This window comes from Eupeodes corollae, chromosome 2 (assembly GCF_945859685.1).
Source record: "Eupeodes corollae chromosome 2, idEupCoro1.1, whole genome shotgun sequence".
NCBI classification, from domain to species: Eukaryota; Metazoa; Arthropoda; class Insecta; order Diptera; family Syrphidae; genus Eupeodes; species Eupeodes corollae.
In genome coordinates this window covers 966326-1110504 of record NC_079148.1, presented here as the reverse complement: position 1 = coordinate 1110504, position 144179 = coordinate 966326, and the positions used below count along the sequence as shown (strand labels likewise).

The window sequence follows — 144179 nt, the reverse complement described above, 5'->3', positions numbered from 1 at the left end:
TCACGATATGCAATTCATTAATTTGTTTTACCAACTTTATTCCAATCAATGACACTTTCCGTCAAATAGAATCAGTTGTTTTCTGTCACCTTGATTTATTAGCCTGGTTATTCTCTACAGATAGGTATCAACATCAACGTTTTTATTTTTTTCCTAGATACATAGATTATATATTGAAATGATTGGTTTAAGCAAGAATAAAATACGGCAGTATTCGGAGGAATACTTAAAATTTGGTTTCAAACTGTTCAGGATGAACGTTTACCTTTTTGTCTTTTATGCCAACAGTGGTTGACCAACGAATCAATGAAACCAAGTCGTCTTGAGGCACATTTCAAGGCGAAACATAAAACCCATACAAATTCAAATTTTAATTACTTTTAAACAATAAAGACAAATTTAAAAAAAAGAAGAACAGTCAATTGCCTATTTACTACTCAACATGGAAATACCAATTATATTCTTGAGTCAAGTTACTAAATTTCTTTACTCACCGTTAAATCTGGTAAAAGTCATACCATACGAAAGAATTTAATCAAACCATCAAAATCAACATTTCTTAAGACAGTTCTGGAAAAAGATGACAAAGACGTTCAAAAAATGTCACTAAGAATAATACTGTTTGCAGAAGAATAGACGAAATAAGTGGGGATATTGAAATGCAACTCGTTTAAAAACTAAAAACAAGAAATTCCTCGTTGCAAATGGATGAATCCACTTTAAGACAGAGTGAGGCCGTACTTTTAACTTATATATTGACAAATGTGATTTTCATGAAGAAATGCTACTCTGCAAATCTTTAGAAAGCACCACTACTGCCAAATACATATTTAGTAGGCTTTAAAATTACTTACAATTCAATAATATACCCCTGAGAAATATATCACCTTGAGCTGTAGATGCTCCTAATATTATAATGGCGAAGAAAAATGGATGCTTATAATTTATGAAATATGAGGACCTAAAAACGCTTCTTGTCAATTGTGTTATTCACAGAGAAAACTTGGTAGCCAAAAACATTTCAGCTGTTCTGAATGAAGATGTCTGTTTTAAAGTGTATCAATTTAATTAAAGCTAGTGCCAAATGTGAACGTTATTTTAAGCTTTTTTTGAAGAACAAAATGAGGATTATGTAAGACTTATACTTCACACTGAAGTAAGATGGTTCTCGAAAAGGAACTGCTTAAAAAGATTTATGGAACTTTTTGATACTCTTAAGTGATTTTTAAAAGGAATAACCAGTAATGAAAAGTCTGATGACGATTGGTGGTGAAGCATTTGTAAGTTATTTAGCTGATATTTTCGAAAAACTAAATATATTAAATAAGCAACTTCAAGGAACTATTATTACATTTTCCATCTTCTTATTTAAAGGAATGAGGATATACATGACTTGCTGAATTTTACTGTGTTTCCTTATTTTCCATAGACCGCTGTTATAGGCAAGATCTAGGCGACCAAGCGGCTAGATCATTTCTCGAGATAACACGTTCTCCAAAACTGATTTCCAATAAATTGATATTCACATTCGCTGTGTGGCTTGTGTTGGAACCACATGTTCTCCAGGTCCATATCATCCAATTGAGACCAACAATATTAGATTATGATTGAACGCTAGCGATCCCAATTGCCAGTAACGTGCAAGTTTTGATTATCACTGAAGAAGTACGGCCCAATGACGGTGCCAGCCTATAAACCACACCACGTGTCAGAGACACATTTGGACTTTCTGCAAGTGAAGCCTCAGCGGTAGCAATATTCTCGACATTACGGGCAACTCATTGGCACGGGAACACTATGTATTGTACCTGTGGATTAAAATTGTTCATCTGCTAGGACGATTATAGATGCAAGTTTAAGACAGATTTTCGCTATATTTTGCTTTGGTAAGTGAAGAGTGCTGCTAACGTTAAAATTAAGTTGAAATTTAAATTAGGTTATAATTTCTATTTTTTTAACTGTCTCGTCAAACAATTACAATATACAATTTCAGAACACGGCTTGCTAAGTTCATATTTCTGAACACGCTTAGTTCCAAAAGTCACACTGACATTTTAAGTAGCATGGTTCTGTTCCGTCAAAAAATGCATCCGCAACAGCTTTCATGAAAGTCATGTTAGAAATTCTAAAACCATCATTAAATTAAGTAGATATTCAGAAAATTAAATACTGTCATATTTTATGCACCATTATTGGAAGAATTATTTGTGTAAGCTTTTTAATTAACCCTGCAATTTCAGCGGTCCTAAAATAGAATAACATTTTTTTTAGGTCTAGTAACGAATCACAAGCCTTTTGTTTTGCAAGCGATTATCACCAGTTCTTTTATCATTCACTGATTTCTAAGTCAAAAGTTCAAAAACGGGTCATTTGCCTATAAGAACCAAGCACACAACAAATTAGCATTAACAATAAAATATTTAATAACTATAATACTTGAGTGTCTTTGGACGTCGTCATCTTCTTGGTAGTCGTCTCAATGGTAATTTATGCAAAAAGTTATCAAAATCACAATCATAAAATTGTGGCAAAATGTTAATTCAACTGAGGCGTTTCCCCGTCAAAGTTATCAAAGTGATCTTGTCTTGTATATAAAAGCCTCACGTCAACTTTTGGTTATCAGAGTTCTTCAGCTATTGATCTAATCATATCTTACGGTTCAGTAGAAGAAACAAAAATGCAGGTCCTAAAGATTTGTACCACCGCAGTGTTGCTTTTAGCAGCAGCAATTATTATCGAAGCTGCGCGTAAGTGTATTAAATTAATTCTTTCTAAGAATCAAATTTTAAACATTTATCACATTTTATTTATTTCAGAAATTAGAGAAAATGCAAAATATAAGCTTTTCAGGAAGAATCCTTTGGTATCAGAAAAATACGAAAATGTTCCGGAATCTGGAAGAATGGCAGATGAAATAATGGGCAAAATGTGGTCTATGTTTGGTAAGAAGTCTAAACCAATGATGATGGTTATGATGCCATCGACTGTGCAGCCCAACCTTCCCCCAATAGACCCTGACACTGATCTAACTGACACTGTAAACGATCTTACCGATGAGGCAGCTAATGCAGTTACTGATACTGCTGATACTGCTACTGATACCGCCGATACCGCTACTGATGCCGCCAGAGAAGTGTTTCGTCTTAATAATTTAATCGCCGCTCTAGAAAATTTGGATAGTGACGACTTGGATGACGATGATCAGATTATTTTTGAAATAGATGATGGAAACTTCCGTGATGATGATGATGATGATGAAGATTCCTTAAATGACGATGATGATGAAAAGGAAACTGACGATGATTCGGTTGATTATGAAGCCAATAATGATGATGACAGCTCTGAGGTTGAACTAAATCAATCAAACAAAGAATCACCTGTAGCCATCTCAGAGTCACATGTTTCTAAGAGTAAAGATTGTGGCCAATCTGACGATTCCGCTTCTGCCATTGGACGTGCCTCAAGACGTCAAGATGAGATCAAGCGTAAAAAGGAACTTAAACGACAAAAGTTGATTAAGAAATTGAAACGTCAACTTAAGCTTAAACGTAAGCAAGAATTGCTAGAAATCGCACGTGATCGTGAAATTAAACGCCGGAATGAAATTAAAAAGAGCAACAGGGCTAAGCAGCAGAAACTTAAGCGTATCCAAAAGCTAAAAAGGAAAATTAACAGGCGTAGGCGTTTGGAAAGACGTCGCCAAATACAACAACAACAAATGCAACAATCTAATAATAGAGTCTTAATGTACAACCTTGCCTAAGTCTTAATGTACAACCTTGCCTAATTGATATTTGAAGAAATAAAATGCCCTGATTCTGTTTAAACTGATAATTTTTTTGTTTTCCTTTTTATTTCAAGTAAATACTTATTGTTTTTAATAAGTTGTGTTTCAGAAAAATTCTTTTTCCATAAGCCCGACTCCGTGGAAAACAAATCAACGTGGACCGTAGTGTCCAGCTAAATTCTTAGGCACTGTTGCTTTCTTTTAGGCAAAAAGTCAGATTATTTTTGAACCCCTGCACTTTAACTTCACAACCAATTACTGCCTAAATTAGGGCGTGGTATTCACCCACTTCACTTTTAGTTCACTTTAAATACTTTAATCTTTGCTTATGGGACGTAGTTCAGTGTTCCATAAAAACTGCAAAACCATCCATGCCACCTCAGTCATTCACCTCAATCAATCTTGTTCTTGAGAGAATGGTGTAAATCTCTCAAGCCAACACATTGACATTGATATCAGGGACATTAATACCGAGTGCTTTCAAATAAAATTGGCCAATTCGTGCTTTCGTGACATAAAATAATGCGGTTTCCAAACGTTTAAATCAACAAATCAATTGCAGCAAGAAAAAGTCAGAAATCAGAGTTCTATGCAGTCACCAATGACTGTAAAGTTGTGGCCAGCATCATTTTCAAAAAAGTACGGACCTCCCGAACAGTCAGTTCTCGTGGATATCACGATATCTGAATATTAACTCGAGAATTATCAACTTAGCAGCTTTGTTTATTCACGTATCAATCAACCAATAGTTGCTTATGAAATTTGGGATCAACAGTAATCTTGTTTTGGGCCCATTAAATGAATAAACACCCAGTTAAATGATCCACACAAATGATGACACACTTCCAGACGATAGAAGTTTTCTCGCTGTTTTCGTGAGAATTCGACGATGATAGAACACGAACGATACGACGTGAAATTGGTTAACAAAGTAAGTGTATAAATGTAAAGATGGCTAACGCACGCGGACCGAACGAACATCAAAGTTCCATACCTTAAGGTATTAAAAACTAAATTGAACAAGAAACAAAAGCAGACCTTGTTTCCAGTAGCGTGACCAAATTGCGCCAGATGTAGGCAAAATGGGTATCAAAAACTGGAGGTAGCAATCTACAAATCCAGAAAGCTAGCGAAATCTATTACTTGAGGCCCAATTGCAGTCAAATGTTCTTTTTGAACACTTTCTTTCTTTATTTATTTGTGACTGTGTATCATGTGAATAGAACCATTTAGCAGCCTTGTGAAAGAATGCAATCTTTTGGGAATGCAATCATTATAAATCATTTGTAGAATTCAATTTAAAGATTGCACTCATTGAATTCTCCTTAAAATATTGTAATCACCAATCATTTGACCTTAAAAAGACTGCCATCATTTTAATCAATTAACTGCAAGCATTTGAGACTTCAAACATTCCCTGCATTCACTTGAAATTTTTATTCTTTAAATCATTTTGAAGTCTCTGCATTTTTAAATGAAGTACTTGTAGAAAAAAATGATTGCAATCTTCTCATGAATTGAAAATTTAAAGTCCCAATCTGCAGATGAATGCAGTCTTTACATTGAAGTCATGAAAGTGTGCATTCCCAAAAGATTGCATTCTCTAAAAAGCCTGCTAAATGGTTCTATTCACAAGCTACACAGTTACAAATAGATAAATATTCAAAAGACACTTCTGCCATTTCTCAATTACCACCAGCAAAAAGCCATAAGTACAAAAAGAAAATCAACCTCAGAAATAACAAGATTTCTTACAGCCCATTCACCATTATACGACTCTGTCTTCATCTCCCTCGCAACTATCATCGCACTTGTATAGTCAATTTGGCATCACAATTGACCCATATCGTCTTCATCGTGTGATACAAGTTCTCCCCCCCGGGCGATATAGGACTAAGTCAATTTTACCAATCATCCAAATCGACAATTTACGCACATAGCTTTATACTACTTATCGTACATACGACCACGACGACGACTTCGACGAGATGTAAGAAGAATAATTCTCAATCGTAATCTCATTAGAAGAAGCGTAAGCTATTCAACCATCTTCATCTGATATTTATGCCCCGCAGCTAGGACACTTTTTTTGAGTTGTTTTTGGTCATCGAAATTTTCGTTTATTTTAGAGGAGGCACGAATTTACCAAAGTTTTGGGGCTAAAGAGCAAATAAGTTACGGTAATTGACTTTTGGTTCTTGTGGTTTCAAACACTCATGCTCATATTAGAAGATGAGGCTTTAGAATTCCGTATAAAAAGGGGTTTGTCGACTCGTATCGATGCATTACACTCTAATTGCTTAAAGAACATTACCATCCAGCAACAATATGAAGTCCCACATTGTTTTGGCTTTGACTTTGATGGCTTTAGGGTCCTTGGCTGAGAAATCAAAAGGTAAATCATAAAATACTCCCATGATAACTAATTTCTAATTCAAACTAATGTTTTATTTTACAGGACGAAAATCCTTCCTAATACCCTCGAATTCGAAGCTCAGGCAAATAGATATCGAACATTTGCTGCAAAACCAGAATGGCTACGACCAATATGACGACTTTGAAGATTCATTTGGTGGAAATATTGAATCGGAACCCATGGCTGCAGCACCACTAGCTAAAGGCCTTAAACCTGATTCATCCAGTGGTAGATTGTTCTTCAAGAAATTCTTCCTCATGGGAAAGCAAAATCCAACACCACAATTCATAATCATCACCCAGAACCCTGGACTTCCAACGACTCCGCCTTTGACTGATACTGATCCAACTTCGGTTTCTTTGAATTTCACCGGTACCGGTACAGTTATAACAGAACCCGTCGACGAAAGAGATTTCTCGGACGATTATAGTAATGGTGAGGATGATTTCTACGAGGATGACATCGAAGATGAAAATACCAGCGCTATAAAGAAGCAATACACCAATTACAAGCTGGTCAAGGGCAAGGCCGCTAATAACAACAACAACAACCAAAACCATCAGCAAGGCCTTCGAATTGTGGTTCCATCAAAATATTTGCGCAATTTCCAAAACAAACGGAACTCGATTGCCATGAATCCTTCCACCACATACAATGGCGGCAGCGGCGGTGGGGCTAAAGTCAAAAAGTATCTTTTGAGCAACAATGGCAATGGAAATGTCAAGAGGAAACGAACCAACAGGAAACCAGTGCGTCGATTTATTGTTAAACAAAATTAAGTCTTTTGGATTGTATCGATAAAAGCAATTAAGGGGACAGTATGTAGTTGAAGGACTTCATAGTTTGTTCCTTTATGGGAGATAAATACAAAAAGAAATGTTTACGAATTAATTTGTTGTTTGTTTGTTTAGCTTTGCTAGGATGTTGATTATATTGGTTCTCGAAGTTCTAAAGTTTAAATGGTTCACTCGACTTCCTTGATCTATTTTATTTTGTCAGATTTTTTTAGTTAAACGCCAACGGCTGCTGCCACAAAGTTTCGATACAAATTTTAGTTTTTATCATTGAAAATTATGTTTCGAGATTTAAATGCTGACCAACTCGCCCACAACCAAGAAATTTTGTTTTTATGATAGCTATAACCGGCGAGCTAAAAAGTTTTCAATGATTGGTTTCAATGATAGCTATAAGGACCTTATATAATTATACTTCTGCAAATGTATAGTTGTCACCAAATTAATTCTGCAATAATTTGATGGTTAAACGCTTTGTGTGACTAGTTCCGCCGATTGTTTGAAACAAAAAATATCATGGATACGTAACTGATACATTTTTGGAAACCAAATTTAGCACATTTAGATTTTTGTAGCATTGAAAAATAAGCTTCCAAAATTTGAAACCGCTGTTCTGGCGTTAAGAGATTCATGATAAATAATTGACCAACCATAATGACTACAAGCAACACAGTTTGACATTCTGAGGCCACATTTCTTTGAGGAATCGACGTCTAAAACGTTTTCATTAAAATGTTTATTTAAGTTATAAGACGGATATTCTGATTTGCAGTTTCGGTACAATTATTTAAAAGTTTTTGGCAAGATGTTCAATTAAAAATCTGGAAGCTTACAAGTTCTGAGAAAAGCTAGATAATTGAACTATTGGAAGGTACGGTGAAATCCACATTTTCGGCAGTCACCTTCTTCCTTTTGACCAGAATTTCGATTCCGATCTTCTCACGAGCAGAATTCTTATCCTAATGCAGGCTTAAATTTTTGCTTAAGTTTTTTAATTCCATCTTATTTTAATAACAAAATATGTTTTTTTAAATTTAGATTTTTATTTATTTTTACTCATCATAATCACTATAGTAATCATCAATACCAACTTTTCTTAAAAATATTAAATTCTTACACCGATTTATTATAATATCTCTTGAGAGAAAATAATCTGGCTTATCATTTAAAAATTCAATATCTAAATTTTCTAAACTTGGCGAAGATGTTCTCCTAATAGCACGAGTACCATCGTTATCAGCTGACCGCAGTTTTACAACTTTATTAAAACTCCTTACAATCTGTTTCAAATAACGTTGGGGTACTTTGAGTTGACGATTAACGTATCGCCGAAGTTTCTTCCATTCACGATTACTCAAGACTTTCGGGTCGTTTTCTGCACTTTCATGATCCCCAGAACCTTTACCATAGCCAACTTCTGAATCGATAATGGGCTCATCATCAACCAATAATATGTGGTAACTCTGCAAATCTACTGAAGGTATGCCAGATGGAGTAATACTGGGCGCCAAATCTTCATCAATAACTCCAAGTCTTACAACTCCAGCTGTGTCCAAAAATGCATGTGGTTAAAAAATAAACTTGCAAACAGAATTAAAATACAAACCTTTCACAAATGATGCAAGAGCCAGAACCCGTATAAGAAATTCAACAGCTAAAAACATACTGTAACTCAACTTGAGTACTATAAGCACAATGAACCCTATCCAGAGTAAACGGTTAATTGAAAATCTAAGCCTTGAAGCAGTTCTTCTTATACGAGAACGAGTGGATATGAACCACATCAATAGCCCTCCGGGCCAATAATATTCGCACCGCATTCAACCCATCATCTGATGGTTGTCATGTTCTGTAACGAGAATCACCCGTCCCGTATGTACACTTCTCTCAACACCTTCTCGTTGGTGTTGGAGTTGGCGTTGTTGGTTCTATGCCTGTGACTGTGCCTGTGCCTGTGCATTGTGTTTGTCCCAATCCAAAACGTCAGAAAATGGGCACAACGCTCTTTGAAGAGTGCTAGCAAAATGAGTGCCTCTGGCTATAAACTCAGAACACTTATGGCCATCGGGAGGGAGGCCTTTGTATCTTCTTTATTGTAAAAGTAATGGAAGCGTGCGTCTTCATGTGCCTGATGGTGTTTGGAGCTTGGTTTGGTCTTTGGTGGCATGAGTCTCAAAAGGAAATAATATAGGCTACAGTAAGGCCGCATCTTTCTGGTTTGGTTTGGAAAGTCTTTTAAAAGTCAGCAGCAGCACTCGTATTTGGGACACATGATGATGTGATGGTTCCATATATCCAATTGCTTCCATATCTCCACCCTAAGCAAGGAGCTACAAAAGTAAGTTCAAGATACCAGAGTATTATGAGGACGAGTACAAGTATACATGACATTCATTTGTTAGTCCGGGTTGTTCCTTATTCCGCCTTAATTGACAGATTTACGTGTCCCTTAGAGGAGTTAAGCATTCTCTTTTCTACAATCCTGTGCACTGGATTTTTGTTTCCAAGAACATAATAATAATCATAATCATAATCATTATGAGTTCCGGAGTCATCTTGTGCCCTGCGCTCCCATCTCTAAACGACGACGACGACGTCTCAAGAAGGATATAACTTTATTCCACCGTTTTCGAAGAAAAATGATGCAAGGATCGAGGGTGTATAGAAAATCATTTCACCCTCCTTAGAACGCTCTGACTGTGTCGTGTAGTTGGTGGTTGGTTGGATTATTATTATTATCATATTTTTTCCAATTCTAGTTCAGTTTTGTTGCTGAATTCCAGAAGTTTTCAGGATATCATTTTGTTTGCAGAGATTCTTACAAGGACGATGACTATGACTATGATGACGACGACGTCACGACGAGTGTGACTGTCAATCCAATTATATTGAATAATTGAAACGTTGCAACTACTGTGCCGTGCCTGTGCGAAATACCTTGCGATGAAACGTGCAATTTGCACCGAATTCAAAATAAAGGAAACAGGAAGGTATTCTGTATAATACCTGCCTACCTCCGTTGTTGCAAGGATGCACAACTTACAGATACAGTGTTATTCATGAACACCGGTATCATCGTTGGGAGTTTTATTTTATTTTGATGTTCTTTTTTATTGCGGTATAAAATATAATATAGAGTCGAGTGATTTCCGTTTTCGTTATTTTTATTTTTATATTTTTTAAAAACTTTTATCGATTTTTAGTGAGTAAAAAATGATGTATGGTACATGTACTTGAAATGCGTAGGGAAAGATGAATCCCAGATTGGTGGAATAAGTTATGACGTTTTATGACAATCACAATTTATTTTAAATATACATATATAAGTTCATGTGTTACATAATGCATTTGTACTGATGGACAAAATGTCAGTCATGTGGTCTTGAATTGAATACTGATGCCAATACAAAGGAAATTTGGGAGTTTTTCTAACATTAAAAAAAACTTATCATTTTACTCATGATTGATTTCAGAATAGAACAATTGGGAAGTTCCCTTTCAAACATCTTTATTATTTTTGAAAAAAAAAACTAAAAAATTAATATTAAATGAAATACACGACGAATTATGATTTGAAATATGTTTTTAGAATAAAACTGAAAACATTTTAATCAAGAAATATAATTTTACAAAGTTAAATCGAAAACTGTTTTTGGAAGATTGAACTAAAATACGTTCTCGAGTTAACGCAAAAGGTGTTTGTCACTCGGTTTTTTTTTATTGTAGAGAGTTTCTTGAAAGCCTGCTCACAATCTAAAATTAAAACCTTGGATCTCTTCGAAGGATCTAAGATTTATTGAACTAAAAAACAAACTGAGTACTAATTCGCGTTACCTTCGAGAATTTCAAGTCCAGTGAAGTTCCAAAAAAAAGTCAAATTGTAATGATTTTTAAAAATGTGTTTCCCGGAGTCCCGTCGTTCAAAACCATCACAGGGTGGGAACTTTCAAAAACAATAAACAGCTTAGCTTTAGAATTTCTAGTTTGAGTATTTATGATGAAATTTCAAACCTAATCTTGAAAGAAAACCGCTTTAAATCATGTTAAGTCATCACATTTTGATTTATATTTTTATATATTGACTGTTTTCGAAGGAATTTTCAAAGACAAACACAAATGTGCCTACGTCTTACATCTTTTTAAAAATGGAAATGAAAAAGATGGAATAAATAAAAGGCCTATTTCTTTGCTATATTTCTAAATATGTTATAATTCTGAACCATCTCAAATATATTAATTTTTACAACGATTCTCTATTTGTTTTTTTTACGACGTTTCTACTATTGAAGATGCTGTTTTAGACTTCAGTTCTAGTATTTACAAAGGCTAAGGTGACAAAAAATTCTGTTCTGGAATCTTTTTCAATAATTCTAAGACCTTTGATAGTGTAGATCACAATATGCTCATAGATAAATTATATCTTGCTGATTAAAGTTGCTTTATGTTGTGTTGACTTTCTTCTTACCTCAAGGATAGGTTTCAGAGAGTTAAAATTAATGGTCATTCAAGTAATTTTTTGGCTATAAATAAGGAAGTTCTCAAGGTTCAGTCATTGGACCTTTGCATTTTTGTATTCATCAAATAATTATTCTCTCAAATTTTCAAAGAGCACCTAACAGCTTTAACGGATGATCTAGGGATCTATTCTTCGAGTGTTCGAATGTTTGACTTCCCATTGTTATAGTCATGTTTAGTCAAAATATATTTTTCGAAATATTCTAGGAATGCAATACCTACTTGCCATTCTTTGAAGAGTAAAAATTGTTAAAGCAATATTATAACAAATGATAAGTAGTTACTATTTTACCAATTGGATAATTTTTTTAATATTTAGAAAAACTTTTTCAAAATCTCTATCAATAACTATTGAAAAACTAAAGCTTTTTTCAGAAACAGTACAAATAGTACGACTGAAAATTGATGGTTTGTAAACAATATGTAAAGGGTGCTTTTTTTGAGGTTAGGATTTTCATGCATTAGTATTTGACAGATCACGCGGGATTTCAGACATGGTGTCAAAGAGAAAGATGCTCAGTATGCTTTGACATTTCATCATGAATAGACTTACTAACGAGCAACGCTTGCAAATCATTGAATTTTATTACCAAAATCAGTGTTCGGTTCGAAATGTGTTTCGCGCTTTACGTCCGATTTATGGTCTACATAATCGACCAAGTGAGCAAACAATTAATGCGATTGTGACCAAGTTTCGCACTCAGTTTACTTTATTGGACATTAAACCAACCATAAGAATGCGTACAGTGCGTACAGAAGAGAATATTGCGTCTGCTTCTGAGAGTGTTGCTGAAGACCGTGAAATGTCGATTCGTCGCCGTTCGCAGCAATTGGGTTTGTGTTATTCAACCACATGGAAGATTTTACGCAAAGATCTTGGTGTAAAACCGTATAAAATACAGCTCGTGCAAGAACTGAAGCCGAACGATCTGCCACAACGTCGAATTTTCAGTGAATGGCCCCTAGAAAAGTTGTTGTGGTTTCAACAAGATGGCGCTACATGCCACACAGCTCGCGATTCTATGGCCATTTTGAGGGAAAACTTCGGAGAACAATTCATCTCAAGGAATGGACCGGTAAGTTGGCCACCAAGATCATGCGATTTGACGCCTTTAGACTATTTTTTGTGGGGCTACGTCAAGTTTAAAGTCTACACAAATAAGCCAGCAACTATTCCAGCTTTGGAAGACAACATTTCCGAAGAAATTCGGGCTATTCCGGCCGAAATGCTCGAAAAAGTTACCCAAAATTGGACTTTCCGAATGGACCACCTAAGACGCAGCCGCGGTCAACATTTAAATGAAATTATCTTCAAAAAGTAAATGTCATGGACCAATCTAACGTTTCAAATAAAGAATCGATGAGATTTTGCAAATTGTATGCGTTTTTTTTTTTTTAAAGTTCTCAAGCTCTTAAAAAATCACCATTTATATGTAACGAACCAACCAAATATTTCAATTGGAATAATAAGTTTAAAATGTTAGATATTTAGAAGCTAAATGACTTTAGGAAATTACTGATAATTAAAGTAGCTATATATTGTAATTTTATTTAAGTACAATTTGAAGAAATAGGTTTATGCAAAAATCGTTCCAAATCAGAAAATCATCTTTTATAGTTAAATAACTTACTAATAAAGTTTTAATATTTTACAAAATCGCTGAAAATTTTGCTTGTAAATTGTAAATTGTATGACTCTCAATCCAGTTAGACAAACAAATACAAATCTGTACTTAAATTCTATAAAAAAACGAAATGAAAGCGAACAATTATTTTTTAAACAAGTGAGTAATTTTGCAATAGCGAAATTGTGAGATTTTGAAACGCGCGCGATGAAGTTTATTCCTTTTTTTTTATAATAAGCAAACACTAGAGGGGATATTACTACCCTCATTATGCAGAGGCACAGTGTGAGCACTAGGAAGAGGAGAGAGGGTTTAAAAGGAGATGTCGGTGCACATTGGTTTTGAATTCCTGAATATTGCAATGGCTGGGAAAGACAAAGTGTGGCAAGGCTTTCCACATTCGCGTAGTACGGCTAAAGAATGAATCTCTGTATTTGACAGTACGGCCAAATTTGGGCTCGAGGGTATACTGATGAGCATTCCTAGAAGCGCGAGTATTTCGGTTAAACTGTTTAATGGGGGAAATGCAGCTGGCTATTTCACTAGACATAAACCGTTAAAATATCGGTAAAATAGGGTGCGACAAGAAACCTTACGACAAAGTAAATGAACTTATGATGATATTATCACCTATCAATTTAAATGCTCTACGTTCAATACTTTCCAAGAGGCTTAAGTAAGTTGCACAAGAGGTGGGTTGTGATACAAATACCGAGAATATCGAGATGTTCAGTCTCCTCGATGCAAGTGCCATCCATGGATAATGTCAAGAGGTGTATATGTCGCTTTAACGATACAAGGCAGCATTAGGTTTTCGAAGCATTAAATACCACGTGGTTGTATAATCCCCATTGTACAAAGCTGTTTAAGTCGGAATTTAATGAGCTTATCATATTTTGTCGTTGCAGTTCCACATCCGAAGACGAGGGATGTGAGTCTGAAAACGAATATGAAAACCTAAGAGTATTATCGTCAGCGAAAAAATGTATTGGATTAGGTGTTGCAGACAGGAGATCATTAATAAAAATGAGAAAAAGTGTTGACGATAGAACAAAGCTTCAGACTTGAATCCATCCAATATTACTTGTATTGATCGATCCGAAAGGTAATTACTAATCCGATGAAGCAGGGATTTATGAAAATCTATAGCACGCATTTTCGATAAGAGAGCCTGATGCCAAACCCTATCAAATGCTTTTGAAATATCTATTGCAATAATCTTACTTTCTCCAAAGCGATGTATGGATTTACTCCACTGTTCGGTGAGATGAACCATGGGATCACCAGTGGACCTATTACTTCGAAAGCCGTACTGACGGTCATTAAGAAGCTTTCGATCTTCAAGATATTTCTTGGAAAGAAGTGACGTAAGTGCAATCAGTCGATAATTAAAGGGTGAGGAAGATTCAGATTGCAGGCTTCCATCCTCTCGGAACGAGACCTGAGGAGTAGGACAGATGAAAAAGCTTACGCATTGGTTTTGCCAGCGTTGAAGAGCACCTCTTCAGAACAATAGCGGGGATACCATCCAAGCCAGAGGATTTATGTGTGTTCAGATCTCTAAGGACTCATGTCACAGTACGAGTGCAAAAAAAGATTGGTGCCATAAAATCACTTAATCGCTCAAGTACAGGCGGAGTCATAACACTCACTGGCTGCGTAGAATTGGCGGCGAACTGCCTAACAAAGAGATTAGCTTTCTCTAAGGAGCTAACAAAAGGAGTGTCATTGACAACGAGCGTAGGAACCGATGAAGAGAAAGAATTCCTCGTGTTTTTTACAAATGAGCAACAATTTTGACTGCCTTTGGGACATTGCAGTATTTTTTGCTGCACTTTTTGGTCATGTAAAAATTTGGTTCGTCAAATATCGTTGCAGGCCTTTTTGACTTGTTTGAACTTTTTCCAGCTTTCCTCAGTGCGGTTGGCTTTATAGCAAAGGAAATTTACTTCTTTGGCCCTAATAACCGCTTTACAGCTCGCATCAAACCATGCGTTTTCCTTCGGTCTGATGCTTTTAACCCTGCTCGGGATAAAAGTTCTCATTCCCAGGAGAATTTAACAGTGGTGGTACCAACGTCACTATCGAAGAAGTGACCAGTTAAAGATCCTGAAGTAATTATTGAGACCGTCCCAGTTGGCTTTCTCGTATTGCCAAACGGTTCTCTTAGGAGCTCTTTCTTTAACTGAACAGTTTTGACACGAGGTAACCTACCTTTGACACGAGAAATTTGATGATACAACACAATGGTCAGATGTGCCAATAGGAGATAGAACAGTGTAACAGTGTACTTATCAGGCTCGACCTTCAACTTCCGATATTCGGGTGGGCTCGTTGACTAGCTGAGTTAGGTGGTTCAACTCAGTGAAGATCTCAGCACACACTCCTTCTAATGTTGTCGGCTCCGAATGTTGAAACCATGAAGAATTGTCTACATTGAAATCGCCCGTAACAACGATTTCAGTGCGAGGATAGGACGAAACAATTCTTTGGATGGAATCAGACAAAGCATAAATTTCACGAGAAGTTGATACTCTGTCTAAATTAGGGCTTCGATAAAGGAAGCAATAGTGAATGATTTGCTTATTAACGGAGAATTGAAACCACATATATTTTAAAAAAAGGAATTGGTGCAAATACCATATTGTGGTAAGAGCTGTTAAGTAACATCATTCCTAATGTATATGGTGAGGCCATGATGGGAAAAGAATAAAGGCACCAAGCTATACCCATGAATAAACCTTAAGTTTTTTTAAGAGTTTAATGTAGATGACAATCCAATCAAAAGAGTGCTAAGGTAATACAAAATTTGTCGACATGTATACAAAATTTCTGCAAAAACGAAAATACTTAAAACCCCTTTATTGATCAACTCTAATCTCAAACCCTTCACTCAAATCAGAAAATTTGTGTACAATAACTGAAATTTTATAGTGAAAGTTATAACCAACCTATCATAAAAATTCCACTGAAAGAAAATTTCAATGAGGAAAACCAATGATAGGTAACTGACCCTTTAATTCGGAATGAAATTATTTAACTGAAGGTATTCCATTTTCTTTCTTAACCCACCCATCTAGAATATGTAACACTTTTAAGAATTTTGTATGATTTTCTCTGAAAATTCTTGGAAGTGTTACATACAAACCACTGTCATTTCAAAAATACTCTCTTTATTGAGATGGTTTAGACGGTTTTGAGTTCTAATTTATGTCACCTAAGTGTTTCTTACAACCATTTTTAATTTAAAGAATGATTTCAGAAAAATCCCATGTAAAAGTATTTTTAACATTTTTTGATTTGCACATTTTCAGAAGTTGTGGAGCTACAACTGGAACTTGAATCATCATCGATAAGATTCAATAGGGATAAAATTGAATTGTTTGATTCTTCGCTTTCATCACTTTCAAATAAAAACTGCAAATTATAAAAGTTTTTAAAAGAGAAAAGAAATAAAAACTAAAATGAATATTTCGATCAACCACAGCAGCTTCCATTTTGGGTATTTGTTTATATTTTTTTTGCTTCGAAATGTCACTTTTGAAAGAACGAATTTGACACTGCTACCAAACTTTAAATAATAAAAAATATGATGATCCAATGCTGTTTTATTATCATGATCTGATCCGTATCAGATCACGGTGATAATAAAACGCGGCTATTGACAACGAGCGTAGGAACCGATGAAGAGGAAGAATTCCTCGTGTTTTTTACAAATGAGCAACAATTTTGAATGCCTTTGGGACATTGCAGTATTTTTTGCTGTACTTTTTGGTCATGTAAAAATTTGGTTCGTCAAATATGGGCGTTGCAGGCTTTTTGACTTGTTTGAACTTTTTCCAGCTTTCCTCAGTGCAGTTGGCTTTATAGCAACGGAAATTTACTTCTTTGGCCCTAATAACCGCTTTACAGCTCGCATCAAACCATGCGTTTTCCTTAGGTGTGATGCTTTTAACCCTGCTCGGTATAAAAGTTCTCATTCCCAGGAGAATTTAACAGTCGTGGCACCAACGTCACTATCGAAGAAGTGACCAGTCAAAGATCCTGAAGTAATTATTGAGACCGTCCCAGTTGGCTTTCTCGTATTGCCAAACGGTTCTCTTAGGAGCTCTTTCTTTAACTGAACAGTTTTGACACGAGGTAACCTACCTTTGACACGAGAAATTTGATGATATAACACAATGGTCAGATGTGCCTAAAGGAGAAAGAACACTAACAGTGTACTTATCAGGCTCGACCTTCAACTTCCGATATTCGGGTGGGCTCGTTGACTAGCTGAGTTAGGTGGTTCAACTCAGTGAAGATCTCAGCACACACTCCTTCTAATGTTGTCGGCTCCGAATGTTGAAACCATGTCTACATTGAAATCGCCCGTAACAACGATTTCAGTGCGAGGATAGGACGAAACAATTCTTTGGATGGAATCAGACAAAGCATAAATTTCACGAGAAGTTGATACTCTGTCTAAATTAGGGCTTCGCTATAGGAAGCAATAGTGAATGATTTGCTTATTTACGGAGAATTTAAACCACATATAATTAAAAAAAGGAATTGGTGCAAAAACCATATTAAAGTAAGAGCTGATAATGTCTAACGTATATGGCGAGGCCATGATGGGAAAAGAATAAAGGCACCAAGCTATACCTATGAATAAAAAATTCAGCAGGATAAGAATCCTCAACTATGTACTTGGGTTTCACTTAGTGCCAAAACAGCTGGCTTGTATGAAAAATTCGTTCGTTTTTTCCTTTAAGAATATTACCCCTATTGAAGATTTCTTTATCAAAAAGAATTTTGGCACAAAGGTTTTTCACAAATAAAAATTAAGCACAATCGTATCTATTTCCAGAAGCCTATCTCAAAATATTATAAAAAAACAACAAATTTTAAAATATTTACACTTGTTTCAAAAACTCTAACACATACATACGTTTTATTCAGCTCATTGAAAATAAAATTAGCTGCAAAGCTATTTTTAAAGGGTTTTCAGCCTTAAGTTTTTTCAAGAGTTTAATTTAGATGACAATCCATTCAAAATAGTGTCAAGGTAGTAACATTTTTTTGTACATGAATACAACATTTCTGCAAAAAAGGAAAAGCCCTTTATAGATCAACTCTAATCTACAATGCTTGACTCCGATCAGAAAATTTGTGAACAATGACAGAAATTTTGGAATGAAAGCTATAACCAACTTGTCATAAAAATTCTACTGACCGAAAATTTCATTGAGAAAAACCAATGATAGCTAACTGACCCTTTAATTCGGAATGAAATTATTTAACTGAAGGTATTCCATTTTCTTTGTTAACACATCTGCAATATTAAATTTCTATCAAGGACACTGAATTCAATGATAGACATTTTCAATGATAGCTATTCAACTAAAATTTCAGTAGCTGTACTAAATGAAGTTTATCATTTCGTATTAGTTGAATTGTTCTCTAAAGTAAGAGAACGTTTTAAAACCTTAGAACCCGTGGCGTGTGGATAGTAGGATGGACTCTCATGGCAGAGGTCTTGGATTCCACCCCTCTCCTATCCTCTATGAAGCTATTGTCACGAAATGTGCTTTCTGAAATAAGCCGTTCGTACTTGGCTTAAAACTTTGTGTCCCTCCATCCCTGACAACATTACTCGAACATAGAAATGATTGAGAGTTGTGAGTCACTAAGCCCTAGTTCTCATAGGAATTATATTTTTATTCAAAGCCTTCATTTTGAAAAATATTTTAAAGTTCCTAAGCTTATACTACAAATAAACATACCCTTTTATCAAAAAAGTGAGTAACATACCTTAGAGCGCAGAGTAATAATATTTTCATGTCGTACTGTACAAGTGTACTGGAACTGATCAGTTGGCATACAAGAGCACGAACGATCTCAATTAAATTAATTGAAATGGAAAGTGCATAAATAAATATGTGTGTGTTTATGTTTATCAGCTTATATTATTTTTCTTCGTTTAATTTCTCTTCTTTCTCTCCTTCAACGCATGCGTCGTCGTTTGATCAGTTGATTTTTAATCGACTGGAATAATATTTTTAAATCTGTGTGTCATCGAAACGCGCATTAATTGGGCAAAGTTCCAATTCATTAAAAACACAAAACAAAAATTAGACCAAGGTCATAATGGTTTTTTTAACTCTTGGTTCATAATATGAAATTTAAAATGACAAAAACGCCCGTAATTGAACTTTGTATCATCTGGTTCAATGGTTTGGTTTGATTAAGGGGCAGAGAGGGCTATACTGAGCTTGGAAGCACTTGAAAACCATCTTCTAGACCATTTATACATATTGGGTACTTGCAGAAGAAAGCAGAGAGAGCTTTGCTACATTCAACTTAATTTATTTCTTGCCGTTTGGAGAGTTGGAGAGGCATTTTTGGCCAAATGCACCTCACACCTCACTGCTCGCTTCGGTTGTCATCTCTAGGGTGGTGGCTGCCGGTAGTCAAAGTCAATGTGCTAGGATCAGTTCGTCAACATATTTCCCCGGAGGTTGTAGTGTCGAGCTCGAAATTCAAGAATTATAATATACGAAATAAAGTCGACAAAAGTGAAACAAATATAAAAATAAAGCAATTTGCATTTTTATCTGTTTTAAAATATTGAAATAAGTCCATTAGCCTTTAAAGCAATTAAATAAATACAAAATGCCGGGACCACTTTTTGGAAAACTTGCTATTGTGACAGGTATGTACAAATATTTACCTTTCTGCAAGTGCTAATAAGAAAACAAAACAAATATCTACCGACGATGACGATACTTCTTCTCTGCGATTGATGGATTTCAACACTCTTTTTTATTCTACCTGCTGATTATACACTCAATTAATATTGCAGGTGCTGGATCTGGAATTGGAAGAGCTGTTTGCAAGGTATTAGCTCGTGATGGCGCACGTATTATAGCTGCCGACAAAAACATACAAACTGCCATGGAAACCATCTCGAATTTCGGTGCAGGTAAATTTTTCGATTGTTTATGCGTTGTACAATATTTATGTGCACATATATGTTACTTTTTTATTATTTTCTTTTTGGAGTTTCGAAAGCAAAATAACATCAACCTGTCAGATAAGAAACTTCAAAAGTGTTTGAATTATTTTTTAATTTCCTGAAAGTATGCTTTATTACATGAGTTGACCAGGGATGGCTTCCGTTGAATTGATGTTCAAGAAAAATTAATGACAATATACGTTTTGACTCAAAAAAAGTGACAGAAATATTAAAGGGTCCAGTTGTGACTATTACATATTTTTCAGTATTGAAACCAATCGTTGGATTTTTTTGACAGGTAGTTTATGACAGTTTATATTGTTTGAGACAATGTTCCTAATTGAAAAAAAGCAATTTAAGTAAGAGTTAATCATTGACAGGAAAACTGACAGATGAATACAAAATGAAACTTGTCTGTCAATTCAATTTTGTGTTAGATGGTCTATCCCGGATGGGTGCATTCAAATAAGTTATTGAAAAAAAAACTACTTTCGATTTTTTTTAATAATTCACTGCATTTTCAACAAAAAAAATAATTTTTGAAACTAATTTTCAGATTCGTTCAAATTCAACCATACCTTAAATTTTGAATTATTTTGGAATAGATCAGTTCTTTTGGAACACCAACAAAAAGTCATTCTGCATAGAACCTTATTTAACGAAACCATTTTGCTCTACTCTAATTATTATTACTCTAATTCGATTTTGATCACTAGAAGAAGTAATATTCTTACTGATTTTGAGAGGATTATCACATGATTTAAGAAACTTTAGGCATATTAAGAGGGGTGTTTAATTCAGTTTATTCAAATTTCACTAAAATGACAGCTTCTTTCGTACGCAAAAAAGTTCCTGAGTTCCAGAAAATAAATTAGTCAAGAAATCTATTTATTTAACACAATTAAATCTGTAGTTGTGTTTGGGAAACATATTTCCTATTGAAAAACTAAATTTTAGAAATATATTCAACCAGAGAAAAAAAACATCGAGAAACAAATGTTGTTGTTTCCATTTTGTTTAATAACTGCCGGGAATTTTTTTTAACAAAATTATTTACTAACAACTTTTAAACAGTACAATTCTCTAAAAAAATTACATAAATGATATAACAGATCGCTCTAAGAAATTACAAAAGAAGACCAACGCACGAAATTTCTTTTTGAAGAAGTTACGTCCGAAATTTATGTGCTGGAAAATTAAAAAAAAATATGACTTTTCCTTATGGAAAATAAGCCTGAACTGTTGGAAAATGTGCCCGTCATTACAAATTTAAAAAAGAAAGCCAAAAAGTATAGTTTTTTGCTTAAAACTTTTAACGTAAAATGTTAAATAAAAAGTCTCTTTCACAATATTCTTTATATTTATTCCTGTTGTAGGATATTTTGTTTAAAAACGAAATAACTTCAAGGGGAGGATTATTTCCCTTTTTTTAAACAAATTTTTGGCGTAATTTCTCCTGGCTCAATTTAGGGGAATAAAGCATACTCGTATGTCTCATCTGCACGTTATTTAGTTCTTAAGTGATTACAAAGTTAAATTTTTTATAAAAGTAGGATTAGAAAAAATTTGGACTTTTCATTTTAGGAGCTCTTTGACCTTTATTATCTTTTTTCGTGACCTTTTTACTTTCTACATATAGGAACCAAGCAAGCATTGCATTCGTAAAAAATGTATAGCTCGAAATTCTAATCAAACATATCTCTCTGTTTGTCCACTTCGCTATAACCCAAACTATTGAGTTCAAATTTGATAAATAAGGTTTCAAACCAATTAGAGTAAGTGTTTTTGTAGTCCCTAAAAAAAATTGATGGTCAAAAATCGAAAACTCGAATTTTCTCAAAAATTAACCGATAGATTTTTACTAAATTTCCTCTAAATTTTGTTTTCTTAACTTGGTTTCTTTCAATAAAAGAACATATATTTTTTTTAATTGCTTCAGAAGGGGTACCCCCCATAGAACCGTTATTTTGTTTTCAAGTTTTCTCAAGAATTAATGAATCGATTTCAATACTTTTTTCCTGCTAGGTATTACAAAAATAGTGATCAAAAATATCAAATTTTTCCTTTTTGGATTAAAACAAAATATTAGTTTCATTTTCGAAATTCTATATTTCAAAAACAGGTCAATATTGTTAAAAATTAAGCTTCCGAAGGCAAGGAATTTTTACCTGCTGTTATTCATCGTCCCATCACCTTTTATAAAAAAAACAGTAACAGTGAGGTTTAATAAAAAGTAGTGGGGTGATGGGTAACCCCACTTAGCATCGGAAGGTTAAATGTTAACGTTTATAAACAAGTATTTTTAAACTGAAATTTAACAAAATTTGTATACAAGAAAACTGTTCTAACGATTTTTACGAGTAGAAACAAAAATTTGATGAATTATTTTATTGTTTAATATTTAAGAATAAGTTCTGTTCTTAAACAGCGGTTTTGGATACAGGAGCGATTTCCTTCAATCCAATGATGCACTTTATTTTGTAGTAGTCTCAACAACCTTTTTCAATTAGTACTATGTTATAAACACCGGAGGAAATAATTATAACGGTATTAAAGTCTTGATATAAATTTAATTACTATAAGATAAATATATTTTTAAAAAAATGTATTTAAAGAGTATTAAAAAGAGTTTATTATTATTTTTTCATGATCATAAAACTCAAGAAAATACTATTTTTTTAGAGCTTGTACTTCAGTGAATCAAATCCTTACACAAATATCACGAAAAATCTTCTTTTAGCTAATTAAAACATATTTAATTTTGTTTGCGATAATAAAAAAAAATTCATCAAACAACTAAACTTTGGTTTTATTAACAAAATAACATTAATGTAATTTTTAATAGTTTCCGATATTCTTCTAAGAAATACAAATTCTTCCATCAATAAAAACAAAATTAATCAAACTGACTTTTTTTTAGCTTTTCGTTGGCCCAATATGAAATTTTGAATAGATTGATTTGCGTTTAACGAATTATTTTTCATATACTAGTATTATGGAATTTGTTTGTGTTAAGATTGTGGAAATTTTTAATAAAGTGATGAATTTCTTAAAACAAATTCTTGATCAAATCCTTTAAGGACAAAATTTGTATAAAGGGTTTTCGTAGAGGTATTATATAAAAGATTCAAATATTTTTGCAGTGATGTATAAGCTCAAAAACAATTATTTTTTATATCTCCATGAGGTGCCTTTCTACAGAAATGCCACCAAACAAAAATCGAAACCGAAAAGAAAACGTTTATGTTGCTAACTATATTAAAGACTACAAGTTTAAAACATTCAACAACCCTACACAACGACTTAAAAATAAAGTCTTTGATGACAGGGATTGTTAGATAAAAGCTCGCCACAATGTGCAATTAAATGTCAAATTTATACTTAAGTACTACAAGGACATCGCATCAATTAATTAATTTATAAACTTTTTCTGCGTCATTTAACTTAACTTAAAGTTAAGAAGAAAGTAACAAGCTTACAAATTTAATACTTTCATCCTTTTCCTCCCTCCCCTCTGTTCTCTTTTGTTAAATTTTGTTTTTATTTTTTATTTTATAGAATCAAGTGCCGTTGAAGTGGACGTTTCCTCCCTCGACAGTGTTTGCAAAGCTCTTGACACTTGTATAAAAAAATACAAGCAACCACCATCGATTGTTGTGAACTCGGCTGGAATTACGCGCGATTGCTATCTATTGAAAATGGAAGAACGTGATTATGACGATGTTTACAAGGTCAATCTCAAGGGTACCTTCTTGATTACACAGCAGTTTGCAAAGGCCATGGTTCAATACAAAGTCTCTGGATCAATTGTTAATATCTCGAGTATTGCAGCAAAATTGACAACAATTGGTCAGGCCAACTATGCAGCATCAAAATCCGGAGTGATTTCGTTTACAGAAGTTGCAGCAAAGGAATTTGGTAAATTCAACATAAGAGTTAATTCCATTTTGCCAGGATACATTGACACTCCGATGGTTGATGCTGTGCCAGAGCATATTAAGGAGAAGGTGTCACGAATTTGTCCCTTAGGCAGATTGGGTCAACCAGAAGAGGTGGCTGAGGTGATTTCGTTCCTGGCATCAAAGAAGGCTTCGTACATTAATGGTGCGTCTGTTGAGGTGACAGGAGGATTGTCCTAAACTATGTACCATATTATATCCCTCAAGTCGAGAGCTCCTGGTCTGGATATCATCACTTATGTATATAATTCAATGTGTACATTTTGAATTAGTGCATTTATCTATACATATAATAATATTCCTGAGTGTTTTTCTTTGGATATTATATTTTCAGTCTTTATCTGTGTAAAATTTTGGTTTTTGTATTTAAATAAAAACAATATTCTCATTATTTTCTTGATATATGTTATTGAATTCAAATAATGTGGAACCTTGTTAAAGTTAGAAATCCAAATTTAATATCCTTTAAAAGGCAATCAAAAGTTAAATAAGTAAAAGAGGTAAATATGAGGTCAGTATAATCATAAAAAGAAAGATGTTTCGCTGCGCAACGTTGAAAACCAGATTGAAATGCAAGATCTTAAATCTAATCTATATCTTTTTCTGAAGTTTACTTTTGTAAGACTAATCGGAAAATTTGGTAGAAATAGATTGAAAAAAAATCTGTTGAAATATTTGAATTTACAGCAGAATTTCACTTCACATTATATCGGCAGTAATTTTACCGTAGATGATTTATTTGTTATTTATGTGCACTTCTACTGTACTGAGTATGAATTTTCCAAATACGTCAGTTTTGAAAATGGAACTTATCCTAGTATCAGAAAAGTAGCTATAAAAAGAACGATGAAATCATTTTTATGTGGCTAGTCCCCTCAAAAAGTGTCAAGAAATAGTATTTGTTTTTAATACTTAATGGATTGGGATTACTATTCAAAATTATGTGTGAAAAGTTATAACTTTAAATTAAAAGTTTTCGGGAGAGACACGGAAATTCAGTCAGCCCTATTCAATATTATGAACATTCTCTTCTTACTGTATACGATTATCTTTCGAGAGAGAAGCTTTTAATTAGGTTCTTGGCGGACATGTTCAAAATCCCAACGAATCGTGTGGCGCATGGCTCCAAAACAACATCAAAAATGTGATCCTTTTCATCGCGGGATACCCATTACCCTGACTTCCTGTGAATGATGGAATTGCCGTTAATGCCAATCGGACAGCAATGCAAAATGTTCACCAAGACAAATGGAAGAGTCGAGAGTTGGGTAAAAAATACTTTAAATAGTTTTGGAGAAAGTAAAATTATTGCACTTGATATTTCAAAGGCATTTGATAGAGTTTGGCATGAAGCTTTCTTATCAAAAATTCGTGTTTTTGGTATTAATGAATCTCTTCTTCGTTGGGTCAAAAATTACGTTTCAGACCGTTCAATTCAAATAGTATTGGACGGGTTCAAATCTGATATCCAAAAAATAAACACCCCCAGGGCTCCGTTTTGTCTCCGACGCTCTTCCTTATTTTTATAAATGATCTTGTGTCTAAAAGTTCTAACCTGTCTACCGTCTCTAAAGCGCAACCCTCTCCTAATGCCACTATTTACGGGAATTACTAGCTTCAAAGAGGATTAACAGATTTCAATTCTAAGTATATGCATCACAAATCCCTTGTTGTGGAGTGATCACATATTTGACATTGCCAAAAATGTTGCTAAGTAATTAAGTTTTCTTAGACGATGCAAGAAGTTTTTTACCACTTCGGATCTACAAATCTTTTATTCGTCCAAAACTCGAGTACAATTCTCAAAGTTGGCTGGTGCCCTAATGAAATAGGCAGCTGCATTCCTCCCCTTAATACAATGATTCCCGTATTGCTAGGAATTCCCATCAGTTAACCCTTAATCCCAATTTCGGACGTATTGTTAGCACAAGAATTCTTTCTTTAGCCGGACTACAAGAATGTGGGAAAAAAGGACCATATTTTTCGTAGATCTGGAGAAAATGAGTTTTTGAAGAATGTTATTGGATTCTATACTGGCCAGGATTAGTTGATAAGCATTATGCAGCTATATGTTACTCAATTTCTATATTTCTAAATCGAAATATCAAATATATCTAAAAACGTTTTTAATCCATTTGAATTTTTTCTGATTATTTTATTTTTCTTGTTAATAAAATTAAAAATATGACTTAGATTCAAATTTAATTTTGTATGTCTCCGATGTTTCTTTCTCGAAAGACAAAATACAGGAAAAAACATTTATTTGTTTATTTTTCAGGTGAACAATTTCTTTGAGTTACTTATATAAATAAACTCTTAAGTGTTTAAATTATAAATGCATTTTAAAATCACGTATTTGAGATCATTACGTCATTTTATGAATTCATTTATTTTGTTTATATTTATTTTACTGGTTTTGGAATTGGTTTGACATAAAATTATTAATATGCGTCATGTTTAAGATCGAACTGAATAAAAAGTACATATTCGTGTTTAGTTATTTGTTCTAATTAAGACAAAAATGAAATGCTTTTTGCCTTTTTATTTAGGTAAATAAAAACTAAAATATTTGTTTCTAACATTTTTAATCACCAACATCCTTATCCAGGTGGTAGAGGTTTTTGGAGATTATTTTCAATGAAAAATTCCACAAAGATTACAATTTAAAAGAAACTCAAAAACCATACAATTCTTTTTTGAATGGTTTTCTGTTCCAGATTTTGAATATCGCCTTTTCTATAAGTTCAGGTTCGTGAAATATACCTACAATCATAATACAATGTTTTTAAGTCATTGTCCCACACACTTCTTAACAAAATGATTTGTTATAATTTTGCAAAGTACAAATCTTTATTTCCAAGATAGAATTTAAAAGCATTTTAGACACTCAGTCATTACGAAAATTAAAATGGTCTTCGTTTGAGTTTAAGTAAAGTTTAACGTTTAATGATTTTGCTTGACGTCAGGTCAAAAAGTTTTCATCAAGATTACGTGTATGGTTGTTTTAAAGTACATTGATGGGAAGAATAATATTAACTGAGGCCTTAATTTTATTCTGTAAGCAACAACACTGCATTTAAATGATTAAGATGTCCTAAATTCGAATCTTGTTTTCTTAATTTTTTTTCACATCAGATTTTTAAAATATTTCCTTTCAAAATGCTAAAAACAACCAAGAACTTGGTTTATAAGTTGTTAAGGTTTAGTTTAAACTCAAAATTTCCTTAACAATAAATTGTTTGATGGTTTTACAAAGTACAACGCTTTCTATTCAAGATACAATTTAAATCGTTTTAGTATCTTTCTTAGTTTCTAGTAATTCTCATTTTGTATGAGTCTATGTTTGGCTCTATATTAATTTTAAGTGAATATTGAATTTGATCCTTTTGTAGCTTTGAAAAATGTGTGTTTGGACTTCATTCAAGCTTTTATTTCAACTATGTCCTCAAGTTTAAGAAACCCGTTTTCTATATTATTTTTATATTGTAAAAACTTGAACAAAACTTATTTTCAAACCGTTTAACTTCTATTTGTGCTGAAACCGTTTTAGTATAATTTGTATAGCGTTTTCTTTCAGATTTTGTAGGACAGGTTATGAAGTTTTTTTTTGAAAATATATACAAATGGGTTGTTTATTAAATCTCATCAGTTTTGAATATAAATTAGTCTGTGGAAAGAATGTTACAGATGTTAAAACAAACGATAAACTTTGGGGAAAGAGCCATTTTCTTCTTATTTTAATTTTAAAATTTAATGAACATACCTTTTGCAAGAAGAATAATCCAAAACTAATTCTATGAAGACAATTTTTGGGGCAATAAATAAAATCATGATCTAAAAAGGAAAACTGTTCCAGAAAAAAGAAATTTTATTCATTTAAATAAATATCTCCTGTTTCAAAGAATAAAAACAACATACATTTATAAATATATGATAGACAAACATTTCAGAAGACCAAAGAATACTACATTCGATAATCTATTATTTAAAGATAGTTTTTCCCGCATCAAAAATTAGACACAATTTTCGGATACAAGTTCTTTGGACTAAAATCGAACTCTACTCTTGGTAAATTTTACCTTTTGCAAAGGGGATGTTCCCATCAAATGGGATGTCACGAAAAATATTGACCTGAAGAACTTATAAAAGTTGAAGAAAGAACACTAGTTGCAAAATATAGATACTGCTTAATGTAGGGCCCATCAAAATTATTTCTACACAATATAAACCAACTTTGGGTCGGGTAAACATAGGAGAAAGATCAGGGAGACCACTGTAAAAAAAAAATTACGCCTTAATTTTAAAATAAATGTTAATCCATACGAAGATGCGTTTCTTTTAACAAAAATGAAGGTAAATCATTAAATGAAAAAAACAGCCTGTATTATCAAATCTGAAAAACATCTAACGGGATACCCATTTTCAAAAGTATAAGGCTGGAGTTTGACATCTGTCAAACTTAGTTGTTAAACCAATTTAGTTTTAAGTTGAAAGTCTGACATTTGCGAAAATGGATCGCTTGGCTATCCTACAATGCATACAAATATCGTACAAAATACAAAAATGGTAATTTTTGCCACAGCCACAAATCATGCTTTTAGAGAAGAAAATATGGTGCAACTACACAAGCAATTTGCCAAATTGTGAAGAAATTTGATAAGATTGGATTGGTTACAGATATTTTAAGGCCTGTGCATCATCGTTTCGCTTTCAATACTGAAAATATCGCTGCTTTAAGTGAGGGTTGCGGAAGACCCGAATAAGTCGATTCGTCGTCTTTCTCAAGAATAAGGACTGTCTTACTGCACAATATGGCGTATTTCGCATTTAGATCGCACCAACATCCATATAAAGTCAAGCTCACAAAACAACTAAAGCCAGCTGACTATTCAAAACGTCGTCCTACATACGTCGAATGGGTGCTTGAACAACAGACGATGGACAGCTTCTTCAGTGACGAAGCACATTTCTCACTCGGTGGTAATGTTGTTAATAAACAAAATTTCCTTACCTAGGGTTCTGAGAATACTCAAGTAATTGAAGAGAGGCAACTACATCCACAAAAAGTCACTATGCCCTCTGTGGTTGGGAGGTTTGATAAGACCATACTTTTTCAAAAACGACGATGGAACAACTGTCTCGTCAATTCGGAACGTTATGGTCATATGATAACCGACATTTTTTGCCTGCTATTGAATAATAAGACTTGGAGAGTACGTGTTTTCAACAAGACGGTGCCACATGCCACACAACTCGAGCGAATGTGGTTTTATTGCAAGAGACATTTCCTGGCAGCATAATTTTTCGTCGTGATGATATAAACTGGCTACCAATATTATCCGATTTGACACCGCTGGACCTTTTTTGTGGGGCACATTTAAACACTTAAAAACCAACGTTCGTTGGTGTGAAAAAGTGGTAGAAAATTACCTCAAAAGAATCGATGCTAGCAACAATTGGCATGTTGGTCATTTAAATTATTTAATGCGTCACAATGTTTTATTTACGTTTACTTCTGAAACCGCAATACGGATAACCTTGTACTTCTTTTCCGTCCTTCAATAAATTACTATTAAAAATGTTGTCTCTCAAGACTTGTACCCAATTTATCAACCATCAAACAAATATTTATAAGAATTCTTCCTATACAATAATTCATTTCCTATAAGGCAGCGAAAATCGCATCTTATTGAAAGGCTTGGTTGCGGGGTTTTAGTAGTAGTAGTAATTAACACACACAGTTTGTTATGGGTTGAAATTCTGTACTTTACATAATCCTCATTATTTCGGAAATTAGAGGTCGCACAAACTTTTTTCTTAGATGTGCATCTCAAAGAAATCGGAAACAATTTTGAAAACAAATAATTTTGTTAGCCCTTATTTTTCGAGATATATATAGCTTTAAAGAGGTATGTTCAATATTCAATTGCTACTTTTCATAATTCGACATAAGACATACCTTAACTCGTTTCTATAACAATAGAGCCGTATAGGTATAAATGTATTTATTATTGTTTTACATTCAAAACTATTCCCTTTCATATTTAGGTAAGTGATACACAAGATTATAATTTAACACTTTCCTATTTGCAGCAACAATAACATAATTATACACTCGTACCTTTCAATTCCAACTTTAATTATGGCCAAAGGCTAACTTGAATATACCTACTACCTGTGAAGTGTCTTTGCATTTGTAATATACATTGTACCTAGTCATTAACCCTTCCCTGATGTACATATACTCTCTAGGGAGGAAGAAGAAGTCGCTACATTATCGAAACCCCCTCAAGCTCAACCCCACACACAAAACCCTCAATCTAAAAACAAAGCAAATTGACATTAAGTTAACTTAACCACCCCTATACCGTAACCTACCTATACCCCTTTTTTCATTGACTTGAGAGACTTAATTTACCTCTATATTTTCTAATTAGTATTAGGTTCTATTTTTCTTTTTATTTTTGTCAACCCAGACGCACACAATTCCATGCAATTCGATATCCAACTCGAACTCGGTTATAGAACTGCGAGAAAAGTTAAGTAAAAGCCAGGGTTTGTCCTTCCTTACACCTTCATAGCTACATCACAATATAACTCGTAGCTAAGCCAATATAGGGCCAAGGACCATATAGTATATTCGAAAGGATAAAGGATATCTACCTGAACTAAATGTAAATCATCGAGTACTGTACCTATATAGACTTATATATGTATATCGACTATTTTGCTGAAAGGTTTATTTTCATTTGGCAGACGCTTTACGTGTTGTATGTAATACAAAACCCTCGTTTTATGGACCCTCCGTATATAATACACTAAATAAATTCAATGTCATTTTTGGACTGACTCACTTTTCTAATGAAAACAGCAGTACTCCTCCGCTCGCTTGTATAGTGGCGGAGTTTACGGCAGCGGCGGTGGTAGTGGCGTAATATTATTCTCTCGCGTAGTTTTGTTTATTTTCTGTTTTTAAGTTTGTACGTTGTTTTTTATTTTGTTTTGCTAAGCGTATCGATTTTTGTGTTTTGGCTGGAAGGATTTTTCATGATCAACCCCCAACCAACCGTGAGCCATAGCGTTAGCGTTGGTGGTGTAGGTTGTTGTATTTTTTGGCTTCGCACACATCGCATTTATATGCATATCGCACCACACCCTTCTGATGTGGGAATAAACGAAATAGCACCCTTTCTATTTTCTATACTCTACTTAACTCATACCCCTCGGAGTTCTCTAAGGACTCTTACATCTCACTCTCTTCATCGCCATACAAACAAGGCTGAAAAAGGACATTTTACACAAAACGCGACAATAAGAGAAAAATCGGTCTTTAAAAAATAACAACAACTTTAGAGCACTTATATAGGTCGCAGGAACTTGTGTCAAAAATGGAAGTGATCTCACGAAGAACCACCAATACATATTTTTGAAGAAATTGGTTTGATATCATTTCCCAAAGCAGAAAATGCATTTTCTAGTCATTTTGGGACACCCTTTACTCTCTTCGATATTAGTTTTTAATTTTAAAGGGTTTTAGGGACGAATAAAGTGATGAGCGCTATACATAAAATGAAGCTGGCTTACGGCCCCCACTGATAAAATTAAATTGGTGACCCTTAAGATAATTATTTTAGTTAGTAAAAGTGTCATTTCACCAACTCCGGGAAGTATGCAATCAATATTTGAAGTTCAAGCTCCTTTTTGAGAGATAAATTAAGTGTAGAAAATAGAAATAATATGTTTTAAGTTAGTTGTTTGTTCTTACGAAATTTGAGTCAAAGACTAATGTTTAAAAATTTTAAGTATTTATTTTTTTTAAAAGCTTTTTGTAAAGAAAACCGTCAATTTTTTGGAAAATATTTATAACATATTAACAAGAGTATTGCGTATTATAAAAAGAAGTGTGAAGTCACGACACGTCAATTTGTTAACAAGATCTTAAAGATAGAAATCAATTTTTATAAATTTTAAGTAGTTTCTAAGAAATTACAACAGATGTTTAAAAAAGTTATTCTCGTTGCATACATTTTTTCTGATGTAAAAATCAGTTTTAATTCGTAGAATTTTCGAGACTACCGTTTTTACAGTATTTTTAAGTTATACAAAAATTTTCACTTTTAAACTTGTGTGACAAGTATTGCATAAAAAATATTGAACTCGAGATTTGAATCAAACATTAAATGAAAAAAAAAAACAAGTCCGGTGTCTTTTACTGTTCTATCTTAAAAACTTTTGGTCAAAAATCGGTGTTTCAAAATTTCTCAAAATTAACACAATACAGATTTTTACAAAACTTTATTTATCATTTTGTTTATAAGCTCGAATTCTTTTAATATAAGAACATTATTTGATTTGCTTCAGGACTTCGTTTATTGAATGTTCTCAGGAATTAATGAACCGATTAAATTCTTTTTCTAAACAATCTTTTGTCTAAATAAGTTTTAATGATCAAAAATGTACAGTGGCTCCCACGACTAATCGAACACATGAAATAAATATTTACGCAAAACATTTTCTCCAAGAAGGTGTATGGAGAGTGTAAAACTTAATAATAATTTTATATGACATTTCAACAAGTTTTAATTTTAAATAAGCCAAAATTACAATTTAAGCCATTTAAACAGCAAATTATCATTAAAAACAAAAACAACTCCATAACTTAACACCTCACAAATAATCGAACACTAAATATTTAGTACTTTGTTGCGTATCTTTTTTTTAATGGTTTCTTCAATATAACGAGATATTAAAGAGACAAGTTTTTAACATACTTCAGGACTTTTTCTTGCTATTCTTCTTTTAGGCCTGTCTAAAGGTCCTCAATGTTTGAAAAGTTCTTTTAAGATACTCGAAGTCCCAGCTCATCTTATATATGCTCGATTACATTTAGTTGAGGTGCAATTTTCTGTGTTTTAGACACCTTTGGGCAGTTATACAATAACCACGACACTGGACCCCAAATATTGATGTTAGCTATTTGATACATTTTTTCTTCAACAAAACATTAGTTCCGAACACTAGAACTTGTAACAAATCCTCATACCGAGCGACCTATTACTGACATGCTCTATACAGTAGCTCGAGTAGGCTTATGAGAAAATTCTTCGTTTGCTCTCCGCCATATATACGTTCTTCTATCTGAACTTTTAACGTTAAATTTGCTTTAATTGCGATATTTCTATCGGTTAACTAACAATACAAAAATATACCGTTTCACCTTATTTCAAAAGAAGGTATCCTGTGTTATATGTTCAAAACTTAAGTCTTTCATTTCGGTTTTTAATTAATGTATAATTTTGTATACACTGCTGCACGGCCATTTCGGTCATTACTTGGATGGTGATTTTTATTTATTCGAATAGTTTCGTTGCTCGTGGTAAAAAAAAATCTTTAGATACACAAAAGATAAGAAGCGATTCTTGTTGATTATCCATAAAAGTAGTTTCTCATGCTACGTCTCTAGCTTTTTTCCTTTTACTTCTCTGCTCAAATTATGGATCTTTTTTCATTTTTTTACCTGGCTACGCAACAAATTCAATGTTCTAAGATGTCTATTTTCCTTTGTTGTTATTTAGACGTAGAGCAGGAAACTATCTTTAATGTAAGTAAAAGTCTTCAGTAGTAAAAGGTTAATAAAAACATTGAAATTTAACGATTAGAGAACAGTTTCATAGTTTCTACAGTGGAAAAATGTTACTGTGAGAGATAAAATTAAGGAGTTATTTCTATTTTTTTTATTTATTTGCTCATTAATAACTTGATATTTACATTTTTATCTTAGCTTAGTTCGAGCTTAAATATGTTATAAAATATTTAAACAGTTCTTCTACTTCTATACCTTTTCTAGGAGAGATTGCAATAAAAAACTATAAAATCTCTTTGTCCGATTATTCGTGGGAGCCACTGTATGAATACATTTTTTTTGATTCAATATCTCTAAAATGAGTAAACAATTTTTCAATTAATTCAAATAGAAAATGTATGCCTATAAGCACTTAATAATTTTAAATATTTTTGTAGTGCTTATAAATATACTTTTTATATTTTAATTTCGTTAAAATACACATTTTCGAAGTATCGAACTTTGAAAAAAATTAAATATTTCTTAAAAACAAAATCAACCATTTTTGATTATCAAATATTATAATAAAATTATAAGAGCTTGTGGAGAAAAGTGTTATTGAAATTAGTTTATTCGTTCTTGAGAAAGTTTAAGCGATTCTGCTTAAAACCTTAATTTCCAATTTTGAACTCAATCGACTCGACCCAATGGTTTGGGCTGAAGGACCAAAAACAGACAGGCAGATGGACGGAATCGGGGGACCAACAATGTTCAAATCCTCTATCTCCGTTTGATTCAAATCGAGTTCGAAATTTTTTACGAATGCAATACTTGCTATATATGTAGTTCCGATAAGTCGCTAGTAAAAACAGCTCTATAGGTTTTCAAATTTTAATAAATTAAGGTTTTTGAGAAATTAAATGGCTTTTATGTTTTTAAACCTAATAATATTTTGATTCGAAAATTATTTTCTAAACATTTTAAGAATTTGTTTGCACTTCCCGTATGATATTTATTGCGTTGGACTGTCATGCTAGAGTTCTATCCCTGCCTATGCCACCTAAAGTTTTTTTTTACTGGTACTGCCTCTCGCGAGGAACTGACAAATTATATAAGAGTAATTCTTGTCATCGCTTTCTTAAATCGAATTTTACTTAAAAACTGTAGGTCCCTTTCATTTCTGACAACATTACTCGCACACAGGAATGTGCTCAGCAAGATACCATATTTTTTTCTTTTTTTTTTCTTTGTAAGAAACTGATAATTTAATTTAATTCAATTCAATTTCTAAAAATTATAGCAGGTGTCCAAAACGTTAGTTTTATTTACATACAAATATTTTGAATACAATATATTGAATTGTTGAAATATTGTGTCGAAATTATATTTAACTATTTGAGAGCCCTCCTTACATATTTTTTTTTCTTATAATCTGTAAACCAACATTTATTTGATGTTTCTGTAGGCCATTTGTGAATTGAATCACAGAATTCTTTATTAAATCCATAGATTTCAGTTGCAGAAACCTTGAAACGTTCAATCACAAACATTTTCTAACTAAATGAAGTAAACCTGGTGGCGCTTTTTGGATTTTTCTGAAACTTGCTTATTTTTAAAAATATATTGAAATGTTTTTACCTAACCAGTGATAAACACCGTTTTTCTAAATACGCCAAATTTTGGAGTATAATTTGAAGAAAATCTTACCGCTCTTAAACTTTGTTTTGAATCCAAGGATTTTTTCTGTTTTTCGTTTCTAGAATTTTACTTTTATAAACTTTCTTAATATTTATAAAATTTATTTAAGCCTCAAAATATCCCTTGTCTCCCCCTGAATGAAGTATGTCTGTAGTAGTTGCATCGCAGTACGTTTTTAATACAATTTCAATAAATAAAATTCGAAATAAAAACACAAGTTTCTTTTTTTTTGTTTTAAAAATGTTTTATTTTCTTTTGTTTTGTCGATTTATTTTCTTATATTCCTAAAATTACAATGTGAAAAATATATATAAATGTATGTATAGGTATATATTTATAATCAATGTTGTATGTTTAATATCATCGTAAATCTTTAGAGAATAACACAGTCTAAAACTTACGGTCTATCTTAAGAAAAAAAAACTAAAACTATTTATACAAAAATCAAAATTCAAAAATTAAAAATAAAAACAAAAACAAATTCAAAAATCATAAGACAACACACGTAGTTTTAATAATAATTATATCTAACAATAATAATTATTTATTGTTGTTTTTTTTGTTCATAATTTATAATTTTGTTTTCAAATTTTTACTAATTTTTTTAAATATATATAAAAATCCAAACTTTTTCAATTAACCAATTTATATAGCTTAAAAAAATATATGTATTTTTGAAAGAATTTGAGTTCTGGCAACGAACGCAACGCACCACCAAAATAACAACTCTTCTTTTCTCATGATATTATAAGGGTTGGGGTGGTTTTGGGGTGGTGGAAAGACAATAACATTTGGGGTGGATGGCGGTCGGTGTGGATAGAGGATTATTATATGAGTTTGAGAGAACTGAAAATGAAATAAAATTACGAGTGAAGCCTTTTTTTGGGGACAGTCTTTCATCCACCCCAACTACAACTCCAATCCCAATCTCAACCCTCTATGAGGTCACCGAACCGTTAAATGAGTCTAAGAAGGAAAAGGCAGAGTAGTATATATGCTGTAAAAATTTATGGAGCTTCTCTGTCTTCTCCTTTGTTCTATGGAACTCATGCCACTTTTAGCTTTAGCTTCGACCGGAAAGGCAACTAAAGTTGTTCAGCTGATGTGCGCTGTCATTTGAGAGACAAAAACAATACAGCAATGTCCCGTTTTCTTTTATTTATTTTATTTTTATGTGTAGTAAAAAAAAATAAGGAAAAAAGCCTTTACACACAAACAGACACAGAATTTGATTATTATCGCTATAACGGTTATCAAAACGGTACTAGAAAAATATAAATACATTTTTATGGGAACCTAACAGCTAAATTAGTAAGCACTCTGGAGTCGTTTTGTTTTCATTTTATATAATTTTTGTTTCATTTTTTGTTTAATAAGTTTAACTTTTTATATAATAAGCATTTTGGACAAATTTTGTTTTTGTTGTTTTGTTTAATTTATGACAATAGTTTTATTTGTGTTAATCTTAAAAAATAATTCTTTTACTATGAATCTAAAAATAAAAATAAAATTATTTATATATATTTTTCTCTCTCTTTATTTCTATTTTGTTTATTAATTTAAAATATACAAATACATTTAATTATTTCGATTTTTTATTTTTAATATTTTTGTTTTCTTTCTGCTGAATAAGACACTAAGAAGCACTAACTAAATTTTATTTATATTTTATTCTTAAAATTAACAACTTATAAAATAATCAGGTACTTGAGAGACGGCATGAAAAGGGTCTCTCTTTATTATTTTTTCTTAAATATTATAATTGTTTCAATGTTTTGTTTATATAAATATTTTTTTTGTTTGTTTTATATTTACTAAATTTTATATTCAAAAAAGCTATTCGATTTGATTGATCGTAGTTAAAACATTTAGGAGGAAACGCTTTTTCTTTTTTAATATTGAATTTCTAAGCATCGATTTCCCTATTTTGAAAATATTTGTATCTTTTTTAAATCTGCAGTTAAATATATAATCTATAATACCTTTAGCTTAATTTATAAAAAAATCTTTTCATTTTGTTTGTTTTGTTTAAATAATTTAATTTTAATTTTTGTTTTTATTTTCGACAATGCAGTTAATATATTTTTTAGTTTTATGTAATTTGGTTGCAATGCTTTTTTTGTTTTTTGTTTTATAAAATGAAAGTTTTTAAGTTTTTGTTGTTGTTTGGTAATTTGGGACGCAATTTTGTTAGAATTTTTGTTAAAATTTCTTAGTTGATTTATTTATACTATTTTTATACTTTTTTGTGAGTTTAGTAATATATGAAATGAAGCTTAGTTTCTTTGTTTATTTTATTTTTGTTTGTTTGTTTTCGATGTTCGCTTTAGTTTAATAAATTTTAGTTTTTTGTAATATACATATATTTATTTATGTGATGTTAGAAGCACGATTGATCAAGGAGGAGGAGCAGTGACGTAGAGGAGGAGGATCGAGATTCCATTTAACTTTATGCATCATAGATTAGCTGAGAACAGGATTTAAAAAAATAAAAAATAAAACTTAAAAAAAATAAAATCATAATTAAACAAAAAATATAATAAAATTAAAAAAATAAGTAGAAGCAAATAAAAATGATTTTATCAAGGGGTGGGAGGTGAATTTGAATGTCACACATTATGTTTCTTTTCATTGTTTACACCTTTGGAAAAAGTTTCGCGTTATTATTATTTCTAAATTTGTAATTCTAAAAATCGGGGAAGTAACTGAATTTATCTGAACATGCAAATATTTAAGTTTATATGGCATAAGGAAATTAAAAACATTTTCAACGAAGTTAGGAGAAAATGTCAGCCATTTTTAAAACTTGACTGCTCTTTATAAGACGCAAGTATTAGAAAATAAGGCAATCGGAATATATAGGCCGTCCTAAATGCTCTTGAGTTTTTGAGTGATATTTACAATTTTATCGTGTGCAATATTGAACAATCGCATGCACCGGAAACAGTTTTCCTGGGCGCCATTTAACAAATTTTAATTTATTTTGTTTTAAAAAATACTCTTGATTCAACAGAAAATATATTTCAGCCTTATATAAATCTACATCCCTATTCTTCCAAGAATGCCACTCTAGGGTCCCTTAAAATTTGGTACATAGTCCACTTTTATTTTCAAAACTTTAGTTTCAAAATACAAGAAAGATATGAGTGCATCATTTCTACACAAATAAAAGAAAAACTAACATTAAAAATGGAACACAATTAAACTCAACCTACATTTCTGTAAGTATTTTATTTTAATCAGATAAATATAGAACCCCTTTAAGTTCAACCTCTAGATACATTTAAGTACTTTCATCAACATCTTAAAACATTTAAAACTCTTCAATAAGTATATACGAATACTTTACGTAGGTATAGATGCATAAGGCAAAAATCAATGCACAAAAATAACTTCAAGCCCATACATTGCAAACTTATACCCTTATAGCAGAAAAATATAATGAGAAATACAAAACAGAATCCTTGACAGACAACCCCCGAACAACTACCTATATTCATCGTTGTTATTATTATTATTATGAAAAAAAAATATTTTCTCAAGAACAAAATAAAATATATATAGGAAATTATTAAAACATTCAGCTTTATCGATTTCTGATGATGGTGCATAGAATATTGAACTAAATCAAGGGAAACTATTTTCTTACGTACAAAAATATTGTTATAACACAATGCAAGACAAAAAAAAGCTAAGAGTTTTTCTTTTCTCTTTGGGTCTGTTGTTAGAAAGTTGGTCTTGTGCATCACCGCCTTTTATCGATTGACCTTCTTCAATGGTGCATGGAATCATAATGGTAAACATTTACCTTTGGCGCACGTTAAACGAGACTCATTGTATCCATCAGAGTCCTTGTTCATGTCCAACCAAACGCAATGTAAATATGTATAGTCTCTTAATGAATTTCTTTTAGAAATAATGTATACCAAAGTTACTTATACTTTTTCTAAGATGGAAAACAATTTAAGCCCACGGAAGAACCTAGAAGTTCTATAAATAATACGAGTATTTAAGAATTAGAATAATGAGAATTTATGAATTTGCAACCTTTTACAGAATTTCTAAGAAACTAAATCAATAATAAGTGACACTCAGAATTACTTAGCTGTCACCTTTAGGTAAAGTGAAGTGAAAACTCAGATATTTTCCGTGAATTCTAGGAACTGTCAAAAACATAACATCTTCAAAAACTGACACTCATTAAAGCTTAGATGTTACCTTGAATTAAAATGATGTGAAAATGTACACTAGTTTCGTAAAATCTAGGAACTGTCAAACTAAAAAATAATCATCGTTTTGTGGAAAATGACAGCTGTCAGATAGAAAGAAAATTTATTGTGATGTCTGCATCAAATTTAAGTATTGAATTCTTGTCCATTTCTTGAAATTTACGATACTGACCTTTGAAAATAACTTTAAGATTGAAAAAATTTGATTGGGTTGAAAAACTATAATTCCATCAGCTATCCATGAACTTACTCTTGTTTTCTAGGAGAAATACAAAAATTGAGTTCGTCTAAGAATTTTGAACTAAAAAGTTCTTATAATCAAAAAGGTGTTTGAAGTTTTACCCGAAAATTTTTGTTCGCTCGGAATTCTTAAAAGTTTCACTTGAGCGAAATTTCACTTCGAATTATAATAATATAATAATTATAATAAGATTTCGTTAAAAAGTAAGCAAACATTCCCAGTCTTGAAAAGCGTTAAAAGAGAGAAATGATGGTTCAGAAACCAGAATATATAGAAAATCAATAATCTTCATGGTGAAACTTACATTTGGAAAAAGTAAAAAGCAATGTTTCTGGATGACAGGTTTTTAAAAAGCTTACTTCATGAATTTAATTTGTTTCTTTGAAAAGAATTTCAATTTGGGAAACCCCAGTAGTTTGGCAAGAAACTATACCACTTAAAATTGGCGAACTGACTTATTTTTAAACCGAGGGGTGGGATTGGCAAAAGTAATATTAATTGTCAAATTTTCGATGGTCAAAAGGCCTATCATTGAGTTTTCGAGTGTGTGAAAAATTGGATTGAACTGTTTCCAATAAGAATTTTCAAAATAATGATGAGACATTCAATTGGTGCCTAAAATGACTTGAAACTAAAGCAGCAAATTAGTTGTCTTGTGAAAATAATCCTTTTTTTTCGAAAGTCATGCATTTTGTCGGTAAATTTTTTTTTTTGAAGCCTTTTTTGAAATGAATGGAAAATGGCTTCTACATTTTTTTACACCTTTCAATTTAACTATCACCTTTCATTGATCAAATTTGAAGATTTTCGTTAAATGACATCTTAGTTGTGTTCACCTTAGATCTGTCAAATAAATAGATTTTGACAATCCTTGCTTTTGAAAAATTAAACAGCCTGCTCCATTTTGACATACACAAACCACTATTTTTTCTTTGGTGTACAAACATTTATTTATAAAAGAAAGCCGCTGTAACCCTTACGATTATCCAATATCCCAAATTACATAATCCTATTTCACTTACGAACCTTACTTTAGGTGAAGATTCAAAGCTCGAAACAAGAATGTTCATTTTTTGAAGTTATTTGGAAAAAGTGTGTGAAATAATAAGGAATTCAAATGTAATTTTCTTGGTAAAAATTTGGTGAAAGCGTTAAGTAAATTGTTTGTTCTGTTGGATTCAATTTCAATACAAACAATTGAACCGAAAATATTTTAAGGTATCCGGATTTTTCACTTAGCCGGAGTGTTTTAAGGCCATAAGGCATTTTCCAAACACTGTTTTTTTTAATGGTCCTCTGGGACCGAACAAATGTTGCCAAAAAGGTTATAAAACAATTAAGTAATCGGTCTTAGGATTATAAAATTATGAGTCTCCACTACTCAAAACTTGAAACCTATTAATCTCAATAATGCATTTTTTAATAACATTAATCCGAATATAAATTCTTTGACATATCTTAGAAACACACATTTTTTTTTGTAGTACGTACAATTCCTTAAATTGCAGATTTTATTTGTTATGGACAACTATCTAAAAATTATTTATTTCTAAACGTTAGGAAACCACCATTTAGTCAAAAATCAATATAACTCAAAAAACCTACACGCTTCTTCTTTAGAAGTATTTATTGATATTTTGAAAATACTCGGGGATGAAAAAAAGTATTCCAGATAACCTTGGTTTCTCTTCATCGAGCAATACTGTATAGATATTTGGTTTGATTCAGAAAAATCTTAAACAAAACTCATATTTCGAAAACTTCTTGAAAATTCAAGTTCAACTTCAGAAATATAAATTTCAAACACTTATCACTCTTTTTTATTTCGAAAACACCACCACCTATATACTCTTTGACCTAATCAGTCGGAAGTTACGAAGCTATTGAAATAAATCTCTAAAGTGTTTTCCAATTTTAATTGACCCATTTCAGACTCTCAAAATTTTCAAAAAAACAAACTCTCCTCGAACTCGAACGAAACACTAGAATACACAGAATCCCAATCCAAATAAAAGGGGATGTTAACGTAAAATAACGAAAACAAATTTACCTACATTCAGAAGAGCATATAGAAGACCAACTTATTCAGTTACATCATCAGAGATTGATGTTCATTTATTTATCATGAAGGTCCTTTAAATCGAAAAAAGGAAAAAAAAATAATATCCTTGAAATCTCACTTTCAAAAATAAAACGTATAAACACCGTTCAACCCCCTCTGCGTCACATTCTTAGTTAGTTTTCATATTTTTCAAAATCATTTATCAAAATGTAGTTGTGTATGTTTTTGTTTTGTTTTTGTAATTTAGGTAACCCATTTTACTAAATCGTTGAGATCAGTCTTTACGCGTGGTTAGTCCATATTTAAAAAATGTTTGTTTTCGTGTATTTTGTTTTCTTGTTAAATTAGCCTAACTCGATTATTTTTTGTTTTTCTATACGTAAATTCGAAAGCGACAATAATTGTTAAAAATTATTTTAGTAGTTAGTTTAATTGTTTTGTTTTTAAATATCTTAGTTTTGTTTTGTATTTTTAAACTATAAACTTTAAACAGCTGTAGGTGGCGGCAGCAATGATGAATTAGAATTTCGTAAATAGGGATTGCCATAGATGGCGCTATACCTTGGATCGATACTCAACGAGTTATGTGCTACATGAGTGGCGGTGCTATTATTGCTGCAACTGCCATTAGGCGATGAACTTACCACGCTTCCATTGGTGGTGGTGCTTTGTAAACTTGGAAGACCATTGTCCTGCCGGATCTCTCGGGACCCAATGATGCTGCCCGTTAGGCTGCCTCCGCCATTTATAAAAGTCATTGGCACATTGATGGCTTGATGCTGTTGTTGATGGTGCTGTTGCTGCTGCTGATTATGATGCTGCTGTTGCTGCTGCAAATGGCTGCCGGATTTAGTGGAACATGTTGTTAGATATTGGGGCGGAGGACTGTAGTGGGTGGTGTAGTCGGCATAAGGCACATAACCGGCAGAGATGTCCACCTTGAGGTCACTGTAATTGGATGTGCGGTCGCCGGCCTCTTTTGCGGCAATTTTCGAAATCTGATGCTCGCTGATGACATCGGCCGGTGGGAGTTTGCGTTTTTTGCACTTGAAATACACAATTACCAAGATGGTCAGGATCATTAGGATGGCCACTGATGAAATGCCTCCAACAATCGTCATCAGTAATGGAACGCTTTCTGCTCGAAATAAAAATAAAGACAGAGACAAAAAGACAATTAGAATAATGATTGAGGATGGTTGGATAGATGGATAGATGATATAAAAGTCAATGACTTTTTGAGAATCGGAATACTTACTTTGCGCCTGTAAATTTATCTCAACCACGTCGTTGCCATAGTCGTTGACCACCGTACAATTGTACTTGCCATAGTGGTACGATTGACTGTCTCTGATGATGAGGGTCGATTTTACTCCTCCAGGCACTGCGTCCACCAGTATCGAGTAGTCATGTCCCGATTCCGAAATCTCATGACCATTAAACGTCCATGATACATGTCTGGCCCGCGGCACCGAAGTCGCATAGCACTCAATCCTTGCAGTATCCCCAACCAAACCGTATTGATAGTGCGACGAGGTGATTATAGGAGAGCCCTTAAGGTAAACGTACGCGTCCGAGGATATCTCTGGGTAACCAGGAACGTTTGCCTTGCAATAGTACCGCCCAGCAGTTTCGTTTGTTACACTAAATGTCAAATTCGAGCTCCCGCCAACAACCTGTGGGGTATACAAACAAACAAAGAGAGTCAGTTGTGGTTTGTGAGTTATCGACCCACCGAACGACCGATAGAACGGAAGGGTGTACATTTGTACAATTCTACATTCGATTCGATTCAAAATGAAAAGACCTACCCTATCAATGGGATGCTGTATCCAAACAATGTCCGGCATGGGATTCCCATCAACCTCACAATTCAGAGATACAACGCTGCCAATATCAGCCTCTATGGACTGAGGACGCAGGCGGAATTGTGGTCCATCTGGAATTGCAAAGAAAAAACACACACACGCACTCGAATATAGAGATGTTCATTTGGAACCATCGACCTGCAAATTGTGAATAAGCCTGCGATGGTTATTTGCTCGTATTACTTACAGCTTATGTCCAGGGTCTCGCTATCCTCACTCTTGCCAACCGAGTTCTGCACCTCACACTTCACGATTGCATCGTGGAACTTTCGTGTAACATTCCGGATAACCTGATATTTACAAAGAGAAAAGATAAAAACACAAAATTAATTTCAAAACAACTTCTTTATGAGAACGAACGAATAAACGACCGAATGGACAGGACAGGCATCAGACGAGAACTGATAGACTGATCGACTGATGGACGGAAGTCACAAAAGACGCTTCGCATTGAAAATGAGAATATTTACCATTTCAGTTTTCTGGCCGCCGATAATTGGCTCGTCGTTGATGAACCATCGGTAACGGACTTCTCCGGGATTGGCATCCGCTTTGCATTCTAGACGCACCTGAGCAAACTCTGGAATCCTGCCACCGGCTAAAGCGCCACCAATTACACTCACTTTGACTTTCGGAGCATATTTTACCTGAAATATTAGATGTTTTTTTTGGAAAGGTTATAGGTTAGCTTAGGTCAAGTTAGATTAATTAACAGAGAAACACATCATTGCGTCTACTGTATGCTATCTGCATCGGCTCCGCATCACTATATAAAATACGCTTAAATTGCTCACCTCAACACGGATTTTCGTAGACCGATATGTTCGGTCGGCCGTATTCTGGGCCTGACACGTGAAGTTTGTATTGTGGTGCTCCTTGCGTGGCGTCAATCGGAGGACCGACTTTGCAGTGAACCGTCGCAAATCCGGCATTGGAATCACTGTGTATTCGATGTTGTCATTGATTACCGTTCCCAAACCATCAATCCACGTTATCTATAGACGATGACGATGACGACAACGACAACGACCAGAAACGAAAAACGTAAAAGAGAGAGAGAGAATTATTCAAAAGGTGTTCTTTTCGATTTCGATGTTGGTATACCTTACCTCTGAAGCTGGTTTGCCACCAACGGAAATGCATTCAATCTCCACTTTGCGGTCCTCGGTGGTCATGATGAAATCTCCCTGAGATATTTTAGGCGGTTCTGGCGGAACCAGCACAGAGAGGGTGGCAAATGTTGACCTAATAGCTGCTTGTCCCTCCGGACCAGGGCTCACTTGGCACTGATATTTCGCATCATCGTCCAGCATCACAGGATAAATGTCCAGCGAATAATCACCCTCTTCGTCACTTCCCACCATCGAGTAGCGTTCGAATCCGCTTAGGTTTCGGTGCGTACCGAGACCAAAGTCGTCCTTTGTCCACTGTAATGTGCCCTGCTTGTTGATGACCCGACAAGGCAGCGTCACACGAGCTCCTACAACTGCAGTCTGGTCCTGAGGCTCCATGGCGAAACGCTGATTATTGAAATTGACATAGCCGCCACTTCCTCCGCTCCCTCCTCCTCCTGCATTGACATTGGCATGAATATGTTTCCCCGCAACTTCAAATGGCAGAAAAGTCATCATCACCATCGCTGTGAGGGCTAAAAGTAAGGCTGGAGTCGAACAGCATCTCCTACTCCTGACGACGACGGTGGCGACAGCGGCGACCGCGACATCGTCTGGCTGTGGGTTCCTTGAGTTTGGCACACTATTTCCGCTCATTGTGTGTAAAGCGCACACAATGTGCCGACAACTTCGCAATGAAAATTTCTGACGGATGCGCTGTTGGTTGGTTCAATGGTTGAATCGTTTTATGGTTGAAAATGCCTATTTTGTAAGATCCTGTAATTTAAAAATTGACAAAACACAAAATTGTTTTAATTTTTCTGTCTCTCAGCAAAGTTATCTCTTTTTTTTTCTTTAAAAGACTTAAATTTAAGTTGTAAATAATAACGAAAACGAGTTGTTAGTTACCCTCCCTGCCCCCCACTTAACTCTTTTGTTGGGTGTAAATTAAATTCTCGTTAAAAAATAGTTTTACGCCTTAAATTAGTTTCACTTACTTTAACGACCCATACCAACCAGCAAAAGTTGCTATAGAAAAAAAAAAGAAATAAATGTGTTAAGGCCGTAGAAGCTTTAAAAACTGAGGGTTTATGGTGGTACAGAAGGCTTTGAGACGTATATTGTATAGCTGCTTCCCTACAAACCCACAAATGTGGGATTTCTATTTTGTTGTGTTAAGTCTTCCTCTGTTTCACAATAATAACCAAAGATAATATGAGAATCTTATGGTGAGTTGATAGAGATAACCTTCTAGGACTTTACCAGGGTGGTTGCTGGTTGGTTTGGCTCGGTTATGCCATAAGCTACAGAGAAAAAGAAGCTTCCGATGGACAATGGTCGTGTCCTCCCTCTATACAAATTGTTTCTATTCCTATACTTTTCTGAATGTGACTGTGACTGTGACTGCGAAGACTGTGACAATTACACCCAGAGAAAAAGGAAAATATTTCTCGCTTTATGGTATAAATGCTCTTGCCAAAGACAATAGAGCTGCAGGAAAGTTTACAACAGAAGATGGTTCGTTATACCCTCTTCTTTGTATAGGGTTACATGTGGAATGTTTCAGAATTTTTTCTTTTTCTTTACAATCTTGTTACTAGTTACAAGTTTCCGAAACAAAAGCACATGTTTCTGAGGTTTATGTGGACACCAGGGTGGGTTTGGCGTAGAGAGACTTGAGAAAAGTCCTGCAATCATTGCATCTCACAAAAAAAAAGAAATGCAAGGATTCTTCTTTTGGAAATCGGATTAATTCAAAAGTTGTATAGTTTTGTAGCTCTACGAGTAGGTATAATATACATAACCTAGAATTGTACAACTGCCTTGAAAGTAGAAAAGCATTGAAATTGAAAGATATTTCGAGAGTTGGCAATGCCAACTATGAGTACTCTGTCAACTTAAAACTTTTTATAAAAACAACAACAAAAATGCAAGAATTTAAAACTTCTTTGTTCTTTTGCTAAATGTTTATTGGTTTTTGAAGGAAGTTAAATAACATAGCTTGCAGCAGGTGTGTAAATAATACAAAAAGTTAAACTGTCAAATTAACAGATTTTAAAACGATTTCGGAGAAAGATGAGCATGAAGGGCGAATGGTGAAGGGGAAGGTATGGGTTCATAGGGATGAGAAGATGACGGTGTTTTTTAAGATAAGTTCCTTTACGACGATATGACAAGCCAAAGCAAGGCCTCAAGGAATTTCAATATTACGAAAAGATGACATGACATGATTTTGTTTAAGATAAATATTTCAAAATCTGTTTTGTTCATATATATTTCTTATACTTTCTCGTACCTGTATCTTTAAGATAAAAAGAGGTGAAGAAGATACATAATTGTATACACTTTATCTTGTTGTTGGCATATCATGGTGATGAAGACATTTTTAACTTTATTTGAAATTTCGTATTTCTTGTACTTTAAGAATTTATATCTTTATGTGAATAAACCATAAATGATATATACTGTCAAATTGAATAAAATCACTTTCGAAAACTTAATTTGCTTCGGTTAATAACTCAAATATATAGAATTATAAGATAGGTTTAGTAGGTTGAATATAGGGTATGGTTTTAAGACAAATTTTTTAGAGTAAAACTTGTCTCCTTGACACGCATCTTCACTCTTCAACAAGTTTTAAATATTCGTCACTTTGAAACATAAAATTGAGGGCATATACAAGTAACATCTTCATTTCAAAATCAATTGAAAGTTGGTAAAAAAAAACTCTGAAAGAAAAAATAAATAATTTTTAGCAAGTTTACGAAGCTTTAAGTTTGTATTGAAATCGACAGCTCTGAAACACAAATATTGATGTTTAGATGAAGACTGTTTTTATAATTTATTAAATAATACATTTTCCTTAGAAATTACTGAAACTTAAAAGTATACTTCAATTGTCGTGAATTTTAAAAACTGAAAACTCATCAGAAATATTTTAGCAATAAAGTGTTACATAAAGTATTTCAAATGAGGTTTTAGACATTTTTGTTACATTCAATTCATCAATTTCTTCTAAAAGACAAAAATTCGTTTGATGTTTTTAGCACTTAGGGACAATGAAAGTGAACCTTAGCTCTGTGTTTCAAAAATTCCTATTCCCTCAAATCTTTTGATGGCAAAATACTTGAAAATGTTCAAGAAGATTAAAACTCCTCTCAATGATCAATGAAACTTAAAAAAGTGAAAAGTTTGTCTGCCTCCAATAATCTCAAGAACCAATAACGCTATCGACTATTTTACACTGCAACTTTTTGTAGTTAAACAGAATTAATAAGGACTTGAAAAGAAGCTCATCAAACGGCTTTTGTGTTTTTTTTTAGAATATTTTAGGAAAAAAACGTTCACCCCTATTATAGAATCCGGCGAGCTTAAGTGACAGTTTTAATTATTTTTTTAACTTTGTCAATTATTAAATCAGACTAAACAAAGTTAAACGGCCGTCAAAGTTCAATTCATTAATCTAGTTTGTATCAACCAATGCAATTTTAAGAGAAATGTAACTTGAAAAGGCAGGCTTCAATTAATTGCAAGGACTTCAAGTCTTCACATCTCAAATGATTGAAACTGTTTGATTGCAGTCAAATGATTGGAGAAAAAAATGTATTATTGAGTTAAATGAACTCAATCACTTGATTGAAATCAAAAGAGATCACATTCCTAAAAGATTGCGTTCTTTTGCAAGCCTGGCATGAATTGGAAAAGTAAATGTGTTCATTAATGATTCAAATTTTAAAACTCGTTTGTAAAGAATCATTGACTGATTTTACAAAAGGTGAAACTTTTCAATACGATTTATCACTGGAACTTTTTCTTAAAGTTAAAACTGATGAAAGATCTAAAAGGTTTCAATTCAAACGTAAAGAAAATACAGTGAAATGTTTTTTTTATCCATTAGACCGCATGCATTTTATTGAATTCCTCAAAATTTATCTTAAGTGCGAAGTTATAATCCCTAAAATCAACAGAACACAGAAAAACTACTCACTTATAAAGCAGAAATGATAAGGTAGTTTAGGAGTTGATAATGGAGTTCAAATGCGAAGGCTCAGTGGATCGAGTTGAATCACCCATACTAACATGCGTAGAATTTTAAATAATTTTATCTAACGAAAATAACAGTTTTCCTGACAAAAACTACCAATAATTTGTGAGATTGAATTTCTGCTCAAATATTAACTTTAAACATTTTTCTCTTTTAAAAAATATTATTTTAATACTCAGTTTTATTTTTAGAAAAAATCAAACCGACAGCTTTCTCTACAAACAAAAATGAAAACGTTAACAAATTCAGCTACAAATTGCTAAAAGGGTCTGATAAAATATATTGCTGTTGATATTATTTAATCAAATATTTAGAAATATCGAATATCTTGAAAAGAATTGAAGATATTTACTTAAAACTTATTTCTTTTTGTACAAAATATTGTTGTTATTTTTCGGTAAAACTGAAAAAAATATATTGATCCATTCTATTTAAAAAACTTTCGTTCGAAAATGCCACAAATACCTCGAAAAAATAGCTTAATCTTCAATTTAATTATTGTATACTTTTTAAGGTTAATTGAATGACAATTTTGCTTGTTTCAAAAACAAACAAATATTTTAATCGCCATCAATGGAAAGCTATTTCTCTTATTTTCATGTTATCATTTTTCGAAACTAAGCCCAATTTATTACCTGCGATGTACTCTGTAATTGTTCACCTAATTTCGGTACTTTAATTTTTATTGCATTGTCTATCGATTGTTCTAAATCTGTTGATTATGTAAACATAAAAACCCTTGGTACATTAATATAAAATTGTTCGAATAAGGTTACTCGTTTCGAACCAATTTCAATGCAATTTATCTAAACACAAAACAATACCTTCCTAAACATCTGTAAGTAATGTCAATTATTGAAATATGAAACTCGCTGTTTTTCGATCTTTTTGTTTTATTTTTAGAAACCAATGCAATAAAAATATTTTATAGGAAAAACATTTGGAAAATAACATGCGGCAGCAGCGGTAGAGTTTTTGTTTTAACAAACATGTTAAAAACTAGGCCATCACAGCTTTGTATATAACAGAAGTACAAGTATACCTAAGCTCTATGGAGGTTTTACGACTTTGCACAATTTTTTAGTATGTCCTTTTATCACCATCGCCGCCACACCACCGTTTTTGCCAGGAGAGAGATGAAAATAAATTTTAGATTTTTATTGAAACAATGGCCGATGTTACACCAGGACAGGTACCTTACCTAAAGGTGCCTATATCGCATTTATTACAAACTTTACTACACAATGTCCAAACTGTATAAAGCCGTAAAATAAAAAATTCGAAAGATTTTGAGTAATGTCCATCGCGTCCTCGTCATAATATCGTTGGAAAAGTCTGTTTTGGCTGTTGTTCAAAACCATCGTCTAAATCATTCCTCCTTGTCGTCTTCGTCGAGGCCGTTCTGACAGTCTCCCACTCATAGAAAAATGAAAAATATGTATATATATATACGTTCAAGGACCCTCCTTTATACATAATATTTCCTCCCAAAACATGCCAAAGCATATTAAATGAATCCTTGATACTTATTTTGTTCGTTTTTTCTCCAATACTTTATTTTAACGAGGACATATTGCTTCCGGAAAGAAATGAGATTCCAATGGTCTGACGAACGATGTGAGATAAAAAAAGTATAAATACCATAAATAATATAGAAATCCCTTGTAAACAATAAGTTTCGAAATCCTCATAGACCCAAGTCACGTGACAGTCGTCAATCCTTTTTGTTAGACTTTTCTCTAAAGTGTTTCATAATTTTCAAAAAACTGAAGAAAAAAAAAACAGACAAATAAAAACGACAAGGAATTGATCTTGATTTCGAAAATACATTATTGAGGTACATGGTTCAAGTTTTCAACCCTTCTTGTTGTATGGTATTTTTTGTTGTTGTTTTCTTACTCAAATTTCAAGAAGAATCTTTTGGACACATGTCAGAGTGTCACATAGCAAAACCAACGTCGGTTGGTCGTCGTCGTCGTCGTCCTTCTCGTATTTGTTGTATAGGCATAAAAAGATGCTTAAAGCCAATCTGTCAGGGACTTGTCTTAAGAAGAGAGAAAAAAAATAAATCCGGAGGGGTTTCCTTTACGGAGGCAGCATGGGGTGGAAGATTATGGCCTAGGGGTAACACGTAAACCTGAACTGATGTCGCTTCCTGTGTAGGAAGGTGGATACGAGTATATAAAACTCTCCTTATTCTTGGATAAGTCCATGTTTGAGTAAGGACAGGAACAAAACAAAGGCAAACCCACCTAGGTACAAATTATGTACACGCAAATCCATCAGCACGCATTTTTTGGAAAACAAAACAAAAGTAAAAAAGTAAAATTTAAAATATCATGAAAATTACATATTAATTGCACAACACTTACAAAAGGATTCAAATTAAAATTTAATCAAAAAAAAAGTTTAAAAAAAATATCAGAACTCTCTCCTTTTTTTCTGGTCTCAAAACATACAAATTAATGAATCCAAATCCAAGGCGAGAGCAGATAGAATGAGTTGGTACCTGCCTAAAAAAGGCCCCCTTTTTTATGGCACACATAAAAATATCAGGTGTTCAATTCGTGATTGGATTTTTTTTCGGTCGGCACCGCCGCCACTCGATCCTCACCGAGAAAAGACCAGTTCTTTTGGCTTCTTATATGTTCTTTTGCCTCTTTCTTCGGAGGTAGGGGAGGAGGGGAGAGAAATAAGTCCGATAAAAAGAGAAGTCATACAACTGAAATGCCGACGAAGAAATTGCTGTTCCAATCGTTCCACGTTTATCCTTCGGTCCTCACTCAACATATACCTATCGGAGTCTCCAGAATTATTACAAGTTCAACAAGCATCAAGCAGACCCACCATGAATATGCAACATAAAATGAAACACGTTTTAGGTCCAGAGAACTGCTTTAGATTGTAGATGGTGTAGATGTTGAATCTATCTGCATTTATTTAATGTTCCCCTAAATCCCCATCGCCATCATGATGCAACAACTAACCGCCAAGCCATAAGATGAAGATTGCAATAAGGTCGGACTTCGAACGGAAGGACGCTGACGATGCGACGGAACGAACAGACGAACGTTAAGCAATGAAATTAGCTACAAGCACCCAATAAAATGATGAAAATCCGTCGAGTATAAAGGAGCAGCGATTCTCTAAGGACTCAAAATATCTCGATTCACAAGGCTACATAAACGGCAACAGCAACGGCTACAGCAACAAAAAGAAAGACCAGTAACAAGAACAGGTGTTCTGCGCGTGTAATGCACGGCTACAGTTCCATATAGTAATAAATCAATATACCAACTCTACCTAACCTCTAAACCTCTCTTCCTTCCAACTCACCTACCTTCCTTCGATATAAAAAAGAACAACAACTTTCCATGGTCTTATAGCTACCAACAACATTACCGACAACGCGACTACGAGAGACCGTTGACGTACCTACCACCTTACCACCTGGGTGCTTTTGCTGTTGGTTCGATTTGGTGAATTAAATTGAAAGCAGGCACTAAACAGACAAAAGAACCAAAACCAAATCCTTGTTGTTGGTTCGTCGTCAAATCGGCATCGGTATCGGCTTCGGCTTTGGCAGTTGAGTTAACTTAGTCCAGGGGTCTGGCATCAAGGGGGAAGGGGGGTGAAACGTGATTCTATATATTATTGACGACTGTCAAAGCTCGTATCTTATATTATTAGGTACCCTATATAGTTGGTGCGAATTTCAAGCCATACGCGACTATATGTGGTGTGTGGAAATGAAAATTGGTTTTAGCTTTTTTGCCATCGCACGTCAACAAGCCCAGTTAAAGGGGATTTTGGCGCCTTCATCATAATTCAATTTGTTTTCTTTGTTATTAATTTAAATTTTAATATAAAAGAAAAAGGCATTTACCAGAACTTTTCAAGGTATTTGTAAATGGTAAACTCAAACTAAATAACTTATAGATTGAAAAATAATATGACCACTTTCTTTAAATAAAACCATAAAATGGCAACTTTAACTGTCATCTGATTTTTTGACATTGCAAATCTTTTTCCAAGTTTAGGTTTGTTTGTTTTGCTTTTTTACGAACTATCACTCATATAAGACGTGTTCAGATGTACTGTAAAATATAAAGAGAGCTAAGACATTAAGTTCGTTTTCAAAACACTAAGATTTTAGTATGGCTATTGAATTGCAGAATATTTAGAAAATTCCTTACAATTAAAACAATAAGCCCTTGATAATAGTTTGATCGAAAATGTGTGGAATTTTCTTCAATTTTTTTCTTATTAGGGTTAACAAAAGCTATCATTAGTTTCTACCTTTTTTTTGAGATTTAATTAAATTGTTATCTTAAGCATTGAAATCAAACTAAAGGGTTCTTTGCCTAAAAAATACCTTGCTTAACCTAAAATTTAAACCTACGTTTTATTTGTTTTATTGATGAATTTACTTTAAATGAACAGCTGGTTTTTGATTTTATAACTTAACAAAATCGTTTTACTAAAGTCGTTCGATTTTTTGGGTATACACAGCTGTCAGTTTTTCTTTCAATTTATCAAATCTAACTTGAAATACTTCACTGCAATCAGAAAGGGTTTTTCAATGATAGACATTTTCTAAAACCAACCTGTCAAAAAAAATTCCAATGATTGGTTTCAATGGGCCAGTTTATATTTGAAAAGAATTTTTGAACTGTCAGAAATATAAACAATTCAAACAAATTTCTTAATTTTGTTGTCAGAAATCTGAAAATAGAATTTTGACTAGATTCTCTATCGCGTAATATAAAAGGGACACAATAAAATTCAAAGCTTATATAAATACTGAGTATCTGTCAATATAAATGGGAAAAATCTAAGAAATCTTAGAAATATAAACTGTCCAAACGATTAAAACCAATTTGACTTTAGTTTAATTGCTAAAAGAAAAACAAGCGTAGCAGAATTTCCTAAAGGTCTGTTATGGCCTAGACGGATATACTTTATACTAGAAAAGTCTTCATTTTTAGTTTAGAGAACTGAACTCTGTCTTAAAAATACGCTGAACACACTCAAACCAAAGTCTTCTCTGAACGTTTCCAAAACAAACATGTTTTGTGTTTAAATATTTAGCGCGTTCACAATTCCGAAATTTGCTTTTTTGTGATTTTTGAGAGCTTACAATTATAACAATAATTTAATTTATTAATTCTTTTAATTATTTGTATTAATCAATAAAATACTAAACTTTCATTTATCACAAAATATAACCTTTTTATCAAAGCCACCTGCTTATTCCTGAGACGCTTCAAATTTTATATATTCAGCGTATAAATTATAACGCTTGGCGTTTTTTTTTGACCTTATTACTGCCTTTGACAGTTGAGGCCCTGTTCAGATACAAAAAAGTAAACGCTTATTGATTGACCCCTGATTTTATACCCCACTAAGTTATAAGGAATTAGACTTAAGCAATATTAAAACATGACTTAAAATGTAAGATGATGATTATTTATCGGTGGACCAGATTTTTTCTGACCATATTTTTAGCTATAAAAAAAGCGCTCGTAACTCAACTTAGACTTTGAATAGCTTAAGTCGCCCTCTACTATTTAATGACCATATTCCAATACACAATACGCAATAAAATGCTTAAACACCTGATCCGGCCGTAATTTCTATTTTGTAATCCCCCTCTCTCCCTACCTCACCCCTTTCACTCACTCTCTCTCTCTCTTTCCGTTTTGGTTCTTTCTTCGTTAAACATTATTTTGGCTATAATCGGATTTAGTTGGTCACATAGCCATCCAATATACAACCCCTTTTTATTTTTGTATGCTATGAGGCTATGACAATACGGCTACAAGGAATATATCGGTTGGAGTTGGAGGCGGTTACGTCCTCGCGTCATTAGTGGCGCGACGACCCGATCCGAATAGTAATTTTCTCTCGCTGTTATCGATACGTTTTTATTGATATTATTCGTTTTCGTTTGCCTTTTCGTTTGCTTTTTCATTCGTTCGTTTGTTCTTTCGTTTTATGGCTTTGACATTTCGATGGATTGAATTCGATTGGATTGAATTGAACGAAGGCATCTGGAACCAAATATATTTATATAGGTATATATCGTAATCTAAGCCATAATTTTATAACAAAGGTAATGAGACAAACCACGTGATACCTGACAAATAAAGCACACAATTTGTTATTTGTTATTTGGATATATCAACTCTAGAAGCTTACATAGCCTATAAAACCTATAAGTTCATATGCAACCGAACCAACTTTCCTCCCACTCACAAATCGCAACTTGTAGGTATTATGGGCAATAGGTGATGGGAAAATGGGGCACACACACAATTCAGCAAAACAAAAAATCTCCCACCGAGAAGTCATAAAGTTTTATAAAGCCTGACGATTTATTTGGGAAATTTTCGCTTGTTTTGTTGGTTGGTGTTCGTTGTTTAAATTTTGTTATTTCATTTTCTCGTTCTCATTCTTCATTCCCGTCCTCGTTGAAAAATAAAAGGGGCTTCATTTATAGCGTTCGTTTTGTGTCAACCAAAACGCCATATCCAATCCACCCCCACATCTAGTATTATATTGACAGCGACATAATGTTATGTTATGAGTCATCCGTTCATCCCTTTGTGTCATTCATTCAATCATTTACCCTATTTCTATGGATACTCTTGTTCGGATGTTTCAATTGGGGGTAGCTTTTTCCTGTGATGGTGAGAGTGAGGTTGAGAGTGATGGTGATGATGGCCAAGATACAGAAACAGCAAAAGACCTGAATGAGGTGTGGGCAGAAGAGAATTTCTATATCGTTCGATTTATTTATTCCAACTATTGAGGGGGTTGATAGAAGAAAATAAGCCCAATAGCTATACCCACCTACTTTTCCTTAACTTCTATACGAGGAGTATGTATGTATGTAGGATGCGAAAGAGGAAAGAGGTTAAACAAAATATTATGAAACGTTCGCCATAAAACTTTTGTCAAAACAACCCTCGAACATCGATGGATGATGGTGGCTACGACGACAACAACAACAACTTTGAACAACGTCGAACAACGACCAACGACGACGCTAGTCAGAATTACACAATCAAAAAGCACACAGAAAAATAAAGAAATAAAGAAAACAGAGAAATGTTTGCTATAAAATGAGAAAAAATACGGTTGTTAAGAGATTCGAATCTAGTGGTATCTCTAATAGCATTGAATGCATTATGTAAGCCACCCTCTTCTCACTCTTTTCAACTGGAAACTTTTCCATCAATAACATGAATATACTACAGTGTTTTGCGTCTACAAATTTTATTCTGAAACGGTTCAGTTTGGTTCGGTTCGGTTCGCTTGGGTTCGACACATTATTGGCGGCGACTCTACGACCGACTACGCGACTTAGGGGGCGGTAGCAGGGGCATCAATGGTGATGGCGATGTAGTATCTGCAAAACTACGAGTGTATCTGCTTGAAAGTTTATATATCGGAAACTATATCTACGAACAAACCCCCATAGAGAAGTATTGCCAACCATTGGAAAGTTTAAAGAAAAGTGAGGGTAGTGCATTTTCCTCTACTGAAATAGTAATTGTATTAAATAATTCAAAGCACTGAAAACAGGTCATCCTGACATCGTTAAGGGTTTCTATAAGTTTATAAGAAAAAGCTACAAAAAAAACCTAAATGGCCGAAAAGCAGGATCATAAACTTTTGGGATTCTTGAAAATGAAACACTATGAACCCAAAAAAATTAAATGGGCTTTCATCCTCCATAGCTCCCTCCATAGCTTATACTTTCGTATACGCTTGTACACGTCCTTCAATCTTATCCTTCCTTCAGTACAAATGGAAGGGTGCCTTTTAGGAATCAATCAAACCCTTAGGCGGCGTTGTATGGCCTAACCTGGCAAGGTTTTGGGTCTTATAATATTCTTAGATGCTCATGACTTGTAGATAGATATATCTAGGAACATTTTAACACAAGTACATTTAGTCATTAGACGAAGAAACCCCATGTTTTATTTATTTAGATAGATATTTTTGGGTCTAAAATGATGTGAAATGATAATGAGTTTTTATACTCTTAAGGAACTTGATATCTTTGACCAACAAGATTAGAAACAATCTTCGGCTTTCAAAACGTATATCACCATTAAAGCGTTTAAGAAAGACTCGTAGAGACTCGTTTATAGATAATACTCAACAGAAACAAATAGAGCTTAACAATAATTTGATTTCGTGAGTGGAATATGATAAATGTTCAAATTTAGTAATTTTAGCTTTAAAAAACATTTACTACCATTACGTCCATAGTATTGAAATTTTTTAAAACAAGTCTTTTACGGCAACACTAGTTTTTCAAAAACATGAATTATTAGTCAAACAAATCGAAAATTGTTAAATGATAAAGTTAAATCACAAAATGACTACTTTAAATTTTACAAACAAAAAACCAATTGACTTTTTGACACTTAAAATTAAAAGGTCTGTTCGCCAAATTAGGGTTTGTTTGCTTTGTTTTTCCTTTTCACGAACTGTCACTATTTAGGCGTGTTCAGATTCATCGTTTTTAAAAAAGATAATTGGTGTTTAATACATTAGTAGAACGATTCAAATTTGCATTTGCTAGTAAATTGCTAAACATTTACAAAGTAGTAAATAATAAAATGCTAGGTTATATATTTTTTTTTAAATTGTTCATAATTGTTTTGAAGTAAAATTTTGTAGATTCAACTTATGTTACATACGGAGCTAACAAAAAAATACATAATATTGTAAAAATATGCTGAAATGGAAAGCTAAGCTTAAGAAGGTAATATCGTAGCCAATATTGAGAATTGTATAAAAGCAAAGAATTTGAACATAAAATGTCATCCGCTTTTCCCCCTAAGTAAGGTTTGTTTCCTTTGTTTATTTTTTTTCACCGAACTGTCAATGCTTAGGGGTGTTCAGATAGCTGTTACAGTTTTCAAAGAGAGGATTTAAAGAACTTAAAATATCTGGTAAACTGGTAAATAATTAATGAATTGTTAGCTATTTTGATACTATTCTCCTAACAATATTTCGGTCGAAATTGTTCGTTGTTCAGTAAAGGTTTGTAGAATCAACTTATTGTGAGAACAGAGCTTCTCAAACAAAACATTTTATAAATTAGAAAAAAAGCTGAAATGGAAAGCTTAGTTACGGAAAAATTGAAATATCGTGAGAGAAACAAAACTAGAAATAATGCAGTACCGAAGTTCTCCTCAGTTGGATTTCTTTGCATTGTTTTTTTCAAGAACTATGAATTTTCAAACACTATTGATCCTGATTTTACTAAAAATGCTTAAATTTTATAACAACAACTTAAAAAATACGATAAGTTTTGTAGATTCAACTTAATCTAAAAACAGATCTTCTAACAAAAGACATATTAAGCCTTGGTAGATAATTCAACATAAAAGGATTGAGTAGCTTGTAAGTTTTTTGAATTGAAAATACTTTAACTAATTTTGACAGTTGTTTGATACCAACAGAAATAGGAGATAAGGCACATTAGCTGTATATAAATTTGGGAGACCTCATTTTTCAAAGAGATCAATTTTTTTAAATAATACCGCATTAAAGTCAATCTCTCTTAATTTTTTACAAACTCGAAAAAGAAGCAAGATAGATCAAAAAGTCGCTGAATTTTGAAAAAAAAACACTTCAAATAATTTAGTTTCAAGGTCTTCATACTTTGAGATGGTAACTGCAAGGCTTCAAACTATAAGAGTTTTGAGAATTTTGAGGCAGTTATTGTTATTAAAAATAGCTTGGAATTATAAGCAAATGAAAAGTTCTTTAAACCTCAAACCAACCTGGCAACAGTGGTTTTGAAAAAAAGCCACATAACAACAAAAAAGTAACTCGTATAGAATCCAACGGAATGCACTTTTGGCAAAAAGAAGCGTTTTTTTCACAGAGAGACCATCAAGAACACCAAGTGAAATAATATAATAGCACCACCGTGCCACTGGTTCTGAGTTACCGAACTAAAATAGCACATTGAACTAACACGGTCGTTCGGTTGGTCGGTCGGTCGGGCTATGATGCCGCCGCTATATGCCGCTTTGCCCAGACCATACCAGTCCCTCAGACTATAAGCTTAAAAAAAACAAGGGATTGTATAAAATTTACCTCCCTACAACATACATAGTCATATGGTATACGTACGACTTTGGTTCTGAGTTGGGACTTGGGATTGGAATTGGAATTGAGATTGGGGTTAGGTCTTCTCTGGTTCGGGTTCAGCTTTGGGTTCTGTTCGGTCCTGGATTCTAGTGTGTGTTTCATCTCTGTTCTGTTCGAGATGAGAGAAGGAAGCCAAGTCAGTATAAATGCGACTACAATGGAATTCTTTTTCTATTCATTTATTAAAGACAATTCCCCGGAATCGGTGAGTTCGATTTGATGCCGTCTCTATGTGCCATGCCGTACCGTACTTATTCCACTCGTACATATATAGAAATAGAGGGCTGCATTTAATGGAAATTATTCGCTTGCCGGTTTTCGCAGAGAATGCGTTAATTGAAGTGAGCGACTAACGGAATATTCCCTCTAATTAGGCATGTCTGATTTCAATTGAAAGACCAAAGCACCAAAGCCAAAGGACCACCCCTAAGATGAAACGAGGGTGTTGTGTGTTGGGTATTTTTTTTTTTTTTTTTAACTTTTATATTATTTTCTTTTATTTTTCGTGTACTTTAACACACAATGCATATACAGCGGGGGTGTGCTACACAGCACAGTACAGTACAGGAACTAGAAAATAAAAATAGAAGAATAATTCAAATTAGGAAGTTTACAAAGCTGTGTGGGAGTTATAAAATATACCCCCGCCACTGCAGCTCTGGTGCCCGGTGAATATGGCGAGGGTGGACTACTTGACTCACGACCCCATTGACTCATTCATGTCGTCGTACAGTAGGTACACCCTTTGTGGAACGTTTTTTGTTGTACTTTCATAGATAAAGATTTGTATATATGTAGGTTTGAAAATGTTGAAAAGTATGTGCCTATACGAACATTGGTATACCTGCTGGCAATTAAAATGTCTCCTCAAGGCACACGTTTTCATGCTTTTTTTCTACTTTTTTGTGTTCTTTTTTCCTCATTTCCAACAATTACCTTTTGTCTCCCTTTTTATTCTGTGATCCTGTGAATACAGGACTCTCTCTCTAAGGAGCTTGGGCTTAATAAGAGTGCCTAGTCATCAATTGCAAGCGGGCGTGTAATTTGTAGTGGTCCAAATAAGTGAGTCACGTTTATTTCTATATGTAGGTTGTATACTAGACATTTTTTTTGTTGAAGAAAACCTGAAATGTACCTGCTTGAAATCCTTTCCATCTACTTCCCTCTTTTATCCTGACAGCTTTGACTCATTTAAATGGGACAATATAAAAATATAATAAGGGTTGGTTTGTAATAATTAAGTGACACATGCTTTGATTTTTGAGGGTGCAGAGTGTATTAGATTTAAAGTTGTTATATGTTTTTTTTATTTTCGTTTTGCAGGCGTCACCTGCTTCTGGCACGTATCAAAATTCATCATCATCATCATCAGGTAGAAAAGATATAAGAGGACAGAAAAAAACACGAAACTTAAGAAATAAACCAGTAACCCTTTCTCGAAAGAAAGTAGTATCATATTTCAGTAAATTTTAATATATATATATTTTGTTCTTATTTTATATGCGTCAATAGGTAGCTTGGAAGTTTCAATTTTTTTACCACCCTGTTAGGGTAAACGAAATCGACACCTCACAGACTGAGTCTGCTGATTTGATGCGTGCCAGGTTGAATTGGTTACTGGTTTGCTTTTTTTGTGTTGTTCAAATAATTTTTTGGAATATGAGATTTTAAATAATTTTTAATAAAATTGTTTAGATTATTCAAGTAGAAACTTATTTCTTTTGTGTTTGTCTGAAAACAACAAAATCGTGTCTTTCAATTAAGGTTTCTCTTTGGAATTTGTGTTTCATGGGGATTCCTTGATACAAAGTGTTCAGAAGTGGGATTTTCAAGTCTTTTTAAGAAGAGATCTTTTCAGAGACTCTATGCACTTAGACAGACTAATAAAAAAAGGCCGATACAACTGAACTGTAAACTGAGGAATCAGCTATGCTGGTTGATTTATTTTTGAAAGGTCCCCATGGCGTATGAGTATTTTTTTTATAAATTACTTAAAATTGTAAGTTTATAAAGGATTGTAAAGTTCTATGATCATAAGGTTATTTTTTGACTTTCAGACTAAGTTGTAAGCCTCTGGTCTTCAAAATCATAGTCACAAAAACCACAACACTAAACTACCCTTTCATTGAAATAGGATGTCATTAGATGTTGGACATTTAAATTTTATTTTGATTTCTGCACAAATGCAGTCAAAAGACAACTGCTGTCAGTTGGTCTTATTTATAGGATTTATCAACATCAACATACAAAAATATATAGAAATATACTAACCAAATATACAAGAAAACTTGGACAGTAATGAAAATGTCAATTATTTCGAAACTATTCGAAACTTTTACTCTTAAAACAACGACAACAACATATACAAATATATAAACTTCCTTGTTGAGGATAAAAAGAGTATCTTTCTCTCAATATGTTGTTCGTATTTTGAAATAGCATTGTTATTTCTGAATAACAACAAGAAAAAAAAGGTCAAAAGTTAAAAACTTCTCCTTTTTTATTTTTAATTTAGCTATTAAAAGCTTGACAGTATAAAGTTTAAAACTTGAGGAAGAGAGAAACACAAGTACTATAATAAACTTTATTGAAATAGATTTTGTTAAATCTTTATTTGATTGAGAAGTTTTGGTCCTTTTTTTGTGTTTTTGTAACATGGATGGTTATAGATAACGACAAATAATGTTGGAATAAGGTATTTTGTCTTTTGTGACAGTTTTATTAATCCAGTTCAACCTTCCATTAAATTTAATTGGTGATGCCTATGTCTGTATTATATGTGTTTTAAAATGTCTTTTTTATTGTTTTTGTTTTATCTGTTTACGTTTTTTGGGCCTGATGGTAAAAACAAAAAGGATTTTTAACAATGCAAACTTTATGATTGCAATTCAAAGTTGGTTTAACTCAATCCTCACTCTGAGTTATCAGGTAGTTTAACCTGAAATTAATTGTATGAGTGACGTAATTTTTAACATGTTCTCTAGGACGATTTATCGTTCAACCAAATGTGTAAACATTTTTATGGGGAAATTATAGAAAAGTAATACTGCAAAATCAGAATTCTGTCTCAACTTTTATTTCAGTCGTAAAAAGAATCAAATTAACTGCACTTTAACTTTATTTTCAACTGAAAAGACGTTTAGAAAATTAAATAAAACATTTCATCAAAAAGTTTAATAGAAATAAATTAAAGATTATTTTTTAAGTCTTGAACAGATGTTCTTTCCAACTAAGCAAAATTTAACGAAATCAGACTAAAATGTTTCCTAATACCTTTTCTTGGTAAACCTTAACGAAAACTCAAAGCTACTTTTAATATTGTCAAAGATAAATATTTAAATGAAAACTATATAAGTATCTAGCCACGTCTGGCATTAGTAGACTTTTCCAACAAACTTTTGTTAGCAAAGTCACGCCACGCAGTACCGCGTCGTAGCTCCGCTCTGCTCCGTGCCGCATCGCAAAAAAAGATATAATAAAATAAAAGTCAAACAAGTACCTAGCGTCGCAAAACAGAAGTTTCACTTGTATCTTTCATTTTTAAAAATAGATTTCAATGAAAACATGATCAAGACACCAAATTGATTTTATAAACCGAAAAGAAAAAGAAAACAGGAATAATAATAAAAAAAGGAAGAAACTGAAATAAAAAACAAGAGAACATAAAAAGAAAAACTCAAATCGACAGGATGTGCTTTTCATTTGTCTGTTGATTCGCCCTCCCAGACGAAAATTCCAAAGATAATTCTTCCCATCTGGAGTACAGATGTGACCCACAGTTCATCTTTCGTCTGCGAATTGAATTCGCATTATTGAAGGCATCGTGATGGCAGAGCCGAATCAGTACACAAGACAAGACACATACAAAATGAAAAAAAAACAGAAACGAGGCTTTTCAATCTCTAAAAATTCCAATGAATTTTATTCCATTCTCGACTTCGAGTTTCGGATTCGGATAACTTACTTTAGCTGTCGTGTCATCGTATCGTATCTAGTTTTTTTATTTTATAACTTGCAATCCCTGTTAATCAGGAATCCTTTTTATTTATATTTTTATTTGCCATTTCTGTTTGTTTTGTCTAGGCCATCAATGAGATGGGAAAATTATAGAAAATTCCTAAAGAAGAAATAAAAACAAGAACCGTTTTTCTCACCATTCAACCTTCATCTCCTCCAAGGGCGAAAATATTGTACCTATTTTCTTCTTTTCGATTTTGTCATCATCATCATCATCATCTCTCAATCTCTTATAAACCCTTTGAAGTTTATCTAGCGTGTTGACAGTTGGAATATTACAAACGTCAATCTTATAAGTATATGTATTCTATGAGAAAACGAACAGGCTTGACAACTACTACTCGAAGTCTCGAAGAATTAAGAGCATTCCATGTACATACATACACATCGCATAATTATATAATTCTCCATTTAATGACAGTAATATGTCATGCATTTCCGCTACTGGCCGAGTTAGAGTCCGAGTGTAGACTTTTGCCTTGCTTTGGAATTTGACTTAAGGCGTCCCGTCCATCAGTCCTTCTGCCACATTTAAGTTCTCTCTAGTCTTATTATTTCTCACACTTTCTTATGTTATAGTTCAAATGGAATTTATTGTGGAAGATACATTCATAGATACATAGATACTTTTGTCGTTGTCGTCTAGTTTGCCATCACACAATCCGACCGAGAATGAGAATAAGAATGAGAAACGACTGCGGGCGACGACATAAATAGGATTAAAAAGAAATGACCCAAACGACCTGACCGACCGACCGACCAACCAACCAACGTCGTTTGAACTAATGAATAGTCGCACGTAAGGAAGTCGGTAATTTCCAAATAAGAAACAAAAATATAATAAAAAAGAAAACCTACGTTACAACTTTACCGACTGGACAGTGACAGCCATCACAATCATCATCATCACAGAGATTTTCATTTTCACGGAAGTGACAGAGTTGTTGTTGGGTTTATGTTTGTGGAGTGAAGAAAAAAAGTACCTGCTTGCCTTACATTACCTCCAAATGACCTTCCACCACCAAATACGATGAACCACTCTTTCTTTTCTTCACTTGCCTTTCCTTCGCCAGTTTCCATTTCCACACATGATATGCTACTAACTACGCACTGCCACTCTACGGCCTTACGTCCAAGTGCTGAGAATGAAAAGATGTTTGGAGACGCGTCAAGAAATTCGGAAATCGGGCATCATACGCCGGCAGTGTGTTTACGATCATCCAGCAGAAAAAAAAAACACATGATTTTAGTGCGCTGCTGGCTGGATGGGTAAAGAATGCTTGTGGGACTCTGTCATTACCAAAATAATACGATGTCCATTAAAGCATAATTATGATCCATAAACACTCATCATTGAAGTTGTAGCCGTTGGTCATAGAAAGGGTCGCATCTTGTGGGAAGAATGGTCGAAAAAGGCGCCATAAGATTTACAAACAATCTTCACAGTTCCTTTTCCAAAGGTTTGAGTTTTCGACTTGAAAATTGATACTTAGAGCCTAGAAGATAAAACATGCTATGAAGTAAGGCCATAAGGTACCAATTTGAGAGAGTTTCATTGAATAAATGAATTTTTTATTGAATCAATGAAAAATTCCTTGATTTAACAATCTATCCTCTGTAAGATACAAATATTGCCTTAAAACAGAAGTTTCAAACAAAAGAATTAAGAAGATTAATTTATTAAGCATCAACAAAGAAAAGATGTTTGTTAACATTTTGTACATAAAGTTCGTTGGTTTAATGAATTAGGTAATCTCAAAAAAGAAAAAAAGTTAGCTTGAACACAAAAGTGTGAAACTAAGGTCTGACAAAATTCGTCCAAGAATTTTTTCTTTTCGTACATTTGTAAATTTTCATTGAATGAAATAAAAATTCAATGGTTTAATGAATTACTCTTCAAAAGATACAACCTCTAAAAATTGGGCCTTACAAAAATGTAGTCCACAAAGTGGTTACACTCTGACAAATTTGTTGTTTAAAGGAGTTACCGTCTCAAAGATAAAATAGTTTACTTGATTACAGAATTTTACAAATCAATTTTTAAAAATGTTCATACATTTTCGAATTTCCATTAAATTAAAGAATAATTAATTTGTTCAAAGAATTACTTTCAAAGATAAACAAAATTGAATTTTAGGCAGTTAAAAAATTTGTATAACAAGCTGTTTCAAAGCTTAGATATTTTCTTTTCATGAATTTGTAAAATTTTCATAAAATCAAATAAAAGTTCGTTGGTTTGATTAAAAAATTACCCTTAACAAAATAACGAAATTGGCTGTGACACATAAGTTTGAAATTCAAGCCTTAAAGAATTCGTTTGTCAAGTAGTGAAGAAGCTTAGTTATTTGTTTTCATACATTTTGGAATATTCATGAATTCAATGAAAAATTCATTAATTTAATGGATACTTTTCAAAAAATATAAGAATTGGGTGGACTGAAGTTGAAAAATTGTTTATTTATACTCGTTAAGTTGTATTATGAGCTTTAATAGTTCATTGTTGTAAATCAAATGAAATTGTCCTTTTATGTTTCATTAATCCAATGCACAATTTCATTAAACAGCTTAAATGCGTTATTGCTTTTTGATTCGATTTAGTGTCCTTTCTCGCTTGACCTTTAAGATTGGATTTTGTTTTAATGAAATTCATATAAGTCATGTTATTATTTTATATTAATTCAATGAAAAATTTCATTAAAAAGAGAAAACCTTTCGTTGTTTTAGGATTTCATTCAGTAATGTTTATGAGTCCAATGCTAAAAAATGTAATGTTCTTTTTCTTTAGGATTTTACTCAAAAAACTTGTAGGCTGCTTCCGAATTCGATAAGAACCGTATAAATCATGTTTCTATATTTCATTGATCCAATGAACGATTTCATTAAAAACTCAAAATTTTACATTGCTTTAGAATTCCATTTAGTTATGTTGTACGAATCCTCATTGAATCTTTACTGACGCCTTGCCTATATTCCTCCGCCAATCCGCTCCTAATCTTTGATGTTCCTTGGAACAAAATAAGTATTCTTTTTAAGGTTTTATTTTCACTCACTTTGCTTCCCAAGAACAACATAAGAACAGTTGTGATTGAGAAGAACCATTTTCCAAAGAATCCGAAACTCTATTTTATGTATTTTTATTTCTTTTCCATGTGATTGGGTTTTTAAGTGTCCCGCTTGACAAGGGATGGATTCCTACAACACAAACTCGAACTCAACAACAATGTGAATGATCTCGCTCAACGACCTTCTCTATATGTACTCCTAACGTTAATAAACTCCAACTCCAGCTTATTCTTATCTCTGGGTTATTTATGAAAATCGAAGCTAAATTTTATCGATAACGTTTTTTTTGTTGTTGCTGTTGTTGTTGCGCTATCATAAATGATGCGTAGGTATGTTTTGTTAACGTTGGAATCTTTTGATATATAGAAAGATAGTTCCCAGCGGAATAGGGTTACACATGTTCGTAACGTCGTCATCGTAGTACACAAGTTAGAGTCTAATAATTATAATTAATCAACATAAAAGTGACTTTCACTAGGAAAAGGCATCATGTGTACCTAATTTTGTTGTTGTCTCCTTTGGATTATGAAAGCCAGCTTAAAAGTTCCCACGGAAAAAGGCAAAAAGTGGCGCCCAACAATCTTGGTACACACGGTCCAAACTATCTTCACATCATAATTTTAGCAAACAACATCACTGCATCAAGAGTAATTTTATATGTTTCACGTTTCCCCGGTGAGACAGTGAGGTGGTGAGGTGGTGAGAGACTATGACCCAATTGCGGCTGAAACATGGAAGTTATGTGTTTATTTCCTCCTGATGCTATGCTGCTGGTTGGTGGTTTGGTATTCTTCGGTTTGGACTAACAAGAAGTGAGGAACGAAGAACGAAATCCGAACGCGTGTGCAATTATAAGCCTCTTGTCTTTGTTGGTAAAATTACGAACTAAAACCCTCAAACAAAGAAATGTTTAAATAATTTACGTCGTCGTCGTTGTCGTCGCCGTTGGTTCTTGCAAAATTAATAAGCGACACCAACTTGTTTGGAATTGGGGCCGAACTAGAGGACCGAACGAGTCGGAGTCTAAGTTGAATTCGTAGTCGAAGAATATAGAAACGAGTGGTTTTGGTATTCCAATTCCACTGAAAACGGCAGTGTGGGCGAACAAGGTGGCCTCAGATTGAATCTGGAAATTAAATTATACGCTCTTGTCTTGTCTCGTGGCGTGCTTCCATAATATTTGTATGCTAATCAAACAAGGTGCGAGAGTAGGTGAAAGTATATGAGGCATCCCAGAGATACGCGTTTCAACTTCAATCTTTAGTTGTTTAAGCATCAATTTTTGAAATTCTTGTTACCAAAAATGGAACAACAACAACAACTACTCAAGCTACCACGAACATCTCCAATAAAACAACATTGTTGTTGTTGTTGATGATGATTGTTCAAGATATGCGATCTTAATATTTAAATTTTGTGGGCAGGTATTTTCTATTGTTTGTTTTCTTTTTTTTTTGTATATTTTATTTGAAACTAGTTCCACTGTGCTTAGATGTTCCTGCGTCTCTCGCTGCTTGTCTACAAATGTGACTTTTAGTGAGGCGCTGAAGAATTTGATGTCACTTAAATGGACATTTTTATGACAAATAATTCATTTGATCTTATTTGAATATTGACATTAGGTTATTTTTAAAATCATAAATTTTATAATCGTGCGCTGCTGAAGCCCTGTTTTATGTTTTTCTGTTGAATTTTTGCGGGGGAACGCATGTAAGAATTAATATAATTTGTAGGTTTTTATTTCTTTTTTTTTCTTAATTCAAAAGTAAAGCTGACAGTTTTGAAACGGATCTAAACCTCAAACTTAGCTATGAATCTAAGATATATATATACATAATTGAAGAATTAATCTTTTCGTTTTTAAATATTGAACTTTGGTGCCAAAGAGGATTTCCTAAATGAGGCTTAGTATATTGTGTAAAGTGTGATACGTTTTAAGCCCAAAAGGTATGAGTATATGCTAATGATTCACTAAGCCCTCCGTGCGGACTGATTAATCGGTGAAATTTTAGGAAAAAATGTTACAAACAAATTGTGGATAGAAAAATGATTAAAAGATATTTTTGGGTGTGTTATATTTTTAACAAGGCTTCTTACACTCGAATCGATAGATCAAAGGAATTGGGTGGCAATATAAACCTGCATTTAAAAATGTTATCCCAAAAGTTAAATCTTATTCGGAGAAAAATGATGTGGGACAGAAACTTCGGTAAAATTATCATTAAAACATTCTTTAAAACTGGTATTTTGAATTAATTTAGCTAAAGGTGCTTTCTCATCTCAAAAAAAATTGAAAATACAAAGTTTAATAGAAAGAAGATGAATAAGGAATGTATTAATAATTTAATTTAATGGAGGATTTTAGCAGCAAGAAATAATTGTATACATGATTTTCCAATAAGAGGTTTTATTTTGATATTAAAAGAAAACATGCATTTTTTGAGAAAAATCAGTGGTTATTTTTTTTTTGTGTAGTACCTGTGGCATGATGGTTAGTGCGTTGGACTGTCATGCCAGAGGTCTTGGGTTCGATCCCTGCCTATGCCATCTAAAAGTCTTTTCACCGGTACTGCCTCTTGCGAGGAATTGACAAATTCTCCAAGAGTAACTATTGTCATGAAAAAGTGCTTTCTCAAAATTAGCCGTTCGGAGTCGGCATATAAACTGTAGGTCCCCTCCATTCCTGAGAACATTACTCGCACACAGGAATGGTTGAGAGTTGTAAGTCACTAGGCCCTGGTTCTTCATGGACTGTTGCGTCACCCAATTTATTTTATTTATTTATCAGTGGTTATTTATTTTATTGCAAGGAAAAAAATATGCCTTTAGATATAAATATAAAATTGTACCCGGAAAATGGCCACTTAAACAAAAATTGCACGAGTTTTGACAACTGTGCCTTATATATTGTGTTTTCCACTTTTGTAGTGAGTTTTAACAAATTGATTGCATTTTTAAGGTGTTACATTTTTAGCAATATTGTATTTTTAAATGTTATTTTTCACAAGAAGACAAATAAAGAGTGACAACTGCTCAAATAGCGGGCTATTCAAAATGAAACCTTTAATTGGATACCATGAAACCATGAACATGTTTGATATTTTCATATATTCTATGATATCATTTGTGTGACCTTAGCTTAAAAAGACAAATTTCTTCGTGACTTGTAAAGGTGATCAATTCATTAATCTACATTATTATCAAACAAACAAAAAACTAAATTTTAAGTGTGATAAAGCTCTTCTTGGGGCAATTTGCAATTTATCTTAAAAAATTAATCTTTAAAACAATTTTATCTAAATGACAATATTCATACTGCGAAGGTCGAATGGTTCTTTATTTGTAAAGCTTAACTATCTCACCTTGTTGTAAGCCTACAGTGTGGGAGTATTCCATAAGGCTTATTTATTTATTTTAAAGAAAACAAAAATAAAATCAAGGTAATACCATAACACTATACATGTACTGTAGATATTATATTGAGGATTAAAATTTGCCACAAAAGTGGGAGTTTTGTTGCAAGAAATGTGATTTTTCTAATTTTATGCTAAGTTGATGTAAGAATTATTTCCTTGGTTAATATAAATAAGTAGAAAACTTATTTAACCTTATGACACTTTGTATATTTCAAGCTTAAAGATAATAAATATGCTGGAAAATTTTGCATTTATTGTGTAATTTACAGTTTCTTTGAAATGTGAAAAAATAAGATTTGAAAGAGTAAACAAAATAAGGTTCCTCTACCCACCTACACTGATTATTAAGAATTTTTGAAACATTCCATTTAAAACCCCATTTAAATGAGAAACCATTAAAACACAAGAGGAGATGATTATTTGAGAAACCAGGATTTATTATAATTTATTTCAACACTGTTGCGTGTTTTAAGGCTCCAAGTATATTGTTCTACCTCAACGAAAAAAATCCCACCACATTGCATCTTCCAAGTGTAATAATTACTTTCACACGTTAAACAACAAAACCAACAAAATAAATAAAAACCAATAAGCTCGGCTACGTGAAGCCTTACCTATGTAAATTTAATCAAAAAATCCCAACGTGATAAGCATAATTGGTTTCTTTTTATGTCACCCCCGACGACGAGTCAAATAAAATAACTGATTTACTGCACCAGAAATAAAAAAAAGAACAAAATCCAAAGTAAACACCCGCGTTGAACGACCCCAGTATTGAAAAAATAGCTCCATAAATCACGGAATGTGTAGTCTACGCTTAGCTAATGTTCACACCACAATATAAGAGTAAGAGTATTTTTCGTCGTTGAATTCCAAAACACACGAAGAAATAGAAAAAAAAAGTAAAAGTAAAAGTAAAAGTAAAGCCTTCTTAAAAGTGTCATATCCAAGCGAGGAACACGTTGGAAAAAAGAGCAAAACATTCCTCTAGGATAAGAGCTATATCTAATTTTACTCCTTCTTATATGGATTTATATACATTACATATGTAGATAATGTAGGGTTGCCACTTCAACAGGATTTTTTGTAAATTTTGTTTGTAATTTTTTGAGGAAAACATTCAGTGAGAAAGGTGTCAGAAATGTCCTTCATTTCATAGATATTCAGACTGATACAGGTTCTTTTTTTAACCGCACATCAAGAATGTGGAATGCTTTTGAAATCCTTTTCCCCCCTCAATTCCCAGGAATGTTGATCAGCTTACTCTTGATTGTGATTTCGGACGTACTATAAAGTATAGTGATTCTTATTTAACCACATCAAGAACGTGGAATACTTTCAAGTACCTTTTTTCTTTCCACTGTCTAGGAATGCCCATCAGTTTACCCTCGATTTCAATTTCGGACTAACGTTAAGGCATATAGTCTCTATTTTCAAATAGCACATCAAGAATGTTAAATGCTTTTAAGCTCTTTTCTCCCCCTTCCCCCAATGAAGTGCCCATCATTTTACCCTAGACTTAAATTTCGGACTTAAGATAAAGAATAGAGTTTCTATTTCGAACCGCACGTTCAGAATCTGGAATGCTTTTCAATTGTTTTCTTCTTATTTCCCGGAACATCAAACAGCTTTTTCATAATTTCAATTATGAAGCAAAGATATTCTTTTCTTAACCGCACATCAATAATGTTGACATTTAAAATCGGTATCTCCTCTAAAATTTGTCCCTTCTTTCCTTAATCTCGCACTATGTTTAGTCATTTGTTAAGATGCAAATATTTAAACAGGGTTCTATTGCTTTTTTTAAAGTAAATTGGCAACCCTATCCAGGACATTGCCTACACTTTTTTCTTCCCCAAAAAATTGTGTTATATCAAAAAAAGAAAAACATATACGAGTAACAACCAAAAGAAACGATTGTTCGTTATTTATTACTTGATGGCTTCAACGCGGCTGCTGCTCCTACTTGTAAAATTCCTCACCGCCCCGCCATTTGCCAGCTCTTGGTTCTGGCTCTGGTTGCTTTGGAGTATTCTTCTTCTTTTTAAATATGTGAGCAATTGTAAATTGGAATTTGAAAAAATCTAAAAATGAACCAGGCGGATACCTTATGTACCTTATAGAATACCTCTGCCTTACCTACCCTATATACATTCATATGAGCCTCCCCTAACTCGCTCGTCGTTCAGTCGACGGGGCTATAACAAAGCACTCAGCCATTAATTTGTTGATGGTGGTATAGTACTTACATACGTTGTATACCTATGTAAAATAAGGAACATTATTTTTTTACACCGGATGCGAGTTCGTCTTCATCTTTATCTACATAAGTATACTCCTAGTGTGGCAATGGCATCATCCCCATTTGAAAATATTCCACGAAATAAAAGAACAAAAACAAAACCTTGTTCCCCAAAAGTCTATGTGTATCTAAAAATACTTTCTCTCCCATCAAATTGTCGAGAATTTCGTTGACGTAGTTGGGTATCATCGTCGTCGTCGTCGTACTCGTGGTAAAGTCGAAAAGCGACGACGACGACTTCTTCAAGGACACAACAAGTCAAAAAGAAAACAGACACATTTTTAGAACTCGGAAAACCAAAACAAAAAAATCGAAAACATATTCTGAGACCACAGACAGGCTTTGGCAGGCTAGAAATGGTAAATGCATCACAACTCACAGCTCCCAGCAACAGATTCCAAGATTATTTACTTTGAAAGGTTCCAAAAATAATAACAAATCGAAAGTTGTTTCTATGACCGAAAATAGACAGATTCCGTTTTTAGTGTTTATCTTTGTGAAGTCGTACTCTCGCAGCATCGGTTTCAACATCAGCACAATAAGCAGCATAGCTCTAGAAATAGGACCGTTCAGATATGCCATCAAAACGACGACAACGAGCTATGGAAGAATTAGACTTCTTTGTCGTGTCACTTTAGCTCTGCATATAGATTCTATATAGGCATCGTCAACATCATCATCATCATCATAGTCTGTTGGATCTGTCTGAATCTGAAGTGAAGAGACACCACCAGCTTTATTATGTGGTCCTTTGGTTTTTGCAACACTTGGAGAATATATATACAGAAGCGACATCTGAACTTTGTTGCAACCAAATAATTACAGTTACAGCATCAATTGCATAGCAGATGCTTGGGCTTGTTCACTTGATGCCTGGTTTTTGCTTGCTGGCTGCCCATTCCATGCGCCATATGGTTCGTTCAAGAAAATTACACTTAAGTGACCCTTGGGTTTCCACTTACGAAGAGTTCCTTTAATAGAGAGTAGAGTTAAGGTACCATCATTCACGACACAGAACAGTCTGTTCTTCTTCTGACGTTGTTGTTGTTGTTTGTGCTGCTGCTGCTGAATCGAACCAAAACGAACCATCATCACGACGAAATTTGAAACCACTTGGAGAGTTAAAAGTGCGCCACAAAGGCTTTTTTCTTCAGCTTCTTCTTAATTCTCGTAGTCTTCTTCTTAGACCTGATGGGCTAGGCATTTGTATTTATTATTCACAGACATTTTTGCTCGCATGAAATTCGACCAAGGCCTTTCAAAATGAATAACTAAGTGTATACAAAAGTCTGTAACTGTAAGATGGGTTGGTTTGCTATAAGCTATAGGAACCTTTATAAAAATAGAAGTACTTGAGAAATTTCTTTCATCCCATCACCTTTTTCCTTTTGCTCGATTCGATGCCAAGGATGTCATAAATATAAACATAAGCAATTCGATTGTTGTTTGCATTAAGATGTAAAGCAACAGCACCCCCACACAGCACAAAGCCACATGTCAGAGAGGTGTTCCCAATTGAAATAAATTTACTGGTTGTGTATAGATTTTGAGAAAATGGCATTTGACGTTTGTCTTTGAGCTATGAAAATATAAGAACCTACTTAACGAACTTAAAGAACGTATAGTTCTTTCTTGGGACAAAGAGGAAATGGAAACTGTCAAACATGTTTTTCTTTTTAGTTTATGAACACAGCCTGGACTGTCAAACTCAAAAGTGGTTTTTCTTTTTCTGTGAAGTGTATTCAGAGCTCAAAGTTGTACTCCTTTTTTCGTTTAGAGAACGGTTTTTTTGAGTGTTGAAAGCATAAAATAAAATGAAACTTTTTCAGTAAAACACTGAACACAAGAAATTTTAAAAAGGGAATATGAATACAAATTCTGAAAACAATTGAAAAAGCAAAAGATTACGTTGTTTTAGAAAAGAAAATATGTTTTGTAATAAATAAATGAAACAATATTTTATAAACGATTAAAAAACAAGTAAATTTAGCTTTCAAATAGTATTCTATTACCGTGTTCTTAACTTTAAGAGCTTGTTTCTTCAAAATTATAAATACAGATCTCTAGCTCTCAAAAATACCAATTCCTGAATTGAAAATTGTCAAATACACTTCAAAACGAAGCATGAGTCTTCAGAAAAAGGTTAGACAAAACAGAAAGTGTTGAGTATGCTCTGAAAATGTAGAGCTCAAACCTGAAGGAAAACCTTAAATTATCAAAGCGTTGGGACCAATTTGACAATGAACATATCATAGATAGGAAACTAGGGTTTTTAAACTAGACTTCTTCAATTTTTAAAATAAATTACTTGCTACTCAAACGAATCTCTTCAGAGAATTGTTTATTTAAATTAACTTATCAGAAACTTAAGTGATTTTAATAATATTGTACATATCAAACATTATGGTCAAACAAAACACAAAACTCAAAATTGTAAACTACCTTTTGTCAAAGGCTTTTGTAAATATTTAGAAATTTGCAGGGATATCAAAACTGTTCATCATTTCGCTAACTATATGTTTAAGCAATAAGAACAGTGCTTCGAACAGTAATATGCACAGTGACAGTTCGTGGACAAATCTAATCGAATAAACCTAAATCCGTAAAAAAACAAATATCCAAATGTCAAAAACTCAGTAGTCATATAAAATAATGAAATTACCAACAGTTAAAGAAGCCATTTTGAGATTTACAGCAATATTATAAAATTGGGTAAAACTAGCAAATTCATATTTAAGACACACTAAAATGGATTTGAAGTTTTATTACATCGACTTAAATTTTGTGTCAGGACTTTAAATTCAAAAAATGATTTCTGTATTGTGACAGTTAAAAACAATGAAAGCCATAACTCCTGCCAAAAATTCAAACCAAAAAGTATATAATATTTTCCTTGTGATTTGCTTATCCAGTTTCCTGAGCTTTCTTAACATTTTACATAATATTTCTGAGTTTATGATATTGGTCAATAACGTCACTAGAGTTTTTATAAAGGAAACAGCTGGAAAAACATTAAAACGGAACATACATTTCAAAGAGTTTGACGTTAAAAAACTGTCAAGTTATGACATTGAATAACATTTGGTCAGTTTATATATATATAATTTCTTAGAATTTTCAACGATTGAATCCGCAATCAGATTGACAGATCAATAGTATAAAATAAATAAAGATGTCAAACTTAAAAAACGCACACTGGAATGGTTTGATGTTTTAAATCGACATTTTTTCTTCGTTAAAAGTTTCGGTTTTCTAACACCAGGAATCATTTATATCCCCAGTAAAAAATCTAATCGTGTGAATTTTGTGTTGAAAATGTCACTTGCGATGAAATGGCGGACACATTGGATTGAACTGCCAAATTTTCTTTTATTTCAAAAGTCTGATTATTTACCTTATTTTTTTTTCGAAAACTATCAGAATTTTTAAGTTCAATAATGGTGCCTCTGGGACTTCAAAAAAAGAAGCCTTCAAAACTTTGAAATTTAGATAAACATAAAGTGGCACCACTAAGCAAGTAAAATCAGGAAGTGCTGATAGTCGTTATTTGTTAGATAAAGTTAATGCAAGTTAAAGGGCCTTCTCCTCTTTCAAAAAATAGTAGAAAAGTGCAACCTGTGCCGTATATACGACTTGAAGCCTTGATATAAATAAATGTATAGAGACACGAATGAAAAAAAAAGATTTATTTGTGTGAACTCTAATGGAGCAGGTGGGAGATCTTCAAGCGATTCAAAGAAGCAAATAGAAAAATAACTATGCCATCATCATCGTCTTGGTCGTCAATCGATAGAAAAATCTGCGCACTCGACTGCGGGAAAATCACTTCAAGAAATCCATCCACTCGACTCCACTACAATTCAAAGCGACTCCAGTCAAACAGGTGCACCATCACCATCACTGTGTATAATTATCGACCAACTAACGAACGAACCAAAGAACGGTCGCGTAGCGTCAAGAGGAAGAGGCGTACGACGCAAGTGACGCAGTCGGTTGGCCGGTCGGTGGCATCCATTATTCGCATTGCTAAATGCCTTACCGCAGCATTGTCCAGCTGCAGAATCAATTTGATTAATCTGTTCTACGCAATGAATCCTCCACATCCGATGCTATGGCAATGGTGCGGTGTGGTGGCGAAAGTACGTGTCCAGAGCTTCGATTCTAGAACGAGTCGGGTACTTAGGGCGATTTTTTCCCTTTTCCACACTCGCTGAGAGATCAAATAGTGATGGAAGAAGAGCAGTCTTTCGGTCGGTGGCTGAAGGAGGAAGCAGCCACCATCAGCAACAGAATCAGCATCAGCAGCAGCAGCAATGATCGACGGTGTTGGCTGCTGTTGTGACTCCAGCTTCATCGTCAGAGATGGGAAACAGGTTCCCAATGTTTTCGCGGCTTATTACTTTATATACCTATATACATACATATATAAAAGTTCCCCCTATGCATGGATGTTGAATGTGCGTGCGCTGCTTAAGAAACAAAAAACAACATTGAAGAAAAACCAAACCCAAGCTAAGAACAACGAATCTTACAAAAATATAAAGATTGAAAACGAGCGTGTGGCCACCTGGACCAATGGACCAATCACAGCCTGGCTACAAGCAAATTAAAATTGTTTTTTCCTTCCTGTGTGCTCGCCCGGCCTGACTGATATGCAGTAATACTGGATCCCGTCGTCATCATCATCATCATCGAACTGGACACTGTTTCCAGTCCTGTAATTTAATTCTAGTAAATCGAAGCTCATTTGTTCAGTGGCAGATTGATTTTAAGTCTCACTTAGGCGCTGATATCAGACGATTTCATCAGCAATTTCTGAATATTATAGATACTTGATAAAAATAAATGGGTTTGTCTATTAATTTTTTTTTGAACTAGAAATATTGATCGCACGTCAAGTAAGACAGCTGTCAAACTAACTTTTGTTAAAACAGTATTGCCAACTTCTTAACAAGACTTTATTACCAAGAGAATAAGAGGTGAATTTTTTACTTCGCAAGGGAAGCTTTGAACTAAAATAAAACTAATTAAGGGCAAATACATGACAAACTGTCACATTGGCTATCATAATCAGTATTGGCAATTCAAAAACTATAACACAATTCTTAATTTAATAATTAGATTAATTTAGACTTCGAAAGAAACTTTAAAGCAAAACAAAAAAACGATCTAAAAATACAAGGCACATGTCATATATGACAGCTGTTAAACTATTGTTTTAGTTAAAACAGTATTCCCAAATAACCACCAAAAGCTTTTATAAGCAAGAAAATTAGCGGCAAAGCTTTTTTCTCAACCTAATATGACAGCTGTCAATTTAGTTTCGTAGAAACAGTTTTGCAAATTCAAATAGCAACACTTTCCACTTCCTTCTACTTAATTCCTTCTAGAAATGCCATTAATTCTCTTATGAAAGCTGTCAAATTGGTTATCGTAAAAACAATTTGTCAAACAAACTCGTTTTAACATTTGGAATGGGGCCACAAAAAGCTGGGAATTTTGATTTCTCAAGAAACTAAGTAGGACCTCAGACTAAAAATAATATTTTTTGACAGCTGTCACTGTAGCATCAGTTCTCAAAACATGATATTTTCTGTCATAAAGCAAATGCTAAGGAAAGGATTAAAGTAAAAAATTTTACAGCCTTGCGCCTCTATACACATATCCTACTCCAACCCTGCATCTAGTTTAATACCTATAATACTTGCAGAGGGGTCTTCAACTTCAGTCCTCTCTATTCCTTCAGAAAAGACCCCAACTTCTGGATGTACGAGATTTTTGTTTTCTTTTTATTTTATTTCTTGACTATGTGTCGTTGGGATTTCTTTTTTATGAGATTTTTCTTGTTTTTCTGAAGGCTCAACACATTGGGCCGGCTTGTTTTTTTTAATTCTTTGTTGTTGTTTCTGTTGCTGGTTAAAGTTGCTGCTTCTGCTACAAACCTATGTCCATTCTGATTATAGTTTTTGTTGTTGTTTTTATTGTAGTTTTTGTCGTTATTTTTGTTGTTGTTGTTATTGTTGTTTGGCGTTGCCATTTGGCTTTAGAGTAGTAACCTGTTATCTACCTACCTGCCAGGCGCTGTCAGACTGCCTAAGGTCTTAAGATGATGATGATACTTAAAACCCGTTCGTTAGCTTCTTGTTGATCTCATAATTTGATACTTCGGCGTTATTCGATTTCATCTCAACTCAACTCAGCTCAGCTCAACTCAATGTGTGTTGTGTGTAGTACCTGTGCATAATTTTTTAACCCTTTTTTGGTGTGTTTTTTTTTTTTATATTTTTCTTAGTGAAGTTGCAGTTTTTGAATTTCTTATTTTTTTTTAATAAATATTCGGTCAGGTAGTAAGGTAGGTAAATCGAAAAAGGATTACCTTTTGATTTTAATTTTATTTTCAGTTTATATTCTTTTTTAAGTAAGGGATGCTTACAGACCACAACAGTCTTGAGTTACACAATTTGACTTTCAAAAATTAAAAAAAAAAAACTGAAGGTTTTTTGAAAGATTTGTAAGAAAATAAATTAAGGACATAGGTACGTTCATGATGTGTCTTTGGAGGGGATATAATATTATGGGTGCTATAAATAAGTCTTACCACTGTACTTTCAAGGAAGTTAGGAATTAAAACGGAAATCATGATATTAAAGTATATATATACATATATAAAACTGAAAGTATGGTATCTCAAGGAAGGGCTAAGTTGAAAAAAGTTTCTTTATATATAATTTCTTTTAAATGTTTTCCTTTTAAAAAAAATATGTAAAACTCAATAATTTGAATTTTATTTCAGCTCCACTAAACTGCAATTTCATCAAAAAGCCTAGATTTATAGAATTTGATAATTTCAACAAGTTCAACAAGGGTATAGGCATTTTAGTCAAATTATTCAAAATTCGGATTTATTTTACATGATTCCAAAAATGAGAAAGAGTTTTTGAAAATAGAGATATGTCTTTAGAAATAAATAAAAAGTATTTTTTGTCATATAAATTGATTCAATAAAAATTAGAAGCTTAAAATTTGTTTGTCAAAAATTTGAAAAATTTGAATTAATCTTATAGCATTTAAGTTCATAAAAAAATGGGATTTTTATCTATTTTTTGCAAACAAAACTTTTAATCCTTACAAATGCCACCAAATTTTTACAACAGTTTTTTGTACAAGACAAAATAAATTTGAAGTCAACTTCTTCATTTTTTTGTAAAGAAATTTAAGTGAAAAATCAATTTTTAACAATTTTTAGTTGCTTTAAAAAAAAATTTATTTTTATTGAAAACAGATATCGCTTGGATTGTATTCAATAATATCAAAACATATCGAGAACAAAATTCTGCATGAAATAAAATAAATAGTTTAAAACTATTTTTCTTTTCAAGATATTTGATTCGAAACCAACACATATTTTAATAATTTTGTGCAGCTTTGTATTTGTTTGTCGATTGGATGTTTTCTAAAAATCTCACCACATTTCAAAAACATCAGTCTTCGAAGTTCATTCTTCAGGTTCTGTGATTTATAAATTTTTTTGAATATTTTATAATGATACCAATTGTGTAAGACTTATTGAAGTGTAAAGTTAGATTTAATGAAAGTCGATAACATTATTGATTCGGGAGATATTTGAGTTCAACCAAATTTTTAACTTTTTTAAAAATTGATTAAATACAAATATCATTTAACGTTTTTTCACAGTCTTTTCTGTAAATTTTTATGTAAGAAAATTTTTATTTGAAGTCAGCTTCTGAGTTGATTCTTGCCCGACCCAATAGGCTTTCAAAAACAACTCACCAAAACCGATGCTAGAGAAACCTTGAAACTTCAAAAATTGGTTAACATTTCAATTCGATAAATGAAACTTATTAGAATGAGAAGTTAATACAAGTAAAAATTGAAAATTTAATTGGCAAGTGAGTCTATCAAAACATAAGGAATCTTAGAAAGTTAGCGTTTCTTAGTTTAGATTTTTTGAGGATCTTTCATTAAAATTTTACTCACGTTTAAATTAAGAAGTCAACATAGAAAGTATCCAAAATGTAGATCTGGCATCACTGGTAAAATGTACCCGAAAATACTGAAATTGAAAAGAAAAAAAAAGTTCTTTAATTTTCTTTAAACATATGTTTTTAAAAAAAATATGCTTTAAATAAGTTTAAAAATTCACAATACCTTGAGGGAAACAAAATTCTAAAGGCTATAAAGCTTAACTACAGATTTATATTCCAAATTATAAAATGTATCTTGAAAATGTACATAAATTTAAATCTATCATTGTCAGATGTGGTGAAAGTTAAAACGTTTTGAACTGCACAGATAGACAAATTGATGCATTCAAGGCTTATACAGAATACTCTTGTTATCGATTTTCCTATAAGTGCAAATGAATTTGAATTTCACAAATAGAAACATTTAGTGTGACATGAAATATTAAATAAATTTAATTTATTCATCTAAAGAATGAACATTTTCATCTTCCATAGATTCATAGATAGATAACTTATATATCTATTTTTAGTGTAGATACATTTATCTATGTATTTGAAAAGATAACACTTAAGAAATCAAATACAAATCTTAATCTCTACATATCGATCCCAAAACTTAAATCTTTAATATAAATTTAATGATTCCCTGAAGATTTATTTGTTTTTTAGTTGGAAGGAATATAACATTTATTCAAATTCGAATAATTTGTATACTGACAAAATCAAAAACGAAAAACGAAGAAAAATAAATAAAACAACAACATTTCTCCAATTTTTCTCTCTCTCTGCAATTTATACAGAAGCTGAACATGAACAATAAACCAAAAATTAATTTATTCATTTCATCAAAAAATAATTTCCAAACGCTGTTGGGCATTTTATATATGTATATATTCCAACATATATATAAAATACAGTATTGAACGATGAAGCAAATGCAATGCATGCTGTTTTACTATAACAGTTGTGTTCAGAACATGGTACTTTCTCCCAGAAGCTTAAAACATAGGTATATATAAATATTTCAAAAATACATAGCTACCAAAATACCATAGGTAAGGTATACCTTGTTCATACATCAGCACAAAACCTAGCCTCCTTGGTCTTACCAGCCTTACCTTACCTTTCCAGCTCAACCTATAGATTGAAAATGTATTCCCTCTATAAATATGGATCTGCTACTTGCATGAGTTAATCGAGTATATTTTAATTAGCATAGTTTACCATCGTTTTTCAGCAAAATCTTATAAGGACTTTGCTGAGCTGATGGATGAATCAACAGCAGTTTTATTCAGGATACACAAACATAAAGCAAAATTAAAAAATAAAAGATTTTTAAAATTTTATTTTTGTTTTATGCAATTTGATTTTTCATACAACACCATTTATATTTTTTTAAGGTTAAGGCAAAAGAAAATAATTGAATTTATCCTTCAGCTATTTTTCTACTTTTACTGATGAAAAATTCATCAAGAAATCACAGAATTCTTTAAGATCCAACTTATCGATTAAGATTTTCAATGCTAAAATTTGTTGAATATAGAAAAGAATTTTATAATTTATTCCTAGAAGTCTATTTGCTTCGAATACTTGAATAATAAGGATTGTAATAGGTTCCTACTTAATGTTGAATAGCTTTTATGGAGAAAAAATAGCAGGTTGTATTCTGGGAAAATTGTGTTTTTTGTTGTAGATTTTCGAAAGTAAAATACTTTTCAAAGAATTTCATAAGAAATCAGGACTTTTTGATTTTGAAAAAGGGGGGTTCTATTTTTCCGTATAAAATGCTCAATAAAGAGACGAGATTCTTGAAAATCTACAAGAACGTTATGTAATGTGTACTGCTTTGAAGCAAAGACGCTGATTTAGTTGAGTACAGGAATAGAGAGCTGTGAATTTTCAATACTTCTTGAACTTGAACTTGATCTTGAACTTTAAACGAAAAAGGACAAATTATAATCGTTCATTGCATTCAAGTTTAAAATATACTAATAGAGGGTGTTTTTTTTTATCCATGAGAAGTTTCAATGGTTTGAGATTGTTGACATGCCTCTTAAATAAGAGTTGGCTTTTCATCATGGATCTTTTAACAGCCTAAAACAACGTTTCCAAAATTTTTAAATTTACTTTGAACAAAATGTATTTATTGGTGTTGAAGCTCATTTATGAAAATTGTGTGGACAATTCTCAAACTATTAACGAATCACCATTACATCCATTAAAATTGGTTGTTTTGTGCGGTGTACCTACTGGTGGCATCCTTAGTCCTCTTTTATTTCGAGCTACCATTACGGATTCTTCTTTAACCCTTGACTTCCAACCTACCAAATCTTAAGAGTTACTGTGTACCAAATCTTTATAACAATTAACTTTGAATCTTGAAAAAGTGTTGGTTCCAACATACAGCCCTGAGGAACTCAATTTTAAATTGCTTGTTCTTTCTAAACATTTGACTTCTAAGCATGTCCAAAATTCTTATAACAATTAACGTTAAATCTTGAAAAAGAAGTGGTACCAACATACAGCTTTGTAGAACTCTATTTTAAATTGCTAATTCCACCTAAACCCTTGACTTCTGTGTACTAAAGCTTTATAAGAATAAACTTTAAATCGTGAAAAAGTACTGGTGACAACATATAGCTCTGTTTGACTCCATTTTAAACTGCTAGTTGCAACTTACAGCTTTGTGGGACTCCACTTTAAATTGCTAATTTCTGGATAACTATGGACATCTAATTTACTAAATCTTAAGTGTTTCATTGTACTAAAACTTTTTAACAATTTAAATCTTGAAAAAGTACTGTTGCCGACGTACAGCCCTGTGAAACTCTATTTTAAATTGCTACTTCTTCTTAAACCCTTCGACTTCTAATCTATCAAATCTCAAAATTAAATGTGTACCGCAAAGCCTAATAACAATTAACGTTAAATCTTCATGGGAAAATCGCCTTAGAAAAAATATTCCAACTGTTTATCTTTTCTCAAGTTCTAAAAAAAAACAACCCATTTCTCATTATTCAATTAGGCCTTAATCCCCAACACCTTATTTTATTTTTAATTGCTTAGAACTACCGACGAAGACCTCCATTAACATATCTGTTGCATTTTAAATTATCACAAAAAAACATTCCTCAAAATTGTCTCAATTACTACGATTTTTCAAGCCATAATTTGGATAAACTTTATAGCAATTAGACGACTATTGTTTGGCTAACTATCATTCCAAAACCAAAAATTAAGTTCCAACGTTTTGTGGCGCCGCCACTGACACTACCGCCGTCCATCATTTCTTCATAAATAATAATAAAAATAATTTCCACACGAAGAGAAGTTAATTAAAAAAAAATTATTATAATAACAATAAAACAATTTTATATTTTTGTTATTCCCTGTCATCGCTGCCGTCGTCGTGTCCGTCGGCCTTCGTCGATTTATATCTTTTTCCCACTGCATCTCACCTCATAGTATATTGTAGGTAAGGTAGAAAAGAGGTAAGTCGGTAATATTTCGCCTAATGACCAATGCAGCTCATCTCATTACCGTCAGCACCTGTTCTCAGGTGTTTATGTGCGGTGATTTTCAAGTCAAAGCAATCAGAGGTTTTATCCGAGAAGGCTTTGGAAATAAAAAAACTCTGAGGGAAATGCATTGAGGTGTGTAATTATCCCACTAGCGTCAGTTCCTCACACACATCATGAATGTGTAAGCAATTTTAATTTATTTTCCGCAAAGTCAACGACGACGCACGGTGATGGTGGTGGTGTCGGCGGCAGGGAACAACAATACCATATAAAAGAAAAACCTCCAACAAAAGTCACATAAAAGAACGTTTAACTCTTTTCTGCCACCGACCATCAGGAGGTAAGCAACCGTCAAAGTTAAATCGCTGTCTCATTGTGCAGCAATTAACTGGTCAAAGAAATTATTTTGCTTATACCACTCGCTGCATTTTAAAGCCACGACCTGGTCTGACCATCTAAGTCATAGTTCCTCTCTCTATGCAAATAAATCCTTAAATTCTCATCTATATGAATCTACCTTATTTAAAAGCTACGTTTTGAGAATAATTTAAAAATTTAAGGATGCAAAGGATGAATGTCAAATTGACAGGACGAAATCAGAGTCAAATTCAAACAAAACAATTTGTGTGTTTTTGTTTGCCCCCGAGGAAAAGACACACCGAAGTTATATCCTCTGCTTTAAATCTGTCCCAACTCATCTCAAGCTCATCTCAAAACCCTGCAAATGTACATATTTGTGGTATTAGCCTTCATCAGAGATGACAGACAGCACCAGCTCATGTCCAGTCTATGTCGTAAAAGGTAGAAATGCGATACAATGCGTTTTTGCGAAATTCGTTTTGTTGTTGTTTTTATATTCTCTGCGTGCGGTTAATGTTTATAAATTCAAATTTTTCGGTTAAGAGACAAAAGATGGCTCTTGCAGTCAATTCATTTACATATTTTCACTTCACCACTTAGATGGAAATCTACCTTTTTTCTGTTTGTTAATTTGTCGAGCGAGAGTATATATGCGAAGACAAACAAGAAGTCAAGGAAGAACTGTGATAAAGTTATGGGGTTGAAGGGTGAACCCAATGAACCGCATTGTAACCGAATTTAATGCAGTTCCTCCCGCTCCTCTGGGGGTTCTCTTTCAATATTGCCATCCTCTAATATGAGCATCATGTAGATAGGTATGCATACATCGTTATAAACATTCTGCTGTGTTTTGTACAAACTACATATGTATATAAACATTGAGTCGAGTCGGCCGCATAAATGAGCAGTATCATATGTTTCAAGAACAGGGATGTTATATTATTATTTCACTGCATTTTTTTTTATTTTTCACGAGAGGATGGTGAAATGAGATTTTTTAAAATCCAACTTATCAGAATGTATTTTAAATTTATTAAGTAAATGCAAAATGAGGATTGAAAACTATGTGTTTGGCATTTTTACGTTTCACAAAGGAAAAAGGTATAAAAAGTAAAAGTTCTTTCATATAATTACGATACAATTTTTATGTTTAGAACTTTCCTTGCTTAAAAATTTACAATTAGATCAAAGTGAACAATAAAAATTACGGTGATAAATTTCGAACCTTTTCTGTCAAAAAATTAATATAACATCCCTGATTCCACTTGTCGTTGTTGTCCTTTACAAATAATATAGGATAAGGTAGAATGGTTGGAAGGTAGGTTTTATAGTGCGGGCGGGCAGGCAGGGTGGTCTTTTTCATAATTTTGCATATTATGCAGAAAATCAACAACGTGGTGGTCGGTATGCATGATGCACATCATGCACAACACAACACAACTCACCAGGGAAATGCGAAAGTGTTCTTCACTATAAAATGTACATATATACAAAATTGTGTACAAGCATAAATATGTGCTTAATAAATAGATCTACATCAGCATTTTGGTTGGGTTTTTGGAAGCCATCATCATCATCGTCATCGTCATCCCTTATATAAAGGTGGCTTTCAAGCCAGCATAGTCATCATCATTATCATCCACAACGTCACCATCGTAACGGCAGCTCTGTTATATACAAGCAGATATATATATAGATTTTGGTTAAATATGAAGATACCTTATACAAAGTTGACTCGAAACCGATATACCAAACCGACAGAGATTCAAACTGCATTCGGAGGCTGTGCTTCATATTTATATAGGGAGTCTAGGGGCTTCCTTCTATCGTGTATGTCGTCAACAATCTCGGTTAACATAAGCAGCGGTTTTTCGTAAGCCATCTTATTCCCTTTTGCTCGAAGATATTGTCCCTTAAGGAATGCTTTGTTTTACCAGCCAATTCAAGCAGCACACGTTAATTTTACATTTAATATTCACATTTCAAAACTTATCCATACGTATATTTATAGACATCCTTCGCACATAGGGTGATGATGGTGAGACAGCAGAGTCTCAAGAACTCGAGACCGGATACTCTTACTCCTGTCTGGCTTTGGGTTATAGGATAGAAACGCATATACAAAAAATTCGTGGATACAAAACTTAAGGGCGACATTTGAGAAGAAGTTTGTGGCATTGAACGAAAATAATTCATTCACCACAAGCTTCTTGGAATTATTTTTATTGCTCTTTTTTCTTTAATTTTTGTTGTGTGGTTTCATGTTTTCACTTAGTAAAATATTAAAGGTAGACGACACATAACAACATAAATGAGGAATGTGACAAGAAGTCAATTTTTAAAAAACCCCAACCGCGAAGATAACCCTTTTTTTAAGGTGTAGCTGCTGCCTTCCTACATGAAAAATGGTATTTATAAAAATATATCGATCGCATGTACTCGTATAGGTATGAATTTCCATTGTGGTAAGTCATTAAAGAAAATAAAAAAGGAAATTTTTCAATACATGAATTGCAACAATTGCTAACGACGTTAAATTCTTTTCTAAAATATGGTGACCAGGTGTCTCTGTCATTTTATTATTTAAATTCTAAAAATTGTATCTTTAAAATTGTTTGAAGACAAATTCTAAGAAATAAATATGTTTCCATGCTTGTCCAAAAATTAATTACAAGATGGCTTTCAAACTGGGGCTCTTTCGTATCAACTTCTAGTCAAGGCTTCCAATGGAGAGAACACCCAAATACAAATAATTGTGAAAATATTTAGAATTTTAAGAATTAGAGGCGTGTTTGACAGGTCACCATAACTTTGTTGGATATTCGATTTTTTTGATTTTGTAGAGTTTTGTATTTATATTTGCCGATCTATTACATTACCCTTTTTCTACCCCGAAACTTAGCCTATTAGGATCACTTTTCTTCAAAAATGGTGCTTAATATAACAATAACTGAAGTTGAATACAAAATCTAGGTAGAAACGGTGGTGGAACACCAGGGTGTATACGTACTTTTTATTGTATCGATTTTTCAAACAAATTTGTTGTCTTTGTTTATTTTTAAAAATCGTACATGAAAGTGTTTACATTAAATAAGCTTCATTTTTGTACTTGTAACATATCTAGAGTTATTGTTGTATCCTTTGAAACCAAAACATGGTCACCATAATAATTATTATAACACGTACGTCCGTTCATATCTGCAAGCAAACTACATATAGAAATAGAATGCAAATTTTTAAGTCGTTCAAAAGCTTAACGTACATTACACGAACATGTAAAAGAGGCTGTTTGTGTTGAGAGCGAACAACACCTTGAGATGTCCCAATCCTCCATGTACACGTATCTATACTCGTAGTTAATGTATTGTAGATATGTTTTTGTATTTCTTTTTTTACCCAAGAACTGTTCATCGATTTGAAAATGACCTGAATGTTGAATTTTTATATTTGTACGCGCGCCGGCGCCGTACGATTACCCAACATGGCCAGGGCGATTAGAAACTGGTAAGCCCACTTTGGTCTGCTTTTTCCAGTTTCTAATGCTCTATGGTCTCTACATAAGGCCTGGGCAATAGATTCAATTCAAAATGATGGCGTCGCGTCGTATGAGTTAGTGCGAGAGGGGTTCTCAATCTTTGAAGCTGAAACTGATGAAAATGCGCAGAAATCATATATATATGCAATTTTCAATATAACTTAGATTTGTATATGAGCTGTAAATAAAAGTTGTTTTTTTGAAGACATGTACAATAATATTTTTGTCCACATACTAAAAATAAAACGAACATATAGGGTGTGTTTGATTTGTGTTTTTAAAAAGTTTATTTAGAAAAACATCTCGAAAGATTACAGGGTGATTAATAACAAAGGAAGTGTTAATTTAATATTTCGGCATCGTTTCAAAAACAAACAAAATAATGTTTGTAATAAAAATGAGTCACACACACGGAAGGGGGCTATAACTACCCTAAACATGTTTTAACACAAGAAAATAGAAAATAGTTTCAAAGGAGATGAGGGCACACTTAGTTTCAAAATTTTATTCTTAAATTAAAAAACAGGGTAAAAGCATTCCATATTCTTGATGTGTGGATGAAAAAAGAATCCCTATATTTGATAGCACGAGCGGTATTCACATTCTAGATGTTCAAATACTACGGCTAAAATGCTTAAGTTTGTAAAAATTCCTAAATAAAATAAATTTTATGATTATGACAAAATTTCGTATATTTTAAACCCCATCCAATGTAAAACAGTAGTGATAAAGGTCACCGAATGGCAAAGTATTTCAAATTTGATTTTTTTTCCTTAAAAAGTGGTTTGAAAATTTTGGAAATATTTTAAGGAATGTTAACTAATTTTCAAATATAATTTTATATGTTATATCCCTTGTAAATGTTCGTGAATTAAAAAGTTAGTTTTTTGAACCCCTTAATGTGAACTGTCAACTTTTGACCATAAATTTCATGAAACCTGTGACGCTTGTTGGTTTAAGGTTCTAAACAGGCATATCTTTTCTTAGTGCAAAGAAATGTACTCAAAGTACTACTTTTTTCGTTGATTTTGTAAGAATAAAAATGCTGCTAGCCTTGCACATAGCCTATTGAAGAAAACATATAGTTGTCGAAAGTTTCCAGGTCTGAAGAAAAGAGAGATGGGGTCCAGCATCTCCAAGTTGAATAACTCTAAGTAGTTTTTAACATTTTTGAGAAGTTGATTTGTTCAGACTTGATTTTTTTCTGGCAACCAAGATTTCGTGTCGATCCATCTGCCTCTGATTCAATTCATTTGACACCAATTTTCAGGTCTTTTGCACCGGGATGCTTAGAAACGTTGAGTTACACACAATTGCTCAGCAAGTATTTTGTGTGTAACGTTCTCATCTCGATTTTTACGCTTCTTGTCCCAGAAGTCAAAATTCCCATCATTTAACCAATTAAAATATGACCTTTCGATAAAGCACTTCCGAGGTACCAATAGGCCTGCTCCAGCATTCGATATGCGAGTATATCAATGCAGCAGTGATTGACAGACGTCAAACTCATGAATGCATATATATGAAAGTTTTTAAAATGCTACTTTAAAAGAATGTCTGGTCAATTTGTAAGGATTCAGTGATTTAGCTGTCCATGGTTTCGATTCAATATTCTAAAAGATTACTTTCGAACATTGTTTAAAAGGTACCTACAAATTTTACTAACACTGACCAAAACCCTGGGTTTTTGAAGTTTCCTAACACTCGTAGTCCTACTCTTTGGCATGTTGTTAGAAAAAACTATTTTAACTATTTTCAAAACCACTCGAGACTTTTACGGAGTTTGTTTTATGAATATTTTCGCCCCCAACTGTTACATATGTACATAAGTCTAATTATTCTATGTCATACTAAGGGGCTCAAATCCCTCAAAAGAGTAGCGACAAAGTTTGATTAAGTAGTAATGTTGAACATAATGCCCTATGCGCTATGTCACATCCAAAGGTATAAAGACGTCTTATATGAGAGGTATATAGGCAAGGTAGGCATTGTAGGTTATGTATACCTTACCTACATCATATTTCATTAGAGCCCCATGAAAAATGTGTACTGCTTTCATAAATTTCTTTATATTTTTTTCGTCTTCTTCTTCTTCTATATATAAATAAAAGTAATCCCGTAAAAATCTCTTTTGATTGCTGACTTTGTAACATCCAATGGAGTTTGTTTCCTTTCTAAAAGGAAAGGTTACAATTTCAAAACAGGAAAAAAAAGTCAAATAAAATAAAAAGACATATAGAAGAAGTGACTTTGCAGAGAGGATTATGTGAGAGGCGTGTGTTTAGGAATCACCATCAATTATCCTTCCTTAGAGCTAGTTTATACTTTTCTTTTCTTTCCTATATATATAATTTTCTTCTTTTTTTTTGAGAAAATTCAGTGGAAAAAAGGTTGAGATATATTATTTGTGCTAGCTAATTGGGTCATATATCTCCCTTTGTAGGTACTTGGATAGATTAAGACGATCTTTTATTGCGTCGTTTAAGGCGTTATTGGGAGAGAAGCATCAGATGAGATTTAGCTTTATTTTTTTTTTCTCTTTGAACTTCGACTAGTAACGAAACATTAAGTTAAATTCTATGCAAAGATATTGATGTTGTAGACTCAAAAGCCTACCTCATCTCATCGAAATGTGTGATGCTTCTGTCACATTTTTTCTTTTCACGTGGTGTGATTTTCTTTTAACAAATCGGATATTGACCCAATTTTTATGGTTTTGAAAATACACGAGTCAAAAATCTATACAACTTTCGTGTTTAAATTTTGCCTTGAATTTCCTGGAAAATCACTTCATTATATTAATCTTGAGGTGAAGCTTGGTCTTTAAAAACCACGTTATCCCCAACTCGACTATAAAATCAGAAGAAAAAGTTGATTTTTCTACCCAAGATGAAAATCCTTTTTTTTATTTTCCCATAAAAATGTTTTCTAGCAAAAATCTCTTCTCTCCGCCAAATGCAAAGGACTCTTCCAAGAACTCAATATATGGCTGTTGGTAGATATATTATCTTATCTTATATATGATATTTTAATTCTTCAAATAAATTCAGCATTTTATTTTATTTATTGCTGGCTTAACCCACCTGGGTGTCTTATATTGTACGCACTCACCTCTCACCTGATGTATATGTTCTTATAACCTACCATAACATTTCTGTATGAAAGTTGTCTTAAGGAATGCCTCACACGTATTGTACATAAGTTCGTATAGCTATATTCCTACCTGGTTCAGTGGCTTCAACTTAAATATTATCTTCACCGTCGCGTCGTCGTCGTGGGGTTGAAATAAATTCGCATCATAAAACTGCCGAAGAAAATCCTCTAATTAAGTAAAAAAAGAAAATAACGAAAATTATTCCACAAATCCTTGTGTTTCAATCCAACCATATTGCTTAATTTTTGTGTAGATACTTTTATATCCTTAAAGAATATAAGGAAGCAAAACGTATCTACTCTACACCTCTACAGGAAAGAGTAATCAGAGTCATAGCAAAAAAGAGGGGAACGAGAGAGAGAAAGTCTTTTAATTTTAATGAAGGAAACCAATTATTGCTGAAGGCTATATTGTTCGATCTGGTTAACTTGAAGTAAATAAAATAGATGTAGGGTCTATAAGCAGGTAGGTTGGTGCCTACAAATATGTACTGTAGACTGTACATATGTTTATGTAAGGTAGCCTTTGGGGAACATTGGTTTTTGGTATTTAATTTTGGTTTTCAGCTCATCACCATTATTTATTTTGACTGACGCATATAGTCACACAAAGTGTTTGCTTTGTTTGGTTTTTGGGTGACACGTAAATACCTTCAGAAAATTAATGAAATTTGCGGTACATATTATCATTTGATGTGTGCTAAGTTCATTCTGAAAGACTGCTTAAGATCTGAATCTATTTAAAAGGGGTCTTTTAGAAAGCTCGGGATACCTTAATGAATATCCCTCAGTTAAGTACAGTACGACCCATTTAGTAAAAACGGCAAATATTTAAGTTATACGAAAATTCAACTAATTCCACTAAGCACGAATTTAAGGGTAAAAACAATTGTCTTCTCCATTTAAGTTGTATCGACGTAATGATAAATGTAGATGTGGCAAGAAATGAAAGCGTTCATTTCATTTCATTGATTAGTTAATTTCTTGTTCTGTTCGATAAATTTGTTTGCACTTGAGGAAGTTGCCTTAGATGAAAAATACGAAATTTAATTCTCCGGGATTTTAACTTTAGCTAATTTATCTTAATTGGGTTTTATTGAATACAGATCTTTAAAGCTCAAGGTGTTTAAAACTAAAATTTTCTGAGTTTACAGACTGCCAATTTTTAGATATTAAATTTTAAAGAAAAAGTCACGCATCAGAAATTGTAGCACGGTTTTAAAGTATACATTTCGTTTATGTAGCTACAACCCTTAATTTCTTATTCCAAACTCAGCTAAAATATGAGCGAACTTAAGAAAATAATTGTTTTTTTTACTAACCTTCTTCTTCTAAATTTCAGGTTGATACCATTTAAACAGTTTTCACCAAAGATTTTGATAGAATGTAACACTAAATTTATATCTCAAAACTTCCTCTGGTATTCATGATTTGCTTTTGAAATGGTTTCATATTTACTTCATAAACACAAACAAGTTGTAAAACTAAGAAATAGTAATTCCTAATTTTCAAAGTATTATCTGGTGTGCCACAAGGGGGCCATTTCGGGCCTCTTTTGTTAAGTATTTTTTTTAAATGAAATACAGAATTTACTAAAAAAAAGCGTCATGTCTTATTTATGCAGTTCATAAATATAAAAGTTTTTATGTGCAAACACAATTCATCAGATTTTCTTAAACTTCAAGTTGGTTAAAATGTGTTAGCTGATTGGTGTCAAAATAATTAACTTATTTTAAATGCTTAAAATGTGTTTTCACTGCTTATCGAATTTTATTCCCAGTAGTTTATGAGTACCATATAAACAATCAGGACCTTGAACATAAGACGGACATTCGTGATCTAAGCGTCATTTGTAACCCCAAATTTATTAAACCTTTTGCCTTGAAATCAGTTAAATGCCTTTAGTTCGTCCTTTTCTATTGTTTTTAGTCAAATGACCTTCGAATCAAACGAGTTAAAAAATCTTTTACTAGATTCTATTTTGTGTAATTAAAATGAACGATTGAAACGCCATCGTATTCTTCAAGATGTGCTTTGATTAGTCTTCATTCTCTTAATAAGTTTTTTTTTTATAGAATTATAATCTCGAAACTCTTTCAATTCTTATACATTATATCTCAAAAAGCATAATGGGTCAATGCAAGTTTTTAAATTATAAAATAAATTAGGTTGCGCAACAGTCTATGAAGAACCAGGGCCTAGTGACTTACAACTCTCAAACATTCCTGTGTGCGAGTTATGTTGTTAGAAATGGAAGAGACCTACAGTTTATATGCCGAATCTGAACGGCTAATTTGAGAAAGCACTTGTTCATGACAGAATTACTCTTGGAGGATTTATCAATTCCTCGCATTTTGAAGTTTTTGTTTTCGTTAGAAATGTTCTCTAAACTGAGTTTCCACATTGAGCTTTCACACTCTTCAATGAGTAAGACACAATTATTCGCAAAATTTTGTGTCCACTTTAAAATAGCGGAAACCCCTAGACGCAAATTTTTTAGCTCAACTACTTTTTTTGTAACTGTCAAAATTTGAAACCTCAAACTTAAATTCTTTCTTTATTTAAGACTTTGTTAAGTATTTTCAGACTTATTTGTTTTTTGGTTGGAGCAACAACTTTAGCTACAATTTCTTACGATACAAATATTTGATTCTTAGAAAAAGTGTCAACCGAAGTAAGAGACATACGTAATAAAGTCGCTATTGATAATAAATTCTAAAAATGTCATCAGGTAATTACGAAATTCGAAGTTAAAATTTTTGAAAATATAAAATTCGAATTTTTTGAAATATTAAACAATGAGAAGGACTTCTTAGTCCTTCATATTTATTAAATTATTATAATCTACAATCAAATTAATCGATTTGTTAAAATCACAGTAGATTTATCAATAGTTAAAACTAAGCAAATGCAAGTGAAACATTTATAAAATATTATTTTATTCAAAACAACTTGCTTTGAAAAATTTAGCAGGTGCTTAAATTTTGTCATATGACAAAACAAAACATTTTGTGATTTAGAAAGTAAAATTAACTACTACTTAGTTTTTCTATATTGAACCGTCAAATTAAATAATGTTTTAGTTCATTATGTCTTGAAGATCGTATCGGCGTTAAGATGTATTTCATATAGCTGATTTCATTCATTTTAACTCTTAGTCTTTCAAGTTAAAAAATATTCCTTAAAACCTATTAAAAACCATACCATAAACAAACATAGTCTACTCTTGTTTAGGAATTTTATTTCTTTTTTCATTATTTAAAGTCGTTAAGTTGTACAACTTGTCGCGTACCTCTAAAATACAAGTTTTTATTACCAGTGGATATACAAATTTACTATAAACTACCTAATTTCGTTGAAAAATTTAAACTACATCAAAATACTACTAAAAACCTTAAGCTTTAACCAGAATTTAGAATCACAAAAAATGTCTTCCACGTCCTCGTCAGTCGTTGATAAACTCCACCATTTATAATTGGTAGCATTTTAATATGCAATAATTTCAAAAAGCCAACAGGAAGATATAAAAACCAAAACATTTAATAGTTTGACATTAAATACTTATAAACGGAACACCCTGTATGAGAGTGTATGAAAACTACCTTAAATTGCAGCACTTGCCTCATATAAGTTTCATATAATGAGTAGTTTATAATAACGTCGACGACGTCCGACGAAGTGACGGTGACAACAACGACGGACGTTGGAAATAGAAAAACTCAGTTCAGTTTATTGCCCACCGAAATCTAGCTCAGATTTTAATTTTTTCATTTTTAAAGGCGAGCACATTCAACCTAAAATCGATAGCCTTCATCATAAGCGCACTACAGCAGAGCCTCATGTATGCAGGTCTTTTTTCTTCTCCATCTTTTACTCGTATTTTAGGCGCACTTAAGTTTGGCAAATAATAAACAGAGAAACAGAACATTGCCGCACATGTGAATGTGACATCAAATTGGATTCGTTTCGAGGCGCAGCAGTTTATAGTTTCTATCTCTGGGAGTCTGGCTCCTCTGGTGTAGCCTATGGCATAAGTATCTTTATACGTCTACCTACCTAGGATAGGAGTGTTTCGAATGTTACACGGTTCGGCCATTGAATTGCATGTTGTGCAGAGCACAGTAAAAGGTTAAATGTACATTTGCAGCCACTTGATGCAGCAATCGGTAGTCGACCAAGGCACCACCAGGCCGGTTTGCAATATGCCTCTTGGTGTGGTGTGCTCTTTTTCCATGGGAATCGGAAAAAATCAGAAGCCAACAGCTATATCCAATATCTAGATATGGCAATTGAAGGCTTCGTTCTGTCTGCTGCTATGAGAGAGAGGCGAAGAATACGGAGTCTTCTACTTGCGTGAAATGATTAAATGTGTTACCAATTACCCACTCCTAATCTCTGATGGTACTGACTGAATGGCGATAGCAATGGCTTGACTTGGTTAGGCGACTTCTGGCAGCTGTGGCGATGGTTATGGCGATCTCGATGACTATGACGATGATGATGACGATGCGATGTTAGAATGAACCAACATTGATTTTTATGACCCTTGAATATGATGTTTCAAAAAACCCCTCCCATGGAGAGAGACAGGGAGACTGAGCCACTTCTTGGAATTGCTACATCTTTTATGAACTATGAAGCTAGCTTAAGTTGGAAAAGGCAAAAAAAAACCTACAAAAGCCCATTTGACAGAAGATTTTCTACGAATTTAATGTTGAAATCAAATTGATGCCAAATGAAATTAAAAACACACGCCTACGCATCACAAAATCACTCTAAACCAGATCCCAAGTCTTATGGCACCAGTTTTGTAAAAACCCATTCAGCTGCAGCTCAAGTCTTCAACACTTCCAACACTATCTATACCAAGCGTGTCGCCCTGGACCACTCTCTTAAGCGAACCCAAAGCAAGGTGACAAAGCATAGCACTAGAGCAACGGACGCGACAACAACACGACACTGGCGTCAACCGTCTACCGTCTTTGGAACCGTTCAATGTAAACTACACAATTTTGATGTTGATCGCTGAGTCGGTCCGTCGGAGGTTTTTGCGATATTTTGTATGATTTTAATGCGATTTAAATTTATTCGGTCGAAAGACGTAAATAATAATGTTGATATTGCCGTTCCCGTTGCTGTAGCTGGACTCCAAACGAACAAAAATATGGACCAGATTTTACCATCATCATCATCATCAGAGAAGGAGGAGGAAAGTCGTTAAAATATAAATAAAATCAAAATTGATAGGAGAATCCATAAAAATGAAAATTCAAATTTCGAACACAATTGAAAGTTCATTTTTGTAATTTTGAATTTTAATTTTCTTACAATATTTTTTTTCGTTTTTTTGTTTTTATTTTTTTTTTTCAAAAGCCAACGAACTGTATTTAGCTTCAAAATAGGTTTTTGTACGAGTACCTGCTGCTGAGACTGGGAGTTACTTGGATTTTTGGTGTTGATACTGATGCCGATGCTGTTGCTTTAACTTGCTTGCTGCCTCTTTGCCTTTGCTATTGCCTTTGCCTTTGCCTTTAACTTTGACTTTGACTCTGTGTATTATGTATACTTCCGTCAAAAGGATTTCCGGGGGCGTCAGTGCGTAACAATATTATTATTGCCATGAGCTTGACGTTATTTACCATTGAATTGGCCCGCATTTTGGCATAATAAGATGGTGAGAAAATATTAAAAAACAAAAAAGATCCAATGGCTTTATATAGAGAAGGTTAATTGTTTATTGTGTTTAGAGAGAATTTTCTTAAATTATTATAATTAAATTTTAATGTTTGCACTCAATTTATTTTTATGAGTTGGGAGAATTTTCAATTTAATTTGAAATAGAGAAGAAGAGTATTGAAAAGTTCATCTAAATTTAGTGTTATTTTGGACAAGATTTAAGTTATTTCAAAGAAAGCTCGTGGAAATGTAGGTTTTTAGATACCGATTTATTCTATTTTTATTTCAAAAATCAATACAAGAAAATATACTCGTAAATTGAAAAACGTTGGGGGTATGCTATTCGATGTTAGAAGGCAGGATGAAAATATTGAAACGAAGAGGAAAGAGATTCAAAAAGATGATGGAAGGCTTATGGTACAGAGAGCAGCAAAAAGAACGATGTCAAGGCTAATTATTATTATCTGAAGGCTAAGAGAAATGATTGGTTGACGTTCTAGAAACAAAAAATAAAACAAGGCTGCAACGGCAAGCAAATTGGAAAAATTGGAATTGATTTCCGTGGAATTTGATACAATTAACTTATGTTTGATTTCATCCCTTGGAAAATTCGGATTTTCTCATTCGGCTTATTAAGAACATAAATGTGTAGTTGTTTCGAGTTATTTCTCTTTGACATTAAACGGATCCAATCTTTTGAAAACATGCATTTACATTCATTTCTAAGGCATAAATAGAAATCTATAAAAAGATGCGTAGATGCGACCAAAATAGGTCAACTAAGCAACTATGAAAATTATGGAATGAATAATTGAAGTTTAAGCTGTTTTTTTCGAGAATATTTTTAGTTTTTAGTTTTTGTAAGAAAACTTTCATATGGATTTTTCTAAAAACTTAACAAACAATATTTTGTATGGAAATAAATAGTTTTAAACTCGATATATGATATATGACTGGGAATTAACTCTACCAATTTTCAGAAATGTTTTTTAAATGTTAATTATTATTTTACAATAAACTGGATTTTTCTCAAAAAAATGACATTAACAATTTTTTTATAGAAAAAGTTGTTTTAAAATAAAAAAAGGTTTGAACATAATATTGAAAGTCAATTTGTACCGATTTTGTGTAATAATTCTTGTAGGTTTTTATTTTTAACATACAAAAGCGTTAATAATATTAATGCAAATATTTTATATAAAATATATAAATAAAAAATTCGAGACGAAAATTAATTTTACTAATTTTAAGTAGTATTTTGTTAAGGTTTTTATTTTTTGTGAGAAAAAACACAATTAGTTTCAAAATAATAAATGTATTCTTTTCTCGGGATATTTGAGTGGAAATTCATTTTTAACAATTTGTACTAATTTTCAGCAGTTTTTTTGTATTTTCTTAAAAAAAAATATTTATTCTTTATTTTTCTTACTAAAAACTACGCTTTTATTTGTGGTGGAAATTTAAATTTTAGCAATATTTAGAATTGTTTGTAAAAAAAATATCAATGGAATGTTTCCATACATTTTTCAAAGTGTAAACAGCGAAGAATTTTACAAGATAAAAGTAATTTATATCGATTTCTCTACTTGTTCTTAAAATGTGGTATACAATTTTTGCAAAGTGCTAAAAACAATATTTTAGATAAGATAAAATAATTATTTTAAAAATGCTTTTTTTTCTCCTAGAAATATTCGATTAGAAATAAGATTTTAACCAATTTTTAGAAAAACTTTTTGAGGGGTTCGATTTTCGTACAAAAAACACTGTCGATTAGATTATTTTTTTTTAAGTTTTCGAATTGTAAACAAATAAAAAGGTTTAAGAATTGACTTCATTATTCTTCGTTGGATACATTTATTCTAAAGTCCATTTAATTCTTACATTTTTCAAGGTGACAACAATTTTTACAAAGTTTATTTTGTAAATTATGAAAAAACTGTCCTCAAAATTTTTTAATTTCATACAAATTAAGTATGACGTCTCAAAACTCAATGTTGAATACTGATATGTTCTTATGATGTATAAGGCAAAATTTATTTGAACTCGATATCCCTGATGTTTCATGAAATATGGCGTATGAACAAGTATATCCCAGTGTAAGGAGACGCACAGACGGTTTCGGAACTACGCACACCTTGAACCGTCGAAAAATGTTACAAAAGCTTCCTATGAGAAGTTAATAATAACAAACCATAATGATGCATAAAACTAAAACCCTTTGTCATGAATGAATTTGATTAATTTTTAGAATCAAACAATTATGTTTATTATTTGTTAACAGCGAAAATCATTGATTGAAATTTTCATATCAATCTAAAATAATTTTACATCCACAGAAAAAAAAAACGAAAATCTATTCAAATTTTAAAATGCATTAATTTATTGAAATTTTATTTCTATGACTTTATTAAATATTTTGATACTCCATAAACTGTTAAGGTGGCTATAAATACTGCACTCCATTTATCATCCATCATCAACCCGCACCCAAAAAACAAAAAAAAAAACATGGTCTGTCGTAATTTTCTAATGTTAATTATCACTTAACCATATCGAGAGTCGTCGTCAAAGTCGTCGTTCGTCAACTTAAAGGATCCATTCAGGGAAAGCTTTCCGCCAGCATTAAATTGAGGAAATGAGTTCATTTTTTTATGGACACTCTAAACGAAAATACTCCATTTAGAAAATCATCTTTTTTATTGAAATGATGTTTTTTGATGTGTTTTTTTGTTGTTGTTGTTTTTTTTTTATTTTTTGGATTTGTGATTGTTGTTGGATCATCGCATGTTCCGTACGTTCTGCTTTTTTTATTTTCTAAAATTGAGTATTTTCTAATTTTATATCATTTTTATGAACATCTCCTTTTTTGTTTGGTCTTGAGAGTGATGCATGCAACATAACATCATGCTTCATGGTTAACCTTACACAATTTCATTGTATCAAAAATAAAATATCTATGTTTACATCAAAATTTGAGTATTTGGAATTTTTAATGGTATTCGGTTTTTTTTCTTTCTTTTAATTGAACTCCAAAAAAAGATTTAAAAAAGTCGTATATTTTCAACCTTTTAATCAATTCTTAAGTGGACATTAAAAAGTTGACGTGGAAATGCACATTAAATCTATATTCACCATACGAGTATCTAGAGGTAGACCTTGTTTTTTAATTTTGCGTAGGTGAAGTGTGTGTCAACGAAATAACCATTTATCATGAATCTGAATTATATTTAAATTACAATTTTATTAAATTATAAGAAAAACCTTAAAGCATTCGGTCGTAGAAAAAAATTTCAAAACATACAAATTTAAATATTTTGTACAAAAATAGAAGACCGTTTTATAATTAAGTGGCGCGAAAAATAAAAAACATCATAAATAGAAGAAATCATCGATTTATAAATACACTTGGTGTCAAATGAATAGGGACAATCTTTTTTCGTTTTTTATTTGACGATATTTTTTACTCAAATGTTAAGTTGATAAATACACATTTTATGGCGGTTTTTCCAAAGAATGTCATAAAAAGTAACTGTTTCCTTGTGTCACATGAATAGGGACAAGATCTAAATTTACCTATTAGCGTGTTTTTTTAATTGAAACAAGAAGTATGGGTTGAGGTAAGGGTCAAACCAAGGGGAAAATAGGCCACCTTCGAACTTACCGGGATTTTGGCAAAAACAACCAGTAAAATGAAAATATTTTTAACAACTACCTCATAGACCTAGAGAGGTATCGAAAAAACCAAAAAGGAAGAGTCAGGAAAGTCAGGCGAAAGTGAGAGCTGCTTCAAATTCAAGGCATTTCCATTAGTAAACTGAAGGCAGAAGCTGGAGTAAATGCTGGTGATACAGATTGCAGTCCATATACGACACCAAAAAATGAAGAAAAAACCAACATTGAATGCTGCACGCAATAGCCGACACCTTAAATTTGCAACAAATCACATCAGGTGGAATCGTGGCCGTCGTCTTTTCCCATGAAAATTTTGGATGGGCCTGATGGATACAGCTGCTATTTCCATGATTTAAGATAGGAAGGAATCTATCTTGAAAAACGGCCAAGCAAGGGAGGTGGTGTAATGGTATGGGGAGCAATCACCTGTTACTGGACCATAGTGCCAGATTTAAAAGGCTCTTAAATGACATCAATCATTGAATTATTTGGTGGACAACGATGGACTTTCCAAGAAGATAATGTACCAATATTTACCGCACAGATGACAAAATCCTGAATTAAGGGGCAAAATGTGAACCTATTAAAATAGCCCCCATATTTACCTGGCCTGAACATCATAGAAAACGTATGGGGATGGCTTTCAAGAAAAGTCTACAAAGGTGGAAGTTAATTCCAAAAAATCAAAGAGGCATTCTGAAACCATAAAACGGTCCTGGGTCCAAATTTCGACCAATTATCTGACAGCACTCTATGATTTCATACACCACAGATTACTTGAAGAAATTCAGAAATCAGGAGGCAGCACACATTAAATTAAATTAGGTGGCGCAACAGTCCGTTGAGAACTAGGGCCTAATGACTTACAACTTTCAAACATTCTTGTGTGCGGGTAATGTTGTCAGGGATCGAGGGGACCTACAGTTTTAAGCCGAATTCGAAAGACTAATTCTAATAAAGAGGCAGTACCCGTGAAAAAAAACTTGAAATGTCATAAACAGGGATCGAACCCAAGTCCTTTGGCATGACAGCCCGCCGGCTGCACTAACCATCATGCCACGAGTACAACGGTAGCACACATTACAAAATACAATTTTAATCCATTTAAATAAACAAGTATTTACCTAAGTCATAAGATTTGTTGTTATTTTCTCTACTTTTAAGGGTTTTGCAGGTAAATTTAGATCTTGTAAATATTAATATGGCCCACAAAAACATGCTATTTTTATGACCTTCTTCGGAAAACCCTCATAACATTTGTATATACCTAAAACCAAAGGTTTTAAAAAATATCGTCAAATAAAAAACGAAAAATGCTTGTCCCTATTCATGTGTCACGAAGTGTATACAAAAGTATATTCAAGGTTTTTTTTTGATTTATGAAAATTATTATTCAAACTTTGAAACGCCAGATTAAATAAATTTTTGTTAGTTTTATGCTGAGTTACGCATATTTCATGAAAGCTTAATCGTTTGTTGTTTTATTCTAGTTTTTTGTTTATGTAAACTATTTTTTACTGTGTTTTTTAATATTTATATTTTTGTGTGTTTTCATTTTGACTTGACTAAATCCGCTTTGACTTAAACCATTTTATAGTTATGGACTTTTCAAACAAAACAAAAACAAGTAAAAACTCACACAAACACAATGTTTGATTTCCACAGGAATATTTATTCGAATATTCTAAATATTTTCTGACATAAAAAAACATACATATATTTTCGAGTCGAGCATAGAAGAGAATTTATAATCAAATTGGAAAAATGTGCACTCCATTGGGGTTGTTAAGTCCCAAAACTAATATAAAATTTAAAATCCATATTTTTTCGATTCGTTTTTTTTTTCGGTGTCGTGACTAAAATGGGTTTTATCGTTGTGAAGATGAAATTCAATTGCTAACCGTCACAATATACACTAAATAATTCAAAAGGATAAAATGTTCCAGGATAATAATAATGTTGTGTCGTTTTTACTTTATTTGAAGGACTGTTGAAGTTATATTCTGGTACTCGTATACTCTGTTGAGTTTTGAGTGGATGAGTGTTTTTTTTTATTTTTCATTACATGATTTGGAAAGGATATTTTCTGTTAAGGGAAAAGTTAGCATATAAATTGCGTTTAAAAGTTGGTTTTGAAATAATTCGAAAGTCTAAACTATACATTTCATTTAACACAAACATTTCTATATACTAGTTTGTGGGTTGGTGCGGGGGTGACGGGGGAGATTGAGTACTTCAAAAATATGATACTCATAAAATAGATATAATATTTACATAATATTGTGGATTGTAGAAGAGAGAGTGTTGGGTGGGTTGTTAACTTGGATTCCAAAAAATTAGACATGAATGTGGGTATTTTTAAGGAAGTTTCAATTATTAGTTTGCTTTAAGTCATTTTATTCATAAAAGGGTTATTATAAAAATATAGACAATTTTTTGAGGGATTTGCATAATTGAGTTTTTAGCAGTTGCTCTAGGATATTAATTTATGTTTAGTTTGGATGTAAAGTTTGAAAGTTTTACAACATTTTTTGACTATTAACTTCCTTTAAAACTGGAAGTTTTCAAAATTAATTGTTTAAATAGACTTATAAATGTACTGCCAACCACTAGGATGAGGCCACACACTTTGGGATCTATTAACGCTTTTTATCTTTAGTGGGAGTATTCTGCCCGGAAACGTCATGTTACAGAGAGAGCGAAATTAGATAGAGCAAGGACACTTAACAGAAGCAACACAGATTTAGGCAATTATCATGTTGAACTATCGAAAAGGGCAAAGGGCAGAATCAACAACATCATGAGAAAAGTGGCTTACGGCTTGCTTTAAATAAAATAAGGGCCTAAAGCGGAGTATTATCCAGTATAACAACGGTTCGAAGGATAATAAAAAAGGAATACTATCCAGACAAAAAAAAAATAAAAAGCTTAACAATTAACTTTTATTTACAAGATCTGAGAAAGGATAAGCTTATTTTGGCAACAAATCATAGTCGTACATCGGGTGTAACGGTGTGGGCAGCTTTATATTGTATGCCATAACCAACTTGGAGTTTTTAACTACAACATTATGAACTGGAGAAATTATTAATTTTTACTGGATTGGTCATTTCTAAAAACGAAAAACATTTTTGAACCTCTACATTGGATTCTCCATCGAGACATGTCCTAATTCACTCTTCAAGGTTTGTTAAAAGTTGGGTTCAAATACAAGACTTATGCAAATTCTATCTCGTAGATGTTATGAAGGTACCTGACAATTTAAAGACAAGGACACGTTAATCGAAGCTTTTCTTGATGCCTAGGACCAAATTTGTTCACACCCAACTGAATTACATGCACCAAAAATATCGTTTTTGACGTAAAGTCGTTTTTTTAGAAAAAACAAGCTGACAGTTTTCCAAAAAAAAAATTCTAAAAACTGATTTATGGCAATTGACTTTTCTGGCATAAACAAAAAAAGTGTTTATTTTCTAAAATGAGTTTATCTTTAAAACTTCATATGTCGTTTAATTTCTCAAAACTAATTCTTAACTCATTACTTTTTTGTTTTTAAAAATCGTTGCAGCATTCTTTTTTTAATTAATTTAATTTATATTAAATATTTCAAAGTTTTTAACTTTTGGTATGTAGTTATTTAGTGCTGATAAATATACGTTTTTCATTTCAATTATTTTAAAAGAAAGTTGAACAGGTTTTGAGATATGCAATTTAAAAGACAAAACGTTTTTTTAAGTCCAAAAAATAGACATTTTTGATCATCAAATATTATGAAAGGCGTGTAAGAAAATTAATTAAATTGGTTCAATAAGTTCCAAAAACCTTTAAATACAAAATAACAGTACCCTTTTTCAGCAATATACAAACATATTTCTTGTTTTGAAAGGACTCAAGTTAGGAACGAAAAATAAAGATAATTTCATAAAAATCTATCAAGCAGTTTTTGAGCAAATTTGAATATTTGATTTTAAGCCAAAAATATTTTAAAAGGCCATCTGTTATTTTAAATAAAAATTAAATAAAAAAAAACCAACTCAAATTAACTTGAGATCCTTATTTCAGAGCTTCAAATCGATCAACCCAATGGCTTAGGCTGATGAAGCGTGAAAAGACAGACAGACGGACGGAATCGCTGGACACACCATTTTTGACTTTTCTCGGATTGTTATCTCAACTCAATTAACATCTTACAAATGCAATACTTGCCATACGTCGCAATTAAAACTTAATTTCAACACAAATTCAAATTTTTAACTTTCAAGCTCCTAGAAAAACACACTACAGAAATTATCATCTATTGAAAAAATTATGTTTAACATAAAAATTGCAAATGTTTTAGGTTCTTCTCACCTCTAACTCCAACTTAAAAGTCTTTTGTAGTATCTTGTTTTGGAATTGTGGAATTTGTATATCTCTCCTAAAAGCCTGTCAATGTCTTGAGAGTATGACACTTAAACATTTTTTTAAATCTTAACCCAAACACATAATCTAAACAACTTTATTCAGCTTCGACCATGTTTTCGTTTATATAATTAAGGCTTTGTTCAATAAACAAGATTTATATCTGGCAAGTTTTTAACGCCTCCATGAGGTTAAACGTTATAAAGTTGTGAAGGCTTACTTCTTGTACATAAATACGAGTATAAATAGAACAAGTTGTTAATAAAATAATTTTCTTTGCACATTCTTTCATAATAATTCTGAATTAATTTGAAGATTGTTTTTTTTTTGAGAACAACAAACAGAAAATAAAAATAAATTGTGGCGCCGCAGTCGTCGGTCGACCGACCTACTCTATTGGAGACTTGACGTCAATTTCAACAATCAAACATAACATCGACGATGTAATCTGGGCATAACATGGTGTCATGTAATTAACGACAAAATTACTTATTTCTTGTTGTATGAAGCGGAGGTACTCTCGTGTACCGATTACAAAAAGTTACACTGGAAAACGTAAATTTTACTCCGCCTGCATTTTCAATGTATCCACTTTTTTTCATCGTGTCGTCGCGTCGGTAGAGTAGTAGAGTAGTTGGGTCGGTCATCGATTTGGGAAGTCTAATTGCCAAAGTTCACGGGGGGTTTGGTCCGACAAAAGTGCCTCTTATATTGTTCATAATATTAATGTCTAACTTACTTCGAACGCACCTTTATTTTTGTGTTCACTTGTTTTCCATAAATTTAAAACAGAAAAACAACGAAATAAAAATCGTTACCTCCAGCAATTTTCAAATATCGGAGCATTACAAACATCAGATAGGCAGATAGAAGACTTAACATCTCTGCATATAGATATCTAGATACACTCTGGTTCTTGACTCTTTGAATCTTGGTGGATATATAGAGATATGAAGTAGTAAAGGAAAAAGAAAACTTATCATCATAGGTAGTCCAGAAATACTTGTTTAGGTCAGATCAATTTGAGGAAATTTATAGATCGTTGGATGCAGTCGAAGTCGGATACAGTTTTTTTTTTATGGGACTGATATACGAAAAACTTGGATAAGGAACTGGTTTTCTGAGAATGCATTTTCCTATAGGGTAAATGGTGGTTCGAGAAAAACCAACGATTAAACAACTTATAATAACATATAACATACCTCGTACCTAACCTACCTTCCAGATGATGATGGAGCAGAGCAGAGAGTAAGGAACTCTTACGAATTGGCTTATAAGCGGATGCTTAGGCTCGGTTTGGCTTTGGGTTTTTATAACTCTTGTTTTAATTTATTTAATTATTACATTTTAATTACCTCATTTAACTATCGTCAACATCAGTCAGGAATCTTGATTGGAGTTGGAGTTTAGAAAATATACATAAGAACCGAAAAATGGAATAACAGAGGCGTGAAGAGATTATGGGGATATGGGAAAGTTATTGGCCCAAATGTTGATACTTCGATTTATTTTTTGGATGATAATAAAATCAATGAAAATTGAATGTTTTTGATTTGATTCTTGTCAAATTGTTTAACAAGGAATCAGTAGAAGTAATGTTTATTTTTTTGTGTTAAAAGTTTGTTTTTTAAGGCATTCAAAAGACATTTGAATAAATGTTACAACTTTTAATCAATGTTGGAAAGTATAGTACGTGCAGTTGATTGGTTTTTAATTTTGTGTATTGTTTGTTTAATACAAGATTTAAGGTTATTTAATGATGCTTAATTGTGTTGAATTTGAATTTACAAAACATAAAGCAGATAAAACAACTTGGAATCATCTAAAATAAATGTAAGTTCTTGAAGAAAATACTCAAACATCCGATAGAAGAAGATACTTAAATTCTAGAAAACAAGAAAAATTGATTTAAAATTATGTTAAGGCTTTAAAAAAGTCAAGCAGATGTAATTTTAAACTAACCTGTGTTGATAGTAAATTTTTTAGAAAAACTGCTACTTGTCATCGGCCTGATCCGTCAAGTTAAAAATGTTGACATTTCTGGGAGTTTCATAGTCCTTATAATCTAAATCGATGGTTTTTAGAAAGATTTGCTCAAGTTTGTGAAATCTTTTTTTCGTCGACCATATCTCAAGAACTGGCAGAGATATCCATTTCAGGTTAACTTTTTACAAAGGTTAGGTTATAGTGGCTGTCCAAGATGGAACGGACACACTTAGGCCAGTTTAATGGCCCATTGTGATACCACATGAATCTTGAGGCTTCCTCCTAAGCTCAATGGAACCAGTTAGAGTCTCTTAAGAAACGTGAGAGGCTGATTATCCCGATATGATTTAGATCGTTTAGATCGTTAAAGAAGAATTCTCCTAGGTAATTCTTGCGTTTTCGAGCTAGAGCAGGGCATGTGCAGAGAAGATGAAGAACCGTTTCTTCCTCTTCCTCGTCCATACAGCTTCTGCAAAAGTCATTTGAGAATACGCCTAGTCTCATGGCGTGCTTTAGACAGTGTCCGGTTATGACACCTATTATCGAGCTTATATGCGATCTGCTTAGAGAGAGCAAGCACCTTGAACGTTTTAAATCCAGTGTTGGCCAGATGTTTTTTGTGGCTTGACACGTGGTGATGTTGGTCCACCTGGTGCCTGCCCTCCTCACAGCGTCTTGCATTAGTAGCAGTTTACAAGTAGCGATTGGTATGCCAGTACTTGCCAAACGTGGTAGGATGGGTTGTACTGTACCGTTTCTGGCGAGTTCATCTGCCTTACAGTTACCTGGAATGTCTCTATGGCCCGGCACCCAGCAAAGGTGAATATTAAACTGTTGCGCCATCTCCATTAGAGATGATCGACAGTTATGGACTGTTATAGAGTTTGTAGAGACTGAGTCCAGAGATTTGATAGCGGCCTGGCTGTCGGAGAAAATACGGATATCAGATGTTGATATCACGTTTTCTTTGAGCCAAGACAAGACTTCCTTAATCGCCAAAAGTTCCGCCTGGAACACGCTACAATGATTGGGAAGGCGGAATGAGAGACTTAATTTCAGTCGTTCAGAGTACACACCACCACCAACCCCTTCTTTGGTCTTTGAGCCATCTGTGTAAAAGAACTTTTTACAAAACTATGCAAAATCATCACTTTTCCTTTAGCAATTCGAAAGAGTGAAAAGTTTGGAACTTTTAATTTTTGTGTACCTCGATTGTTTTTAAAACAAAAAATTAATGAACCCCCAGAATAACTTAATGCAGTCAGAAATAAAGTGTTTGAAATCAGATGAAATGTTAAGAGCAATCGAATTGATAGTATTTTGTACATAACATAAATAACCCAAAAAAACACTGATCGTTTTTCTTGCTGGCAATAAAATTGAACTTTTCAATGGGCTTTGGACTTAAATCAAATCTAGCTTTTAAAATTAATGTTTCACGTCATGGTTTTGAGGTATTACGTTTTAATTTAACAAAAAAAAAAAACGTACATAAGGCCCTGTGAAGCTACTTACAAATCTATGAAGTAGCTTTCTTCAATACAATTTTTGATGTTTTTCCAAATCTATAATTCATTTCTTCAATATTCAGTTGAAATGTTTACATTATTTAATATAATATTCGAAAAATCTTCGTAAGTTAAATAGGAGAAATAGTTTGGAAATTAGTTGTGTTCTGGTAACGAATCTGTTGACTAAACAATTCTATTAAATCAATTTTTTTTAAATATATTAACAAAAACTACAAAGAATTTTGAAAACCGGTATTTTTAAAACTTGCATACATAGTTAAAATTAAAGTTTAGGTTTGAATTTCATCGGCACTAAAAGTTAACTTAAAAAAGTATTTTTCAAAACTATGAAAATATTAAATTCAAAGTTTGCTTAAAACTTAATTTAGAATCAAGTAAACCCTCATAACTAATGAGAATTTCCAAAAATTAAATAAGATACTAAAATGATTTTCAAACATTTTAGTATTCTTTATTCAATTCTTGTTAGTTTTTAGTATTTTTATAGTGATAGAAAAATTTAAAGGCGAGTTTGGAATTTAAGGCATTTTAAACAAGTTAAATTGTTAAATTTGGACTTTCAACTCGAATATGTAACAAATAAAGACATTGAACTCATAATTTTTCTTCGCAAACAAAATATTTTTTTTTTAAATATGGTATTTCTTTTCAAAACTCCAGTCAACTGTTTGCAAAATCTACTAAAAAAAGGTAAAAGTTTATTTTTGACTCGAAAATCTTGAGAAGAAATTGAGATTTTTACTTTTATTCAAAACATTTTTTAAAACTCGACCTAAACTTTTGATTGATTGCATACTTTTCGAAGTTCTTGAAATTAAAATTTGGATTTTTGTAAACAAATTAGTTTTAAAGTAGACCAAACAGCAGTTATCAATTTGGGCCACACTCCAGCATCTATTTTATAATGGTTTTGTTCGAATTTGTCATTAACTTGGTGTCTTGTCTTAAGAGTTTAATTACAAGAAGCAACTACGAAATTCAGAAATGGCTCAAATATTTCTTGCAGGCAATTTTTAATTGCAAAATTCAAGAAAACTTTTTGTGATTTTTAGTATCAAGTAACGAAACGTAAATTTAAAATTGAAATCACTTAAACTCTAAAAAAGTTTGACTGAATCGTGACTTTTTATTTTCTTCAAAACCCGCATAAGCCCAATGAAAAGTTCAGAAAATGTAAGTTATTTAAAAAATGAGTAATCAAGCATTTTCTTACAGGAACTGACCTAAAAACATACATAAAGCTGAAAGACTTCTATTCGACTTATTAAACTAATTATAAGTTAAGCATAAGTATTTGGTTTAAGGTTTTAAAAAACCGTTATGGTAAAGACATCATTTAAATGTTAGTACAACTTCCCTAAGACTAATTATTTAAGAATTTTAATAGGTCATGGATCTCAATTCAACTTGATAAGAAATCTGTTAAAGTCTGTTAAAATCTCAAAAAGAACTGTTCTGGCAGTAAGATATCACACTTTGCTCTTACCAAAGTAATAAAATTAATTAAAAGTTCAATTAAACTTCATAAAACTACAATAGAAACCAAATGCAAAAACTCAAATCCCATAATAAATTTACCGGTGTGAAGAGCCAAAAATAATATAATGTTTCTCCTTTGCTGAGAAAGAAAAAAATCATCTAACATACCCGGAATTTCACTCTTTAATTGCTTAACTTAGTAACATAACTTACAAACATCAAAACCAACAATAAAACCCACATACTTAGTATATTTTTGATGCTGCTCAACCCCAAGCCCAAGACCAAGTCTGATGATAGATCAAAACCAAGAAACAGACAACAATAGCAACAAGAAATAAATAATACAACAAAAAAAAAAAAACAAATTACCGACAAACCAACCAACTCTTGTAATTAATTGTTCGTTAAACTTTTTCATTTAACTTAAAGTTTTTCCTGTGTTTTTTTATTGTTGTTGTTGTTGTTTTGTTTTATTATAGCTATACACCTGTGGGAATCATCAGGAATAATCAACAATATTCATGCATTTGTAAACTGTTATAAGATGTTTGTTAAATTAGTCAGACTTGGACCTGATGGCAGGTAAAGTCTAGGCCTTGGGGGGGGGGGGTCACAGAGGGGTCTTTTAACCTCATGTAGGCTTAACTTCATTTAGATAAAAACAAAACCAAGAGACACAATTTTTGAACTCAATGGTTTGCTCAATAATATCGAGTGTAGTTCCATCTTTTGGATCTAAACTTCAACAACTGAACCAAACCCCTCCCACCAAAAATGCTGCTGCTCTTTGTATAAATTAACAAAAATCAAAAGATCGAAATAAGTACTCTTAAATAAGCTTTCATAGTAGGAAAAGTAAAAACAGCTAGTAACTACGGATCTAGATCTTAGAAAGAGTTCATAAGGGGATCATGTACCTCCATAGGCCTAACTTTATTATGAATTGTTGCATGTGAAGTCACTATTTGACAATTTTGATTGTACTCTAATTCTTTTGATCTACTCCTTTTCTCCTGATATAGCTTAATTAATTCTTCTAACCATTTCGTGACAACGGTCGTTTCTAACTTTCAAAAATATACAGAAAATGGGGGCCTTATGCCCGCATGGCCTCAACTTTATAAATACAAAAAACATCGCCGAAAAAGGGAAATAAATACTCTCACTATCAGAAAATGAAAATGAGCTGGTATCTACATATGACTCAAGAAGGAGTCATAATGGGGGTATAAGCACCCTCGTGGGCTTTACTTCATAAAGATATATATGCATAATAAATGTTTAGTTAAAATTTTTAAGCTCACTTCAATCCTCTTGATCTAACCGTTGCTTACCCCCTTCTCCACCAACATTTTTTGACTACGGCCGTTTATAAAAAGTCTATAAAAATCGATGGAAAATGGGAAATAAAAATACTCGTACACAAGCTCTCAGCATCATCGGAAGAGGAAAAATAGAAACTGCCGAATAACTTAATGAAAACAAAAGCCAAAATTTCCCTAACCTATCTGTGCGACCATAAAAACTTCTTCTTTGAGTTATTCACCAATATTCAAAAACTAAACCCATCAACCAACGAACAAAAATTGACCCAAAACTTTACCACCACCACCACTACCGCTACCGCCAAGCCGCCGGTGCCATTTCGATGGTCTCCATGAAATTTGGCCCTAGGTGATACCTTATAGCTGGCAGTTTTGCTACTACCGTACAACGCAAGTTCATCTATATCCGTATCTTGTATAAGCTTTGAGTACGAATAGGTATAGTTTCGAAAATATTAGATATGTTTTGACATCGAAGAGAACGCAATTAATCAATCAATGATTGCGATGGGCGCCAAGCCAGGCCAGCTCTTTGACAAGCTGAGCTATTATAAGAGTAAATGTAGGCAGGAAGGTATCTAAGGTAGGTAGGTTATACATCAAAAATAATAATTTTGGTAACAAGAGTTCCCACCTCAGGGTTTATTTTTTTTTCATTTAAATTTTTTGTTGTTGTTATTTTTGAATAAACTTTTGCGTGGGACTTTTTGGCAGCAGCAGTGTAATAACCATTACTGGGTCGAAATTCATAGTCATTGAGTTTTTTTGTTTAAAATTTAAAACTCTTACTCTCCCCAAAAAAGGTAGGAAAATATTTATAAGAAGGTGCAAAAACTTTTTGCCCATATCTAAATAAGTTTGGGACTACTATACTAAGCGAGTCAAATTACTTTTCATCCTACGCACGCCCCCAACCCTCCAACCCTCTCTCAGCCTTATCCAAAAGCTTCTACTCTCGACTTTAGTGTACCTAGAGCTATAGAGCTATGTATATGAATGTAGGTTAAGACAATGGGGTTTATATTTCTGGGATCCGATCAAATAGGAAAGACCAGCACAGCGAGCAGCAATAAAGGCTGCAAAGGTTATTCTGTTGGTTTTTGTTGTTGCTGTTGTTGTTGTTTTCTGTTTTTTTTTTTTGTGAGAGATAATTTATTTGATACTTAACAAGGTGTGAATTAACAAATTATTATAATAATTTTTACAACACAATTGTTCTTTGTAAAAAGAGATTAAATCAATTAAAAAAATATTGTGCGCTTTTCTTTCCTTGTTTAATTTTTTGGGACATTTTTTCCTTCCTGATGCCGCCAGATGGGAAAAAAAAGGGTTTTTGGGGTTGAATCTTGAGTCTTGAGAGTGTGTTGTGTCTTTAGGAAGAAGAAAGGAAAAAAAGGTATTTTTTTGCTTTTGGTTGAATAATGTTGCTTTTAGATTAAGTATCAAATTTAATTTGTAGTCCTTTGAAAAAAAGCAAAATAAAGGATAACAATGAAGGTTTGGGTTTGAAGAAAAGTTTTTTTTTTAATTTTATTTTGGAGAGTCACTATCTTGGGGTTTTAATCAAAAATATGACATTTAGATGATTTATATGAGCACAAAATCCTTTAGTTTTGCCAAAGAGTTGAAAACCCAAACAACAGCCTAACGAATATGGTAGGAATTTATGGGATTTTTGTATATGATTGGGAGGGTTCCTATAAACAGGGTTTTTATGTAATTATTGCTGAGTAAAAGTTCGCTTTTATTTCGAATATTAGTTTGTTTGATGAGATACAAATATTTATGATTCTATATACTTAAAATAAAAATTGACATTTCATTCAAGTTGTACAGATTTTCCACATAAAACATTAATGTTTTTTGGAAACTCGGCCCAACAAAAAGTTTAATAAAATATTTTGAACTTAAGACCTATTCAGTGGTTTATTTGGTAGAATCTTAATTTCTGTTAGAAAAGCTGTCAATTTGATTTTTCTTAAGTTTTTAGCAGATTTCAAGAAGATGTCTATTGGGGGCCGCAGTTTGCGCCTTATTCGCATAACGCTGCCATAAACCGCTCCAGCAGAACAACGATTTTGCCTTAAGCTGTGTGTGCCCATATCATCCAATTCAGGCCACAAGAAGTTGGTGACCATCGATCTTTGGCGATAGCTTCGTTAGCATCATTTTTGAAGAAGTACGTACCGATGACGACGTCTCCAGCCCAAATTTCTACACTAAACAGTAACTATATTTGGATGCATTGGCACCTCTTGAATCTCAATTTATGGCAATTTTGATATTTACGTCCCCATTCATTGGAAAATGGGCCTCATCGTTGAGGATGATTTTTCAACAAAAACTGGTATCAACTTCCAACTGTTCCAATCTGCGTATGGTCTTTTGGTTTTTAGCTCTTAGAGTCAGTTGAAATTTGTATGGGTGCAGGCCCAAACAGCGAATGAAAATTCACCATGTTGTGGCCTGTGATAGGCCAAATTCTTGAGAGCTACGTGGCCTTGTTTTTAGCAGATCCTAAGTTTCATTGACGTTAGCTGATTGTTTACTGAGCCAGTTAACTCGGATTTGACCAGCAAACGTTGAAAAGTCGACCATGTATCCCAAAAAAGGACCTTAAAGTTCTATTTTCTGGACGCTAAATGACTGATTAAAAGAAGATACTTTGACAGAATGTAAAAATAAAAACAATATAGCCGCCATGAGGTGTCAAAATAAACCTGTCTCTAATGGAAAACCCTTAACAAATATGTTTATCAAACACTGTCATCAGAAAAAAAATATATTTAATTAGGTGGCAGGCAGTCCGTTGAGAACGAGGACTTATTGACTTACAACTCTCAACCATTCCTATGTGCGAGTTCTGAGGTCAGGGATGCAGGGGACCTATAGTTTTAAGCCGAATCCGGACGGCTAAATTGAGAAAGCACTTTTCATGACAACAATTACTCTTGGAGAATTTGTCAATTTCTCGCAAGAGGCAGTACCCGTGAAAAAACTATAGATGGCACATGCAGGGATCGAGCCCAAGACCTTTGGCTTGACAGTCCAACGCACTAATCATCTTGCCACGGCTACTACAGTCATCAGAAAATGTTAACAAATAATTTCAAGTTTATTTATGTGAAAACACATTAACAATTCTTATTAGGTTAAAATATCCAAGTAATAGTTTTTTAAGAAAGGTTTCATAATCAATTCATTTGACTTAAGTCGTAAAACAAATGATAAAACACAACCTTCCTCATTCCACAATTTGTAAGCTATTCAAAATATAATTCGAACCTAAAGATGGGTACAACAAAAATGTATATTTGGACTCATATACACAAAGTTATCAATTAAAAAGTCACATTGAAAGAAATTAAACTCTTTTATCAAATTCAAATCAGTCAAACTGAATAACTTATTTAAATATAAGTCAAAACCAAACATTTCCACAAAAGAAGACGAAAAAACAAAAAGAAAACCTAATTCAATTACAAATTTTTCAAATATGGTCCAATCAAAATACATATAGTCATCCTAATCACGCTTTAATGTCTTGAGAGTTATACCTTATGCCTAACCCTCGTATTGAAATGAAGAAGAAGCATATTAAAAATCTTATCTCTATACTCTGAAACTGGAGAGCAAGTTGTATTATGTAGAGACTATACTTTATTATATTTTTGATCTAAAACGACATCATTAAAAACAAAAAAGGCGCCACTGTTCATTTATATACTTTTACAGAAAATATATAAATATGCATATTTTTTAAAGTAAGCCATTTTATTGCATTCAGATGAGAAGAAAATCGATTTTATGACTGATTTTTATAAGATGCATATTAATAAGACAGGCAGAGGAGAGGGCAACTTATGAAGCACTTTTGAATCTAAGAAAAGATGATTTTTTGATCCAAACAAATTTAAACTATACCAATGATATTGTCATTAAAAAGGGGATTGATTTGTAAGTCTTATTTTTAAACTCAAAGTCAAAGATGTAACACCTTATCAGGTTCAGGTTCTTCCATTTTAATGTATACAAGTGGTTTGATTGACGCGAAAATCACGTTTTAAAAAGCTATCAGATGTTTTGAATACCTTTTAGGATCAAGCATTTTGTAAATGTAAAATGATATCGATTTTAAATTATGTGTTTTTTTTTAAGAGTTTGATATTAAAATAAGTCCAATTGATAAATCTTTGACGTTAGGCAAAAAGGACTTAAGGCAGAAACTGGTCACATAAACTGAATGAACTTAAGACGTTAAAAGCTAAACAATTCTGAATTTTCTGTTCTCTTTTTTCAATCCTGTCTTAACTCATGTTGTTAGAATTAAGCGAAAAAGACAAACAATAGGCGGTAAAACCAGATCAAAATCCTAAAATGCAATTTTTTGACTTAAATTGTTTAACCTGGCGTGAATAAAAAAATAAGGATATAATTCGTTTCGTCCAAACTGAAGGTTTCAGCGATCAAGAAAAAATTACTTTTGACGGTTTAAAATTTGTAGCAATTTTAAGAATTTATTTGTCAAATTAAGGACGATGAAAAAAGGACTGATAATAAATCAGTTTCCCAAATAAGGATATCTCATATAGCTCTTGAAATATGTCTAGTAAAAAATATTTTAAAAATAAAGTCCAAAATGGTTTAGACCACATTGCTGAAATCGAAGTTGAAAATATAAAACACTACCAAAAGTTACTCTAAAATGTATGTTTTTTTTAGCTAGGAAAACAAAAGATTCAAGGTTTCTCAAAGTCTCGTAAAGAGTAAATTGAAGGCTTACAGCAAATGAGAATTTCCAGAAACTATAGCTAAGACACCGTATTATTGATTTTTTAAGATTTTTTAAAGTGTTATTGAATTTCAAAAACTTGAAATGATGTAGAAATAATGATGTCGAATTTAAATTTAGGACAACAAAATCTTTCAGAAAAATATTGTTGGGATGCCACATGGATATTAAGATCTACCTTACTCGTCAAACCAGTTAGAGCTCGCTATGAAGCGTTTGAGACAATAGATGCCGAAATTTCTTAGACCAATACGTTCTTTGTATTAATAGTCTCCAAGGTGGAGTCTTCGTCTTTTTGACAAGGCAAAACATGAACAAAGAAAGGTGAGACACCATCTCCTCTTATTTTCAACCATGTAGGTTCTGAAAAATTGTTTACAGAAGTTAAAAAGCATTCCTACTTATTAGGCAGTAAAGACTCTTATAACCAGATAACGAACTTAATCTTTTAAAAACTGCTCTAACAGCTTTGTTCTTAACAATGGTTTTATTTTCTAATAGAATTTCATTTTGAAGAATTTATCAGTTAGTCCAGAAAAATTTGATACAAAAATGGCCTTTCCCAAAAACATTCTGACAAAGCTGAAATGCTCACGAAAGAATTATCTTATTTTAGACTAGAACACACATTTTTTAACGGAACGACGGTGAATTGGATTGAGTTAACGAAAACTTAACTAAAATTAAGTCAAAGCTGATAACAACTATAACAAAAAGTTCTGAAAAACATTTCAGTTAGTTCGTGATGTCTTCACGATAACAAGCTTCGGATTTTCAAAATAAAAAATGAACGTTTATTTCAATTTGCCCAAAAATTTCCCCCAAGAAATCATTATTTTTCATTCCCAACAAACTTTTTCAACTCCAACTCCAAGACTTAGTTCATGTCGTACAAATTTTAAATAATTGCCATATAACGATTTCCATCGTCGCTATCACTATATTTTCAGCAAAAACTTATTTTAATGGATTTAAAACACGCTGACTCATCAAAAAACGAACGAAACGAAGAAATTATTTTTCGTATATTATGAAAATGAACGTTATTTCAATCTTTCTCTCCTTCCACTCTCCATATGCATGCATATTATTCAAATAATACATTTATTTCAACCGTACAAACATTAAAAACTTTCTTTAAGGCAAAATACGACGCAAGACTCTATACCTCTATAGTATCTATAGGGTAACATGGATTTTCCTCCAGAAACCATCAACAAAAAAATATCATCCTTTTTACTTCTAGGTTAAGAGTGTGCACTCGAATAAACATAGCTTTGCGTTATGAGGGAAAATTCTTAAGTTGATACTTCATATCATTTATAAGAGATTCGTATATAAACCTAAGGGTAAACTATTTCGGTACAGTTTTTGAAATAAAATACTAACATCATAGAAAAATAAAAAGTTTTGTTTTGGTAAAGTTGCATTTAAAACAACAATATTAAAGACTTCTAGAAGTTATTTAACATATTTTTTCTAGACTCACAAAGTTCTAGAAACAAAATTTTAATCTTTTATTTCAATATGCAAGTGGCATACATCATGGAAAACACAAAATTAAGCATTTCTATTTATAGATCATTTCTATGGACAAATCAGCAGAAAACTTAAAGAAAATTGATATAAAAATATTCAATTATTGAATTGCCCATTTAACGTGTAAGTGGTATTCAGAAAACAGAAATACATTTATGCAATTCAAAATAAATCGATATTGGATTTTGAAGATGATGTAAACGCTCTTAGAGAATGAAGAACAAAACTTAGTGACCTAAAATACAAATTTCGGAAATGTTCTAATAATTTCTATGGATTTAAATGCAGTATAACTTTGCACACATCTCATATTTTACGAAATTCCATATAGGGTGTTTTTATAGCTGCATGAAAAGTTCTGATGGTCAATCGTTTGACAGTTATGAATGGCAAACAGTATTAACATTTTTGTTGAGTATGGTTTCGAAATTCATCATGAATTGTTGCAAATTTCGGGATTTTTCTTTGACAAACACAAATCTGTTCAGAAATTTATAGAGCCCTTCGTCCGAAGAATTATGTTAAACAACAAAACTCATTTCAGGACAAATTTCTTCATCAAAAAGCAAAATTGCATTATGTAAGGCTAAGACAAATATCAAGCCATTAACCAATCACCATTTTATCGGTGAGAACTGACGGTTTGGTTGAGGTTTACAAGCTACTGAAAGCATCATATAGGTTCTTATTTCTTTCAAAATAATGAAGGAACTGCTGTTATGGTAAATGGCGAGCGTTTTCGAAACATGATGACTAATCTTTTGTTTCCAAAAATTAATTGAATAAGCATCGATGACATTTGGTTCCTTCAACTTATCATATATCATCAGCAATTTATTAACAGAAATTACCCTACTAACTACTTCGCTCGTTCGTGCGACTTAGAGAATGTAAAATACTTTGTATGGGACTATGATAAGTCATTGGTTTATGTCAACAAACCAGCAGCTCTTGAAGCACTGGTAGGCAACATTCAAGCCAATTTGGACGCTATACAGCCAGATTTATTGGAAAACGTAGTGCAACTGACATATGTCAAAAATCGTTTTTACAAAATGAAAAGACTTGAAACTATTTTCTAGATTATAACAATGAAAAATTCATTCGAGAAATATTTATTCTTGAATTGTTAACTTAAGTTATTTCAAGCTCTAAAAAATGTTTTGTGCTATCCAATTCTGCTGATCAGTGGAGAAGCATGTACTATGACGAAATCGGATGAAAGCCTTGGACCGTTTCGAGAGAAAATTCCTTCGCGGTTTACAGTCCTTTATTAATTGAAGGTAAGTGAAGGAGCAGAGCCGAGATAAAAACGCCTTGAATCCAATGCTCCGGCTCGGAAAGTCTTCCAATCCAAGCGACAGCTTAGTAGGAAAGGCCGCAAATCAAGTGGCCCGAACAAGTTAAAAGTAACCTCACCCAACTTTGAGTGCACAACTGGAGAAATTTGTATAGCTAAGGACCGAGCTAGATGGAGAAATTTGTTGGTTGAGGCCCTAGTTCGCACAGGACTGTAATACCATCTTAATTTAGTAAGTAAGTAGCAATTTTCTGGTAATTTCTAGGAATTTCGATACGATTTAACTTCGCATTGGTAATGTTGTCCCTAAATCTCCAGAATCTGTAATTTTAAACTATGTGCTTTTTTCGAATTATAATTCGAATAGATCTCAAATTTCCGAAAATCTTCTTTTTTTTAAACTTCTTTTCTCAAAGATCTACCATCCTTCCTGACATCCTTCTTATTATCCTGAAGTTTCAAACTTCTTATTATTCTGAAGTTTTAAACTTAAGTTGAATTTCGGACGTACTTTCAAGTATAGAGATTCTTCTTTTAACCGCACATCGAGAATGTGGAATGCTTTACCCAGCTCTATTTTTCCCTATCATTTTGATATTCAAAACCTTAAGACCAATGTGCATCGGTATCTCCTTTTCAATCCTTCCCCATTTTCCTAAAGCTCGCACTGTGTTTAAACTTTAAACATGTTAAGGGTATTATAACCCCTTGAGAGCTTGTTAATTATAAAAAAAAAACTTGACAATATCAACAATTGCTGATCCATTCGTTGCAGCAAGTTGCTACCTTTCTTTAAAAAGTACAACATTTTGCCGGTATTAAATTTTCTCTTGTATTGTGCAACAAATATCATAAATTAATAGCTCCCTAAAATTGTTTGTTAAAAAAAAGTGTTCATGCATGAAATTTATAATTGCTTTTTATTTTGGTTAATTAAACTCTATTCTTTTTTTGTTTAATCATTAAATATTTTCTCATAAACTTCACTAAACAATAACAACAACAACAAAAAATAGTGTCACGAGTGCAATAAAAAATAATTTAAAACTCATAAATACTCATATCGTATACAAAATACATATAAATTTCGAAATCCTCTATTAATTTGTTTTTCTTCTTTAATTATTATGTTGCGAACATACATTTTACGATTATATTTATCTAAATGTGTAGAAATATGTATGTGCACATTTAAATTAAGCTAAAAATAATAATGTTCAATTATATTGATGTGGAAGTGTATCAAACAATGCATATACGAGTGTACCGCTTTTTCAATAACCCCATGTGATCTATCAATTAGAATATTTTAATGAAACCCAATTCCCTAACTGGCCACTTAATCAGGAGCAGCAGCAACATAAACTTCTATATTCAAGCCTATATTTATATTACATATAGATATGTATAGAATGTATCTATAGATATGTACATAGATACTTTTTATATTTAACTATCAACTATAATCATCAATAATATGAACATGAACAACGAATTCTTAATTAAGCCGAAGTTGGTTTATCATTTAAGAAGACAAAAACCAAAACCAAAAAACATAGAAACAAAAACAACAAATTTGAAAATATACTCCACTCGTATTCGTATCCAACGGATTTTGAATTAATTAAAATTTATTTGTATGAACACATTTTGTATCTTTTTCAATTTTTTTTTTTTCTAAACTAGTATTTTATGGATGTTTGTTTGTATCTACGAGTATCTGTAAGTTTGTTCTCTTTCTTTAATCATCTTTAATATCTCTTCGGCGGCGGGTCTTAATTATTATATTGCTTTGCTTAGCTTAGCTTAGAAACGAATCAAAAACTATATAAAATATATGAAAACAAAAACGAATGTTAGGAAAAAGATGTTCTATTGTATTTTGTTTGCTTCAAGACAAAAACTAGAAGAAAAGAAATTATTATTAATTAATAGCTCGATAGAGTATAAAGATTGTCGTCTTGTTGTGTTGTGGACTATAATATTCAGTGCTTGAGCTTGTATACGATAGATTCATAGATGGCGCTGCGAGGCACTTCGTTTTGTATCTTATATAGTTTAGGCTGGGTTAGTTATAATGTTTGCATCGAGATTGAGATAGAAATGAGGAGAACATGTTTCTAGATCATAAATGAATTTATGTTAATCGAACGTTTATTATATAGCCGAAGTCTCTCATTGATTTATGTTAAAAATATATTGCCGTATAGCCTCAATGATAACGAATAACATTTATTAGTAAGCAATTTAGTTATTCATTATTTTAGTATATATGGTAGGTACAACTTTACACTATACACATATGTAAGAATATTATATGCTAATTTAAATCAAGCTTGGATAGACAAGACATTTGTTTACGTTTATATACCTACTATAAAAATTCAAATGACCAGGCGACTTAATGGCGCCATCCAGTCCGAGTACAAGTCCAACCTTCATGTATAGGTTCTTTGCGGATTCTGGAGGGAATGAGATTTTGTCTGTTTGATTTTAAAATCAATTGAGAGTGCGATTGCATGGAAAATTTGTACTTTTATTTTTTATGAGATTTTACAGGCAGCATGTTATTTCATTAAATATTATTTTTTACTGATGAGCATCTATTCTATATTTGAACAAAAAGTGAAGCATTAAATTAAGATTCAAGGCGCATAGTTTATGCGCATTCATTCCGAAGGAATAGTATATACATTTAATTTTAGATGACATGGATTTGACCAAGGAATGAATTCAAATTTGTTAGTAATGGGTGATTCTTTAGCTATTATCTTTTTGGTAACACTGGTTTAAACAGCTGACACTCGTTTTCTGTTTTACTTCACTGTCAAACATCATCAGTTTGGTATATAATTTAATCATGAGTCGTCAAACAAACGAACAAAGCTTGCAAATTGTTGAATTTTATTATCACAATGCGTGCTCTGTTAAAAAAGTTCATCGAGCGCTTCTTCCCGAAAATTGTGTTCAGCGACGAAGCTCATTTTTTGCTGAATGGGTAGGAAAATAAGCAGAATTGTCAATTTTGGGGTGAATATCAGCCAGAAGCATTGCAAGAGCTACCAATGCATGTAAAAAAGTCACAGTTCGGTACGGTTTATGGGCTGGTGGCATCATGGGACCGTACTTCTTCAAAGAAGATGCGAATCGTAAGGTAACTGTGAATGGTGAGCGCTACAGTGAGATAATATACAACTTTTTTTGCCTAAAATGCAAGAGCTTGACTTGCATGACATGTGGTTTCAACAAGACGGTGCCACATGCCACGCAGCACGCGCAACAATGGACTCATTGAGAGGCGAATTCGGTGAACATTTTTTTTCACGTTCGGGACCGGTCAATTGGCCACCTAGATCGTGTGATTTAACGCCTTTAGACTTTTTCTTATGGAGCTATGTTAAATCTTATGTCTATACAGACAAGCTCACTTCAATTGACGCATTGGAAGACAACATTGAAGCATTTATTCGTGAGATACCGGCCGAAATGTGGGAAAGAGTATTCCAAAATTGAACTTAGCGGATGGACCATTTGAGGCGCAGTCAAGGTCAACATTTGTATGAAATTATCTTCAAACATTAAATTATATGGACCGTACTATCGATTCAATGAAGATTTCATGCATTTTTCTGAATTTCTTGTGTTTTTTTTTGAAAAACTTTAATATAGCTTTTAAAAAATCACCCTTTATAAAGAAATATTATCTAAATATCGTTATTTTAAACAATAAATTAAGAACCTTTTTTAATCTAGGAATGTCTTAGAGACCATATGTGAAAGGAAAAAGAGCATAGCAGTGGTTGAAATGACAGAACTAACTTCGATATTGGACAAAAAAAATTTGGGGGCCTATAATTTTGTTCCAAATACAAATGACAAGAATCATGAACAAAATTTCTTCATGACAAGAGATAGTCTGTAGAAGGATAAGTGATCAACAGTGTGTATACTTTTTTCAATTTATCAGGAATTGGAAATGTCAATACTTTAAGATATGATAACTATTTTACACAGCTTCTGGGAAGCCAGGGTCTGTTAACTTACAATTCACAACTATTTCTGCCTGTGGAGTAATGTAGGTGGACCCTCAGTTTGTATCCCAAATTCAAATGGCTAAATTATGAAGGATTTTTCATAACAAGAATTAGTCTTAGAGAGTTTTTTGATTCCTTGCAAGGGCACTTGACGTGAACAAAAAAGTTTTTGGTAACAAAGGCATCAAGAATTGAACCCTGACCTTTGGAACTGCTACTTCAAAACTATTGTTGATTATCTGTATGCATAAAAACTGTGTTCAACAAAATCTGTTCTAAATTAAGCTTGATAATTGACAAACAAGGACTTGAACTTTAAAACAGTTTTTTCTTGTGAAAAAGTTTAAGAATATTTCTATATAAAGTCACAAATTATGTTAAACAAAATAATCTTTAGCTTTTAGTTTTGTATTTTCATGTAGAAACATTTAAAAAACTGAAAAATTTAGTAACAAAACGCTAACAAAATGTCTAAAAAGTTTTCATTATTTGAAAGTTATTTTTTTTGAAGCCAAAATTTAGTTAAAAATTCATATTTTTACCCTCAAAATTTCAAAACTAACAACAAAAATTATCAAAATACTTGAGTTTTCAAACTTCTTTAAGTTAAATACTGATGAAAATGTTATTATTTCTTGATTATTTAGATCTTAAAAAAGCATACATATATTTCTTTAGTTCTGTTGCATGTCGTTAAGACGACTTATCCGAACCCTTAATCTATTTTTAATTTTTTCTTTTCATGAAAGCTGCTGAAATTTCATTTAAAACAAATTAAAAAAGCCACAAAACCAAGAATGTCAATGCTTTTTTTCTACAAAATAGATAAAAAGACAATAGTTCAAGTCTACAATTTAAGTAAAAATATATACACAATGCTATAGTAGAACTATATACCTACCTACTTTAAGACCAAGAGCTTGGGTGCCTTAAAGGTCACAACAACCAAAGAAAGAAGATTATTCAACGTCTTTAAGTTAGTCTTAATTCTAAAAAGAATGCATTCTAACACCCTCCAATGGAATTCTTAGATATCGTTGATGGAACAAACGTTTAAGTTGGTCTTTCTACTAAAATGTGAGCAAAAACCAAGAAAATGTCAGTAGCTGTTTGAAGAACTTATTAATTTCTTAAAATGCAGAAGTTCAAAAAAATATGTAGTTCATAAATTTGATAAGTTTTGACATCCAATTGGATGACAAGAAAATTGTATCGTCTAAGATCCTACTCCATTTAGAAGATTGATCAAAGATAAGATCATACTGAGCTATAATGTTCTTCTTAGCATGTAAATAACCTTTAATAAAGTCCTTTCTTCACTCTTGTTAAACAAATAAGAAACAGTTCCTTGAATTCTCAATACAAAGAACAAAATTATTCATAGTCCTTAAAGAAATGAAACAAGCTTTAAAAACGAATTTAACATCCCTAGACGATACTTTCAAATTAAAATTTAATGTTATTATATTAAAATATTAGACAAAAATTCAATATTAATAAGCTTACCGTTTTCGACAGATTCAAAATCCAATTCTATTCATAAGACGACATTAAGTTCAAAATACAAAAATACACAATAAATAAAATTCGATATATCCTTTTTGAAAGCGCGTTGATGTTCACACAAATTGTTAATTGTCTTAATTAAGACATTCACGATGATTCGATTTACAAATTACTCGAAAACTTTTTGGCAACGGAAAATCAAAGGAACAGGAAACACACTTGATATCCTTATTCTCGTATTCACGTTTTCTTATTCTCGTATTCACTTCCGATCAATTGAAATTTCTCATTCATTCAAATTACACTTTTTTCGCTTTTGTTATAAATTTCTTTACAATATTTTTGTATGTACAAATAAGATGATTGTAGGTTTTATGTGTAAGTTTGATTAATTACTTTTCTCGTTCAATTATAGAATTGTTACTTATGGTATTAGAAAAACAAACGTACGTAAAGTGGGAGGAAATCCAAATGGATTTCCAAACTCGGTTCGGTCTAAAAGTACACACAGCACACTAAGGGTTCAATGAATTGCAAGGAGCACATGGAACAATAACAGAAAACGAGCCCGTTGTCCTTTTATTCTATGAAAAATGATGTTTCAATTCTGAAACTCGAAAAAATTCAATTTAAAAATAGCTTTTTATCCTTTTTTCTTTAGGGTTTAACAAACTATTCAAAACATCAATAATTATATAAAACAATGGGTAGTTGATTTTTTAAAAAACATACAAAAACCATTTGAGTCTCTTTTCGTTATTATTTATTTATAAACAATTAAACTGGTTTTTCGATTTGATTTGATTTTATTGGATTAATTTTTCCCTTTTTTCTTATTAATTTAATTCATAGAATGCAAAGTCGTTTTGTTTTTGTTGTTGTTGTTTGTGTTTCAGGTTTGTTTTATTTTATTTGTTGTAAATAAATTGTAAAAATAAAAAAACACTCAGTCAGAGTTTGAATAACAAAATATAACAATCCGCACGGCACACGCACTGCAACTGCTTCGCACCATTTGACTCTGAAGTATCCACCGAATGACTGGCTAGCTTCTGACTGTCGACTGACGAAGATGGTAAACTCTTGGTAAACACACAAAACAGTTCACTGGAATTAAAATCCATTCCATCCCGAACCCATATGCTCGTTTTGAAATGAAGCATGGCAGAGATATAGAGCCATAGAGCCGTATAGAGCCGCAGAGCCAGAGGAGAATATTGAGTTTTAAAGATACAAATAAAAGATACAATAAGAAAAAAAAGAACCAAAGAGAAACGCCAAGAATTTTAAGAGTAAATTTCAGTATTATGCGCAACTTCAATGGAAAAACTCTCTTTAATTGGATAAATTAACTGAATCTGAAAGATACTATTTCGGTGGGAATTCTGGAAGTAATTTGAATATAAATAAATTTAAAAGAATCCAAAATGCAGCATAAAAATGCATGAGATACAATTCTAACAAAGAGATTTGTTTTTGAAGGGAAGAAAGAAAAGAGAATTGTTTTTGAGTATTTCTATTTTCATACTCTTGAAAACGTGTTTTTTTTATTTTTTTAATTATTTTTGTTTTGTTATTTGAGACTTGAGACTTTAGTTATTATGGATGGGGTCTATGAATATGAAGCTAAAGAGATTCGAGATTAAATTTTATGTTAATTTTTTAGTTGATCTTACTAAAAATTCATAAATTACAAGAAGTTGTTGATGCTATTTATTTATAGAGTCTATTTGTTGTTTAATTTTATTGATTTTTGTTTAACATGCGTTATATCTTAAGGCAGATTTTATTTATTTGACTTTTATACTAAATTGAATTTAAATTTATTTATGATAAAACATTAAAGATCAAAATGGTATTTTTACAAATATTCATGAAAATAAAAACAAAAGTAAATTTATATAAAATAAAAATAATATATGATTTCTTTAAAAGTTGTAAGTAAAAATTGGTTAAAACTATGTAATGTTAAAAAAAGTAAAAATGTTGAGATAAGATTTTTAATTTTTGCTATTCAAATACGCGACGTTTAAGGAACTTTTAAGTAAAGTTTTGAGTTATTGAAAATTTTTAAAAATTCACAAGAAGATTTTTGATTAGTATATTGAATTTTTAAAACTTTTTTCAAGACAAATAAATTAGTAGCTTTAGAAAAAATATTTGTATGAAAAATTAAACAATCATATTTGAGTATTGAATAAGAGTAATGTTACTTAAGTGTCACAATTTGATACAAAATTTTTGTAGAGATGTCTTAAATCAATCTTTTTTTCAATATGAGAGCAGGTATATTAAAAAGGTAAGGGCAATTCCAAAATCCAGTACTTGAAATTAAAAAAAGAGGCTGGGATGCGACCAACACTGTTAACTTCACATCACATCCCCTCTGTTGATTTGTTTTGCTTAAAAGTTTGTAGGCTTTTGTGTTTTGTTAAAAAAGTAGTCAGTTGAATTATTCTTAAAATATTTTGCATATAATGAAATAGTTTTATATTAAAATCTTTTTTTTTTGTTAACGAGAAGATTTTTAGTCGAAACCCAGTTTTTACCAATTTTAGTAGCATTTTTTAAAGGTTTTTAATTCTTATATAAACAAACACAAATTGGAAGAATGAAATTAATTTTAAGTTAACAAATTCTATTGTTCACGAGATATCGAGAACCGAACATTAATTTTTAAAAATTTGTCTTGCTATTTTTTGCAGATTTTTTTGAAAAAAAAACGAGTGTTGGATTATTCAATATCAAAAACAATATTTTCTTTGAGATAAAATTAGTTTGAAGCCAATATTTTTAATTTTTATTTATATTTTTTATGGCACAAAATTATTTTGGAGATAACATCATTTTTTGTTCGTAAAATATTCGAGGTGGCAAATATTTTTGTTCAGCTTTTTTGATTTATGAAAAAATCGTTAGTTTGACTTTTTCTAAATTTATACTTATGTGGTATTACGTCAAATTATATATAATATACAATTTAATTCAACTCGCTAGCATTATTGGTAAGTGAGATATTTTGGGTTAACCAACTTTTTAACTTTTTTTTTAAATTGGTATGGTAAAAAAACACCATAGCATTATTGTCTTAATAACAATATATATTTGACAGACACACACGGCTCTAGGGACCTTGAAACGTCAAGAACTGACAAAATTTTATATTCGACAAATGAAATGGAAACTTCCTTATTGAAGTTAATATATTGAAACACAATTCCAACACTTTCCATAAATTAATATGTTTATAAGTTAGTTACAACTCTTAATTTTATATGTGCGAGTAATTTTAGTAGGTCCCCTCCAATTTTTGTGCCGAATTTGGAAAGCACTGGGTTCTAATATCAAAAAATTTAAATTTAACAGAAAAGTATTCTTAGTAATTTTAAATTTTCTGATAATTAAGAAGGCCTAAAAATATCAAATTACTTTCATTGTCCTGTTCGATTTGAAACTCATAGGACTATCAAAAAATTAAAGCCACAATTAATTTTGTTCTTTCATTTTTGAAGCAAAACTTCATGTTAAAATAAACTGATTTCTGACTTTCAAAACCGATATCGTAATTGAAGATATCTAAGTATTGAAGTTGTTTTTTAATATATGCAAAAGGCTTGTTTTTTCCCAATGTTTAGATTTCCTTTTTTCGCCAACATCCTCAGGGGATTTTAATTAATATCTAAAAATGAACACTTTTTCTATTGCAATTTATTTTCTTTTGAGTTTTTTCGTGTTTTATGTTTTGTGGAAATTTGACTTCTAGCTATATCATATTTCTTAAAAATGTTTAACTTCACAGTAGAAATTTTGTAATGGCCTGGATTTTAACATTTTTCTCGACCTTTCAAATTTCCTAAAATCAATTTGTTAATTCACAGTTTTAAGAAAGATGTTCGTACTAAACTACGTTAGGGATATGGTTTTTGTTGGCCAATAACGCTATCGTCACACATTTTGACGTCATGCCAAATTCAATTGAATTTAAGAAAGCAACTAATGATTTATGAAAAAATGTTTGGGAATATTCTGAGAACTAAATATTATTTTACTGAAAGAAAGAATAGTGTTTAAGACTTCTAGAGTTATTTTAAGAAAAATCTATTTAAAAACTTATAGAAATTGTTTGTTGATATTTCTGAAAATATTATTATTTGGCAAGTGAAAGATATTTGTAATATTGGAAATTTATATTGTCTCTAGAATAGCTCTATGCATCATAAAAAGACGTTTTTGATATCTTGTGTTACTTAGAAAAAAAAATGTATTAAAAACTAAATACAATTTTCCAAACAAATTAAATCCTTTCAAAATAGCACAATAAATTGGTTTAACGTCCTGAATTTTTAATATTGCATCATTTCCGAAAATACTGAAACTCATAAATATTATTTTTTCAAAAGTCACTAATTTGAAAATGTATCTCCTATTTGAATTTAGTTTGTTACTAAAACACTTTGATGAGAAACTGGAGGTTAGCTGATATAAGCTTATAACAATTATTCAACAAATCAATCAAAAGTGAACTTAATATCTTTTGGATCAATCACCAGTAGACAACATAATAAGTGAAGAAAGTCAAAATCTTTGGAAGCCTACGGTTTTATTTGAGGCATATAATATCTCTGCTCTACTTATTGATTTAAAGATATCACAGTATTTAAATGAAGGAATTACATTTCAGGCTACACACCACTTACATGGTATACAAGCTACATTTTATATATAATAGTGAAAGGTGTTTAAATAATTGGCTGAGGATAAGGTAATTTGAAAGACAGTAATTGGGCATTTGACATTCTTTTTCAAGCCATGTCCATTTCGTTTATATCTAGAGGAAAAGAATTTTTTTAACTTTGTGTTGTTTCCTTTCTTAATATTAAAGGGGTTTCTTTTTTTAACACCTGCTATATTATGTCAATATGTCACAATTTTGGTAATCTCAGAACTTCTCAAGACTCAATTCAGGGTCGAACAGCCCTAGTTTCTATGGAGTTATAACCATCTTTAAGAGTTATAAAAGTTCCAAAATGTCTGCGAACTAAAAACAATAGTCAATGGGTTCAATTTTCTTTTATTTTGACAAATAAGGCCCCGGAACTTAGTTGCACTAAACCATCCTTTAAAAAATTATTCTTTTTTATACAAATTTAGACTAAACCTGCAATAATAATTAAATTATTACAATTTTTAAAACATCAAAAAAAATATTCTTGAAATTATTCTTAGAATTTATAAAAACCTTATAAATCTAATGGTCCACGAAAATTAAATATTCAGTTTGAACAAATTACAACAACCTTCGTTGGTTATTCATGATATGTTTTAAAGGTTGTTTAGTGCATTTAAACAGAGATTTTAAGGATTGTACAAACAAAGACAGCAAAAAACCTTGAATGAAATTTTTTTTATGTAATTGAAAAGTTCGTTTTAAAGTTAACGTTAGATCTGTTTTAGAAATCAAACTCCGATTTTACCTATATTTGCTCAAACTAAGAAATCTCAGAAATAGCCGTTTTCAAAATTATTTAGGTATTTTTGTTATAATATCAAAAACAAGATGTTATAATCTTATAAGTACTAAGAAATTATAATAAGATCATAAATTGCTTTTATAACATTTTTCGTTTTTCTGTAAACGACAGTTTTGGCTTTAATGATTCAGTGTTCTTTTATTGAGGACTTTTTTTGAAAATTAAGTGAGATACTGAAATTTTTTAAACGAAAAATAAAATACATTTTTCTATAATAAGCGAACACTTAAGGGGATATCACTACCCTTTTTATGCAAATACACAGTGTGATCACTAGGCAAGGAAGAGATGGCCTGAAAAGAGGTGCAAGTTCAAATTGGTTTTGAATTCCTGAACACTTTGGATCGACTGGGAAAGACAGAGTGTGATAAGGCATTTTACGTTCGTGTATTACGGCTAAAGAATAATCTCTGAACTTGACATTACGGCCGAAGTTGGGCTCCAGGGCATATTGATTAGCATTCCCAGAAGCGCAAGCATTACGATTGAACTGTTTAAGAGGAGTAATGCCACTAGCTATTTGTCTAGAGCATTAAACCGTTTAAATTTCGGCAAAAAAGGATAAGACAAGAAACTTTACGTTTGAACGACGTAAATGATACGTTTTATTTTTCGAATTATAATAGGTTGTATCTCAAAAACATGAAGTGATTTTGAAGTCGAATTTGAACTAAAGCAATACAAAATTTGTGTAATTGCATTGCAGGCAGGTTACTTAATTTTGAGAAAATAATAAACTTTTGAATATTTACTTACCAAAATGCAAAAAATCAGAAACTGAGTTTTCGAATAAAAAAAAATATGTTTCTAACACTAAAACAATCTCCATCCAAATATATGATTTTGTATTACATTTTTGACCAAATGCACTTACCACCATTTTCCATAGTTTTTCTCCAAGTCTATCAACTTGACGAACAAATCTTTTTTATGTAGAATCTAGAAATAAAAGTGATTTAGGGTAAGATGTACATATCTACTTGACCTCTTTGATGTCCTAAACTGTTTTGCTCTGGTACAAAACAATTGGACTAGAAAATATAAAGGACGTATAAATGACCACCAAAATTTAGCTTTGGCAATATCATACCCTTGGCATAATAGTTAGTGCGTTGGTTGAGAGTTGTAAGTCACTAGGCCCTAGTTCTCAATTGCGAAATCGCTACTTTAACTTTTAGCAATTTACTAAATCCATCTGACATATGTAAAATTATTCTTATAAGACCAGTGGATGAAAAAGTCCAGTCAGTAGTTAGGAATTCCAATAAATAGGTACGTTTAAACGTAGTTGCTTTGTTTATCTTTACGAGCTGTTACTTTTAGACATGTTTGGATGCTCGTTTTTTAAAGGCAATTGACTTATTAGCAAAGTAAAGACTCACTTAGTAAATTGCTAAATATTTAGCACATTGCTTACTTGTAAATTGTTAAGCCCTTCACAATAGGATCTTTAAAATGTTGACCAATGTCTTTAAATGTAACAAAAGATTAAGACAAATTTTTCTCTTTAATGAAACTACTTTGAAATCAATATCTTCATTATTATCTCGAGGTATTATGGTCAAAATTGAATCCTAAATTATTAAAAGTTTTACTAAATGAAAACATTAATGACTTCATTTTGTATGAGATAAAAAAATGTTGGAAGTCAATAATCTTTTTTTTGTTTTCGAGATATTTTAGTCGAAAATCATTTTTTACCAGTTCTGAGTTATTTTTTTTTAGTAGGTTTTTGGTTTTTAGTATCAACAAATTTTTTTTTTGATTTTGCTTTTTCAAAAACGTAAATAAAAGTTAAATACAATGTTTCCAAAAATAACATAATTTTGAAACCAAGACTTTAATTTATTTATTTTCGTGATATTCTAGAAAAATCATTTTAGCAGTAATTTCTGAAGGTTTCTATTTATTTAAACAAAAATTGCCAGATTTTAAAAACGTTTTTGTTCCTTGCATACAATTATTTTCGGTTATTGAAAAAATGATTTTGTTTAACTTGGTTCGTAAGATATTTGTTGTCAACCAAAATTTCCACTTTTCTTTAAGATTGTTAAAACATCACAAACTAAATTTTTATGGAAGTCCTTTTTGCAATTTTTATATGAAAAAGTCATTGACTCATTCCGACATCACTGTAAAAATCTTTGATTTAGGTTTTAGAGACCTTGATACTTCGAGAAATGTCAAGATTATAAATTTTACAGAAATTTGAATGATTGCGATAACTTCAACAAATGTTAAAAAACAACGCAGCATAAACACAATGTTCAAAAGTATTTTAAGGTGAACCATTTTATGTAATGTACAAATTTTCGAAACAGTCACCAAAACCAGAGTTCTTCTTTGGATATTTGTGTTGCCAATTATTGTGTTTCAATAACTGAAATAAAAATACAACAAATTTAAATATAATCCAACAATGGTATTGAAATTCTGTTGTATTTCTGCATAAATCTACACACAAAAAAAAACAAACAACTATAAATAAAACAAATACGTACAAAATTGAAATAATGGATAAAAATTACTTTTTGTGTTTCTCCGTTAAAATAAAAATATTCACAAAGAAAGTTTTTTGTTGTTGTTTTTATTCAATACGAAACACGAAATAAATAAAATTCTTTTAACAACAAAAACAATTAATTAAAAAATCGCAACGGCAGATTTTCTTCGGTAGGTCGCGTCGGTCTGTATAAAATATTACTGCATTCGAAACCTTTTGCATATATGTATGTACATATATTTCTGCAAGCCCTCAAAGCTATATAAATGCAATTATGACCACCTATCACGTATTTAATGACAGAGGGTCAGGACAGTCGCATATATTCTTTTATTGTTTCTGAGAGGTTTTTGTAGTGAGTCTTTTTTCTTGTTGTCTTTTTGTTAATTATCACGCATTCAAGTCATGTTTGTCTTGTTTTCAGTATTTTATGCCTTCATATGCCCCTCGTGTTAGCCTCAACCTCAGCTTCAGCTCAGGTATAAGAATAAGCTTTGTCTTCTCACCTCGTTGTCGCATTATGTGTGCACTTTCTCTCTTATTCAATTAAAATTATAAATATGGATGTTTGTAGTTTTATAACTACAAAATTAATATAATATAAATATATGCATGCGTATATACAATTTAAGTGCGTTGCATAATTGCGTGTAAAATATCTTTCAAAATAAAATTCAACTCAAAGCCTTTACTCCCTGATCTCTGATGGATTATGTGTCTTTGAATTTTCCATTTAGGATTGTCGTCAATGGCAGAGTTGGTTCGTCCTTGATGCTTCTCGCTCGCGCTTAACATCCCAATAAAGTTATATCAAGTCTTAGATACAATATAAATCTGCATGTGAGTGTGTATTTTTATTTGAGATGTTTTCTAAGGAATAAAACAACAATAAAAAGAAGAAATTTAAAAGCTGAAGAACACATCTGACAAAGCAAGAAAAATCTTATATTATCCTCACAATTTGATGCGAATGCATCTGCTCGACTGGTCCCCTCGTCCCGTCCCACTCCACCCAAGAACTTGCACTTATTCCTCCACCACGAGAAGAGGAGCCACGGAAGAGCTGAGATACATAACATAGGTACATTCTTTTCCCAGTTTCTCAATCGCAATCCCCGGGTTGCTAGTTGCTACTTGCATTTGTTTAGCAATAAGAGCTTGTCATTCCTCGTAATGGATCCGGAAAGGTGAATATCGCATTCGCAAAGCCATGATAAATCTATTAATATCCATGTTGGTGGTAATGGTGGTATTGGTGGTGTTGGTGGTGAAGAAGAAACGTATCCATCCGGTTTTTTTTTTGTTGTTTTTTTAAATGCATCTCGGTTAAGAGTTGAACCTTTGGCTTCTGCAAATGACGACTTGGTGTTATTTTATTTGCCTCCATTTTTGTTTTGTTGTTCCCTATTCCTTTTTCTCCATCCGTTTAATGTTACTTATTAAGAAAAACAGAACAAAAAACAAGAAAGAAACAATCAGAGAGCCAAGATTCAAGATGCCAGCTTGCGACTTGAGATGATGAAGCCATGAAGGTCGTTCTCGTTTCTCGTTGTTTGAGCTGCTATGATGCTTGAGCTCGATGCTGGACTGGAAGCTGGAGTGATGGTGATAGTGATGGTGGATGACGATGGTGGTTAAAGTTGAAGAGACCCACAAGCACCACAACCGGATAAGTAGCCATTACGCGTGCCCGACTCAAAACGAAGCTTTGCTCGGCTTAAGTCGTTTCTGATGATGGTAGCTCTGCTCTGGCGCGCTGCGCTTTAATTCTTCAGCTTCAACCGATCTTTGTCGTCGTCGTCGTGTGGCAATGACGATCGCACGATTTACGTTCCTGTCGATATTTTTGCTGGGTTGGCGTCGTTTTTTTCCAACTATGTTTATTATGAGCTTCGGAGCTATAAGTTGCATGCATCGCTTCTCGTATAAAACGATATGTATGTTACCGCCGTTGGTCCGTCATGTGTGTTGTTATTTGTTGGCCAGTCTACACAATTTGTTCTACTTAACGACTTGTCGGTCTTTCCGATTGCATTGGATTTCAATTGGATTGGATTGCTTTGTGTTGTTTTATTTTAATTTTTTGTATTTTCTTGTTTTGTGTATGATAGATAAGTTTGGATTTTTCATTTAATTTTTGACTATTTGTTTTTGAAGAATTTCACCATTTGAAAATATAGGAATTTGGAACTTGCACCTATGGAAAGATTTTTAAGTTTTTGGTTCTTTGGACATATGCAATATGTCTTCTTTTCAATCAAATAAAACATAAACCCTTACACAGTATGCTAGGTCAACTTAAAGTGGGAAAAATGGATTTGTTAATAATCCTTCCGATTATGGATTTTGCACTAATTCATTTTCAAGGAGCCTCCTCGATCCAAAAGAATCCAGATCTGCTACTGATTCAGTTAAAGAATTCCTTTATGAACTGTAATATCGATATAAAACTTCCTCGCCTTTTACAAAAATGCCTGCCGTTAATGTAATTTGTTGACAAATGTATATCGATGAAAATGATATTAAAAAAAAACAAGGTTTTTTTCTTAAAACAATAAAAAAAATACAATGGATTTTACCGGATTGGTAGTAATGGACCATCTAGTGTTAGATAACAAAGAATGGAATGTAGATTTCAAACGTAAGTTAAATTTTGACAGTTTTTAAACAAATAAAAAGATCTACGTTTTAAATTATAGTTACAACGCATCTTTTAAAAGGATTATTATCAGATTCAAAAAAGTTACAAACGCGCTTTGCAATACGTACCGTTCGACAACGAAACGCCAAAACTTTTTAACTAAGAGAAAAGTCATGAAAGTTTTGACGTTTCTCTGTTCTGTCGAATGGTACGTGCTAAAGAGTGGAATCGCCGAGGTATCGAAGAAAGTTGCTCGTAAAGAAGCCTATGTTGTTTTCGGTCAAATTTTGGCTCCTCAGTCGTTTTACCACCTTCTAAAATAATTGACGACGAAGTCTTGTTCTTTTTCTACAGAGACAAATGTCTAACTGTTCCCCATTTTTTTATTGTCACAAAAACTTTATTTTAGTTATATCCGTAACAGTTCTCATACAAATTCGAAACGTCAAAATTTATAGAGACTGGGGATGTGTTACGTATTCCATAATCTACACGTTTCAAACTATGTTATTGATACTTCTGAAATTTTCGATCAGCGGATTCTCTAATAGTAAAAACTGCAAAATTCAGTCGGACTTGATTCGCGGTCCATTCATAGAATTCTGAAATCGATTTCAATATTTCTATCCTAAAGACACAGTGGTTTGTATAGTTACTTTTTAGTAACAATTTCTAAAAAACTTAACAATTTTTGGCGTCTGGCATTTTTGATTCTTCTACTCTAAAATTTCTATTACTCATTCTTTTTCGTTCTAGTGTTAAGTTCCAAGAAAAAGTTAATTAAATAAAAACAAGTATTATTGATTTATAGTTGTTGCTTAAGTCTTTGATAAAATTTTACTCTTGGGCAGAACTAGCTAGGAAAAACTGAAATCTTACATTACGAACCGATTTTTTAGAGTTAGTCACGAAAACAATTATTTGGAACTTAAGAAAATCTAATCCGGTATACCACCTATTAATGCGACAAAATGCATTCTTTGATTGATTGATGGAAAAACTTAAAATATGCCATGATTTAATTTGCATTCAAAAAGTTTTATAAATAAAATTAAAAAGGTATAGCTTAATTTCATTCTATCGAAGATTGATGAGACCAAAATTTACCATAAGAACTGCAATACGACTGTGTGACTTATTCAAACTTATGGTACTCTCAATTCGTTTCTAATACTGAGTGTGACCTAATAATGAGCCCCCATATTTTTTTAGATACTTCCAGCTAGTATGACCTTTCAAAATTTTTTAAGCCATCTTCTAGAGTCAATTTTGAACATGTTTGAAGATAATTTTAACACTGTCTTAACAGATTTTTCTTCTGTAAACACTTCTTCTCCTATACCTCATCCATAAGAATACAGTCATTTTACACCAATCAATTTTAAGATTTCTTAGGCCGTTATGCGCCTTAGAAAATTTGAAGATTCTAAGACTTTAGTTATGAATTACCGTTCCATAGCTAAATTATCTGCTATTTTAATAAATTTTTTGAATCCCTTGTCTATCACATAACTTCTTTTAATTATTCTTCTGTTATCTGTAAAAATCAACATGAGCTTAGGAAAATAAAATCAATTACAATTCTCTATGTATTGTTTGGATGGCATCGAAAAACACTATGAAGACAATTGCATTTTTACTGACTTTAGCAAGGTATTCGACAAATAAAGTCATACAATTCTTCTTCATAAATTAACTAAAATAAGACTTAACGACCCTTTTGTTGTTTGGATCTCGTCATATCTTTTTTAATAATTCTGTATCATTTATCCATGCAAACGATGTGAACAAAAATCGAATTATGTATTAGTTACATCAGGAACTTTGAAAGAAGATCTGAATCAATTTTGGGAAGGTATGATATGACTATTTCATTTTGAATATTAACAAATGTAGGACGTTAATGTGTTTTACACGGAAACGAAATATAATAAATTATGACTGACTGAATAGAGACTCCCGATTTTCTGACCTTGGCGTTGTACTAGACCCAAAACTAACTTTTACTGATCACTATAATTATAAAACATTTGGTTTCGTCAAAAGGTCAACCGTGATTTCCATGATCCAAAAAGTATTTTAATTCGGTTTGTTTCTTTTTTCCGTTCAAATTGATTGAATACAAAGTATTTAACGTAGATTTTTAAGATTTTGTCTATTTTTCTCCTGAACTTGTAGACTTGTATTACCTTTATACATTCAAAGGCTTCATTTGATAAAACCACATTCCTCGGAATCGATTCTCACCGGGAGAGTTTTTAAGAATTCCATTAGTTAAACAAAAGGACTTTTAATCTATTTTTTTTTTTCAGATTTTTAGCTTCCAAATATTTAATAGGCAAACATTGTAGAAAATTCTATGCTTGACAATTCGAGCGAGAAACGGAAATAATAAAATAAAGCGGTTTTTGCGACCCTTAACGCTCCATAACTTATGACGGTGTAGACACGAGATTTTATTAGACATTTTACACATTGTTTAGGTTTAAATCATCAAAAGAAAGATGAAGGAAGGAACATCATTTGCATCATTTAAAACGAACAAATTTAGAAAAAGCTGAATTTTGGTGAAGAGTCTCACTAACATCATTAATACTTCTAAAATAATAGGTTTTCTTATTGAGATTGAGAATGAAGCCAATTATTTTGGTGGGAGGGTTAGAGGGTATGGTGTTGTCTTATTCGATTACTCGAAAATAACTCCACTTTTAGAATATATTTTCATGCAATTGGCATATTTGAAAAAAAAAACTGTTGAAAGAATTCCAATATAAACCATTTCGTGTTAAAATTTGTTGTAATATTATATATTTGGGCTTGACATTTTTGTTTCGGTTGAGTTTTGACAATATTTTCTACTAAAAAGGCACAGTTCTTGAAAAGTAAAATCTAAAATTTCTAAAAATTGATTTTTTTTTCATTTTCTGTTACAATACTCGTATCTATACAATTACACTTTAACAACGTCTTAACGTCAATTCGTTCTTAAGTTATAGCCGTCTAAAGAGAAGTTGTGGGAGTTGGAAGATTTGAACTTCTCTGTGGTATCTGAAATACCTTTTTTTATATATGGTGTGCTCACTAAAGGGGTTATGAATACCCTTATAATGATTAAACACAGTGCGAGCAATTAGGAAAGGAGGATAAGATTAGAAAGAAGAAACCGATGCACATTGGTTTTGAATGCCTGCATATTGTAATGAATGGGAAATATTGAGTATGGTAAAGCATTCCACATTCACGTAGTGCGGATAAAGAAAGAATCTCTGTACTTAACAGTACGTCCGAAATTGGGTTCAAGGGTAAACTGATGGTCATTCCTAGCAGTACGGGTATTACGGTTGAATTGTTTAAGTGGAGGAACGCAACTGGCTATTTCGCTAGAGCATTTTTTATAAAAATAACAATAAAACAATGACAAGCATGAGACCTTGCGGCGGTGTTCAAAGAAGCAAATGTTTCGGAGAGAGAACGATCTCCTATCATTTTTAGAGCTTTTTTAATTCTATCCAGTAGACTCAAGTACGTTATTGGGGTTCGAGCCCAAATAAATAAAAGCTTTGTAAATTATAGCCAGATCCAAAGAGATACAAAATTTCTTGCATTGTTGGAGAAAATCTAAACACTTTGCAGCATTTTTGGCGATGTCAAATATGTGATCACTGAACAACTAGTAGTTTGTGATGCACACATCAAGGACTTATTGCTGTTCAATCTCCTCGATGCAAGTACTACCCATGGATAGTGGCATTCTGAGAAGGTTACGCCGTTGTGACAGTAGACGGCATTGAGTTTTCAAAGCATTAAATTAACTAAACTAAATTAACTAAACAATGCTGTCAAGATCAGAATTTAATGAGCTTATCATATGCTGTCTTAGGTGTAAGCCACATCCGAAGAACAAGGGTGATAACCTTTTTTGTTTATAGTTATTCTAACAAACTTCTTCCCTTGTGCTCTTACCTTTAAAAAGAACCTTAATCATTAATATCGGGCAAAGAATCTTAAAATCAGATCTAGACTCTGAGCAAACTTCGTCGACGACGTCACTTCTTAATAGAAAATATACTGCGTCCAATATTCATGATATTTTGGGTGGTAAATTATCAATACAAAATGTCTTTAAAGTAAAAAGTTCAAATAAAATGAGAATTAATTAAATTGAGCCTTAGTCCTTTTATCCCTTTTTAAAGGGATACTCTAACGTTTAAGGCTCTAACTGTGAGTGAATAAATTATATACAAAAAACAATATCTATCTCACTTAAAATGAAACAAAAAAAACCTTTCTGCAGAAATTAACCTTTAATATCGTCGTCGTATGCTTTATAAGTCAAGTCGAGCTTCATCAATTAGATATAGCTGAACTAATGCCACATCGAAAGAAATAAAGAAAGAAACCAAACCATAGCATGAATCATGTGATTTATTGTGAAATTTCAATTAAGTCAGGTTTGCCGCTGTTATCATCACTTCCGGAGATTTAAACGTATCCTGGCGTTCCTTTGATGATATTTATTTTTTGTTGGGCGGAATAAAGTAAACCATAGCTCGCAATGTTCTATGTAATTCAAATCGTTCCAAACCAGAAAGGCAAACAAAAAGACAAAACAGAAGACGACAAAACACATTTACGACCTTCCCAATATTTCAGTAGGTAAGGTTCGAGTACGTACCTAAGTTAAGTATCTGTGTATCTTTATGTATATAAACAAAAGTATCTATCTATACAAATATTCACCTTTCTGTTTAAATCTGTGCAATGACATATTCTCGTTGCCTCATCTAACATTATGTCGCCCCACCGACCGACAAACCGTCCAAACGACGACGACGACGCAAAGTATATTCATATAAATATGAAGCAATTCAGGTGGCATGTGGGCGTCAATGGGCTCCAAAAGAGTCGGAGTGTTTTTATATATAGGTATCTGAATCTGAAGACTTTCGCATCTTCGATATACATTTCCATCCAAACTTCAAGGGTCTAATTTATGTTCAATAGCATCGTTAATTTGAATGTTTTTTCAATCCCAAAAGATGTTAAATGTAAAATCTAGCTCTCTTCCAAACACATAACTATATCCACACGGACAGGTCTTGAGATATTTTTTTATTATTTTTATTTTACGATTATTATGCACATTGTCTGTGGTTTTAAGGAATGAATTATTTTGTTTTTATTATTTTTATGGAATAAATCATATTTTTTGTTGGTGTTTAAACCTTCTGATGGAGAGTCGTAAAAGTCAAGAAATCTTGGGTAAATATTCTGAGTACCTTTTGCGAATTATAGAAGTTCTGTATTTTCCAAAATTTACAAAGTTATTACATTATTAATCTGCGTTTTAGATGATTAAATGAGTTTATAGATTTTAAAGCAGCTGTTTTAAATTTTTTGGTTTTTAAATCCGTTTTATATGAATAGTAATATTTTGTGTGTCAGTTAATGAAGTAAATTTACAGTCGTAAATAAAAAACAGAAATAATTTTAAAGACAAAACCTGTTAAATCTATAAATTTACTACTGTTTATAGCATTACGTATTACGTTAGCTACTTAAGATAGTGTGAATGTTTTACTGTTTTATCTAAAGTATTATTTTATGTGGATTTTAACTTGTTTCTCTTGACTTATGTTAACTTAGTTATAATAAAGGCTATAATCGAGGAGATATTTTGTTGATAAGAAAAATTAAATTAATTTTAAATTTTGAAAACAAAAAACAATAACTAATAGCTTGAAATTTTATTGTGACGCTCTATTAAATTAAATTGGAAAAATATGTAGCTTTAAGTCTAATTTATATGACTGTGAAATTCTAAGTTAACTTGTTCCGAAATCTGTAGGTCGTCTGTTTTATTTCAGGGTATTTTCTTGTATCAACGATTTGGAAATGATAAAGTGCGGAGAAGCTTAATGAAAGTAAAAGTTTACTTTGTGTTGTGTTTCGAAATTTTATAAACAATATAAACATCTCCAGCGGTTTAAAAATTGAATTCAAATCAATATCCTTTACTTCTAAAAATGACTTAATCGATCGCGAAAAAGTGCGTGAAGCTGGAAATATCCGAAACTTGTTCACTTTTTCCGATGTTCACATGATATAGGGCTTAGTTAATAGGCAATTCCGTGCACTACAAAAAAGTTTATTAAAGAAAAGCCTCATTTGCATTCTATACCCGCAACGGAGTTTTTGGAAGAATAAAGGTTCAAGTCCCAAAACTATTCTGTAGATGTGCACGGCTATTGTAAGGCCAATATTTACATACGCATGTTTGGTATGGTAGTCAGGCCAGCTTTTTTAAGGCTTACGAATCTTTAAAATATGACAAAAATTTGAGGTACTCAAAGTTCCATGAGGACTACATCGACTGCAATCCTCAAAACATTCCTCTCACTAGCCCTTCCCGATGTTTTCTTGAAAAAACTGGGGGCCAAAATAGTTATATAAACTTAAAAAAAAACACTATTGACATAGAATGGACACTCAAGTAGACTATTTAAAGCCTTACATAGATTTTAACCAAGTAGCACTAACATAAATCCCCACTAGGAAGGACTGGATGGAAAACAGGGTCATAAAAACAAATCATGTATCAGTGGTTCGTGATAGTTCCAAAACGGTGAAAAATGTAGGGTCTGTTTTTTTTAAATAATTTTCCATGAGAAAGATCAATAAAACTACCAGACTACTGCACTGTCTTTCAAGCAGAAGTACTGGCTGTTTCTTAACCCGCTAATGATCTTTCTTCTTATGATTTGAACAAAAGAAAACATAGACTTATTTATCAACAGCCAAGCAGCAATCAAGACCATACAAGACCACACTGCTACAAAGACAAAACTGGTAAAGAAATCCCATAGGAGCTCCGTTTATTAATTAGCCGCAACGGTAAGCTTACGTTAGATCGCAGGCCACTGTGACATCAATACTTAATTCGAGCCATAGGATATCAATGATTTACGAGACTAAACGAAATAAATAAAGTAATCCCCCAAAGATTGATAGAAATTGCATGGTCAGTTTTTGAAACTTTCAGGATTGCGTGCAATCTTTGACCGTATATTTTCAAAGCTAAAACCAAATTCCTTTTGAAATTAGTCCGCCGTCAATCTTAACCTAATCCAAGACTCCAAAGGTATTTGAGATATTACAAAATGACTCCAAGTTTTTTAAACCCCTTTTTAACACTCCTAAATATTTGTGTACCGATCTTTTAATGGAGTTTTATACACCTGTAAATAAAGTTCCTTACCGAAATTCAACTTTGTGTTAATTTTTTCAAAATAAGTCCTTATTTCATCTAATTTTCCTGGTCTAAAGATTTATGTCAAATTTAGATTTAATGTTAGATTTATTCCTCTAGCCCGATAGTGGGTCTGAAGTTAACGACAATTCAAAGAAATGGTTTAGGAAAAAATGATATTATTGGTGATTTTTAGCGGTACGAAAAGTTTCTACGGCTGTTATCTTAAATTTTGCTGTTGAAAATGTCAGATTGTATTGATATTTCTGATCAAACCCCAATACAGAGGTTTTAAACTGTGCAAAATAAATCTAAGCATCTTTTGCTTTCATATACTCCACTACGACTGAGTGCGCACAAACATTTTTGAAAATATTTTGGACATTAACTCCAAATATTGATGGTTTTGGTGCTATCTCTAAAGATATTAAGATGTTATCGAAAGTATGTCTTAACTGAGGAAGTACAACGAAAATTCGATCGTGCGTCGTTTTTGAGCTTTTCAAGAGTTGAACAGTTTAAATTTACACTTTCAGTGTTCTCAGGTTTCAATTTTTGTTCTTCGATTTGAAGATAAATAGAAAGCAGTGATTTAAAAACTAAAATCGATTTGCTTGGAAATGAAGACGTAGACAGACTTGCTACAACTGCTAAAATTGACCTTACCTTGGCTTTAGTTATTACTTACAAAGTTAAGATTCGTACAGTAAACAAAAACATGAAAAAACAGCAGTTTGAAGTTGTGCAATTTTAAGGTTCGCATCAGATTCTTTTAACTTTGTGACAGAAGTAAATCCAAAAAATGAATGCAAAACGCTCGTCAAAAAACTCGAGCCATCTTAAACAAATAAAACTTAAGAAAAAACGGCTACTTGACGAATAACAGAGAGTTCAAAGATTTGACTTTTTCACAAAACTTAAAGTAGTTTTTTTTCAGATGAAAAACAGTTTAATTTTGTAGCCCTGATAGATTTAACTTTTATGTTCAACATTTAAAAAAATAAAAAGGTGTTTAAATCGCAGGGGTTAATCACAGATTTACAGCCATGAGGAACCATTGTGGTTTGGGGTTAATCACAGATTTACAGCCATGAGGAACCATTGTGGTTTGGAGAGCTATCAGTTATTATAGAACAGTAGAGCTTAAGGTCGTTAAATCAAAACTGACTGGAGTAAAAGGAAATCCTGGAAAGAATTTTTGCTTAATATTCTAACATTTTTTGACCCATGAAAACGTGCCTATTCACTTGCTATTAAAAGTGTATAAAGACAAGAAAAATTTCCACTTCCTTCAATAACTGTCGTATTTGTATAATCTTAACATTCTTAAATATAATTGGGGATGAGGTTGGTTGTCAGTTTAAAGACAAGGAATTCTTAATATCAGCAATTAAGTTAGGGTGGAACGAAATTTCTTTGAACTATATTAAAAGGCTGTACGAAATGATTGTAAGTAAACGTTGCAGTACCCATTACCAAACTTAACAAATACTTGTTAACAAGTGGACAAAAGCAAAGATAGGTTTTTTTTTTTGAAAAATTCTTCTGAAACTATTTTTTTAACACCTTAACGGAGTAGCTATCATTGACAGAATATATCAATACAATAACCATCAATATTTTGAAGAAATAAGCACATTATTTTCAAAAATATTTGTACGTATTCAGTTGAAGTGGAGTGTATTTCCTACACTTTCTTTTTCCAGCAAAACAATAACTTAATCTTGTTGTGTAAATGAAACATATGATTAAAATTATAACAATTGCCTACCTGCCATAATTTATACTACTTAAGTGTTAAAAGCCCTTTTTTGTCAATCGTTACTAAATAATTTCAATTATATTTATTTTAATCTATGTCAATATAATTTTCTCTTCAAAGAGAACTAGAGAGCTATAAAATGTATTCATACTTTACACAAATAAGAAACAAAGTAATAAACCTATAACAATAATAATAATATACCTGTTGGTGTGTAAAGTAAACCGCCTACAAGCTTAACGAAAATGAAAACTCAAATCACGAAGATATATTTCAGGTAGGTGAATTAGGCTTCAATTGTAGATGCTAATGCTAATGGAGGGTGGGAAAATTGTTTCACTAATAATCGCCGGCAGCTGGTGCGAACAAGAGCTGCGAAATTGAAACAACAACAAACATCAAACCCGCAGCACAATGAGATGAAATGCATTCCATTACACTGATTTAGAGTTGCCACTAGACAGCTTTGAGTTGTAGTAAAATAAGCTTTAAAAATTTGTGTATAATTGTGTTGGATATAAGTCTTCGTTAACTGTTTTTAATTCTTGAATTTTTCTAATAAAGTAGGAAAGACTGAGCATTTTCACATTCGTGTTGTACGGCCAAAGAAATAATACCTGTTCTTCACAGTACGGATGAAGTTGATCCAGGCGTAATTTTTTATCATAAATTTGTGTAACACTAAAATTTTTTTGGGTGAAACATTGCACATTCTTAATTTAATTAATTACATAATTAGGTAGCGCAACAGTCCGTAGAGAACCAAGGCCTAGTGACTTACAAATCTGAGCCATTCCTGTGTAC

At 32.3% G+C, this 144179-nt stretch overlaps 4 protein-coding genes across 5 annotated transcripts; 2 read left to right on the top strand and 2 right to left on the bottom strand.

Annotated features, from left to right (window-relative positions):
• The first annotated feature begins 6034 nt into the window (after positions 1-6034).
• Positions 6035-7094, top strand: LOC129947819 (uncharacterized). Its single transcript, XM_056058518.1, has 2 exons — positions 6035-6182; positions 6246-7094. Exons 1-2 carry the CDS (start codon positions 6116-6118, stop codon positions 6980-6982), a joined length of 804 nt encoding a protein of 267 aa, XP_055914493.1. The 5' UTR covers positions 6035-6115; the 3' UTR covers positions 6983-7094.
• A 928-nt stretch (positions 7095-8022) lies between these two features.
• LOC129948610 (uncharacterized) lies at positions 8023-8744 on the bottom strand. The gene is made up of 2 exons (XM_056059760.1): positions 8604-8744; positions 8023-8543 (listed from the first exon to the last, which is right to left on the bottom strand). Exons 1-2 carry the CDS (start codon positions 8659-8661, stop codon positions 8050-8052), a joined length of 552 nt encoding a protein of 183 aa, XP_055915735.1. The 5' UTR covers positions 8662-8744; the 3' UTR covers positions 8023-8049.
• A 10805-nt stretch (positions 8745-19549) lies between these two features.
• Positions 19550-24493, top strand: LOC129947834 (estradiol 17-beta-dehydrogenase 8). Its single transcript, XM_056058561.1, has 3 exons — positions 19550-19831; positions 19982-20101; positions 23693-24493. Exons 1-3 carry the CDS (start codon positions 19792-19794, stop codon positions 24271-24273), a joined length of 741 nt encoding a protein of 246 aa, XP_055914536.1. The 5' UTR covers positions 19550-19791; the 3' UTR covers positions 24274-24493.
• An 11448-nt stretch (positions 24494-35941) lies between these two features.
• On the bottom strand, positions 35942-124756 carry LOC129944315 (irregular chiasm C-roughest protein). Of its 2 annotated transcripts, XM_056053664.1 has the most exons (10): positions 123690-124756; positions 79889-79964; positions 44863-45642; positions 44548-44748; positions 44224-44400; positions 43941-44043; positions 43697-43824; positions 43144-43561; positions 42530-43023; positions 35942-37820 (listed from the first exon to the last, which is right to left on the bottom strand). In XM_056053664.1, the coding sequence occupies exons 3-10, from the start codon at positions 45520-45522 to the stop codon at positions 37803-37805; spliced, it is 2199 nt and encodes a 732-aa protein (XP_055909639.1). In that variant the 5' UTR covers positions 45523-45642; positions 79889-79964; positions 123690-124756; the 3' UTR covers positions 35942-37802. The 2 variants fall into 2 exon arrangements, with proteins under 2 accessions (XP_055909639.1, XP_055909638.1); XM_056053663.1 differs by lacking the exon at positions 35942-37820 and having other exon boundaries at positions 41983-43023.
• Positions 124757-144179: the final 19423 nt, after the last annotated feature.

Bases quoted from the DNA above. Each gene is read 5' to 3' on its own strand.
- LOC129947819 (XM_056058518.1), top strand. From the start codon at position 6,116: ATGAAGTCCCACATTGTTTTGGCTTTGACTTTGATGGCTTTAGGGTCC. The intron at 6,183-6,245 runs GTAAATCATAAA...TTTATTTTACAG, and splicing joins CTTGGCTGAGAAATCAAAAG to GACGAAAATCCTTCCTAATA.
- LOC129948610 (XM_056059760.1), bottom strand. From the start codon at position 8,661: ATGTTTTTAGCTGTTGAATTTCTTATACGGGTTCTGGCTCTTGCATCA. The intron at 8,544-8,603 runs GTTTGTATTTTA...TTTTGGACACAG, and splicing joins TCTTGCATCATTTGTGAAAG to CTGGAGTTGTAAGACTTGGA.
- LOC129947834 (XM_056058561.1), top strand. From the start codon at position 19,792: ATGCCGGGACCACTTTTTGGAAAACTTGCTATTGTGACAG. The intron at 19,832-19,981 runs GTATGTACAAAT...TTAATATTGCAG, and splicing joins AAAACTTGCTATTGTGACAG to GTGCTGGATCTGGAATTGGA. The intron at 20,102-23,692 runs GTAAATTTTTCG...TTTATTTTATAG, and splicing joins CATCTCGAATTTCGGTGCAG to AATCAAGTGCCGTTGAAGTG.
- LOC129944315 (XM_056053663.1), bottom strand. From the start codon at position 45,522: ATGAGCGGAAATAGTGTGCCAAACTCAAGGAACCCACAGCCAGACGAT. The intron at 44,749-44,862 runs GTAAGGTATACC...CATCGTCTATAG, and splicing joins GTGGCAAACCAGCTTCAGAG to ATAACGTGGATTGATGGTTT. The intron at 43,024-43,143 runs GTAAGTATTCCG...TATTTCGAGCAG, and splicing joins GATAAATTTACAGGCGCAAA to AAAGCGTTCCATTACTGATG.